The 116255-nt window shown below is 43.5% G+C and overlaps 2 protein-coding genes and 2 long non-coding RNA genes across 7 annotated transcripts; 3 read left to right on the top strand and 1 right to left on the bottom strand.

Moving 5' to 3' along the window:
* Positions 1-19767: 19767 nt before the first annotated feature.
* Positions 19768-27182, bottom strand: LOC121844895 (interferon-induced protein 44-like). Of its 4 annotated transcripts, none has more exons than XM_042315372.1 (8): positions 27025-27182; positions 25437-25512; positions 24836-24869; positions 24341-24542; positions 21509-21661; positions 21231-21423; positions 20682-20782; positions 19768-20280 (listed from the first exon to the last, which is right to left on the bottom strand). In XM_042315372.1, the coding sequence occupies exons 2-8, from the start codon at positions 25474-25476 to the stop codon at positions 20113-20115; spliced, it is 891 nt and encodes a 296-aa protein (XP_042171306.1). In that variant the 5' UTR covers positions 25477-25512; positions 27025-27182; the 3' UTR covers positions 19768-20112. The 4 variants fall into 4 exon arrangements, with proteins under 4 accessions (XP_042171306.1, XP_042171307.1, XP_042171309.1 ...); XM_042315373.1 differs by having other exon boundaries at positions 25437-25533; positions 27025-27176; XM_042315375.1 differs by lacking the exon at positions 24836-24869 and having other exon boundaries at positions 27025-27176.
* An 11793-nt stretch (positions 27183-38975) lies between these two features.
* LOC121844896 lies at positions 38976-42361 on the top strand. The gene is made up of 3 exons (XR_006082207.1): positions 38976-39054; positions 41852-42052; positions 42217-42361. It is a non-coding gene; the product is annotated as an uncharacterized LOC121844896 (long non-coding RNA).
* A 725-nt stretch (positions 42362-43086) lies between these two features.
* On the top strand, positions 43087-45827 carry LOC121844897. The gene is made up of 2 exons (XR_006082208.1): positions 43087-43720; positions 43889-45827. It is a non-coding gene; the product is annotated as an uncharacterized LOC121844897 (long non-coding RNA).
* A 457-nt stretch (positions 45828-46284) lies between these two features.
* Positions 46285-96421, top strand: LOC112242146 (C-Jun-amino-terminal kinase-interacting protein 4). Its single transcript, XM_042315371.1, is given in 34 exon segments — positions 46285-46796; positions 60180-60300; positions 65136-65218; positions 66174-66268; positions 69587-69737; positions 71690-71776; positions 73442-73580; positions 73743-73836; positions 73983-74116; positions 74935-74946; positions 76738-76752; positions 77149-77206; positions 78544-78696; positions 78953-79004; positions 82278-82408; positions 84041-84097; positions 85447-85623; positions 86183-86312; positions 86417-86509; positions 86880-87002; positions 87594-87786; positions 88021-88230; positions 88524-88713; positions 88866-88982; positions 89192-89272; positions 91080-91097; positions 91172-91221; positions 91595-91743; positions 92252-92423; positions 93129-93369; positions 93823-93867; positions 95528-95703; positions 95866-96009; positions 96082-96421. Coding segments are annotated over 34 exon segments (4110 nt in total). The 5' UTR covers positions 46285-46496; the 3' UTR covers positions 96201-96421.
* The last annotated feature ends 19834 nt before the right edge of the window (positions 96422-116255 follow it).

Raw genomic sequence — 116255 nt, 5'->3', positions numbered from 1 at the left:
TGGGCAGGGGCTGTGCCTTCTCAAAAAGTAATCTGCAATAGTTTGGATCTCAGTACAATATGTAAGACACATTGGAATATAATTAATAGAACTGAAAAAACACAAAGACACATAGAAGACGCATAGAAATTGTATTTATATAACTGGTATCCCTATTCAAGAAAGTTGCGTTCCAATTCTCTACCCTTCCCCTCAAGTGTACACAGAGACGGATAGGCAGTGGTCAGTCAAATAAATATTTTCTTACTGGTCATGAAAAACTAAAACAGAAAAGCAACAAAACAAGATGATGCAAAATAACTTGTCTGTACATCATGACAGAGAAAATAAACAGAGCCTGTCAGCTGGTCATTCTCAAGCATTCCTCTCTTTTTTGCACTCTTGCGAGCAGGGAAACACTGTCAGACATCTCACTCCTATCTATCATCATAGAACCGGGATTACACAAGTAGCCCCTAAGTTCTATTTCAAATACTCGTTTCAATGTCTCACATTGGAATATAGCCAAGTCCCATATTGCAGACATGCTATCTGAAGCCAGGGTAGTCCAAACAGTATCACCCCTCAAAGGCTCCAACACTGAGAACTATGTGCCAATGAAGGTGTGGTGACTTCCAAACTTCAAAAGTATGAGTGGTGGCCCAACATGCCGCCTCACAAATCTCTTGTAAAGAGAGACCTTTGAACAGAGTTGACGAGAGGGTCCACCCTTACAGGAGGGCACCCAAGACACAAAGAGTTGGTCACTCTTACGTCATGCGCAAAGCACGTACTGGACATAAACAGTGAAGACACTACTTCAGTAGAAGTGAAGGGAGGTGGTTGGAAAGCCATAAGCTCTAAGGCGAGACAATTGTAATTGCAGCTGACCTTAGGCATAAAGGCTGGGTTGGGTAACAACGTTACCTTGGATAACACCAGGGCAAACTGTAAGCACAAATGGTGGACTGACAGTGCGTTGACCTCACTCAATCGTTTTTTTAAGCAAAGCCAACTTGAAGGAGCGATATTTCAACTCCACGCTGGAGGCTCAAAAGGTTGCTGTGAAATCACCTCAAGCACAATAGACATATACCAAGACGGGGCTAAAGTCTTGGAGACTGGGCGTAAGCAACGCGCTCCCTTCATGAAACGACATAACAGAGGGTGTTTCCTTACTGTGTTGTTAAACCTTATCGACAGGCTGGCTAGATAGACCTTAACATCATCCAAATTGGATTTCTATTTGCCATATATTTTAACTGTTTTAAAATATATATATATATTTAACCATTATTTATCGAGACAAGTCAGTTTAGAACAAATTCTTATTTACATTGACGGCCTACCAAAAGGCAAAAGGCCTCCTGCGGTGATGGGTGCTGGGATTAAAAATAAATGTAATATAAATGTAGGACAAAACACACATCATGATATTAGAGACAACACTACATAAAGAGACACCTAAGACAACAACGTAGCAAGGCAGCAACACATGACAACACAACATGCTAGCAACACAACATAGCAACAACATGGCAGCAACACAACATGGTAGCAGCACAAAACATGGTACAAACATTATTCGGCACAGACAACAGCACAAAGGGCAAGAAGGTATAGACAACAATACATCACACAAAGCAGCCACAGTTATCTCAAAGATTGAGTCTTTGAGATAACTGTTTGAGTGTTTGTTGCGGCTCTTTCCAGTCGCTAGCTGCAGCTATCTGAAAAGAGGCTCAACCGAAGGATGTGTGTGTTTTGGGGACCTTTAATGGAATGTGACTGGCAGAACGGGTGTTGTTTGTGGAGGATAAAGGCTGCAGTAGATATCTCAGATTGGGGGAGAGTGAGGCCTAAGAGGGTTTTATGAATAAGCATCAAACAGTGGGTCTTGCGACGGGTATACAGAGATGACCAGTTTACAGAGGAGTATAGAGTGCAGTGATGTGTCCTATAAGGAGCATTGGTGGCAAATCTGATGGCAGAATGGTAAAGAACATCTAGCCAAAAACAAAGGTATGTGTGTGTGTGTGTGTGTGTGTGTGTGTGTGTGTGTGTGTGTGTGTGTGTGTGTGTGTGTGTGTGTGTGTGTGTGTGTGTGTGTGTGTGTGTGTGTGTGTGTGTGTGTGTGTGTGTGTGTGTGTGTAGGTAAGTAAAGAAATAAAACAACAGTAAAAAGACATTTGAAAAAAGAGTAGCTAGGCTATATACAGACACCTGTTAGTCAGGCTTATTGAGGTAGATTGTACATGTAGGTATCATTAAAGTTACTTTGCATATATGATGAACAGATAGTAGCAGAAGCGTAAAAAGAGGGGTTGGCGGGTGGTGGGACACAATACAGATAGCCCTGTTAGCCAATGTGCGGGAGCACTGGTTGGTCGGGCCATTTAGGTAGTATGTACATGAATGTATAGTTAAAGTGACTATGCATATAAGATAAACAGAGTAGCAACAGCGTAAAAGAGGGGTTGGGGGGGGGGGGACACAATGCAAATAGTCCGGGTAACTATATGGTTACCTGTTCACGAGTCTTATGGCTTGGGGGTAAAAACTGTTGAGAAGCCTTTTTGTCCTAGACTTGGCACTCCGGTACCGCTTGCCAAATCAAATCAAATTTTATTTGTCACATACACATGGTTAGCAGATGTTAGTGCGAGTGTAGCGAAATGCTTGTGCTTCTAGTTCCGACAATGCAGTAATAACCAACAAGTAATCTAGCTAACAATTACAAAACTACTACATTATAGACACAAGTGTAAGGGGATAAAGAATATGTACATAAAGATATATGAATGAGTGATGGTACAGAGCGGCATAGGCAAGATACAGTAGATGGTATTGAGTGCAGTATATACATATGAGATGAGTATGTAAACAAAGTGGCATAGTTAAAGTGGCTAGTGATACATGTATTACATAAGGATGCAGTAGATGATATAGAGTACAGTATATACGTATACATATGAGATGAATAATGTAGGGTATGTAAACATTATATTAGGTAGCATTGTTTAAAGTGGCTAGTGATATATTTTACATCATTTCCCATCAATTCCCATTATTAAAGTGGCTGGAGTTGAGTCAGTGTGTTTGCAGCAGCCACTCAATGTTAGTGGTGGTTGTTTAACAGTCTGATGGCCTTGAGATAGAAGCTGTTTTTCAGTCTCTCGGTCCCAGCTTTGATGCACCTGTACTGACCTCGCCTTCTGGATGATAGCGGGGTGAACAGGCAGTGGCTCGGGTGGTTGTTGTCCTTGATGATCTTTATGGCCTTTCTGTGACATCGGGTGGTGTAGGTGTCCTGGAGGGCAGGTAGTTTGCCCCCGGTGATGCATTGTGCAGACCTCACTACCCTCTGGAGAGCCTTATGGTTGTGGGCGGAGCAGTTGACGTACCAGGCGGTGATACAGCCCGACAGGATGCTCTCGATTGTGCATCTGTAGAAGTTTGTGAGTGCTTTGGTGACAAGCCGAATTTCTTCAGCCTCCTGAGGTTGAAGAGGCGCTGCTGCGCCTTCCTCACGATGCTGTCTGTGTGAGTGGACCAATTCAGTTTGTCTGTGATGTGTACGCCGAGGAACTTAAAACTTACTACCCTCTCCACTACTGTTCCATCGATGTGGATAGGGGGGTGTTCCCTCTGCTGTTTCCTGAAGTCCACAATCATCTCCTTAGGTTTGTTGACGTTGAATGTGAGGTTATTTTCCTGACACCACACTCCGAGGGCCCTCACCTCCTCCCTGTAGGCCGTCTCGTCGTTGTTGGTAATCAAGCCTACCTACCACTGTTGTGTCGTCCGCAAACTTGATGATTGAGTTGGAGGCGTGCGTGGCCACACAGTCGTGGGTGAACAGGGAGTACAGGAGAGGGCTCAGAACGCACCCTTGTGGGGCCCCAGTGTTGAGGATCAGCGGGGTGGAGATGTTGTTGCCTACCCTCACCACCTGGGGGCTGCCCGTCAGGAAGTCCAGTACCCAGTTGCACCGGGCGGGGTCGAGACCCAGGGTCTCGAGCTTGATGACGAGCTTGGAGGGCACTATGGTGTTAAATGCCGAGCTGTAGTCGATGAACAGCATTCTCACATAGGTATTCCTCTTGTCCAGATGGGTTAGGGCAGTGTGCAGTGTGGTTGAGATTGCATCGTCTGTGGACCTATTTGGGCGGTAAGCAAATTGGAGTGGGTCTAGGGTGTCAGGTAGGGTGGAGGTGATATGGTCCTTGACTAGTCTCTCAAAGCAAATCATGATGACGGAAGTGAGTGCTACAGGCGGTAGTCGTTTAGCTCAGTTACCTTAGCTTTCTTGGGAACAGGAACAATGGTGGCCCTCTTGAAGCATGTGGGAACAACAGACTGGGATAGGTATTGATTGAATATGTCCGTGCGGTAGTAGAAAGAACCGTCTGTGACTGGAGTGGCTGGGGTCTTTGACAATTTTTAGGGCCTTCCTCTGACACCGCCCGGTGTAGAGGTCCTGGATGGCAGGCAGCTTTGCCCCAGTGATGTACTGGGCCATACGCATTACCCTCTGTAGTGCCAGAACTTCTTGTGGTTAGACCCACAGAGAGAGAACTGCTCCTTAAAGTAACTAACTTTGGCCTTCAGGATAGCCTGAGTGCACTTATTTCTCATTTGCCTGAATGAGAGCCAGTCAGTGTGTGCCGAGCCTTTCACCAAATCCAAATCACTGAAAATATATAAAAAGAATGTCCAAGCGTCTTCAACAGAGGGAATCAAGCTGATTCTATACCATTTTACAGAGGCCAGTTCATAGAGGAAGACTTGCTCAATAAAGTTTTTTAGCCAGTGTCTATGACAAATCAGGACAGGTCGTTTTACTGAGCAGCCATTACGAACACAGGCTGTAAAACAGTGATCACTTAGGTCATTACAGAAAACACCAGACTGATATCCATCAGGATTATTTGTGAGGATAACATCGCGGACAGTAGCCTTTTCTGGGTGTTTGGAGTCATACATTGTGGGGATGGTAATAATCTGAGAGATTTAGGGAGTCCCATTGCTTTAGGACTTGGTCAGGTGGTTTAAGCATGTCCCAGTTTAGGTCACCTAGCAGGACAAATTCAGACTTAGTGTAAGGGGCCAGGAGAGAGTTTAGGGCAGGTAGGGTCCCGGCCGGTGCTAATAGAGGACAATAGCACCCAGCAACAGTCAACAACGAGCTATTTGAATGTTTAATGCTTTAAACCAGCAAACCAAAATGTTTGGGGACAGTCTTGGTGGAGACAACGGAGCACTGAAGGTGATCCTTGGTAAAGATTGCCACTCTCCCACCTTTGGAAGATCTGTCTTGCCAAAAAAGGTTATAACCAGAAGGGTTAACATCAGTATTATAGTACATAGTACACTTCATAATCTGATTTCAATCCAGAGATGTTAGAAAAAGTATCTAGATCCTCTATGAGGCTGTAGAGGGATACACATTATGGATTTAAAAACATGAATCATCAGCGTACAATGACACCTTTTGTTTTTAAATCCTTGATTTCGAACCCCTTGAGCACAGCTAACATTTCAATGGCAATAATAAATAGATATGCCGATAGTGGACAACATTGTTTTACTCCTCTTGACAGTTTAAAACTCTCTGAGAAGTAACCATTATTTACTATTTTACACCTAGGGTTACTATACATAACTTTTACCCATTTTATTTAAGAGATTCTCCAAGATTAAAATATTCCAGGCATTTATTTATGAACTCCAGTCATACTTTATCACAAGCCTTTTTAAAGTCAGCTAAGAATACCAGGCCTGGTTTCCCAGATTGTTCATGGTGTTCTATTGTTTCCAGTTCTTGTCTTATTAAATACCTCCAATGAATCGTCTATGTGAAAAAAACCTGTCTGATTAGGATGAATAATATCCAGCAATACCTTTTTAATTCTATGCACTATGCATTTTGCTAGAATTTTTGCATCACTACACTGAAATGTAAGATGCATTCAATTTTTTTAAATGGACTGGATCTTTATATTTAACACCTGGATACTGTTTCAGTAATTATGAAATCAGACCTTCTTGTTGAGTGTCTGATCAAATGAAATCAAATCAAGTTTATTTGTCACATGCGCCGAATACAACAGGTGTAGATATTACAGTGAAATGCTTACTTACAGGCCCTAAACAACAGTGCAATTTTTAAGTAAAAAATAGGTATTTAGGTGAACAATAAAAAACAACAGTTAAAAGACAGTGAAAAATAACAGTAGTGAGGCTATATACAATAGCGAGACTAAAACAGTAGCGAGGCTATATACAGGCACCGGTTAGTCGGGCTAATTGAGGTAGTATGTACATGTAGGTATGGTTAAAGTGACTATGCATATATGATAAACAGAGAGTAGCAGTAGCGTAAAAGAGAGGTTGGCGGGTGGTGGGTGGCGGGTGGCGGGACACAATGCAGATAGTCCGGGTAGCCAATGTGCGGGGGCACCGGTTAGTCCGGCTAATTGAGGTAGTATGTACATGAATGCATAGTTAAAGTGACTATGCATATATGATAAACAGAGAGTAGCAGCAGCGTAAAAGAGGGGTTGGGGGGACGGACACAATGCAAATAGTCTGGGTAGCCATTTGATTACCTGTTCAGGAGTCTTATGGCTTGCGGGGAAAAGCTGTTGAGAAGCCTTTTGATCCTAGACTGGGCTGGCTGGTGTCAAAATTTAGGGCCTTCCTCTGACACCACCTGGTGTAGAGGTCCTGGATGGAAGGCAGCTTAGCCCCAGTGATGTACTGTGCCGTACCCACTACCCTCTGTAGTGCCTTGCGGTCGGAAGCCGAGCAGTTGCCATGCCAGGCAGTGATGCAACCAGTCAGGATGCTCTCGATGTTGCAGCTGTAGAACCTTTTGAGGATCTGACGACCCATGCCAAATGTTTTCAATTTCCTGAGAGGGAATAAGCTTTGTCGTGCCTTCTTCACGACTGTCTTGGTGTGTTTGGACCATTCTAGTTTGTTGGTGATGTGGACACCAAGGAACTTGAAGCTCTCAACCTGCTCCACCACAGCTCCGTCAATGAGAATGGGTGCATGCTCGTTTCTCCTTTTCCTGTAGTCAACAATCATCTCCTTAGTCTTGCTTACGTTGAGGGATACGTTGTTATTCTGGCACCACCCGGCAAGGTCTCTGACCTCCTCCCTATAGGCTGTCTCGTTGTTGTCTGTGAACAGTGATCACTGTTGTGTCGTCAGCAAACTTAATGATGGTGTTGGAGTCGTGCCTGAACACAAAGTCGTGGGTGAACAGGGAGTACAGGAGGGGACTGGGCACGCACACCTGAGGGGCTCCAGTGTTGAGGATCAGTGTGGCAGATGTGTTGCTACCTACCCTCACCACCTGGGAGCGGCCCGTCAGGAAGTCCAGGATCCATTTGCAGAGGGAGGTGTTTAGTCCCAGGATCCTTATCTTAGTGGTGAGCTTTGAGGGTACTATGGTGTTGAACGCTGAGCTGTAGTCAATGAATAGCATTCTCACGTAGGTGTTCCTTTTGTCCAGGTGGGAAAGGGCAGTGTGGAGTGCAGTAGAGATGCATCATCTGTGGATCTGTTATGGTGGTATGCAAATTGGAGTGGGTCTAGGGTTTCTGAGATAATGGTGTTGATGTGAGCCATGAGCAGCCTTTCAACGCAGTTCATGGCTATGGACGTGAGTGCTACGGGTCTGTTTTCATTTAGGCAGGTTGCCTTACTCATCTCATATGTATATACTGTACTCTATACCGTCTACTGCATCTTGCCTATGCCGTTAGGCCATCGCTCATCCATATATTTATATGTACATATTCTTATTCATTCATTTACACTTGTGTGTATAAGGTAGTTGTTGTGAAATTGTTAGATTACTTGTTAGATATTACTGCACAGTCTGAACTAGAAGCACAAGCATTTCGCTACACTCGCATTAACATCTGCTAACCATGTGTCTGTGACCAATAAAATGTTATTTGATTTAGTGTCCTTGGGCATAGGGACTATGGTGGTCTGCTTGAAACATGTTGGTATTACAGACTCAATCAGGGACATGTTGAAAATGTCAGTGAAGACACCTGCCAGTTGGTCAGCACATGCCCGGAGCACATGTCCTGGTAATACGTCTGGCTCTGCGGCCTTGTGAATGTTGACCAGTTTAAAGGTCTTGCTCACGTTGTCTACAGAGCGTGTGATCACACAGTCGTCCGGAACAGCTGATGCTCTCATGCATGCTTCAGTGTTGCTTGCCTCGAAGCGAGCATAGAAGTGATTTAGCTCATCTGGTAGGCTCGTGTCATTGGGCATCTCACGGCTGTGCTTCCTTTTGTAGTCTGTAATAGTTTGCAAACCCTGCCACTTAAGACGAGCGTCGGAGCCGGTGTAGAACAATTCAGTCTTAGCCCTGTATTGGCGCTTTGCCTGTGATGGTTTTTCAGAGGGCACAGCTGGATATCTTATAAGCTTCCTGCTGTATAGCACACTGTATTACTTATACAACTAATATAAGGAAAGGACATGAGACGGAAGTAGAAATTAATGTGGGCATTGTTTAATGCTATTTCACAGGAAAGAACATTCCAAGCATTTCAACGTAGGTCAGCAAGGGGGTTACAGGTGCCCTAAAGGGACAAAACTAGAATATCAATACACAACATATTCCTCCCCCTTTACCTTTGATGACTCATAAGGAAAAAGTAAATATTCACTGTTTCATTTTAATATAAGTTCTCTTAATGTAAATAAATTAACTTTTCAGAAGTTATTTTTCTAAACTTGGGATACAGGGTAGACTGCCTCAGTCCCCAGACTTAACCCTGGGGTGTATTCTGCAGACTGGGGTGCAACAGTACCCTGAGTAGTCACTCTGATTGGTTCAGGTGAGTCTGGAGTACTTTCCACATATGTAGGTTGCTGCAGTGGATGTTCAGGTGATGGCTCGTAGTTATGGTAGGTCTCAAGTAGCTGATCTTGGTTTGTCACTTGACAGGAGTCATATCTGAGGTTAGTTCCTGGCAACAGTTGATCCACGTGTCTCCTCCAGATTATGTTTTCCGGTGTGTGAACTGTGTAAGACACAGGCCCTGTTTGTGCAACCACTGTGGCTGGTATCCACTTTGGACCTTTGCAGTAGTTCCGAGCAAGAACTCTCTCTCCAGTTATGAGGCTTATGTCTTTTGCTTTGCTTCGTCTTTCCACCTGTGCTCTCTGTTGTGTCTGTATAACCTGTCTCGTCTTTGGAGGTCTCAGGAGGTCGAGTCGCGTGCGAAGCTGACTTTTCATCATGGCTGACACGGGTGCCACTTTGATTGTAGCGTGGGGAGTGTTTCTGTAGGTTAACAGGAAGGTGTTTAGACGCCTATTGAGAAATCCGTTCCCTTGTGATGATTTTAAAGCTTGCTTCATCGTTTGGACAAACCTTTCAGCGAGGCCGTTCGTTGCAGGGTGATGCGGTGCTGACTTGATGCGCTGAATTCCATTTGCTTCCATGAATGACCGAAACTCTTCAGACACCAGTTGGGGGTCATTATCACTAACGAGTTGGCAAGCCGAAGCGACTTTAGATTGACCGTAGATCTTCGATGGTTCTCTCCGCTGAGGTGCTCTTCATCACTGTGACCTCAGGCCATTTTCTGTGTCCGTCAACTACGACTAAGAACATACGATCCTCCAGTGGGCCTGCATAGTCTATGTGGACTCACTGCCAAGGCTCCTCTGGGAAGTCCCATGGGTGTAGTGGCGCTAGCTGAGGCATGTTCCTCATCTTTTGACATGCAGAACATGACTTGACCTTGTCTTCAATAGCTGCATCCAGACCAGGCCACCAAAAGTAGCTGCGTGCAATCTCCTTCATTCACACCATGCCACAGTGCCCTGAATGGAATTCTTCAAGCACCTGCCTTCTCAGTGGCGGCGGTATGATGACTCGAAAACCCCATAGCAGGCATCCAAACTGAACTGTGAGCTTGTTTCTCCTCACTAGGTCAGGTTGTAGGCTGTCCGGCATCTCTCTTTCTTTTCCACGAGTGACAATGTCCACGAACTCAGACATCACTATCATGTCCTGACCTTAGTTCCTTTTTTATGTCTCTATTTTAGTTTGGTCATTCTTTAAAAGTAACTTCCTCACCATCTTAGATAAGCATGCTCCGTTCAAAAAATGCAGAACTAAGAACAGATATAGCCCTTGGTTCACTCCAGACCTGACTGCCCTCGACCAGCACAAAAACATCCTGTGGCAGACTGCAATAGCATCGAATAGTCCCCGCGATATGCAACTGTTCAGGGAAGTCAGGAACCAATACACGCAGTCAGTCAGGAAAGCAAAGGCCAGCTTTTTCAAGCAGAAATTTGCATCATGTAGCTCTAACTCCAAAAAGTTCTGGGACACTGTAAAGTCCATGGAGAACAAGAGCACCTCCTCCCAGCTGCCCACTGCACTGAGGCTAGGTAACACTGTCACCACTGATAAATCCATGATAATAGAAAACTTCAACAAGCATTTCTCAACAACTGGCCATGCCTTCCTCCTGGCTACTCCAACCTCGGCCAACAGCTCCGCCCCCCCCCCACAGCTACTCGCCCAAGCCTCCCCAGCTTCTCCTTTACCCAAATCCAGATAGCAGACGTTCTGAAAGAGCTGCAAAACCTGGACCCGTACAAATCAGCTGGTCTTGACAATCTGGACCCTCTATTTCTGAAACTATCCACCATCGATAAATGACAGTACTGTGCAGCCGTCTTCATCGATCTGGCCAAGGCTTTCGACTCTGTCAATCACCATATTCTTATCGGCAGACTCAGTAGCCTCGGTTTTTCTAATGACTGCCTTGCCTGGTTCACCAACTACTTTGCAGACAGAGTTCAGTGTGTCAAATCGGAGGGCATGTTGTCAGGTCCTCTGGCAGTCTCTATGGGGGTGCCACAGGGTTCAATTCTCGGGCCGACTCTTTTCTCTGTATATATCAATGATGTTGCTCTTGCTGCGGGCGATTCCCTGATCCACGTCTACGCAGACGACACCATTCTGTATACTTCTGGCCCTTCCTAGGACACTGTGCTATCTAACCTCCAAACGAGCTTCAATGCCATACAACACTCCTTCCGTGGCCTCCAACTGCTTTTAAACGCTAGTAAAACCAAAGGAATACTTTTCAACCGTTCACTGCCTGCACCCGCACGCCCGACTAGCATCACCACCCTGGATGGTTCTGACCTAGAATATGTGGACATCTATAAGTACCTAGGTGTCTGGCTAGACTGTAAACTCTCCTTCCAGACTCATATCAAACATCTCCAATCTAAAATCAAATCTAGAGTCAGCTTTCTATTCCGCAACAAAGCCTCCTTCACTCACGCCGCAAAACTTACCCTAGTAAAACTGACTATCCTACCGATCCTCGACTTTGGCGATGTCATCTACAAAATAGCTTCCAATACTCTACTCAGCAACTGGATGCAGTTTATCACAGTGCCATCCATTTTGTTACTAAAGCACCTTATACCACCCACAACTGCGACTTGTATGCTCTAGTTGGCTGGTCCTCGCTAGATATTCGTCGCCAGACCCACTGGCTCCAGGTCATCTACAAGTCCATGCTAGGTAAAGCTCCACCTTATCTCAGTTCACTGGTCACGATGGCAACACCCATCCGTAGCACGCGCTCCAGCAGGTGTATCTCACTGATCATCCCTAAAGCCAACACCTCATTTGGCCGCCTTTCCTTCCAGTTCTCTGCTGCCTGTGACTGGAACGAATTGCAAAAATCCCTGAGGTTGGAGACTTTTATCTCCCTCACCAACTTCAAACATCTGCTATCTGAGCAGCTAACCGATCGCTGCAGCTGTACATAGTCCATCGGTAAATAGCCCACCCAATTTACCTACCTCATCCCCATGCTGTTTTTATTTATTTACTTTTCTGCTCTTTTGCACACCAGTATCTCTACCTGCACATGACCATCTGATCATTTATCACTCCTGTGTTAATCTGCTAAATTGTAATTATTCGCCTACCTCCTCATGCCTTTTGCACACAATGTATATAAACTTTTTTTCTACTGTGTTATTGACTTGTTTATTGTTTATTCCATGTGTAACTCTGTGTTGTTGTCTGTTCACACTGCTATGCTTTATCTTGGCCAGGTCGCAGTTGTAAATGAGAACTTGTTCTCAACTTGCCTACCTGGTTAAATAAAGGTGGAAAAAAATTATTGTAATAATAAACTCTCGACTAGTCTGATTAGCTTAATTTCAACTTTTGGTTTTATGGCGTATGGGACAGGTCTAGCTTTGAAGCATTTTGGCTTGCCGTCTGGTTTCACGGTCAGTTTAACTGTTATGTCCTTCATACTGCCAAGGTCTCCTTCAAACACATCCGCGTGTTTCCTCAATATCCCTTGTAGGGTTGTGTCCTCTTTTGCAGCCATGTGAATTTCCTGCCAGTTTAGTTTGATCTTTTCCAGCCATGTGCGTCATAGCAATGCTGGATGGTTGCCTTTGACGATGTAGAGTGGTATCTTTACCTTCTGTTTGTTGAGCTCCACTGTAACAATCACGCTTCCTCTCACTGGAACAATCTCACCGGTGTGTTTTCAGCGTCATCTTTGTGGGCTGTAGTGTGAGGTGATGTAGTTTCTCCTTGTATACAGCCTCAGACAGCAAAGATATGGCTACTCCAGTGTCCACTTGCATCCGTACTGCATTTCCATCTAGTAGTGGTGTCACCCAGTACCCGTATCCATTGTCTGAAATTGACATAACATGCAAAGATTCTTCCCCTTCAGACAGGGTATCACTTTGTTCATCCTCTGTGTGCCCCATTTTATTTTTGTACTTCCTGAAGTCGCTTTTCCTTTGTTCGGTACTTTTGTTTGTGTCTTTTTGTTTTTACATGCATGTTCGATGTGACGCTTTTTCCCACAACTTCCGCAGTGTAAGTCTTTGCACCAACACTCCTCTTTTTGGTGACCTGGTTTCCTACAGTGATAGCATGTCTTCCCACCTCCTGCCTTGTTTAAAAAAAAACTCTAGACACCTTCTGCACTTTGGTCGATGCACTTAGCTGTTGTGCTTCTTTATTTGCCATTTCCATTGACGTACTCCCTTCTATTGCTCTCTGCAATGTTAAGTTACTCTCAGTCAAAAGGCGTTTCTGAAATGCCTCGCTGTGCATGCCACACACTAACCTATCACGTATAGTGTCACTCATTGATCACCCAAATTCACACTGTTCAGATAACTGTTTCAATACAGCCACAAACTGTGTGATTCCCCCTCTTGATTTCTCTTATGAAACCGGAATCTCTCTGCGATTATCACTGGTTTGGGAGAACAATGTCCTTTTAAGGTAGCCACAATTTCATCAAATTATTTATCACCAGGTTTTTCAGGCGTTACTAGGCTGCGCAGTAGATTGAATGCTTTTCCTCCCATAACAGTCAAAAATGTTGGCACAACGACTTCTGCTTTAATTCCATTTGCCAACACAAAGTACTCAAAACGCTCTGTGTAAGAACTCCATTTTTCCACAGATTCATCAAATGTTCCTATATTTCCAATCAATGCAGACATTTTCAGTTTATTTTTCTCTCACGCTTTTCAGACGGTCCCTTACTCCCAGACCCTTTTTTTCTTTCTTTTAACTCACGCTGACTTCACTTTCTCCCGCAGCGAAACTCTCCTATCCCTCGAGGCTCTCGTTGCCGTGACATCAGAGGCTAGCTAGCATCACTCGACTGGCTAGCTCCACGTTTTGTTTGCATCTTTCTACAGCGAATAAAATTTCTTAATGCGTTTCACAGGAAAGAACATTCCAAGCATTTCAACATAGGTAAGCAAGGGGGGGTTACAGGTGCCCTAAAGGGACAAAACTATAATATCAATACACAACATTTCCGGGTTAGAGTCCCGCTCCTTGAAAGCGGCAGCTCTACCCTTTAGCTCAGTGCGAATGTTGCCTGTAATCCATGGCTTCTGGTTGGGGTATGTACGTACAGTCACTGTGGGGACAACGTCCTCAATGCACTTATTGATAAAGCCAGTGACTGATGTGGTGTACTCTTCAATGCAATCAGAAGAATCCCGGAACATGTTCCAATCTGTGATAGCAAAAGAGTTCTGTAGTTTAGCATCTGCTTCACCTGACCACTTTTTTTGTAAACCGAGTCACTGGTACTTCCTGCTTTAATTTTTGCTTGTAAGCAGGAATCATGAGGATAGAATTGTGGTCAGATTTACCAAATGGAGGGCAAGGGAGAGCTTTGTAAGCGTCTCTATGTGTGGAGTACAGGTGATCTACAATTTTATTTTACCTCTGGTTGCGCATTTAACATGTTGATAGAGATTAGGTAAAACTGATTTAAGTTTTCCTGCATTAAAGTCTCTGGCCACTAGGAGCGCCGCCTCTGGGTGAGTGATTTCCTGTTTGCTTATTTCCTTATACAGCTGACTGAGTGCGGTCTTAGTGCCCGCATAATCTGTGGTGGTAAATAAACAGCCACGAAAAGTATAGATGAAAACTCTATTGGCATATAGTGTGGTCTACAGTTTATCATAAGATACTCTACTTCAGGCGAGCAAAATCTAGAGACTTACTTAGATTTTGTGTACCAGCTGTTGTTTACATATATGATAATCTACCGTTTATATAGGAGTGGTTAAAACATGCTAATAACGGTCCTCTGAGTATATCAAAAAATGTTTGATATGCCATCCAGCCCTGGAGTTTTCCTTGACTTAAAGGCTTTAATTGCACCAAGAAGTTCCTCCTCTGTAATTCGGCCTTCACATGAGTCTTTCTGTACAGCTGTTAATTTTACATTATTAATATAAAAAAATCCATACAATTAGCTTCGGTTAGTGGAGATGGAGGAGACTGAAGCAAAAACATATGCATAAAGTACTTTACTTCCTCTTTCAAAATATTGTTTGGTGAATGTTTAACTCCGTCATTTGTAACAAGTTTCAGTTATCCCTATATTCCATCCAATTTGCTTTATTTTCTTAATATATTACCCTTGATCTTTCTTGAACAAGTTCCTCCATTTCTTTTTCCTATAACTTATTCGGAGCCTCTATGGTACAGTTTTTATTACTATCTAGATGTACTGTTAGTCCTTCCATTTCCTTTGTTAATTTGGACTCTTTTGACCTAAATTGCTTTTGATTTAGAGATGAGAACTGAATTGCATGGCCTCTAAAGGCACAAAAGTGTCCCATACAATAAGAGGACCTGCTGTACCTATGTTATGTTGGAAAAATTCAGTTATAAAATCTTCTGTCCTAGTTAAAAACAAGCTATCATCCAATAGGCTTTGAGTAAATTTCCAATATCCTTGCCCACGTGGACATTTTGTAAGAGTAATATATATGCCAATTATGTGATGGTCCGACCACATTCTGTTCCCTATCAACACCTTTTAAACTTTTGGGGCCAGAGAAAATGACATAAGAAAATAGTCAAGATGACTAGCTTGATTGAGCCTCCACCATGTACTGTATAGGTCAAGATATTTAAGCCTTTATATATCCACTAGTTCCAATATATCCATGCCATTCGGGATTTCTTAAGTGTATGAGGGTGATAGGAGGCAAAAATAACATTTCCTTTACACTATCTTTTGCTGTCATAAACAATCCTTGGCTCCTGCCTGTGTCTGGTCAAGAGATGAGGGGGGCCTCCGGAGGAACATCTGGCAGAATGCCCAGAATATGTTCTTTAATTTAATATGGGAGATGGAGCCTGTCACATGTAAGAATTAATCATCTTTATGGAGGTTTAGATAGCAGTATATAAGGCTCTATGTAAGGAACGCCCTTTTGGAGCTCACTTCAGACCGGTACTTATGCGTCTAAGTTTGACTGTGACATCTTCAGCTTGCTGACAATAAGAGTGATTCGTTTAATTTTGACTTCAAAAATTCCTGTGTAAGAATTTCCACAACAATTTGCAGTCATTAACAGGATTAGTTCAACTTTACAGGGAATACAATTCTCTCAAATGAAATGTTAACTTCACATCATTTCACAAATAGTTTCATCTTTACTCTTTTATACAAGAATTAGATGCAAACCACATAATTGATAAATATACACATTCAGAGATATAGTTGTGTGTTTCCTGTCCTCCATGAGGTCACCAAATGAAACACACTTGTCATACCCGTCCCTTAAGTGTCCAAGAACCCTTCCCACATTCTCAAAAGTGGACATATTGTTTCATTCTCCCATTTTGGGGATTTAGGAGCTCGGGCCAAGTGAAAGACCACAGAGTGAATGTAGGATATCTCTTTGCATGACCAGAGGGAGAGTCTCCACCAGGAATTTTTGGCCTGAGGTAACAGAACCTGGGTGTAGGAGAGAGTGAGCGAGAGGGGGAAGCCACGATCTACACCCAGAAAGGGCCATGTCATGACAAGAGTGTAGTGCGTATGGCCCAGTACATCACTGGGGCCAAGCTTCCTGCCATCCAGGACTTCTATACCAGGCAGTGTCAGAGGAAGGCCCTAAAAATTGTCAAAGACTTCAGCCACCCTAGTCATAGACTGTTTTCTCTGCTACCGCACGGTAAGTGGTACCGGAGCGCCAAGTCTAGGTCCAAAAGGCTTCTTAACAGCTTCTACCCCAAGCCATAAGACTCCTGAACAACTAATCAAATGGCTACTGAGACTATTTGCATTATCCACCGCGGGATTTTACGCAGCTGCTACTCTCTGTTATTATCTATGCATAGTCACTTTAACTCTACCTACATGTACATATTACCTTGACGCACCTGTGCCCCCACACATTGACTCTGTACCGGTACCCCTGTATATATCCTCGCTACTGTTACTTTACTGCTGCTCTCTAATTATTTGTTATTTTTCTGTTTTAGGGTTACTTTTTTTTACTTCTTCAGGATTCGTGGTTCCCCTGTGGGACGGTTGAGCTAATGTAGGCTAAACCTGTTGGTTTTTCCTTTGTATTATCATTTACTAGATCTAATCTGTTATATTTTCCAACATTCCTTTAACAGTTCCACAAACTTCAAAGTGTTTCCTTTCAAAGGGTACCAAGAATATGCATATCCTTGCTTTAGGGCCTGAGCTACAGGCAGTTAGATTTGGGTATGTCATTTTAGGCCAAACCTTAACACTTATTTTTCTTAAACTGCATTGTTGGTTAAGGGCTTGTAAGTAAGCATTTCACTGTAATTTCTACACCTGTTGTATTCGGCGCATGTGACAAATCAATTGATTTGACTGGCCATCCCAGTCAAATACACCTTTTCTCCAGAACAGGTTGTCCCTGCAAGGAATGGAGGAAGACATGGTTGAGTATTGTGTCACCCTTACAGTGTTCTTAAGATTTTTTACCCCCAGGTGAAGGCTTCTTTACCAAATCTAGCAGGTGGAGTTGAACACTGTTTGTACCCAGGTGATTTTGTTGCGGTGAAAGAGTTGGAAGGACCCCCGTTGGAGAGACCCATACCAAGTTCTTCTGACCACCCTCACTGCGGTCCACGTGTTGAACTGCAGACGAGTTCCTGATCCAGAAGATGATGGTCCCTCGCCAGTTCCAGTGGTGCCGTGTGGCCCTCCTCTGCATTAGCAGAGGAGTGCTAATGAGAACAGTAGGTTGTCCCCTTGTGGGAAACCTGACAGAGGGTAGAAGGAGCCCTGAGCGAAAGGGGCCATCGTAGGCCTGGATTAGAGACCCTGAGAAGTAGATGGTCAACTTCAAAAGAGAGCCCTGCTGGGCCCTCATGACAATGAGGACAATTTGTTCTTATCTACAGCAGAAATGGTTGCTTATCTTACATCTGGACAAAACAAGTGTTGGGTGTGTGGTTTGGGGCCAGTTAAGGTAGGAGCAGGTTTACCACTTGTTGGAGTTCCCATAGGGGCAAATCTGACTATGCAAATGGTCCTACCATTCTTAGTGGAGATGCCACGTAACCCTGACCCCTTGACATTCTCTGCATTACACAAACACACAGGCCCACTGTCACTTGCTAGACCAGATAATTCTTTACTCCCACCCATTTCAGTAGCAGGAGTGATGACAGCCCCTTGGTGTATTAGATGAGAACGAGGTAATCATTTGGGTGAACTAGAATGTAATTGTACAATGTATTTACAATGGATCAAATACCTGTAAGTTAACTGTTAACAATGCACCCTTTTGGAGCTCACTTCAGACAGGTACTTACACATCTAAGTTTGACTGTGACCTCTCCAACTGGCTGACAAAGAGTGATTCATTTAATATTGACTTTGAGTGTCCTGTGTAAGAATTTCCACAACAATAGCTTGTAGTGTGATTTCCTTTACGGTTGGTAAAAGTTTGGCCACACCTATTCATTCAAGGGGCGGCAGGGTAGCCTAGTGGTTAGAGCGTTGGATTAGTAACTGGAAGGTTGCAAGTTCAAACCCCTGAGCTGACAAGGTACACTCCTTAGAAAGACATCTCTAACCTCAAACAGAAATGTCTAACCTGTTCTTCCTGGTCCCATGCACATGTGATCAAGCTAGTAACATCATATATTTTTTAAAAGATACATCCAGATTAAGGTCAATAGACTGAAACGTGGAATAAACAGATTAATAAAACCATAAATTATGCTATCAGAGCATACCTGATACAGTGTATTCTCTGAAATATATGTCTACAATGGCACTAGATTAACCAGTAAATGCTTGCCTAACAACAGTGACGTTGCTACTGCTAGACTTCACTTATGTAAGAGGGGCCACTAACTTTTACTTTCACTTATGTCATGCCTGAAGCTGGTAGAGAAAACTGATTAGTAAGAACAGGTTATGTCCTTTTTGAAAGTAGACTTGAACAAACAATACCAAACAATCAATCCAATTTTGGTGTTCCACATGAGCATGTTGTCTTAGTGTATTCACTTAGTTTAAATCGTTATTTGACAACACAATTTCTAGAGACACTATTTCAAACTGGTCTGTTTCTGTGTCCTCAGAGGTGTGTTGACGTTGCACAGTACCATATTTCCGATAGAGTTACTTGAAACTTAATTTATGAAATACATATATAGGACACATACCACTTGAATGCTAATTTTCAATGATGTCAGGTTAGTGGCGAGCCAGCAACCAGAAGGTTGCCAGTTCGAATCCCGGGTCCGATGGGGAAATTCTGTGGGGAAGTGAGCTGGCAACCGGAGGGTTGCTGGTATAAAATCCCAGATGCCATTGCCTGCTGTTGTGCCCTTGAGCAAGTCACTTAACCCCAACACAACAACAGGTCATAGGGCACCCAGTGTGGCAGCCCCCGCACCTCTCCAAAACCTGTATGTGTATGTATGTAGGTATGTGTGTCTTTCGGAGGGGTTGGGTTAAAAGCTGAAGTAACATTTCGGGTGCAATTGACCAATAAACGGATCTTAATCTATAGTCTGTAAATGTATAGTAAATTATACAGGACTGCAACAGCAACTTCAACAATTATGACACTCACTTTATAAAATATGAGCATAGACATAGCTACTCAGCCATTTCATACAGTAACAAGTTCACTTTGAACCTTATGATAGGTAAAGTAGGACTGAAACTATTTGTCACGGTCTTCCTCCTCTTCATCTGAAGAGGAGGCGAGAAGGATCAGAGGACCAATATGCGGCGTGGTATGTGTTCATAGTGAGTTTTAATAAAGAGAACACTGAACACTATACAAAAGAGTAACAAAAAACAATATACGACCGTGAAATCAAACATAGACTGCCCACCCAACTCACGCCCTGACCATACTAACTAAATACAAAACAAAGGAAATAAAGGTCAGAACGTGACACTATTGTTTAATGAATGTCCTACCAACAATGACAGACTTTGACAGACCATTCCCAGAGTAGAGGGACATAGATAAGCAGATTGGGAAGCAGTTGATTATACAGTACAGACAATTATAATTCAAACTCAAGATTTGAATGAAATTCAAAATGTATTTTCAGTTAGAAATCAGAAATGATGCCAACCCTTTTGTGGACGCACTGGACCATAGTTGGAGAGTAATCTGATCATGGTGATTGGATCACAGAAGTCAGGTGTAAATACCAGGTGTGAACAGGGCTTCTTTAGATGGAGGTATTATACAGTGACACGCTGTAGATCGAGTACTGTACATCCATCAGTCAGCTTGTGATAGCTTGAAGCCCTCTGCAAAGTCTACCATCTGCCTCAGTGCTCTCAATAGCAGCACATCCATGTCATCATCCAAGTCGATTTCCTCGTGGTAGTTCTTCACAGGCAGGATGCAGTTCACTGGTACCCCCAGTTCATTACTACACTGCTCCATCTGCAAGAAAGAATATGGTTGCAATTCAATCAGATGAGTAGAATAAGACATTTGGACATGTATTTCCCAGGATGACGAAAAATAATAAATTAAAGTGCTCCCTCAAACCATTTATTTCATACTGTAGGCCAGGGCCTATGGTCCAGGAGTGCTTATCTTGGCAACCCGGAACCAGTCCGAGATATGAAACTCATGAAAACTGTGAAATCGTATGTTTAATCCAAATAGCCAGTAACACAAAACCAGTGCACCAAAATAATTGTTCCTCATTATCAGTCATATGACACAGTCTCCCGACAGACATAACATGTAAATGTTTTCCTCATCAAGAGAGATTATGGAGCGCCAAATCTGCAAATACTTGCATTTCTAGCAAAACTTTCAAAATATCATTCACTTACCTTCTCCTTTATATACTTGCTCCAATAGACCTTTTTCAGGTCTTCCCTCACCAATGGACAGGCTAAATCCACTTTGGTGAGAATAACCATTTGGGGAATCCCTGCCAAATACATGGAAACCAATTGAATCTTGTGTCTCTTCCATCTTATTACTACTAAACGTCTAAAGTATCACATCAGTTTGTGAATGTATTAAATAATTTGTTTATTTTACATGAAAATATACTGTATTATTAGTGAAAAAATGCATATTTAAAACTGGGTTCAAGACCAGGGCAACATTCATTTTCCAAATGTTGTTGAATGTTGCAGATAGAAATGCCATGACCAAAGAGGACATGATTCCTTGGTCTATAGGTCAGAGAGGCATGTTTGTTCTACACTAAATATTTCTATCTGAACGATCCAAAATGTTGCGTCCTGCTGAACGCGCCCCAGGGTTCAAACTCTGCTCTGATATGGGCTGATAAGCACCGACTAGTCAAATGTATGATGAGGCCCCGCCACAACATTATATATTATAAACAATGTTCCATAAAACCTTGTTACCTATACAACTTGCAGCGAGTCTGATGGTTCTCATCTTCTTGAAGATATCATCCGCCTCGTCATTCTTGTTGGTCTTCATCATAGGTAGTTTATCAGCTGGTATTGCACTAACTAGGCAGTGAACTGTGTCAGATGGAGTGGGGGCCTTGGCATAGTACTCATTCTCCTCTTCTAAAGGTGATGCAGGATTAAACTGGTGAAAAAAGAGGGGGAAACAATGTTTATTACATACAGCAAACATATTTACAGACTGAGAAGTTGCTGTGTTCAGTTCTTACCATGTAACCCTCTTTTACATGCCCCTTCAGGGCCTTGACAATGTCCGCATCATAAACTCCTTTGTCAATACCATTCTCCAGCCCCATGACATCATAGAAGAGGAAGGGGTAGTAGGTTCCAGGTTTTTCTTTCACAATTTTGTGGGTTTCATACTGTAGAAATACATTGCAGAATAACTACTACGTACTGTATAAAAACAATACGGCATTAATTCAATACTCATGTCAGTTGTCTACCTTCTAGACCAGGGGTCGACAACAGGCGGCCCGGGGGTCAAAACCGGCCTGCAAGTGATTTTTCTTTTAACAAATATTTTAAAATATTTGTTCCCAAGTACTCCCACAAATAAAATAAAAGACGTGATTGTGTCTCAATGTAATCAAGGTATGAAATGATAATATTTGAAAATACTATCTCTTTTGGGGCTTAGTTGCAGTCAATTTGCAGTGTACACATTATTATAATTATGTTCTGGCCCCCCGATCATACACTCTGACAAAAATCATCCTGTGACTGAATCTAGATGCCTACCCCTGTTCTAGGCCATACAGTTACAGTATGTTAGATATAGGCAGAAGTTTGCATCATGTAGCTCCAACTCCAAAAAGTTCTGGGACACTGTGAAGTCCATGGAGAACAAGAGCACCTCCTCCCAGCTGCCCACTGCACTGAGGCTAGGTAACACGGTCACCACCGATAAATCCATGATTATCGAAAACTTCAATAAGCATTTCTCAACGGCTGGCCATGCCTTCCGCCTGGCTACTCCAACCTCGGCCAACAGCTCTGCCCCCGGCAGCTCCTCGCCCAAGCCTCTCCAGGTTCTCCTTTACCCAAATCCAGATAGCAGATGTTCTGAAAGAGCTGCAAAACCTGGACCCGTACAAATCAGCTGGGCTTGACAATCTGGACCCCCTATTTCTGAAACTTTCCGCCGCCATTGTCGCAACCCCTATTACCAGCCTGTTCAACCTCTCTTTCATATCGTCTGAGATCCCCAAGGATTGGAAAGCTGCCGCAGTCATCCCCCTCTTCAAAGGGGGAGACACCCTGGACCCAAACTGTTACAGACCTATATCCATCCTGCCCTGCCTATCTAAGGTCTTCGAAAGCCAAGTCAACAAACAGGTCACTGACCATCTCGAATCCCACCGTACCTTCTCCGCTGTGCAATCTGGTTTCCGAGCCGGTCACGGGTGCACCTCAGCAACACTCAAGGTACTAAACGATATCATAACCGCCATCGATAAAAGACAGTACTGTGCAGCCGTCTTCATTGACCTTGCCAAGGCTTTCGACTCTGTCAATCACCATATTCTTATCGGCAGACTCAGTAGCCTCGGTTTTTCGGATGACTGCCTTGCCTGGTTCACCAATTACTTTGCAGACAGAGTTCAGTGTGTCAAATCGGAGGGCATGCTGTCCGGTCCTCTGGCAGTCTCTATGGGGGTGCCACAGGGTTCAATTCTCGGGCCGACTCTTTTCTCTGTATATATCAATGACGTTGCTCTTGCTGCGGGCGATTCCCTGATCCACCTCTACGCAGACGACACCATTCTATATACTTTCGGCCCGTCATTGGACACTGTGCTATCCAACCTCCAAACAAGCTTCAATGCCATACAACACTCCTTCCGTGGCCTCCAACTGCTCTTAAACGCTAGTAAAACCAAATGCATGCTTTTCAACCGATCGCTGCCTGCACCCGCATGCCCGACTAGCATCACCACCCTGGATGGTTCCGACCTTGAATATGTGGACATCTATAAGTACCTAGGTGTCTGGCTAGACTGCAAACTCTCCTTCCAGACTCATATCAAACATCTCCAATCGAAAATCAAATCAAGAGTCGGCTTTCTATTCCGTAACAAAGCCTCCTTCACTCACGCCGCCAAGCTTACCCTAGTAAAACTGACTATCCTTCCGATCCTCGACTTCGGCGATGTCATCTACAAAATGGCTTCCAACACTCTACTCAGCAAACTGGATGCAGTCTATCACAGTGCCATCCGTTTTGTCACTAAAGCACCTTATACCACCCACCACTGCGACCTGTATGCTCTAGTCGGCTGGCCCTCATTACATATTCGTCGCCAGACCCACTGGCTCCAGGTCATCTACAAGTCCATGCTAGGTAAAGCTCCGCCTTATCTCAGTTCACTGGTCACGATGGCAACACCCATCCGTAGCACGCGCTCCAGCAGGTGTATCTCACTGATCATCCCTAAAGCCAACACCTCATTTGGCCGCCTTTCGTTCCAGTACTCTGCTGCCTGTGACTGGAACGAATTGCAAAATCGCTGAAGTTGGAGACTTTTATCTCCCTCACCAACTTCAAACATCAGCTATCTGAGCAGCTAACCGATCGCTGCTGCTGTACATAGTCTATTGGTAAATAGCCCACCCATTTTCACCTACCTCATCCCCATACTGTTTTTATTTATTTACTTGCTCTTTTGCACACCAATATCTCTACCTGTACATGACCATCTGATCATTTATCACTCCAGTGTTAATCTGCAAAATTGTAATTATTCGCCTACCTCCTCATGCCTTTTGCACACATTGTATATAGACTCCCCCTTTGTTTTCTACTGTGTTATTGACTTGTTAATTGTTTATTCCATGTGTAACTCTGTGTTGTCTGCTCACACTGCTATGCTTTATCTTGGCCAGGTCGCAGTTGCAAATGAGAACTTGTTCTCAACTGGCCTACCTGGTTAAATAAAGGTGAAATAAAAAAAATTCTGTTTTCCTGCATAAATAGGTTAATATATATATATATATTGTTGTGCTACTTTGAATGTGTCACATAATACCTAAGAATGTACCTTTTTTGTGAAGCTTGCACCTGCAAATGAATTATCAGCTAAGGCAATGTTCATACATTTGTCCTGAAAGATATTGTTGATGGAGTTGATGAAGCTGGACTTGCCCGCTCCAGCTGGTCCATGGAGGAGGATTCTGATAGTCTTCACCTGAGGGTTTCCAGGCACATAGTCTTTCAGTTTCTGCAGCATTTCCTCTTTCTGACTGTCAGATGGCAGTAGAAACCAGAGAAAGGGTTAAAGAAAGGGTTAGGCTAAATCCTGATTAAGTTCTGAAGCACTTAATTTAACAACCCTCCACCCCTACTTAAAAATATGTCTGTCTCTGGTTCATCATAAAATATAAGTAGGTGTAGTAGGGTAGATGACAACATAAACATCCACATTGGAGTTATAGTGACCTGAGACCAAACAAATTAGACTTGTGATCAATCTTACACTTCTCAGATTTGCATGTATTTTTGTGCATCTGAAAAGGTTAGTGTATGCTGAACTTACTCCCAAGGTGTGCGTCTCCATTCATTGCTAAATGCTGTTAAACAAAAGAGTCAGTATATATTCTGATAAAGAACTTCTCACTAAATATTTTTCATTAAATATTGAAATGTCATCCATTTCAAATTACATGACCCTCCCTGGACTAAATATTTAAAAGCAAAACTCTCCTCAGAACTGAAATTCAAAAGGCATGATACTCCCCAAAATTACTCCATGTACCCGTTCTATAGATTCTGAAAGTTCCCTTAGCTATGTTACAAAACCATTTAGCCTTCTTCCTTGAGGCTCTGTGAAGCATTACAATGTCCTCAAACTCAAAGGAAAACCTTTTTTACCTTTAGAAGTTTTATGCCTGTGTACAGTATGAAACAGTATCGTAGCTGATGTTTTTGGGGGCTCTTTCTGGGTCAGTTGAAAGCAGCCCAGGTAAGGTAAGAAGTGTCAACCCTTTAATCACTGATTTGATTTTTAAAATGTATTTCAATGGAAGTTTAATACATTTCTGGAACAATTTTTATGAAAAAGTTAACATTTTGGGAACATCACCATCAAGTACAAAATGGTGATTAAACCCCTGCATACATATAAACATTCTAATTACCTGGAGTTGGAGGGCTAGGTTTGGATTTAAACAACCCCATGCCTTTCTCCTCAAATGATTCTTCAGTTTGTTGCAACTGAAATACAAAAGAAATACTCTAAACAAACAAACAAACAAACACACACACACACACACACACACACACACACACACACACACACACACACAATATAAAAATAAATTTGATTTTCTTATTCACTAGTCTCGTTTATACCCGGTGCTTACATGCATCCTTTGTCTTCATCTTGTCCACATTATAATTGTTCCCACATTTTTACAGGGTAGACAATTAAAGACGCATTGTGATATGATTGTGATCTGATCTTCCAGACCACTTCCGGAGGTAATCATGGGACCAAATGCATCTGGATATCAACCAAGTGTAAACAGATCTGGATGGTCAAACAATTCAAATCATAATTATACCGGCTTCTAAAATAATTGACAGGTAGCACCATTGACTTATGGCATCAATAAATAGTTGGTGTAAAATAAAAAAATATTATTTTGAAATAAATAATATCTTTCAACAAATTTGCATACAGGCTGGCACCAGAAAATCTAGTCCCAATGCAACACAGGGGATCGATAAGAGACATATTTTAAAACCATGTCACTTAAAATATATATATATGTATATATATAAAAATATATATGACATAGCTATTTAGTCCTTTCTTTTTTTTACCCCTTTTTCTCCCCAGTTTCGTGGTATCCAATTGTTTTAGTTGCTACTATCTTGTCTAATCGCTACAGCTCCCGTACGGGCTCGGGAGAGACGAAGGTTGAAAGTCATGCGTCCTCCGATGCACAACCCAACCAAGCCACATAGCGCGCATCCAACCCGGAAGCCAGCCGCACCAATGTGTTGGAAGAAACACCGTGCACCTGGCAACCTTGGTTAGCGCGCACTGTGCCCGGCCCGCCACAGGAGTCCCTGGTGCGCGATGAGACAAGGACATCCCTACCGGCCAAGCCCTCCCTAACCCAGACTACGCTAGGCCAATTGTGCGTCGCCCCACGGACCTCCCGGTCGCGGCCGGTTACGACAGAGCCTGGGCGCGAACCCAGAGTCTTTGATGGCACTGCGCCACCCGGGAGGCCTATTTAGTCCTATTTAGTCCTTATGATAGGTAAAATAGGACTGAATGTCCTAACAACACTAAATAGTAGACAGACTTTGACCGACCATTCACAGAGTAAAGGCACATAGGTTAGTAGATTGGGTAACTGTTAAAATTGACAGTACAGACAATTTATAATTCAAACTCAAGATGTGAATTGGAATTCAAAATGTATCCTCAGTTCAATTCAGAACTGACGCAAACCCTGGTGTGGACTCCCTGGACCATAGTTGAACAGTAATCTGATCATGGTGATTGTATCACAAAAATCAGGTGTAAACAACAGGTGTGAACAGGTTTTTTTTTAGATGGAGGTATTATAGTGACAGGCAGTTCATCCTTCCTTCAGCTTGTGGTAGCTCGAAGCCATCTGCAAAGTCCACCATCTTATTTATGCCTAATTTCTGAACATAACATCAACCGTAAAACAATAAACAAATGGACCAAAATTGTCTATAGCCTACCTCAAGTCTTCCAGTGATAAGATGTGTCAAAAATTCGATGAAGGCCCAAATAAGTGTCAAGGTTAAGTCTGACACTTCTTTTTATACCTCTCGAAGGATAGTTATTTTTCTTTGGTTTTTAGTTTCTGTTTTGGTTTCATCTGCATAAAGAATGTCCCACTCAGTTCTATTCTGCCAGCAGCACAATTGATGACATCGTCTTCATATGGTAACGAGGAAACCTTCAAAATACAATCCCACATTGTAATATCAAAACACATTGTAATATCATTAGCTGATAAGACATAATACATTTTAATCAAGGGCCACTTTTATTGTGCCAACAAGAAAAGGAAAAAAGTCATTTATGAAAACAAATACAAAATATGGTTTTAAAAACATATTTTAAGACCAACAATGACAAAATAGATTGTCTTAGAGAAATAACTATTCTGGGTGTAAGGAAGGAATACTCAGTAGGGTTTGTAGAATAGATATATAGTGTCATTTCATGGTGCTCGGAATAATATATATTGTTGCTGGCAGATATAGCAGCTCTGCTTCTAGCTCCGAAGAAACTTGGCAGTATTTTTTGGGATGTGTTATTTCTTACATTATTATCCCAGAATTGTTTTTGTGCTATTACTTACAGCTGGAAATAACTTTTGCATATCAGAGCGGAGGTGAATCCCCAGCATTACGACCAGCAATACGAATTGTTCGTACCCCCTACGGCAATGGAACTTTTCCCAGAGGCTGCTCCAAGACGCCGCCGGCGGAGAAGAGGTATACAGAGTGGACTTCTAGTCCGACTAAGGAGACGTGCACACCATCCGCAGCTTCTGAGTATATTACTCACTAATGGTCAGTCTCTGGGCAATAAAGTAGACAAGCTCAGGTGAGGATCTCCTTCCAGAGAGACATCAGGGACTGTAACATATTCTGTTTTATGGAATCATGGCTCTCTCGAGATATACTGTCCCCGTCCATACAGCCAGCTGGGTTCTCAGTACATCGCACAGACATGAATAAAGAACTCTCTGGGAAGAAGAAAGGCGGTGATGTATGTATCATGATTTACTACTCATGGTGTGATTGCGATAACATACAGAAATTCAAGTCCTTTTGTTCACCCGACCTAGAATACCTCACAATTAAATGCCGACCGTATTACCTCCCAAGGGAATTCTCTTCGGTTATAGTCACAGCTGTGTATATTCCCCCTCAAGCTGATACCACAACGGCCCTCAACGAACTACATTGGACTTTATGCAAACTGGAAACCACATATCCCGAGGCAACATTTATTGTAGCTGGGGATTTTAACAAAGCAAATTTTATGAAAATGCTACTGAAGTTCTATCAACCCACTGACTGTAGTACTCGCTCTTGTAAAACACTCGATCACTGCTACTCCCCCTTCCGGGATGTTTTAAAGGCCCTCCCCGCCCTGCCTTTGGCAAATTAGATCACAACTTCATTTTGCACCTCCCTTCCTATAGGCAGAAACTCAAATAGGAAGTAACCGTGCTAAGGTCTATTCAACGCTGGTCTGACTAATCGGAATCCATGCTTCATGATTGTTTTGAACACACGGACTGGGATATGTTCTGGGTAGCCTCTGAGAATAACATTGACGTATACACGGACATGGTGACTGAGTTCATCAGAAAGTGTATAGGGGATGTTGTTCCCACTGTGACTATTAAAACCTACCCAAACCAGTAACCATGGATAGATGACAGAATTCACGCAAGGTGACTGGGAATATGGTCGAATACAAGCAGTGTAGTTATTCCCTCCGTAAGGCAATCAAACAGGCAAAACGTCAGTACAGAGACAAAGTGGAGTCGCAATTCAACTGCTCAGACACATGATGTACTGTATGTGGCAGGGTTTAAATACAATCACGGATTACCGCCCCAATAGATCCACAGACAATGCAATCGCCATCGCACTGCACACTGCACTATCCCATCTGGACAAGAGGAATTCCTACAGTATGTAAGAATGCTGTTCATTGACTATAGCTCAGCATTCAACACCAAAGTACCCTCCAAGCTCATCATTAAGCTCAGGCCCTGGGTCTGAACCCCGCCCTGTACAACTGGGTTCTGGACTTTCTGACTTGACGCCCCCAGGTGGTGAAGGTAGGAAACAACACCTCCAATTCGCTGATCCTCAACACAGGGGCCCCACAAGCTTGCAGACAACACAACAGTAGTAGGCCTGATTACCAACAATGATGAGACAGCCTACAGGGAGGAGGTGAGGGATCTGGCGAAGCGGTGCCAGGAAAATAACCTCCCTCAATGTCAACAAAACAAAGGAGATGACGACTTCAGGAAACTTCAGAGGGAGCACTCCCTAACCACATCAACGGGACCGCAGTTGAGAAGGTGAAAAGCTTCAAGTTCCTCTCCATACACATCACTGACAATCTGAAATGGTGACAAGAGCGCCTCTTCAACCTCAGGAGGCTGAAGAAATTTGGTTTGGCCCCTAAGACCTTCACAAACTTTTACATATGCACAATTGAGAGCATCCTGTTGGGCTGTATCACCGCCTTGTACAGAAACTGCAGGGCTCTCCAGAGGGTAGTGTGATCTGCCCAACGCATCACCGGGGCACAAAGTGAACCCTCCAGGACAACTAAAGCACCCGATGTCACAGGAAGGCCAAAAAGATCCAGGAGAACAACCACCCGAGCCACTGCCTGTTTACCCCTTTATCATCCAGAAGGCGAGGTCAGTACAGGTGCATCAAAGCTGGGACCGAGAGACTGAAAAGCAGCTTCTATCTCAAGGCCATCAGACTGTTAAACAGTCAGTCATCACTAGCACATTAGAGGCTTATGTTTACATACTTTAGAGGCTCCAACATTGCTCGTCCTAATATTTATATATTTCTCAATTCCATCCTTTTACTTTTAGATTAGTGTGTGTTGTTGTGAATTGTTAGATGCTACTGCACTGTTCGAGCTAGGAATACAAACATTTCGCTACACCCGCAAAAACATCTGCTAAATATGTGTATGTGACCAAAAACATCTGTTAATATGTGTATGTGACCAATAAAATGTGATTTGATTTGTCCTTTTACTCCACTCCTCCCATTCCATAGGAGGCTGAATCACATCAAGTGAGCTTACATCACTACAAAAAACCTGCTAACCAAACCACAGTGCAGGGCATGCGCACTGAATTACACTCAAAAATCGTTTCTTTGATTTTTTTCCCCAGATCTCAAAAGTCCTACCAATGTGTTTTGCTGTGCATGACTGCACTTTAGCGCGTGTGTCATCCTGCAGCACAGCATTTTGTGGGAAGTTGAGGTCAGGTCCAACACTGACTACGCACCCAAGAGGGAAAGAGGTTGATATATTGTTTTAGTGATTATATATTATATATCAAATTTAGCAGCCGCTTTTATCGAAAGTGACTTACAGCCATGCGTGAATCAATTTAATATGATTTATAAGACCTTTTATTAAGGTATCATATTTGACCTAGTGGGTGATGTCACATTTGACATAGGTGATTATGTCACACAGTTATAGTTATTCCACATTTATGAACCCTTTATAAAGTTATAGATGATTTGTAAAACATTTCTGTAGTGTTTATGAAGGTTTTATCAAGCATTTATAAGATGAACGTAATATAAAGTGGAACCAATCAGGGTCAATCCTGCTTTGTAACACAATAAAATTAGAAAAAAATCCAAATCCCACTTTGTAACACAATACAACGTGAAGAAATCCAAGGGGTATGATTACTTTTGCAAGGCACGGTATATAAATCACTGTCTCAGATGATTGTTTTTTGGTTGGTTGTACTATGCTCTTCTAGTAAATTACATGACGAAATCATCCTTCTCAGTTAGAGACCTCTAACCTCAGACACCTCTAATATGTGCTTCCTGTTCCCATAAACATGGAATCAAGTAACAGAAAGAAATGTTAGAATATATACATCCTGATGAATGTCATTAGACTGGAAGGTGGATTAAATAGATAGGACTAATTGATTTAATTGTAAATTTTTTTGTCATCAATCTACTCAAAATACTCTAATGTCAAAGTGGAAGAAACCTTTTTAAAATAAATTAACATTTGCCTAAACAAATCACATACAGTGCCCGTGGAAAGTTTTCAGACCCCTTGACTTTTTCCACATTTTGTTATGTTACAGCCTTATTCTAAAATTGATTAAATGTTTTTTTTCCCCCCTCATCAATCTACACACCCCATAATGACAAAGCAAAAACAGGTTTATTGACATTTTTGCTAATATATATATTTAAAAAACTGGAATATTACATTTACATAAGTATTCAGACCTTTTACTCAGTAATTTGTTGAAGCACATTTGGCAGTGATTACAGCCTCCCTTCTGTATTTGGGGAGTTTCTTCCATTTTTCTCTGCAGATCCTCTCAAGCTCTGTCAGGTTGGATGGGGAGCGTTGCTGCACAGCTATTTTCAGGTCTGTCCAGCGATGTTGGATCAGGTTTAAGTCCTGCCTCTGGCTAGGCCACACAAGAACATTCAGAGACTTGTCCCTAAGCCACTCCTGTGTTGTCTTGGCTGTGTGCTTAGGGTCGTTGTCCTGTTGGATGGTGAACCTTTGCCCCAGTCTGAGGTCCTGGGAGCTCTGGAGCAGGTTTTTATCAAGGATCTCTCTGTACTTTGGTCTGTTCATCTTTGCCTTGATCCTGACTAGTCTCCCAGTCCCTGCCACTAAAAAACATCCCCTCAGCATGATTCTGCCACCACCATTCTTCACTGTAGGGATAGTGCCAGGTTTCCTCCAGACGTGACGCTTGGCATTCAGGCCAAAGAGTTCAACCTTGGTTTCATCAGACCAGATAATCTTGTTTCCGATGGTGCTTTTCGGAAAAATCCAAACGGGCTGTCATGTCCTTTTTACTGAGGAGTGGCTTCCATCTGCCACTCTACCATAAAGGCCTGATTGGTGGAGTGCTGCATAGATGGTTTATCTTCTGGAAGGTTCTCCCATCTCCACAGAGGAACTCTAGTGCTCTGCCAGAGTGACCATCGCGTTCTTGGTCACCTCCCTGACCAAGGCCTTTCTCCCTTTCTTAGTTTGGCTGGGCGGCCAGCTTTAGGAAGAGTCTTGGTGGTTCCAAACCTCTTCCATTTAATAATGATGGAGACCACTGTGTTCTTGGTGACCTTCAATGCTGCAGAAATGTTTTGGTACTGTGGTGGAAATTCACACCAGGTACACCTGAAGCCAATATTAAAATGAATCACTCTTTATTATCAGCAAGCTGGAGAGGTTATAACAAACACTGCACACTGTACAGGTCTATTAGAAGTTTTGTTGGGGCAGTCCCAGCAGTTGTCTCATATACGGCATAATTAATTCATCACTACTGGTGGCTCGCACATGTGACTGACCAATACCTCATGAGGCTCTCTCTCCAAGTTGAGACCTTGAAACTGACATACCTCGGTTGTTCCCATAGCAATATTCAGGATGAGCGATAGTGAGGATTCCTCCATACACGAGCAGTCACCTGCATGAACCCATCTAATTAGTTATTAGAAACTAGCATTGATTTGATACATAAACATAACATTTCCCTCACCGTCCCCTCAACTCAATCCTGTCTCAGAACTCTACAGACAATTCAATTGAATTTACCACAGGTATGGGTCTGAATACTTATGTAAATAGGGAATTTCTGTTTTTTTTTTAATTATACATTTGCAAACATTCTAAAAACCTGTTTTCGCTTCGTCATTATGGGGTATTCTGTGTAGATTGCTGAGGATGTTTATTTATTTAATCCATTTTAGAAAAAGACTAAGGCAACAAAATGTGGAAAAGTCAAGGGGTCTGAATACTGTCCCCTATACACACAAAATCTATAAGGTTCCTTAGTCAAGTATTGAATTTCAAGCACAGATTCAACTAAATAAACCAGGGAGCTTTTTGAAAGCCTCATAAAGAAGGGCAGTGATTGGTAGATGGGTAACAATAACAAATCAGACATTGAATATCTCTTTAAGCATGGCAAAGTTAATACTTATGCTGTGGATTATGTATTAAACCACCCAGACACCTCACCCAGACCTTTTGAACTGAGCTACAGGACAGGAATGAAACTGCTCAGGGATGTTCCCATGAGGCCATTGGTGATTTTAAAACGGTTAAAGAGTTCAATGGCTGTAATGTGGAAAAATGGATGGAGGATGGATCAACAACATTGTAGTGACTCCACATTGTAGTGACTCCACAATAATGACTTAAATGACAAAGTGAAGAGAAAAAAAATCTAAATATACAGAATAAATATATTCAAAACATGAATCTTGTATGCAAAAAGATTTTAAGAATGCACTTTTTAGCCTAATGCAAATTCTTATGTTTGGGGCAAATCCAACACCACACCTCACTGAGTAATTGCCTCCTTATTTTCAAGCATATTGGTGGCTGCATCATGCTATGGCTATGCTTGACATCAGCAAATACTGGGGAGTTTTTAAGGATAAAAAGAAACGGGATGGGGCAACATCCTCGAGGAAAAAATCTGGTTCAGTCTGCTTTACACCAGACACTGGGAGAGGAATCTACCTTTCAGCAGGACAATATATATATATTTATTTTAATTTAACTAAGCAAGTCAATTAAGAGCAAATTCGTATTTACAATGACAGCCTACCAAGAGGCAAAAGGCAGGGACAGGGGCTGGGATTAAAAATAAAAATGGAGGATAAAACACACACCACGACAAGAGAAACATCACAACACTACATAAAGAGAGACATAAGACAAAACAGCATGGCAGCAACAGAGGCTCCAGAGGCTGGACTGAGGGTTTGTAGGCCTGTTGTAAGGCAGGTCCTCACCAGACATCACCAGCAACAACGTTGCCTAAGGGCACAAACTCACGATCGCTGGACCAGACAGGACTGGCAAAAGGGCTCTTCACTGACCACCAGAGGTGATGGTCGGATTGGCGTTTATCGTCGAAGGAATGAGCGTTACACCGAGGCCTGTGCTCTGGAGCGGGATCGATTTTGAGGTGGAGGGTCCGTCATGGTCTGGGGCTGTGTGTCACAGCATCATCGGACTGAGCTTATTATTACTGCAGGCAATCTCAACGCTGTGCGTTACAGGGAAGACATCCTCCTCCCTCATGTGGTACCCTTCCTGCAGACTCATCCTGACATGACCCTCCAGCATGACAATGCCACCAGCCATACTGCTCGTTCTGTGCGTGATTTCCTGCAAGACAGGAATGTCAGTGTTCTGTCATGGCCAGTGAAGAGCCCAGATCTCAATCCCATTGAGCACGTCTGGGACCTGTTGGATCGGAGGGTGAGTGCTAGGGCACGTCTGGGACCTGTTGGATCGGAGGGTGAGTGCTAGGGCACGTCTGGGACCTGTTGGATCGGAGGGTGAGTGCTAGGGCCATTCCCCATACATGTCCAGGAACTTGCAGGTGCCTTGGTGGAAGAGTGGGGTAACATCTCACAGCAAGAACTGGCAAATCTGGTGCAGTCCATGAGGAGGAGATGCACTGCAGTACTTAATGCAGCTGGTGGCCACACCAGATACTGACTGTTACTTTTGATTTTGACCCCCCCCCCTTTGTTCAGGAATACTTCATTCCATTTCTGTTAGTCACATGTCTGTGGAACTTGTTCAGTTTATGTCTCAGTTGTTGTTATGTTCATACAAATATTTACACATGTTAAGTTTGCTGAAAATAAAAGCAGTTGACAGTGAGAGGACGTTTCTCTTTTTGCTGAGTTTATGTGTGTGAGGTGTATAATTTTGTTTCAAAATAGATTTGTTTAAGACTACCAACAAACACTGTGTGACCCTGATTTAGCCCACTGCAGTAAAAGGTTAAGATAATGTGACTGGCAGAACAGGTGTTGTATGTGGAGGATAGGGGTTGCAGTAGGTATCTCAGATAGGGGAGTGAGGCCTAAGAGGGTTTTATAAACAAGCATAAACCAGTGGGTCTTGCACCGGGTATACAGTGATGGCCAGTTTCCAGAGTGCAGTCATAAATCGGTGGCAAATCTGATGGCTAAATGGTAAAGAACATCTAGCCGCTCGAGAGCACCCTTAACTGCCGATCTATAAACGGGTAGATGGGTAGATGGTCATCTGAATCAGAGTTAGTTTGGCAGACGGGGTGAAAGAGGAAACCAAGTCTAGGTGTAACCTTACCCTGCAGCTTGGATATGTGCTGAGAGAAGGACAGGGTACCGTCTAACCAAATCGAATCAAATTTTATTTGTCACATACACATGGTTAGCAGATGTTAATGCGAGTGTAGCGAAATGCTTGTGAGTACAGTACTTGTACGCTCTGACATTTTGTGCACAAATTTGTTTACATCCTTGTTAGTCAGCATTTTTCCTTTTCCAAGATAATCCATCCGCCTGACAGGTGTGGCATATCAAGAAGCTTGCACTGGGTACAATAAAAGACCACTCTAAAATGTGCAGTTTTGTCACACAACACAGTGCAACAGATGTTTCAAGTTTTCAGGGAGCGTGCTATTGGCATGCTGACTGCATGAATTTCCAACAGAGCTGTTGCCACATCATTTTATGTTAATTTCTCAACCAGTGGGCAAAGTCGCTTCCAACCGTTTTAGAGAATTTGGCATAACCGCAGACCATGTGTAACCACGCCAGCACAGGACCTCCACATCCGTCTTGGACTGAGGAGAACGGGAGCTACGGGTAGTACCAGGGTGTTAGTAGGTGACACAAGCACCCTCTCCACCCAGATTAAATAAAATACATTTAATGAAACAAAACCCCTACTGTAGCTGCCTACCTAACATCAACAGGCAGCACCAGTAGCGAAACAATTAAAAATAGACACTAAAAGTAAAGTTCCTGGTGATCATAGCGATCTGACTCCCCGATTCCGTCTGAACTTGGAATATTCCTGTTCACGGGCATTGGCCACTGACCCTCATCCTGGTTGTTCTGTTCTGCATTGTGTATTATTGTAATCATTTGAAGTTTGATGGAATAACCATTTTAACTACACTCGCTGTCTGCCATCTGCCCGGTACAGTTTAAACCGGGATTCATCAGTGAAGAGCACACTTCTCCAGCATGCCTGGGGCCATCGAAGGTGTGCATTTTCACACTGAAGTTGGTTACAATGCCGAACTTCAGTCAGGTCAAGACCAAATCAAATGAAATCGGTTTCTGTCAGTTTGTGCATAAATTCCTTGGTTGTTCCGCAAACCCACAGTTTCATCAAAAACTGGTCATACGGGTGGCTGGTCTCAGACGATCCTGCTGGTGAATAAGCCAGATAGAAAACACTGAGAGAGAAAGGTATGTGTTGCAGATGACTCCTTTGTAGAAGTCCATAACGTGAAATAAATAAAACATCCCAAGGTTAATGCTGTAGATATTGTTATAAGGGAGTGTGAGACTATTGAAACATGTAAAGTCAGTGTTTTGTTATTAATATAGTTTACAGAGTGCTAAAAGTGCTGCTGTTGCTAGCTAGCATGCCTTTCTGTGATGCAGACGGGCCTTAGCTGAGCTGCCAACTGGCGTTGCATTATGGGAGATGTAGTTTGATCCTCTACGGTGGCGAATGAAATAGAGGCGATTTCACGTTGTAACTTGTTTATGTTGCCGTGTTTTTTACATGAGTTGTTGTATTTTGCAACTGTCAACACTGAAAGCACCTAGTAATGTATTGGGCATGGCGGTGAGACAGTGTAATGCTCTGTAGAAGTTGTGTCGTGGGTGTGGAGTCAAACGCAGGAGACAGAGAGTGCAATGCTGTGCTTCTTTAATAGCACCAACGCACCACAGGGTGCTCACAATAATGTTCCCCATAATCAGGGAATGAAAATGTACAATGGAAAAATGCACTCCAGGCACTAACACGTACCTCTACAACAGGTTACACTGAATAATCCCCACAACAACCAGGCGGGCGGCTGTCTCAATAAAGACAAACTAATCATTCATAAACAGATGCTACCAATAAACATACAAGGAGGGAGGAAAGACAATCAGTGGCAGCTAATAGGCCGGTGACGATGACCACCGAGCGCCACCCGCCCGGGAAGGGGCGGGCCGAACCACCCTCGGTCGGACTCGTGACAGAACAGGATATGTGTTTTACCTTTCTTCATGCTCCTGTGGTAGAACAACTTGTCAGATGGTGCACTGGAGACTGATGTGTTCCTGTCCTGTCTTTTCATAATACTATTGCAGGTATGGTTATATTGTCTAGGAATTAAGATTATACATTCTCTGTATTAAGGACTGGTTATTATTTTATAGTATACATTATGGCTTTATGTATGAGTGTGATTGTGTGAGTCCGAGAAAACACTGAGAGAGAAAGAACAACTTGTCAGATGGTGCGCTGGAGACTGATGTGTTCCTGTCCTGTCTTTTCACAATACTATTGCAGATCAACATAAAAGCCTAAAACATAGCCGTGGTGTCGCTCTTCATTTCTTGGTTCTCCTGTGGTACATAGGAAACCCGCTAATCCACGAGCATGGCTTAATCGTTTGGGAGAAGCGGTTTGCTGATGTCAACGTTGTGAACAGAGTGCCCCATGGTGGCAATGGGGTTATGGTATGGGCAGGCATAAGCTACGGACAACGAACACAATTGCATTTTATCGATGGCAATTTGAATGCACAGAGATACCGTGATGAGATCCTGAGGCCCATTGTCATGACGTTCATCCACCGTCATCGCCTCATGTTTCAGGCCCCATGTCGCAAGGATCTGTCCACAATCCGGAAAATGTCCCAGTTCTTCCATGGCCTGTATAATCACCAGACATGTCACCCATTGAGCATGTTTGGGATGCTCTGGATCAACGTGCATGACAGCATGTTTCAGTTCCCGCCAATATCCAGCAAGTTTGCACAGCCATTGAAGAAGAGTGGAACAACATTCCACAGGCCACAATAAACAGCCTGGTCAACTCTATGCGAAGGAGATGTGTCGCGCTGCGTAAGGCAAATAGTGGTCACACCAGATACTGACTGGTTTTCTGATCCAAACTCCTACCTTTTTTTAAGGTATGTGTGACCAACTTGAATATCTGTATTCCCAGTCATGTGAAATCCATAGATTAGGGCCTAATTAATTTGTATATGTTGATTAATTTCATTATATGAACTGTAACTCAGTAAAATATTTGAACTTGTTGCATGTTGCTTTTATATTTTTGTCAGTGTACATCATTGGTCAGAGAGGTATAAAAAGGAATGTCAGTCTTAACGTGACACACACTTATTTAGGACCTCATCCAGAGTGGTGCAGTGGTCTAAGACACTGCATCTCTTTGAATGCAAGAGGTATCACTGCAGCACCTAGTTCATATTCAGGCTGCATCACATCCAGCTGTGATTGGGAGTCCCATGAGGGCGGTGCCCAATTGGCCCAGTGTTGTCCGGGGTAGGCTGTGATTGGGAGTCCCATAGGGCGGTGCCCAATTTGTCCGGGATAGGCTGTCATTGGGAGTCCCATAGGCGGTGCCCATATTGTCCCAGTCTTGTCCGGGGTAGGCTGTGATTGGGAGTCCCATAGGGGCGGTGCCCAATTGGCCCAGTGTTGTCCGGGGTAGGCTGTCATTGGGAGTCCCATAGGGCGGTGCCCAATTGGCCCAGTGTTGTCCGGGGTAGGCTGTCATTGGGAGTCCCATAGGGCGGTGCCCAATTGGCCGTGTTTTCCGGGGTAGGCTGTCATTGGGAGTCCCATAGGGCGGTGCTCAATTGGCCCAGTGTTGTCCGGGGTAGGCTGTCATTGGGAGTCCCATAGGGCGGTGCCCAATTGGCCCAGTGTTGTCCGGGGTAGGCTGTCATTGGGAGTCCCATAGGCGGTGCCCAATTGGCCCAGGCTGTCATTGGGAGTCCCATAGGGCGGTGCCCAATTGGCCCAGTGTTGTCCGGGGTAGGCTGTCATTGTAAAAATCATTTGTTCTTATCCTTGCCTAGTTAAATGAAGGTTAAAAACATTTAATTCTTGGGGCATTTTATCAGTGGGAGACTTGAGGTAGGCTACAGACAATTTCTTTCCTTTAATTTTTTAAAATATGTTACATTCAGACATTAGGCATACATAATATAATTTAGTTACTTATTTTTATACAGTTGGGTGTTTAACCACATATTTTAAGGGTCATTTTAGTGTTGTTTTTATTAGTCTACTGATGATATGCAGCCAACAAATTGTGCATCAGCAGTAGTTTTAAAGATAGAGCACTTATAGTAAAAATCTAAAAGTGTGATTTATAATATGTTTTGCATCATTTGAAGCATTTTGTACACTACACTCACATAGTCTGAGTAGACCTGGGTAAAAAATCTCAGCTAAATAAAATGCACCAATATCATAAGTGAAAGTACAAGTAAGAGACTTGTCAGTGTGTGGGTGGGTAGTCTGTGTTATGTACAGTAATTACATTGGACTTTGTCTTTGAAGAGATGTTGCTGTTTATATCACCTGCACCACCTTTGCCTTATATAGGTTAGTTGTGTAAGGTTCTGTACTTCTTTTCTTAGTCAACCTTGTATTCTGTTTTGTTGTGTTCTTGAACGTATCCCTGTTTCTTTGTGTTCCCGAACGTAGCCCTGTCTTTCATTTTTGTTCATTGATTTCACCTGTGTTAGTTACTCACCTGGTCTCATCAGCTCCTTATTTAGTTCAGTTCATTCTGTTTGTGCCTTTGTGAGGCATTGTGCATTTGACTCTACTAAGCCTTTTCCTGGCTCGTTTGTGAGAACCAGTTCTAGCGGTCAGTCCTAGTTTTGATTCACCTGCCTACTTGTGTATGACCATTGCCTACCTGTGACCACAATTCCCGGAATAAACACCTGCCACGCTCTGTGTATGAATCTATACCTTTTTCTCCCTGACTATTCATTACAAGTTGTAGTGTGTTTGTACCTACAGTATGTGATGGACTTGTTTTTGATAGATACCTAATCACTCTGGTGTCTCTACTGTTTCCGTTAAACTCAGTCTTATGTGTCGTGTGCATCATAGCAGCTCGGCACAGGATTTTATGCCCCCTTTTATTAGCACACACACAATACTTATTTGGAGCAGTATAAAAATAAGAAACTAACAAATAAACAGAAATTGTTTAATGACACATAAGGAAGAGCTAAATGATCTAAGATCATAGTACTTAATCATAGTATGTTGATTGCATTTATTTCAACATACTCGACCGGTCAAAGGTTTTAGAACACCTACTCATTCAAGGGTTTCTCTTTATTTTTACTATGAAACAACACTTGGAATCATGAAGTAACCCAAAGTGTTAAACAAATCAAAATATATTTTATATTTGATATTCTTCAAATAGCCACCCTTTGCCTTGATGACAGCTTTGCACACTCTTGGCATTCTCTCAACCAGCCTCATGAAGTAGTCACCTGGAATGCACCTCAATTAACAGGTGTGTATTCTTAAGTTCATTTGTGGAATTTCTTCCCTGAATGCTTTTGAGCCAATCAGTTGTGTTGAGATGAGGGGGGGTACCTCTGCTGCAGATGGAAAGTCCATTAGAGTTTCCAGCCTCAGAAATTGCAGCCCAAATAAATGCTTCACAGAGTTTCAAGTAACAGACACATCTCAATCTCAAACTGTTCAGAAGAGACTGTGTGAATCAGGCCTTCATGGTCGAATTGCTGCAAAGAAACCACTACTCAAGGACACCAATAAGAAGAAGAGACTTGCTTGGGCCAAGAAACACGAGCAATGGACATTAGACCGGTGTATCTTTGTCCTTTGGAGTCCAAATTTGAGATTTTTGGTTCCAACCCCTGTGTCTTTGTGGGTGAATGGATGATCTCCGCATGTGTATTTCCCACCGTAAAGCATGGAGGAGGAGGTGTTATTGTGAAGGGGTGCTTTTCTGGTGATACTGTCTTGTGATTTATTTAGAATTCAAGGCACACTTAACCAGCATGGCTACCACAGCATTCTGCAGCGATACGCCATCCCATCTGGTTTGGGCTTAGTGGGACTATAATTAGTTTTTTCAACACACCTCTAGGCTGTGTAAGTGCAATTTTACCAAGAAGGAGAGGGGTGGAGTGCTGCATCAGATGACCTGGCCTCCACAATCCCTGACCTCAACCAAATTAAGATGGTTTGGGATGAGTCGGAAGGAAAAGCAGCCAACAAGTGCTCAGCATATGTGGGAACTTCTTCAAGATTGTTGGAAAGGAATTCCAGGTTAAGCTGGTTGAGAGAATGCCAAGAGTGTGCAAAGATATCATCAAGGCAAAGGGTGGCTATTTGAAGAATCTCAAATATAAAATATATTTTGATTTGTTTAACACTTTTGGTTACTACATGATTCCATATGTGTTATTTCATAGTTTTGATGTCTTAAAAATAAAGAAAAACCCTTGAATGAGTAGGTGTTCTAAAACTTATGACCAGTAGTGCATGTTTGTTTAATAGTTTTTGACAAGGAATGGAGGATCACACCCTGGGGTTCGTTTGAAAATGAATGGGAGAAAAATATATTTTAAAATAATTTTCAGTTGAAAATGCTGTGTACAAGGACCACCTCCTGTGAAAATTATGCAATAAAGTAAATGGCATCATTCCAAGTCCATTGCTTTTTTATTAACTTAAAGGTACACTCCATGATGTGACAGCATAATGCAAAGTGGCGACAAACAAGTCAAAACAACAGATTACAAATCACCCAAATTATGTGGCAGTCTTGGAAGATTAGAATTTTGTTTTTGTTTTCTGTAAGCCTGCTGTGACATGATATTGTATCGCTGAGTCTACCTCTCTAAATCTGTCCTCTACTGCCCTCTGACAGTCAGGAAGTGGAAATGCTTAAGGAACTGAAAGACTATGTGCCTGGAAATCTTAAGTGAAGACTATCAGAATCCTCCTCCACGAACCAGCTGGAGTGGGAAAATCCAGCTTCATCAACTCCATCAATTGTGTGTTTCAGGGTCACATTACGAGTATCACCTTGGCCAACTTCACTGCTGCAGGTGAAAGCATTGCCAGAAAAGTAAGTTAGTTAAGTAAGTTATAAGCAAGTGTTATATGAAACCCATTGAGTGAAACCATAACATATTAAAGCAAATGGATGTGAATGTCAACCATTTTATTTTAATTATCAGTGCATACTCATCAAATTGTATATTCATTAGAAATGCACATCCTATTTTACAGTACGAAACCCACAAAATCTAAAAAAGAAAAACATGGAATCTATTTCCCATTGGTGTTCAATGATGTCATGGGTCTGGAGAAAAGTGTCAAAGGTGTGCGTAAGGCTGACATCATCAAGGCCCTAAAGAGTCATATAAAAGATGGCCACAAGGTAAAGTAAACCATGCGAAACACTATATCACCAACAAGGAATCTCTGATACAGTCAGTTAGTCAGTATTGATTAAAACAAATTTTTTACATTTCACTCTTGGCTAGTTTAATCCAATATCACCATTATCAGAAGAGGATCCTGGCTACATAAATACCCACAGTTCGGAGGACAGAGTTCACTGACTGGTCAGTGTCATACCAGCTGATAAAATGGCTGTCTTGATTGGTGTCATCCAGAAGATGAGGAACATCGGAGTAGGAGCCGCTGATATGGGTGAGAGTGCAAATTTTAGTGTCAGACCTGTGTTCAAATACTATTTATACTATTTACTATATCTCAAAAGTCATTTGGAAGTCAGTATTTTGATATATTTTATTGCGTGCTTCTACACCTGCATTGCTTGCTGTTTGGGGTTTTAGGCTGGGTTTCTGTACAGCACTTTGAGATATCAGCTGATGTACGAAGGGCTATATAAATGATTTGAATAATTTGATTTGAAAGTACAAGTAGTTGAATATTGGAATATATTTGGAAATACACTTGGAAAGTATTGGCATGTATTTGAAAAAAAATACAAATATACTTCTATACTCCCATGCATTGGAACCAGGTCCGGTTGGTATTTGAAATAATCTCTTTGGAAATAAGTATTTGAAAATACTTTCAAATTATAAGGTATGGGTAAGTGTATGGGTAAAGGTCAGGGTTAGGTAAGGATGTCCCAAGGAATCCTGGATAGCACTGACTAAAATGGTGCGTTGGGATGCTATCGAAAACTTTTACATTTTGAAACAAACATGGGAACAAGCATCAGTTGTTACACCTCTGTAATTACAGACTTCAATTACCACCAGTTACATGTTGTTATTACAGTGTAACTATGAATTATCACAATTCATTACAATACTTGTAATGAATTAAACTGTAATAAGTCCTTATTACAGCAATCACACTGTAATAATGAACCTGAAAATGAAGTGTTACGCAATCATTTGAAAAAAACGTTCAAATACTTCCAATAGAAGTAGTTGATTTGGGCCACACTATTTAAAAATACTCAAAGACACAGAAAATATGTATTGAAATAGAAAATGATCAAATACACATATATTTCAACCCAGGTCTGAAACTTACTGTACATTGCTATTATTTTGATGGCTACACAAACTAATAGTATTATAGGTGTACTATGTCTTTGAGTAGGAGCGTCATCACATTGCCTGGAGAGAAAAAGGACTGCTGGATTAAATCAGTTTGCTCTGGCAGGGATTCCCCAAATGGTTATTCTCATTAGAGTGAATGACGCCTGTCCATTGGTGAAGAAAGACCTGAAAAACATCTATCTGAGCAAGTACATAAAGGAGAAGTACAAAAACCATCCGATTGTATTATGAAAGACTGTTCGATTTGTTAACCATCAATGGGTGGCTAGCCAGTGTTCCTAATACATATTCCATGGTAGTTACATACACAGCTACAGCTCATTCAATTGAATTCCAACGTTATTCTTTCATTGCAGATGGAGCAGCGCAGTACTAAACTGGGAGTACCAGTAAACTGCATCCAGCCTGTGAAGAACTACCATGAGGAAATAAACTTGGATGAAGACATGAATGTGCTGCTATTGAGGGTTCGGCTCAATTTGGCAGATTACTTCATCAGAAAGCCCCCACAAGATATCAAGTGTTGTGTTCAAGACCACCTAAAGGGAGACTGATTCAAGATCGAGACCGGAGCAAATCCAGTCAGAGTCGAGACCAAGACTGGAGGGTGGAAGAGACAGAGACAAGGCCGAATCTAGGAAAATGCGAGTCCAATTCAAAAGACCATGGTTGCCACTAGGGCTGTACCAAGTACTCGGACAAAACGAGTATTGTAATGGATATGGAGAATTTTCAGAATATGACTATGACACAAGTCTTTTTTTAAATTATCTGTAATCTGATTATCTGTCATTTTTGCTGCCAGCACACATCTCTCTTTCACTCAAAGTGTGAAGCTCTGTGTTCTCAAAACAACTATGGGCTAGTTCTTCTGTCTTAATTGGAACAGTATATGGGGCAAGTGAATTAGCCTACCTTCATCTAAATCTGTCTGGGTTAAATGCAGGCAGTAGTAACCAGCCATGCATTAGGCTATTTATTAACCTTTTCCGTTGATAATTGAATAGGATTAAGTAAGTAAATCATGTGCATTTTGATCTGTCGGGGTCATTTACCTTTGAACAATGTGTGTGAATGAGTGAATGAACATAATGATGCTCTCTGAGGAGCGCTTTGAGTGATAGCGCAGTAATTCACACTTGAGGTATAGGCTTTACCGGCATTTAAAGCGCACTCCAGGGTTTCTGATCAAGAGCAATCAAGAGTAAATCCGATTATGTCGGCACACCCCACGTTGTCACCATAATAAGAGTTCAAAATGGCCACTGTGTTCATACAGTATTTCACAAGAACATATGAATTCTTTAGACATTCAGAATGGTGACAAATGCATGCTGAGGGCAAATAGAGAGCCACTCTACAAATGATCACTAACTCAAACAGGTCTATAACAGATAAAAGTATAAAATACATTCTCCCCTGACTAATAGTGAGCGAGCAACTTTCAAACAATGATCCCCACTTTTCCCTATCAGCAAATCAAGGAAATGATGAGGAGCACTACAAAGTTTTAGGATATTTTTCAATGAAAGTAAAGGACAGTAATGTTAAGAGTAAAGTAGGAAGACCAGAAAATAGTCCATAAGATATTAATGTGTCATGAAAGGAGTGTGGCTATTTGCGCTGGCAAAGCGGTTTTATGGGATCTGATAATTATGAGTTTTTCACTCCCCTGGTATTGGTTGGTTGTCGGCAAGAAATGACTAGTAAAAATGTATCTGACACCAAGACAAGACCGAGACACTCCTAGGCCAGACTTGAGTAGGCTACTACAACACTGAAGATAACTGAGGGATGCATACATTATCCAGAGTCACTAGCCTACACTGAATCATAATACAAGTGGGTCTGTCATACAGCCACATAAAACCCCACAGAATAGTGAAGGCTACTTCTTCCTGTCATTTCTTTCACATTGTTTGCTTATAACTGATGATCCCTCTTGAGTAGGACAATTTTGCCACTTGTTTTTTCTGTTGGTTTGTTTTTGTCTGTTGTTTAGGTCTTTGGGTTTGTGAGATAGTGGGTTACAAATACAATGTATAATTTATTGAAGAAATATGTAATTTATTGCATATATTATTTGTATATTTTATTTATTTATTATTTCGCTACTTTATTGAGGAAAACTTTACTTACCATGATTGATAGCTATCTTAAGATCAATGCACTAACTGTAAATCGCTCTGGATAAGAGCTTCTGCTAAATAACTAAAATGTAATCGTTATTAGAGCAGGATCTTAAAGTGTTTTGAGGACAATGGAATTTAAATAAAGATGCCTTTATTAACAGTATACTTTAGTATTACTATTATGTGTTTGACTATATCATATGACTAGCCCTTGGCTTAACATTGTAGACCTACAAATATTCGGTAAAACTACATTGTCCACCTTAAAATATGACGTCACCACGTGATACTCAGCTGGGCTGCATTCAGTAAGTTTTTACGTTCTGGAACGTTCAATTGAACGGAAATGGTACTGAACGACCAGTTGAATAACGTGGAGGTTGTGGGTTGGGGAAAACTGATGTATAATAATAACGATAACGGTTGCGGGAATGCTGTCAGCATGGCCACTGCCCTTTAAAAACGTCACTCGTTGCTTCATGTCACACCTCACCACACCTACCAAACGGGAGCAAACGTACCTTAGTCTGTCCAAGAACGTACGAAAACGTTTTTTAACATGTCGTTCAGTACAAACAGTTCTGCAACGTAGCAAACGTTCAAGTGAACTGAACGCACCTCTGTTGTGAGAGGACGGAACCGGAGGGAAAAAAATTATCCACGTCTATCGAAAGCTTCCAGTGAGGGACAATTACACGGATATTGCCATTTCAATTGAAGCTTTTAAAGGGAATACACATTCGATTTTCTTAAAGAAAATAACGGAATTCATAGTGGCGGGGTAAGTGTAAATCCTATTTACAGGACCTATTTGTTCAAGCAAGGGAAGAAAATGGAGTTGGAGGACGGAGTAGTGTACCAGGACGACCCGGGGACATCGGCTATGATGTCGGAGCGGGTATCGGGCCTGGCCAACTCCATTTACCGCGAGTTCGAGAAACTGATAGGAAAATACGATGAAGATGTGGTGAAAGAACTGATGCCGCTCGTCGTGGCTGTGCTGGAGAACCTGGATTCGGTGTTCGCGGAAAACCAGGAGCATGAAGTGGAGCTAGAACTGTTAAAGGAGGACAACGAACAGCTCATCACGCAGTATGAACGGGAGAAAGCGCTGAGGAAACACGCAGAGGAGGTGAGTCCGGGCAGCGAACGGCGGAGAGAGGGAGTGAGATGGAGGACATTGACAGCGGATTTTAAACGCAGCCTCTAGCTGCAAGGCCACCCAAGCCAGTGTTTTTCATCACCAAAGCATCCCTACCGAAGTATATGTGTAGTGTAGAACATGCACGTGGTGCAACGTTGTCAACAAGGGATACCCACGAGGCTAACAATCTTATATTGTGGAAGGAGAGCCACGTTCGTAATATCTGCTTCCCAGTTAGAGGAGTAACTATGTGATTAGTTTAGCATCATGCTAACAGTAGCCTACCCATCCATGGTGGATTGATTCACAGTAGCCTCAATTTCATCACGCACTAACACACAGAATGCCTGCGACAGATATGTTTTTCTCCTCTAAGTATATAGGTGCGCGTTTGATGTTGCCATGAGAGGACGTAGCCCCCAGTTAGTCAACCATCCATCCTTTTTTGTCAGACTGTTTGCCTGCTTGGCTACAGTAGCCTGCAAAAACAGCTTTCAGCCTCTTATCACTTTGCATGCAAATATCTTTAGTATATTGTTTTTTCTCCAAAGATAAACAGAGCCACTGGGAGAACTGTCTTCCTGTCAAGGTAAATCCAATCATGTCATCAGAAACATCCCACCTGTGTTCTGCTCTCACACACCATTAGCTCCTGTCTAGACCAGTGATGTGTATAAACCCTGGATGACTGGCAGGGGGTGGTGTATTTAAACCACCTAGCAGTCATCTTGGTACTTGTCACTTGTAAAAGAGATGACACATGTTACTGACCCCTACTTAATTCCATGTAATTTTGTTCTCAAAACATTTAATGTAAATACTGTAGAATTCCATTAATTCCTATGGAGGACTGCTCCTACTGGGGAGTGCCAGTGTGGCTTCAAAGCCTCTCAATTAAGTGATAATGCTCGAGAAGCCAGTGTTTGGAGGATATATTGGAACGGGTGTTGTTACTGTGCCAATATATCCTCAAAACACTGTCTTCGAAGGCTTTGAATCACTTTTATACAATGGGTTACCAACATAATAATAATGATTGACATATTATTATTCTGTTATTATTAGAGGCTTGTGTCTTTTTTAATATGAAGGGATATTTCACTTTCTCTGGTCATAGGAGTAACAACATGAATTGGTGCAGAAATAATGCAGTGCAACTTAAGTTTCGCCATCAGCTGGAAGACTGTCCTCTTTTTTCAGTGAAGGGAGGGAGAGAGGAGGGACGGTAAGTTAGGTGAGAGGCAGCTTCACGGCTGCTCCCTCCCTCCTCTCAGTGACCATCAGATGCAGACCATCAGTCCCAGTAAATAAAGGCTGTATATTATGCTCACTCAGCAGTGCCCCGCAAGTAATACAACAAATGTTCTATTACCCGTGTGATCATGTACCTAAAATGTTCTATTACCCGTGTGATCATGGACCTAAAATGTTCTATTACCCGTGTGATCATGGACCTAAAATGTTCTATTACCCGTGTGATCATGGACCTAAAATGTTCTATTACCCGTGTGATCATGGACCTAAAATGTTCTATTACCCGTGTGATCATGGACCTAAAATGTTCTATTACCCGTGTGATCATGTACCTAAAATGTTCTATTACCCATGTGATCATGTACCTAAAATTTTCTATTACCCATGTGATCATGGACCTAAAATGTTCTATTACCCGTGTGATCATGTACCTAAAATGTTCTATTACCCATGTGATCATGTACCTAAAATTTTCTATTACCCATGTGATCATGGACCTAAAATGTTATATTACCCGTGTGATCATGGACCTAAAATGTTCTATTACCCATGTGATCATGTACCTAAAATGTTTTAACATAATTTGAAAATGGTCTGAGAAAAACAAGGGTAATCAAGAGTAAATCCGATTATGTCGGCACACCCCTAGTTGTCACCATAATAAGAGTTCAAAATGCCCACTGTGTTCATACAGTATTTCAGGAGAACATATGAATTCTTTAGACACTCAGAATGGTGACAAATGCATGCTGAGGGCAAATAGAGAGCCACTCTACAAATGATCACTAACTCAAACAGGTCTAAAACAGATAAAAGTATAAAATATGTTCCAACTTCCCCCAGTCACACCTGACTAATAGTGAGCGAGCAACTTTCAAACAATGATCCCCACTTTTCCCTACCAGCATATCAAGGAAATGATGAGGAGCAATACAAAGTTTTAGGATATTTTTCAATGAAAGTAAATGACAGTAATGTAAAGTAGGAAGACCAGAAAATAGTCCATAAGATATTATTATAATTTTTTTCCTTTTGGAAAAGTTTTATTATTACATTTCCTTTAAAAACAGATCATTTATAGTTGTACAACATTTATACACATAAAAACAGCATTTGAATATTACATTTACATTTTGTTAAAAACTACATGTTGTTAAAAACAATAGAAACAACCATGAATAAAAGTACCTTTTCTTGTAAAACATCCAATCTGTAAAAGCTATTTAAAATGTATACTAATGATTTAACAAAAGTAATGCTAAGATATTAATGTGTCATGAAAGGAGTGTGACTATTTGCACTGGCAAAGCGGTTTTATGGGATCTGATAATTATGAGTTTTTCACTCCCCTGGTATTGGTTGGTGTCGGCAAGAAATGACGAGTAAAAATGTATCCTAACACCAAGACAAGACCGAGACACTCCTAGGCTGGACTTGAGTAGGCTACTACAACACTGAAGATAACTGAGGGATGCATACATTATCCAGAGTCACTATCCTACACTGAATCATAATACAAGTGGGTCTGTCATACAGCCACATAAAACCCCACTGAATAGTGAAGGCTACTTCTTCCTGTCATTTCTTTCACATTGTTTGCTTATAACTGATGATCCCTCTTGCGTAGGACAATTTTGCATAGTCAACATGCAGTGATGATGTATTGGGTCTATAGGCCACCTCACAAACCTCATTGTTACAGAACTGTTTTTAATTGCTTAACATTGCATAGGTTTAGGTAAAAAAAATCTGAGCGGTAGATCTCGGATTGCATTTTGACTCAACGTGATTTTGAATCCGTTGGTGACCACTGCTCTAAACTAAAGCATCAGTAATCAGACAAGAGTATATACAAATACAGTCAGGCTATTATACAGCGTCCATAAGTGGGCCGCAATTACCTATTGTAGTCTAGGAAAAGCCCTTGAAACTGTTTATGAATGAGTAGTTACACATTTACATTTATGAGAAGTGAATTAGGCCTCATGTTATAGAGACAAACATTCGTAATCGGGCAAGGTACATTGGACACACACACACACGCACACACACACACATAGAGAAGATGCTGTATTCTGCCTCAGAAGCAGCAGGTTTAGTGACTCAGCAATTTATCAAGACTGCTCATCAGATGGAGAGAGGAGGAGAGGGTAAGGTGAGAAAGGACAGAACAGAATTAAGAGGACAGGACAAGCGAGTGGAGAAGAGGGGAGATAAAACAGAACTGGGTTTTACTGGCACTTGCAGTATGAAGGGCTTTCATGCTATTTCTGTAGTTACACCTTTTCTCACTGTATCATCCTGAATGAGTTGTTACTTGAGTAATCATGACATTAATACTCAAAAATGTAAAAAAAAAATAATAATAATAATTTGTAGTGTATAATACTGTGAGAATAAAGTTCCATCCAAAGCAGTTGAAGTTCCATCCAAAGCAGACTGACCTGCATCGTTTCGACTGCTTTGGATATGCATCTTAAGCTCCTCTAGTAAAGGTAACATATTAAGCTCATCCCTCTAGTAAAGGTAAAGAAATAGGCATCAGGAATAGAAGAGGAACTTAGCATCTGTCCAGGCCCTTACACAGAGTCATGACCCTACCTCAGTGGGGAGAACGATCACCATAGAACTAAAGGTTGCCTTGCCCCTACAGCAGACCTAGGATCAGCTCAGCCTACCACAATTTTTACCACAGCCATTTGGGGTCAAAATGACTATACTGAGCTTTGATCAGTGGTTACAGACAACTTCAAGACTGCGGAGCTTCACTTGCAGCACTGCCCAGTCTGGTTTGACCTATTTCTGTGTGTGTTTTGGTTTGTGTCCATGTGTGTGTTTGTTGGACCTCTTGCTGCCTGGCCCTGAGTCTTAGTGAGGGAGAGTTGGATGTGACTCGGACCGTTTGTCTCTCTGTAGTCCCATTGGAGCAAACTCAGCGTGTAGTGCTGTTTTAGGCTTCTCCGCTCTGTCCAGGCTGTGACACAGAAACAGTGAGACACACTCCTCCAGCCCGCCTTGGGTTTCTTCATCCCAGGAAGCCTTGTGTTCCCCAGAAAAGATGCAGATGAGGGGGTGGGGACCGAGGTTTTCGTATTGTTGGCTGTGTGGGTTATGATTTCCAGGTCATGTGATCCTTTGTGATGGCCAGGGCTCACTGAGAGGGAGAAACTTCCCTGTGCCTTGGCTTCTATTACGTACTCTTGGGCCTGGTGTTGCACCATAAACCTTCCCCATTTTACTCAATATTGACCTACTCTGTTTCCAAGGGAATGGTTTGTCAAACCCTCTTGGATTTTAATAAAGAGCAACATCTGTTCCCCTAATGTCTTATAGGCCACTCTGAAATATAAAAAGGAAAACGCCACATTGCTGCTCATGTTCCTAAGTGATGTTATTATAACAAGGTTTCCACCCTTAGGTCTTCATCAGGCAACAGTACCTGGATGTGTGTTCTTCAGCTTTTATAGGCCCCTCTGCCACGCATTGATTCTGTTGTTGTTATTTAACAGATCGCTCAAATCGAAAACACGAACCTGGAAAAATAAAGAAGGGTGTTCAGCTGTGTGCATCTTCTCACCACTATGAGGAGTAAAGTCTCCATGATATAGTAGTTCATCACATAGTTCCCTTTGTACAAATCATACACTGTTTGACTGTTTATAGAAATGTGAGTGAGTTTAAGTAGATTTCACTCCAGTTCGACATTCATCCCTAAGGTGTGGTTATAAACTGACACTTTACAGACATGTGGCAAGTAATACTTCATCCTTAACCAATGTTTTAAATCACGATGAATCTACATGGATGCAATCAATGGCCGCCCCCTCAGAGGTGGCACCACTGGTTCAAAAGTGGTGTGGCAAAATTTGTCTGTGTCTTTTCTGGGGCATGGAGTTTTTCCTAATCATGACCTGGTCAGGTAAAACTCTGGGTCCTATTCGTAGGCTATGACAAAATATTCTTATTATACATAGCTTCCCTTTTCATCTGTGTTATGACTATAGACCTGTGCTTTTAATTGTCTGGTCATGTGAATTGAAAACCATCTTGACCTGAGGTGACTCAAACTATCACAAACCTTGTTGTAATTCATTCTGAATATAATATCAAAACAGCCAGAGACAACAACTTCAATGGACAACATACTCTGTAGTTTAGTGGACTACTATAGCAGGGCTGAGCGTTATGTAAAGAATGGTTACAATGACTTTAAATATGAATTACACTCTACACACACACATACACACACAATGTTAAGCAGTGGACTAAAATAAATACAGAAAGGTTTCAATGTAGAAAGTACATTTTATGTCATCTGATTAATGATGCTCTTCTGCTATTAATTCTGTAAGCTTTATGTAAGGCAGGGTTACATTTAACATTATACACAGTATACTTTGTAACAGTTTTTATGTGTAAGTTATAAAACCACTAACCTTCTGTTGTTGTCTGACAATGTTGTTATTATCATGGTTGGCCAGCCTACTGAAGCAAAGACACAGCCAAGGCTGACTCATCTACAAATCAACATACACTGCTCAAAAAAATAAAGGGAAAACTAAAATAACACATCCTAGATCTGAATTAATGAAATATTCTCATTAAATACTTTTTTCTTTACATAGTTGAATGTGCTGACAACAAAATCACACAAAAATTATCAATGGAAATCAAATTTATCAACCCATGGAGGTCTGGATTTGGAGTCACACTCAAAATTAAAGTGGAAAACCACACTATAGGCTGATCCAACTTTGATGTAATGCCCTTAAAACAAGTCAAAATGAGGCTCAAGAGTGTGTGTGGCCTCCATGTGCCTGTATGACCTCCCTACAACGCCTGGGCATGCTCCTGATGAGGTGGCGGATGGTCTCCTGAAGGATCTCCTCCCAGACCTGGACTAAAGCATCCGCCAACTCCTGGACAGTCTGTGGTGTAACGTGGCGTTGGTGGATGGAGCGAGACATGATGTCCCAGATGTGCTCAATTGGATTCAGGTCTGGGGAACGGGCGGGCCAGTCCATAGCATCAATGCCTTCCTCTTGCAGGAACTGCTGACACACTCCAGCCACACGAGGTCTAGCATTGTCTTGCATTAGGAGGAACCCAGGGCCAACCACACCAGCATATGGTCTCACAAGGGGTCTGAGGATCTCATCTCGGTACCTAATGGCAGTCAGGCTACCTCTGGCGAGCACATGGAGGGCTGTGCGGCCCCCCAAAGAAATGCCACACCACACCATGACTGACCCACCGCCAAACCGGTCATGCTGGAGGATGTTGCAGGCAGCAGAACGTTCTCCACGGCGTCTCCAGACTCTGTCACGTCTGTCACATGTGCTCAGTGTGAACCTGCTTTCATCTGTGAAGAGCACAGGGCGCCAGTGGCGAATTTGCCAATCTTGGTGTTCTCTGGCAAATGCCAAACGTCCTGCACGTTATTGGGCTGTAAGCACAACCCCCACCTGTGGACGCCGGGCCCTCATACCACCCTCATGGAGTCTGTTTCTGACCGTTTGAGCAGACACATGCACATTTGTAGCCTGCTGGAGGTCATTTTGCAGGGCTCTGGCAGTGCTCCTCCTGCTCCTCCTTGCACAAAGGCGGACGTAGCGGTCCTGCTACTGGGTTGTTGCCCTCCTACGGCCTTCTTCACGTCTCCTGATGTACTGGCCTGTCTCCTGGTAGCTGACAGACACAGCAAACCTTCTTGCCACAGCTCGCATTGATGTGCCATCCTGGATGAGCTGCACTACCTGAGCTACTTGTGTGGGTTGTAGACTCCGTCTCATGCTACCACTAGAGTGAAAGCACCGCCAGCATTCAAAAGTGACCAAAACATCAGCCAGGAAGCATAGGAACTGAGAAGTGGTCTGTGGTCACAACCTGCAGAACCACTCCTTTATTGGGGGTGTCTTGCTAAATGCCTATAATTTCCACCTGTTGTCTATTCCATTTGCACAACAGCATGTGAAATGTATTGTCAATCAGTGTTACTTCCTAAGTGGACAGTTTGATTTCACAGAAGTGTGATTGACTTGGAGTTACATTGTGTTGTTTAAGTGTTCCCTTTTTGAGCAGTGTATGTAACTAGGCCTACTCATTATTATTTGTAAATTAGTCAGTCACCATTTACCCACAATGCATCACATATAAACCCAGCAAAAAAATAATCTTCCCTTTTTCAGGACCCTGTCTTTCAAAGATAATTCATAAAAATCTAAATAACTTCACAGATCTTAATTTTTAAGTGTTTAACACTGTTTCCCATGCTTGTTCAATAAACATGCACCTGTGGAACGGTCGTTAAGACACTAACAGCTTATGGACGGTAGGAAATTAAGGTCACAGTTAAGAAAACTTAGGACACTACAGAAGCCTTTCTACTGACTCTGAAAAACACCAAAAGAAAGATGCCCAGGGTCCCTGCTCATCTGCGTGAACGTGCCTTAGGCATGCTGCAAGGAGGCATGAGGACTGCAGATGTGGCCAGGGCAATAAATTGCAATGTCCGTACTGTGAGACGCCTGAGACAGGACGGACAGCTGACCGTCCTCGCAGTGGCAGACCACGTGTAACAACACCTGCACAGGATCGGTACATCCGAACATCACACCTGCAGGACAGGTACAGGATGGCAACAACAACTGCCCGAGTTACACCAGGAACGCACAATCCCTCCATCAGTGCTCAGACTGTCCGCAATAGGCTGAGAGAGGCTGGACAGGTCTTGTAGTCCTGTTGTAAGGCAGGTCCTCACCAGACATCACCGGCAACAGTGTCGACTATGGGCACAAACCCACCGTCGCTGGACCAGACAGGACTGGCAAAAAGGGCTCTTCACTGACGAGTCGCGGTTTTGTCTCACCAGGGGTGATGGTTGGATTCGCATTTATCATTGAAGGAATGAGCGTTACACCAAGGCCTGTACTCTGGAGCGGGATCGATTTGGAGGTGGAGGGTCCGTCATGGTCTGGGGCGGTGTGTCACAACATCATCGGACTGAGCTTGTTGTCATTGCAGGCAATCTCAACGCTGTGCGTTACAGGAAAGACATCCTCCTCCCTCATGTGGTACCCTTCCTGCAGGCTCAGCCTGACATGACCCTCCAGCATGACAATGCCACCAGCCATACTGCTCGTCCACTGTGCGTGATTTCCTGCAAGACAGGAATGTCAGTGTTCTGCCATGGCCAGTGAAGAGCCCAGATCTCAATCCCATTGAGCACATCTGGGACCTGTTGGATCGGAGGGTGAGGGCTAGGGCCATTCCCCCCAGAAATGTCCTGGAACTTGCAGGTGCCTTGGTGGAAGAGTGGGGTAACATCTCACAGCAAGAACTGGCAAATCTGGTGCAGTCCATGAGGAGGAGATGCACTGCAGTACTTAATGCATCTGGTGGCCACACCAGATACTGACTGTTACTTTTGATTTTGACCCCCTTTGTTCAGGGACATGTTATTCAATTTCTGTTAGTCACATGTCTGTGGAACTTGTTCAGTTCATGTCTCAGTTGTTGAGTCTTGTTATGTTCATACAAATATTTACACATGTTAAGTTTGCTGAAAATAAACACAGTTGACAGTGAGAGGATGTTTCTTTTTTTCCTGAGTTGAGATGTTCTTGACCATGGACAGTGAAAGCATATTTCACCCTTCAAGACTCTGCTTGCTTAGACTCACTGCACTGCTTCCAACAACACATTGTTGGGACATGAGACGGTCGATGAAACACCAACGTTTCAGATGACACAAACTGACACTGGTAGTACTCCAAAACATATTTTGCAATTTTAACCATCGGTTCAAGAAGTATCTCTGGGTAGGCAAAGGGGCCTCGTTCAGAAGAACAACATTAGATAACTAAAGTGCTGCAGTGGAGAGTGGAGATGATGACAGGGCAATCCGTGTCCCAAATGGCACCCTATTCCCTATATAGTACACAAGTTTTGACCAGAGCCCTAAGGGCCCATTTGGTGCACTACATAGGGAATAGGTTGCCATTTGGGATGCAACCTAACTGTTGAACCGCATTAACCAGAGTCCCGATGAGGGGTGTTATGAATCATGGGGGTATGGAATGTGCAATGCTGTGATTCCTCATATGTATCCTCTCCTCTCTCCTTTCCTCTTAGTGTCCATCCTTCGCAGCATATTTTGGTTCCCTAGTACTCACGGTAGGAACTGATTGCCAGTCAAATCCATATATTCAATTATTAAATCAACTACTTTCAACATTTTAATTGAAAATAATGTATATTTCATGAAAATAATCATTTTCATGAAGTAGATTTTATTGAATGTTACTCATTCTGTTGCACTCTATTCTAACCAAACCTGCCTTACCAGTTCATATCACTAGGTGTCACTATGCACTAGCTCGTCGAAAAGATGGCTGCCTGTCTCTGTATTTGTGAAAGTTATGGTGGTGCTAGAATCCATAAATTCACTCTTTATGGTTGTGTTCATATTGTCTGTAGACTGCTCTGTGGTGGAATTTGTAGTTTTTTACTTTTAAGACAGTGAAATTTGCAACACAAACCTTTGTGAATAATCACCAGCAGTGCAAATAAAATAATATGCCAATGAACATTACTGGACTAACAAACTTTCCAGTAACTTCCGTATCCATTGTCCTTGGGTAGCAGCAGCAGATTGTTTCATCTTCTTTATCCTGTGCCAAACACATTTATTCAGTGAGTCTAAATCATAATGTTAGCTGCTGGCTACATGATTGCATCAACCTAGCTAGCTAATGTTAGCTAGCTAGCTATCTAGCAAGTCTACTCTAAAGCTAACATTAGTAGTTTTGTTAGCTAGCTAGCTATAGATTGGATCATTCTAGATAGTTTTAGATGACTAAACTGCTTTTATTAACTGCTTTTATTCACACATGCCTTGTTTTCCATGAAAATGTGTGTTCATTTGCAGGTTTAAAAATATATACTTGTGTATTGATTTTAAGAAAGGTGTTGATGTTTATGGTTAGGTACACATTGGTGCAACGACAGAGCTTTTTTTCGCAAATGCGCTTGTTAAATCACCCGTTTGGCGAAGTAGGCTGTGATTCAATGATAAATTAACAGGCACCGCATCGATTATATGCAACGCAGGACAAGCTAGATAAACTAGTAATATTATCAACCATGTGTAGTTAACTAGTGATTATGTTAAGATTGATTGTTTTTTATAAGATACGTTTAATGCTAGCTAGCACCTTACCTTGGCTCCTTGCTGCACTCGCATAACAGGTAGTCAGCCTGCCACGCAGTCTCCTCGTGCAATGTAATCGGCCATGATCGGTGTCCAAAAATGCGGATTACCGATTGTTATGAAAACTTGAAATCGGCCCCAATTAATCGGCCATTCCGATTAATCGGTCGAGCTCTAGTTTCCACTAGATAACACGACCACAAAGTCAGATTGCTCCAGGATTCCACACTGGAGAGGAGTGTGAGCGAAGAAATAAACCAAGTGCAGAGTCAAAAATCGATGTGCTGGTGCAACCAAACATAGTTGTTGAGAGGTGTGGTTAATTAGGCTCTGTAGGCTGTAGCTAGAAGACCACTGTGACTGACAAGTGAATCCACCTGTCACAGCGAGCGTGGGGGTTACCACATGAAATCCCAGGGACAGGGTTTTATTCACTAAACATGCAAACAGGCTGAAATTGGGGGAGGTACTATGTCAACTTGCCCAATAAGAAATGCCTGCTTTCTTTTCTGTTGCAAAATGTTTTTCTATGACGTGAACTATTGAATTTGTCTGGTAAACGTGTTCAGTGCCGCTGCATTCACAGCAGATTGAAGTACTGGGGCAAATGACGTCTTGCCACACGTTTTCCAGTGGCTCTGTGCTCCCTGGTTTGTTCTTCTAGGGGAGAGGAGCACAGAAGGCCTGGGAAATACAGTATGGTGGCCAGATGATTAGCTGCAGCCTTTCTAGCTGTGTTGAACGTTACAGGTAGAAATGTATTCTATAGAAGGTTATGGCTTTGTTTAATGATGAAAAAAGATCATTATCTGATGTACTGAAGGCAGCTCTAATTTCAATTCAATGCATCTATAAATGTGAAAACAGAAAAGAAGAAAGGAGAGGACTGAAGAGCAGGCTAGAGTAAAGTATTACAGCTGGCAGGATGTGAAAGCACACACACACACACACACTGGATTTCTGTCCAGGACACACTTCTCTGACACACCAGAAGGATGTGGGAGTGGAGGGGACCTTCATTTCCGGGTGAACAGAAGACTTCCAGATCCTGGTCTGTCTATGTAACATAGTAGTAGACATCCCTGCTTCTTAGAGTGTAGTCTAGACTATGTTGTGGCAGTAGCTACACATGTACCCCTCTGTATAACGTACAGGGTGGTCCTGTATTTGGTCAAATAATAATTCTGCTCTCTATATTTGCAGTGTCTCTTTTAAACTGTATTATGTCATGTGTGTGTGTGTGTGTGTGTGTGTGTGTGGTGTGAGAGAGTGGTGTGTGTGTGTGTACAGTCATGGCCATTTTTTTTTAGAATGACACAAATATTAATTTCCACGAAGTTTGCTGCTTCAGTGTCTAGATATTTTTGTCAGATGTTACTATGGAATACTGAAGTATAATTACAAGCATTTCATAAGTGTCAAAGGCTTTTATTGACAATTACATGAAGTTGATTCAAGGAGTCAATATTTGCAGTGTTAACCCTTCTTTTTCAAGACCTCTGCAATCCGTCCTGGCATGCTGTCAATTAACGTCTGGGCCACATCCTGACTGATGGCATCCCATTCTTGCGTAATCAATGCTTGGAGTTTGTGAGATTTTTTATTTTTTGTTTGTCCACCCGCCTCTTGAGGATTGACCACAAGTTCTCAATGGGATTAAGGTCTGGGGTGTTTCCTGGCCATGGATCCAAAATATTGATGTTTTGTTCCCCAAGCCACTTAGTTATCACTTTTGCCTCATGGCAAGGTGCTCCATCATGCTGGAAATGGCATTGTTCGTCACCAAACTGTTCCTGGATGGTTGGGAGAAGTTGTTCTCGGAGGATGTGTTGGTACCATTCTTTATTCATGGCCGTGTTCTTAGGCAGAATTGTGAGTGAGCCCATTCCCTTGGCTGAGAAGCAACCCCACACATGAATGGTCTCAGGATACTTTACTGTTGGCATGACACAGGACTGATGGTAGCGCGCCTTGTCTTCTCCGGACAAGCTTTTTTTCCGGATGCCCCAAACAATCGGAAAGTGGATTCATCAGAGAAAATGATTTTACCCCAGTCCTCAGCAGTCCAATCCCTGTACCTTTTGCAGAATATCAGTCTTTCCCTGATGTTTTTCCTGGAAAGAATTGGCTTCTTTGCTGCCCTTCTTGACACCAGGCCATCCTCCAAAAGTCTTCACCTCGCTGTGCGTGCAGATGCAATCACACCTGCCTGCTGCCATTCCTGAGCAAGCTCTGTACTGGTGGTGCCCCGATCCCGCAGCTGAATCAACTTTAGGAGATGGTCCTGGCGCTTGCGGGACTTTCTTGGGCGCCCTGAAGCCTTCTTCACAACAATTGAACCGCTCTCCTTGAAGTTCTTGATGATCCGATAAATGGTTGATTTAGTTGCAATCTTACTGGCAGCAATATCCTTGCCTGTGAAGCCCTTTTTGTGCAGAGCAATGATGGCGCCACGTGTTTCCTTGCAGGTAACCATGGTTGACAGAGGAAGAACAATGATTCCAAGCACCACCCTCCTTTTGAAGCTTCAAGTCTGTTGTTCGAACTCAATCAGCATGACAGAGTGATCTCCAGCCTTGTCCTCGTCAACACTCACACCTGTATTAATGAGAGAATCACTGACATGATGTCAGCTGGTAATTTTGTGGCAGGGCTGAAATGCAGTGGAAATGTTTTTTGGGATTCAGTTCCTTTGCATGGCAAAGAGGGACTTTGCAATTAATTGCAATTAATCTGATCACTCTTCATAACATTCTGGAGTATATGCAAATTGCCATCATACAAACTGAGGCAGCAGACTATGTGAAAATTAATATTTGTGTCATTCTCAAAACTTTTGGCCACGACTGTATATGTTACTGATGAGAGAGAGTTACTGAGAGTCCTCTCTGTGTGTCTCTGAGCAGAAGTTCATGGAGTTTGAGGACAGTCAGGAGCAGGAGAAGAAGGACCTTCAGAACCATGTGGGCAGAATGGAGTCCCACTCCCGCCAGCTTGAGCTCAAGATCAAGAACTATGCAGACCAAAGTAAGTTTACACATCACTCACTCACTCACTCACTCACTCACTCACTCACTCACTCACTCACTCACTCACTCACTCACTCACTCACTCACTCACTCACTCACTCACTCACTCACTCACTCACTCACTCACACACACACACACACACACACACACACACACACACACACACACACACACACACACACACACACACACACACACACACACACACACAGGCTGAATCCCAAATCGACCTCTTACCCTCCACTTCGCGTTCACATGCACCTACACCATTTGCACAAGTGTCGCAAAGCTGAGTGAGTGAAAATTATTGAGGGTGTGTAGAGGCGTATTAGCCCCTCCGGTAGGCACTTCCACTGAGCCTGCAACACTGCCTGATCCATAGCAATGCGCAATCCCATAAAGCACTGCCTTATTTTTGAGTTCTCGCAATTTCACATAAAAGAATGGAGAGACGTGCCTAATGCATTTGTTTGTCTAATGTCGAAACTTGATACATGTAAAAGAAGAAATAACACCCAAATTAAATGTTTAACTGTTGCTGAGGTTTAGATTTTGTAAAACGACAGGGTGGATTTGTTCATTTGAATTTCCTGCTTGTTTTATTATTTAAAAGGGTAATATGAACTGCATCGTTCAAGTCAGGAGTGTGTCCTGGCGTTGATGGGCTTATTGATCCCCTCGCCGCTCTCTGGAAGTCACCCTCAGAGTTTCGTGAGCAACACGTGACAACGGAGTGATTTGGTAGGGGCGAGGAGGTGGTTTTAGATTCACCATCTCACTCCTGTTTCTCCTCTCTCCCTCTCACACTGAATCCACACATTCATTACCCACCCACACAGCCACATACATGCATTTCACATCATTGGTATGCCTACCATTTTGCACACAGCAGTCCATATATAGCATCTCCATGGAGCCCAGTGCAAATGTATTTCCATGATATTCTCTGCCTCTGCCTTTCTCGTCTCCCATTAATCCGTCGGACAATTAATTAGACACATACACACACACACACACACACACACACACACACACACACACACACACACACACATTAATTCACACTCTTTTTGGGTGACAGTAATGGGATTACAGGATTACTGTTACTCCCATCCTCTTTAAGTGGCACCACATCCCATTGGTGGATTTAGGAGGGGAGTCTGATGCGGTGCCTTTAGGGAACACATGCATCCACAGTGTGATGTGATAGCTCAAATCTCTGTTAGCAATGACTTATTGAGGAGGAGAGAACCATAGCTTCATAAACTGACATACTGCTGTTGTTCTTCAGTCTTAGGAAAATGACAATCTGACTGCCAGTTCCTGCTTCAGCCATTTGCTTTATTGTTGTCATGCTAAGCAATTGCTAAAGCAGAAACAGACTGGCAACCCAGGCCTGGGAAATGCAGATCGTAACGGCACACACCCAGTGTGTATAAACAGTCACGAGTCCCATTCGTGTAGTTAACCATCTGTAGAGCACGCTGCCCTGGCTGCTGCCACTCCCAGTCTGTGGTGAATAATTCATGGGTCATTATGCTGTTCCAGACAGGCGTTCTCCAACCAGGGCAGAGTCCACAGCTACTCTATGTGTAGAGTTGCCCACAAGCTACTCTTGTGTGGATAGTCTTAGACTGCAGGCATCATCTCTTACTTGCCCTCTTACTTCAATTGGGAAGCTTGTATGGAGGAGAAGATGAGTGGACTTCCAGATCCGTGGTTACTTTGCAGGACAGTGGTACACTAGAATGCTGTTTAGACATGGTGTGTATCTGCTGCAGGGTTGTGGTCAATTCCATTTCAATTCCAGTCAATTCTGGAAGTACACTGAAATTCCAATTATCTTCAATGCTTTTCAGTTAGGAAAATTGGAATTTGGTTTACTTTCTGAATTGCCTGGAATTAAAATGGAATTGAGCCCAACCCTGATCTGCAGACACAACTCTTGGTTTCTTTGACAATGCCGTTCATTGTCTTTTGTCAAAAAGAAACATAATATTGCGTATTCCTCTCACCCAGTCCACCCAACAGAGTGAGCCAACGTTCTAAACACACTAACTCGGTCTACATCATACCCACTCTCGCCACTCCTCAGAGAAGGACCACATAGCTGTCCTGCGGATGCCTGTTGGGCAGGCAGAGAGAAAGGCCCCTCCCATAGCTGGCCACAGTCACTGTGGTTCGTATGAATGGCTGGGAAGTATTTCCACCACAATGTGCATGTTAATATAATACACTGCACTGATGCTTAAAAACCGTGATGAATCAATCCATCCATATGTGGGAACAGTTAGACACCAGGCTAGACATGTACAGTATACATGGTATATTGGTGCAGTTGTATAGCACATGCAGTATATGGCTCTGGCTAATTAGCCCTAAGACAGGGAGACCTACCTACCTAACTAACTAACTAATCTGGAGTCAGAACAATCTGTCCTCCTCTATGTGATGTGGAGTAGTGGTCCCTCATTCAGGAAATGTGTAATGGCTTGATATAATATCAATAACACCACAGTGAGATGATGTTAATTAGGGGGATGGGGCCCTTATCCTGTAATCTACAGTCAGATAGAATGAATTCATTGGTCCCTGCTATGCTGATCAAAGGGAATTCATCCACCAAAGAGGAACTGATCATACTGTAATGAAGACCCATGAATAACGACACGCTGCACCCACTACTGGACTGCACTGCCAGTCCGATGACATCATCATAAATGGCCCACCACCACAGCCTTGTGTGACATGCGTTCCTAGTGCCAGTCGGCTACATCATGGAAATGGTACCGTTGACCTTGTTGTAGTGGTGCCATGTTCCCATGTTATATCATTCTCCCAGTACGCAATTATCTGACTTTCCAGATTATTCTAGGGTTATCCCTGTACCAGAACATCACCATGAAAACCTCTAGCCTCTTCAACTCTGTTTCATCTAGACACAGAGTTGAGATGCTCTGTTTCATCTAGACAGAGTGGAGATGCTCTGTTTCATCTAGACACAGAGTGGAGATGCTCTGTTTCATCTAGACACAGAGTGGAGATGCTCTGATTCATCTAGACACAGAGTGGAGATGCTCTGTTTCATCTAGACACAGAGTTGAGATGCTCTGTTTCATCTAGACACAGAGTGGAGATGCTCTGTTTCATCTAGACACAGAGTGGAGATGCTCTGTTTCATCTAGACACAGAGTGGAGATGCTCTGTTTCATCTAGACAGAGTGGAGATGCTCTGTTTCATCTAGACACAGAGTGGAGATGCTCTGTTTCATCTAGACACAGAGTGGAGAAGCTCTGTTTCATCTATACACAGAGTGGAGAAGCTCTGTTTCATCTAGACACAGAGTGGAGAAGCTCTGTTTCATCTAGACAGAGTGGAGATGCTCTGTTTCATCTAGACACAGAGTGGAGATGCTCTGTTTCATCTAGACACAGAGTGGAGAAGCTCTGTTTCATCTAGACACAGAGTGGAGATGCTCTGTTTGATCAGTATACATCAACAGCACATATCAATTCATCACATGAAGTTACCCCGGCCTTATTTTCCTTTCACATCAGAAACAGACACAGAATCCCTCTAGAATAGTCATGGCATTTTCAATTCAAACTTTACCATAACCTCACAGCAGTATTTTCAATTCAAACATTATCCCAGTGTCTCAGCAGCGTTTGAAGAGTGTTAATGCCAGTGTAATTGATAGTATCCCTGTGCTGTTCTCCGGCTGTTGTGCTGCTCCACGCCAGGGTTAGGCTAAACCAGACAGACTAATGGGAGGATTAGGGTTTTTGTCACCTCTTAAATCGGGCCTATTTAAAATAATTTGAGAGAGATTACTTCCTCTGTGCTGTGAGTTCCCCGCCCCATTGGCGTCACACAACAGTCTAGTGTCTGATGTCTTATTACCGTTGAACCGAGGACACCTAGTGGCAGATCATTGTCATTACAAGGAGTAGAGTATAGCTTGTCCCACATCTTTCCTTGCTGGGCTGCTTTCAATTGATGTTGATAATGTGGGCTGGCTGTAGTGGCTATAACAGCGTTGATAACAGACACAGTCGTCTCTCTGGAAACACAAGAATATGAAAGTATTTTATCTCAGTTCAAAGCAGTTCTATTTGTGTGGTCATTGAAGCTTTACCTTTTGTCACAATATGGTGTTACTAATGACTCATTGGTTAGCCTCTGTGTCTGTGTGTTTCCTTATAAGAACAGCTACTCATTTAACAGCTGACTAGACTGGCGTTGGAAAAGACTAACCGACTGACTGTCTTGTCTGTCTGACAAACGGATAATCTGATTGACTGTCTGTCTGAAAACGGATCATCTGACTGACTGTCTGTCTGACAAATTGATCATCTGACTGACTGACTGTCTGACAAACTGATCATCTGACTGACTGACTGTTTTGTCTGTCTGACAAACTGATAATCTGACTGACTGACTGTCTGACAAACTGATAATCTGACTGACTGACTGTCTGACAAACTGATCATCTGACTGACTGACTGTCTTGTCTGTCTGACAAATTGATAATCTGACTGACTGTCTGTCTGACAAACTGATAATCTGACTGACTGTATCTGACAAATTAATAATCTGACTGATTGACTGTCTGACAAACTGATAATCTGACAGACTGTGTCTGACAAATTAATAATCTGACTGACTGACTGTCTGACAAACTGATCATCTGACAGACTGTCTGACAAATTAATAATCTGACTGACTGACTGTCTGACAAACTGATCATCTGACTGACTGTCTGTCTGACAAACTGATGATCTGACTGACTGACTGTCTGACTGATGTTATTTCTTCTCTTCTCCTTCAGTCGGCAGGATGGAAGGCAGGATGGAAGAGCGAGAGTCTGAGCTGAAGAAGGAGTTCAACTCACTCCATCAAAGACACACAGAGGTAAAGAGAGAGAGAGAGAGAGAGAGAGAGAGAGAGAGAGAAAAAGTAGTTCTGTCCATTACAGATGATACTAACTTCCTATCTGTATTCTGTTCTGTCCATACAGAATAAGATTTCAAGTACTGTCCAAAGAGTAAAACTAACTTCCTGTTCTGTCCATTACAGATGATTAACTACATGGAGCATGTAGAACTAACCTGTCTGTTCTGTCCATTACAGATGATCCATAACTACATGGAGCATGTAGAACTAACCTCTCTGTTCTGTCCATTACAGATGATACATAACTACATGGAGCATGTAGAACTAACCTGTCTGTTCTGTCCATTACAGATGATACATAACTACATGGAGCATGTAGAACTAACCTGTCTGTTCTGTCCATTACAGATGATGAACTAACCTGTCTGTTCTGTCCATTACAGATGATCCATAACTACATGGAGCATGTAGAACTAACCTGTCTGTTCTGTCCATTACAGATGATCCATAACTACATGGAGCATGTAGAACTAACCTGTCTGTTCTGTCCATTACAGATGATACATAACTACATGGAGCATGTAGAACTAACCTGTCTGTTCTGTCCATTACAGATGATACATAACTACATGGAGCATGTAGAACTAACCTGTCTGTTCTGTCCATTACAGATGATACATAACTACATGGAGCATGTTCTGTCCATTACAGATGATACATAACCTGTCTGTTCTGTCCATTACAGATGATACATAACTACATGGAGCATGTAGAACTAACCTGTCTGTTCTGTCCATTACAGATGATCCATAACTACATGGAGCATGTAGAACTAACCTGTCTGTTCTGTCCATTACAGATGATCCATAACTACATGGAGCATGTAGAACTAACCTCTCTGTTCTGTCCATTATAGATGATACATAACTACATGGAGCATGTAGAACTAACCTGTCTGTTCTGTCCATTACAGATGATCCATAACTACATGGAGCATGTAGAGAGGATCAAGCTCCACCATATGAGTGTAGTAGAGACTTCAGACTCTGGAACTGTGGGCAGAGTCAGGTAAGGCTTGGTGTTATACAGGTAACTGCCAAAATAATTGAAACACTTGATTAAATGAGGGTACAAAGTCTATTGAAAACAGGTACTTCCACACTGGTCTGTTTCCTGAGATAATTAAGGAATTAACATCCCATCATGCATAAATATTCTGGGCAGGCCATTATTTTGGCTACCATGGCTATGCCCCCATAGGAGGACATTGTCCCCATCCACAGGGGATTAGTGGTTTGATTATTTGACTTTAAAAAAAATGTAACCTTTATTTAACTAGGCAAGTCAGTTAAGATCAAATTGTTATTTATAATGACGGCCTACCCTGGGCAACACTGGGCCAATTGTGCACTGCCGTATGGGACACCCAATCACGGCCTGATGTGATACAGCCTGGATTCAAACCAGGGACTGTAGTGATACCTATTACACTGAGATGCAGTTCCTTAGACTGCTGCGCAACTCGAGAGACAGAGTTGATGAGCATGAAAATACAATAAAGTGCTACTTAAGTCATTTTTTGCTATCTGTGCTTTACTATTAATATTTTTGACAACTTTTCAAATAAAATAAAATTGTATTAGTCACATGCGCAGAATACAACAGGTGTAGTAGACCTGACAGTGAAATGCTTTCTTACAAGCCCTTAATCAACAATGAAGTTTTAAGAAAATACCCCCCCAAAAGTAAGAGCTAAGAGCAGCAGTAAATAACAATAGCAGGGCTATATACAGGGGGTACCAGTACAGAGTCAATGTGGAGGCTATATACAGGGGTACCGGTACAGAGTCAATATGGAGGCTATATACAGGGGGTACCAGTACAGAGTCAATATGGAGGCTATATACAGGGGGTACCAGTACAGAGTCAATATGGAGGCTATATACAGGGGGTACCGGTACAGAGTCAATATGGAGGCTATATACAGGGGGTACCGGTACAGAGTCAATATGGAGGCTATATACAGGGGGTACCAGTACAGAGTCAATATGGACGCTAATGGGGGGTGGAGTCAATATGGAGGCTATATACAGGGGGTACCGGTGCAGAGTCAATGTGGAGGCTATATACAGGGGTACCGGTACAGAGTCAATATGGAGGCTATATACAGGGGGTACCGGTACAGAGTCAATATGGAGGCTATATACAGGGGGTACCGGTACAGAGTCAATGTGGAGGCTATATACAGGAGGCACCGGTACAGAGTCAATGTGGAGGCTATATACAGGGGGTACCGGTACAGAGTCAATGTGGAGGCTATATACAGGGGGCTATCAATGTGGAGGCAGGGGGTACCGGTACAGAGTCAATGTGGAGGCTATATACAGGGGTACCGGTACAGAGTCAATGTGGAGGCTATATACAGGGGGTACCGGTACAGAGTCAATGTGGAGGCTATATACAGGGGGTACCGGTACAGAGTCAATGTGGAGGCTATATACAGGGGTACCGGTACAGAGTCAATGTGTGGGGCACCAGTGTCGAGGTAATTGAGGTAATATGTACATGTAGGTAGTGTTATTAAAGTGACTATGCATATATAATAACAGAGAGTAGCAGCAGAGTAGAAGGGGGGCAATGCAAATAGTCTGGGTGGCCATTTGATTAGCTGTTCAGGAGTCTTATGGCTTGGGGGTAGAAGCTGTTTAGAAGCCTCTTGGTCCTAGACTTGGCGCTCCGGTACCGCTTGCCGTGTGGTAGCAGAGAGAACAGTCTATGACTAGGGTGGCTGGAGTCTTTGACAATTTTTAGGGCCTTACTCTGACACTGCCTGGTATAGAGGTCCTGGATGGCAGGAAGCTTGTCCCCGGTGATGTACTTTTACTTCACTACATTCCTAAAGAATATTATGTTCTTTTTACTCCAAACATTTTCCCTGACACTCAAAGTACTCCTTACATTTTGAATACTTAGCAGGACAGAAAATGGTCCAATTCGCACACTTATCAAGAGAACATCCTTGGTCATCCCTACTGCCTCTGATCTGGCGGACTCACTAAACACACATGCTTTGTTTGTAATGATGTCAGAGTGTTCGAGTGTGACCCTGGCTATCTGTGAATAAAAAAAAAAAAGACAATTGTGCTGTTTGATTTGCTTAATATCAGGATTTTAAAAATTATTTGTACTTTTACTTTTGACACTTAAGTATATTTTAGCAACTACATTTACTTTTGATACTTAAGTATATTTAAAACCAAATACTTTTAGTCTTTTACTCAAGTAATATTTTACTGGGTGACTTTCACTTGAGTGGTTTTCTATTAAAGTATCTTTACTTTTCCTCAAGTATGAGAATTGAGTACTTTTTCCATCACTGCTTTTGGGAGATTCTGAAGCGGCGCCTGAGACCGCATTACCTCCACCATCAACAAGACAACAAATGATGGAATTTCTTGTGGTAGAATGATGTCACATCCTTCCGATAGAGTTCCAGACACTTGTAGAATCTGTGTCACGGCACAGTGAAGCTGTTCTCATGGTGGCACAACACCCTATTAAGACACTTTATGTTGGTGTTTCCTTTATTTTGTCAGTTACCTGTAGATGATTGTAACAACTGTTATTTATAGCAGGTGGAATTTAATGACTTGGAACATTCTAAAACTATATATTTTTAAATGTTTTATTTAACCAGGGGAGCTCATTGAGACCAAACATTAACATTCCAATAAAACATTTATAAAAACTACAGATTACAATTTTAAAAACTACAACATCTGAGTAAATGTTGACATTTAATCAAGACAAATGCAATTCTATTTAACAAATTCAACATTAGACTCCTAAACTGCCCTAGCGGAACGAGGGAATCAGGACACTGGGAGTTCTGCAGGTTATTCCAAAAATCGTGGGCATTGAAACTGGATTCACCTAATTTGTTTAGTAGAGCTTTGTAAACAAAAAGGGAATAGTGAAGTGATCTATGGGACTTTAATGAGGACCAGCCAACCTTTTGATACAGGATGCAGTGAGGAGTATTAAAACTGTCACCTGTGATAAAGAGAACAGCTCTGTGGTAGACGGCATCCAAAGGTTTAAGAGTAGTGGCTGCTGCATTCTGGTAAATGGTGTCACCATAGTCAACAACTGGCAGTAAAGTTGACTGTACAACCTGCTTCCTACTGTTTAGGGAGAGGCCAGATCTGTTTCTAAAAAAGAAGCCCACTTTAAGTCTTATCTTTTTAACTAGCTCATCAGAATGTTTTTTAAACGTTGTCAACACGAATGGCCAGATATATTTATAGTGTAGTTAGTGTAGCCAGTCATGCTCAACATGTCCCTCTGTATAATCTGACTGACCCTCTTCCTCTTCTGTCTCTCTAGGAAAGAGCGTCCCATGTCTCTGGGTGTCTTCCCCATGTCAGGAGGGGGGGCAGTTCTGACCCCTGACCTCCAGGCCAGGTCTGAGACGCCAGGTGCAGAGGCCTGGAGGTTCAACGACCTGGAACATCCGCGCTCCAATGCCAGCCTCAAGGTGGGAGATGGGGACGGCTCGATAACAGATACACAGAGATGTGATTGACACAGCCTAGAAAAAAAGGGGGCGAATGAAACTGTCTATTTTAATGATCAGATACATTTGAATAAACATGAGTCTGTTTATTTCTGCCTGGGTGAGGCTATAGGGCCCTGTTGAAATACATTTGAAATGCCTCTTTCTGCAAGAAGGGGGGGTTTGGACTAATCATGCACAGTGTGAGAGAGCAAGGGTGCACCTCAATAGTCTAAAGTGGCTGCCTCCTATTGTTTCCTTCCCCTCATGTGCTTAGAGCACAGGGCTTTGGACTAGGCACGCTTAGCATGCCTAATGAAGAGGCCTTTGGAAAGGGCTCTGAGAGGGGAGAGAGTCGGCACTCCTCGTGATGTCTTCTAGAAGGATCTGACAGGGGTTTCTGTGTATTCATACAACCGCCCTCCCTCCTGCATGTTTCAGAGAGGGCCAACTTCATGAATATGCATAACTTAGCAGGATAGAATGCTCCTTATTTAGTCATTTGTCCTCATGCTGTTAGATGTCTGTCAGATGGTAACATAATGACATCATCGCTCTCTGGCGTTGGATGAGATTCTCAGTAGTATACCAAATGCCATCACTCTCCCCCACAGACCCACAGTCACAAAGACTTACAGTGTGTTATTGTACCGTCCTGAACGGGGCTTTGCAGGTCCTTTACATAAGCGGTAGGAATAAGCATCACCACTTTGAATATTACTGCATGGAGTCTGTATACATATCTGTTTTTCTCTTCAGTGATGATGGTACCCTAAGGGTGCCTGTGTTATTTCGGCTGCTACTCCGCTTCGTTCAGAAGTGGGGCATGGTCTCCGTGACGAGGGGTAGATGGTCTGTGCCGTGGTACATTCTGGGATAGAGGCTGCTGGCAGGCACCCAATCACTGGGGGAGAGAGAGCGCAGGCCGGCACGTGATTGGATGTTTTGACTCTTTGTAAATGAGTAGTTGTATTGATTGTCAAAATGTTCTACTACATAACATTTTATGGTGTGGCCTACCTAGAAATAGCTTTTTCTTTATGGAATCGTCTATTGTTGATCTGTAAGTGTAGTGACAGTGGTATCTCTTAGACTGTATTGGTTTTCTTTATATAGGCTAGCAATACTCAGTCCCAGCGGTCAAAGCTGGTTGAAATGATGTCATAAGAACAAGTTGGGGTTATGTGCAAACCCCATGTTGACATGACCATAGTTTTCTGACATGTATTCTCTTCAGATGAACTGCTCTGAGTTCATTAACAAATGCCATCGGTCACTCACTACTATTGATTAAGCACTGCTCTCGTCCAGCTGTCAATTCAAACAGCAAACATATGTCTCGCAGCCATGAACCAAATGCTGTGTGCCATTTCATCCAGATTACCACTGCTTCTGATGCCTGGACTTTTAGAATGGTATCGGAATCATTCATTGCAATAACCCGTCTCTTACCCACACAGAAAAACATAGAAATGGGAGATTGCAGCCACCAATGAAGGATGTGAACATATGTATTTTCAGATTTAGTTTGTAATTCGAGTGTGTTCAGGGTTTTGGGTTCTCCCATAAATAAGGGCGACCTCATAAGCATTCAACCCAAAGAGTCAGTATGTGAGTAACTCAAACCCTAAACTTCATTGACACAATAATACTCCTATGTAAGTAGGGTTTTTCTGTATGGTTCAGTGACTGGACTTCATAGGCTTCAGTCAGCTGTGGTGAGATGGTAGTCACTGGGCTAGTGGGTCGCCTCAAAACCTCCCACATGTTGAATCTAATAACCTTGACTTTCAGCCAGCCATCACCAGCTGTGAGCAATGTAGACGACACTCACTCACACACACTCACACACACACACGCACGCTTGGCAGTGTGTGTTGCCTCAGTGCTTCTGCAGAAATGCGCCTCTTCATTGTATCTCTCTTCCCAAGCAGTTGGATGCAGACGACCCCCCAGAGAAAAGGGATGGTTACAGTACGCTGCAGATCTCTTGGGGGAATTCTCTCCCAGACGACTGCAAGGTAGTTGTCTCTGTGGTGGTGGAGAAGAAAAGCGTCACTGCAACCCGCTTGTACATGCCATGGAGACCTCATGTTGTGTGTGTGTGTGGGCTTTAGTAGTTGTCTTCAGTGTGCTGTTTCATTTTTTCAGAGCAAGCAGCATCTCTTTGCGCATTATTTAAAGTCCCTCACTTCACAGACCGCCTGAGCCCAATGCAACCATGTCAGGTTTCCCTTCAAATCCTAGATAGATCCTCCTCAGTGAGCTAAAGGAACAGTCCATGATCACCTCCATTTAGTTTCCCCCCTAAAATGAGCTGTTTTGATCAGTCAGTGGTCTGTAGAGTGGGGAAGGCGTGGTTCCATTCAGCTTCTATGTTGTCGTGTTTCATTTTGCCAAACTGCATGGTACTAGCTGTACTTCTTACACACGCTGTTGCTGTCCTAGCTCCGTTTCATTGTTTTCACGTGAACTTGGAAGCAAATTGTCTCACAGTATGTTGTTACTCACAGTTTTAGCATGCATACCACTCTCCGTATTTAAATAACAGTCTTTGTAGTTATAACACTCTTTGTAGTTTTACACAGTAGAACTCCACTCTGTAGTTTTCTACCTTATTGTACTCTATGTAGACTTAACATTGGAGATTAGTTGACTTATTATTGTGTTGTCATTCATAGTGAATCTTGTGTTTGTTTCTGTTATGAGCTGACCTTTGAGTTGTGTGTGTGTGTTCTGTGTTGTTGTCTCTCAGTGAAGGAATGGCACTCCCCACTGGGCCCATCATTGGTTTATGTTCTGTGTTGACCTCTGACCTCTTGTGAAGTCCATGTGAACCCTGTGATCTGATGTGAAGTGTGAATTAGTGTGTATTAGCTGTTGACTGTGTTCTACCCTTCCTTGTCCCAGTCAACATGTTCCTGGTCCTGAGCTCAAACTACACAAAATAGATAATCTACCATCAAATTCATATTTGATTATTGTACAGAATAATGGATACCAATTTCAGTTTTTTAGAGCTTCTCCCAATGAAAAAGCCATCACTTCAAATAAATACCTTTAAGAAATGTTATATATTAAAATGAAACATCTTTACTCCCGAGTGGCGCAGTGGTCTAAGGCGCTGCATCTCAGTGCAAGAGGCGTCACTACAGCTCCTGGTTTGAATCCAGGCTGAATTACATCCAGCTGTGATTGGGAGTCCCAATGGGCGGCACACAATTGGCGCAGCATTGTCCGGGTTTGGCTGGTGTAGGCCGTCATTGTAAATAAGAATTTGTTCTTAACTGACTCATAATAGAATACATTTTTAATGGAAGTTGATGGATCACAGGAGATTCTGTGTTTCTGTCTGTACTACTTGTATCCTCAATGTCTGTAACTAGTGCTTGTTTAGTTTTGTCCCCAGCTCCAGTGTGATTGCTTTAAGCCAGGCTGAGCTGTGGTGTTGTGGTGTCTCCCCTGTCGGACCTGTTACCATGGTGACGTCCCTGTGTTCCTTAGTTCCTGTTCTGTCTCTACTGTACCTAGCACTAGAGGCAGGAGTTTTTCCTCCGCATATGACCGTACCATGAAAAACTCTGGGCCCTAGTTCAGGAAAATGGGTCAAGGTCAAGGTTAGGGTTAACCTTTGACTCTTGACCTCTCTATGACCTCTATGATGACCCTATCGGTTGTGGTTGCAGGACGAGCTGTCGGACCTTGGCCCAAAGTCGGTCACTCTCATGTCCACCACGGCCTCGGACGTCGCCATGGAGGGGGAGGGGCCAAACAGTAAGAGCATGGAGTTGCTGGCGGCACTGGGGAACAGGTCAATATCAGTGGGTATGAAATGTTACTCACGATACTGCAACTAAGTCCTCACGACAAGTATTATAATGGTAGATGACAGAGAGATTTGTCTTTATATCCATTCTTGATGATCTAATAGCACATAATGAAGGTCTCTTAGATTTGATTCTATTCCGTATTATATGTGTCCTGTAGGTTTGCCAGAGAACGAGGATAGCTCAGAGGTGCATGACATCATTGAGTCCACCCCTGAACTGGACATGGACCTCAGTGGATACAAAGCATCCAGGTAACCCCTACAAAACCATCACCATATAGTCAACTTGGGATAAATCCTCTCTTTCATTGACAAATTGAGACTACAATTTAGACCTTGAAATACATTGGGTATTACTCCTGTACAATGTGCTAACTGCTAATCCCTCCACTATGCAGCACCCCGACCAAAGGAGGCATTGGCATTGAGAACATGGCGTTTGACCGCAACACAGACTCTCTGTTTGCGGAGCTGTCGTCTGCAGGCATAGGGGACGTCATCGGAGACGTGGACGAGGGGGCCGACCTGCTGGGTAAGCGAGGGAAGGACCTCTTTCCTATAGCAGCAAAACACCTCCAAGGATGTGTAGTGTTTAGGATTGTAGTAACATTGTTATAACACTAGTGACTCTAATGAAATATAACACCTTTAACGATCTGTGGCTATTTTAGTAATGTTGTAGTAACATTGTAGTAACGTTGTGATAATGAATTACAACACAAGGATCCGTTTCTAAATAAGCTATTCTGTAAGAACTAAATTAAGCCTGACACCTTCAAGAAACAGTATTCATTTTCCCCCAGCATTACAGCATCTTTTGGGAAGATTTATCTATTTTAAAAAATGGACGAACAAACTGTGTGACACTGTCAACTACAAAGTTCAACAATTGGATTCATTTAAAAGTGTATCTTTAGAATATGTCTCTTGACAGATGAAGTTAAACTAGTTTTGGAATGTCTTTTGACAGATGGAGTTGAACTAGTTTTGGGATGACTTGTGTTAACCCCTTGTGAGTGTCTGAGTGTGTTGTTTACCCAGGTGACCTCCCTACGTGGTTCCTGCTTCTGTGTTCAATGCATGCTAACTCATGAATTACTATAGTAGCAGGCCACTGAGTTAGACAATAAACTGACACTATTTTACTACATTCAGCTCACTAATACACACTGGCTGTTGCACTGAAGTGAAATAACCGTTGCTGTTAGGTAAAAACAAAGCTAAACTGGATTTAGAAATTCTGCTTGTATAAGTTGAAAGTCATTCTCTGCTGTTAGCTCCATCAGTGTCTAACCCGCCTCTCTCTCTCCTCGTTGTGTCCTCTCCTCTGGCTCTTGTCCCTAACCCCAGTGGAGTACTCTGGTGTGTATTATGACCTCAAAACCTCTCCTTTCTTATTTCTCCTCCGATACCTCTCTCTATGCCCTCAGAGAAAACTCTATTCCAGGGATGGGTATCTGCAGTTGTGGGTGCAGGATTTTGCTCCACCCTAACACACCTGACTTAATAAAAGCAAACATGGTCTATATTGGAAAACCATGGCTAGTTTATCAGGCTTTGTGAATCTGGTGTGTTTCAATGCTGGGCTGGAACAAAAGCCTGCCTGTATACACTGTGGCCCTTCAGGACCAGTTGCCCATCCCTGCTCTACATTTGGCCTGCTCTACATTTGGCCTCTCACCACCTCATATCTACAGCTCATTGCTCTACTACTACTGCCTTGACCTGCATTTGACCCCCGCTCCTCGCTAGCATTACAGTGGAAACAAAAGTTGATCACGAGATGAAACCAGACATATGAAAACTGTTAGAAGGCTAAATGCATTTGGAAAATGTTTGTTCATCATATAACTGCTTTGGTTATACTGATTTCTGTCTAACATGCACCATAAGCATGAAGAATAACTCATCGTACAGCTTAAATAACACATTTTTTACTATACAGCTGAAATAGTTTTAGTCTGTGTTTATTTTTATAGCTTCTCTAGCTTTCCCAACTGTCTCTCTACCCTAGAACTGTAACTCATTCCTTTCCCCACTAGCATGTTAGGAGTACCCTAGCCTTCCTTTCCCCCACTTGTTAGAACCTAGCTCATTCCTTTCCCCACTAGCCTGTTAGCCTGTTAGTACCCTAGCTCTCATTCCTTTCCCCACTAGCCTGTTAGGAGTACCCTAGCTCTCATTCCTTTCCCCACTAGCCTGTTAGGAGTACCCTAGCTCTCATTCCTTTCCCCACTAGCCTGTTAGGAGTACCCTAGCTCTCATTCCTTTCCCCACTAGCCTGTTAGGAGTACCCTAGCTCTCATTCCTTTCCCCACTAGCCTGTTAGGAGTACCCTAGCTCTCATTCCTTTCCCCACTAGCCTGTTAGGAGTACCCTAGCTCTCATTCCTTTCCCCACTAGCCTGTTAGGAGTACCCTAGCTCTCATTCCTTTCCCCACTAGCCTGTTAGGAGTACCCTAGCTCTCATTCCTTTCCCCACTAGCCTGTTAGGAGTACCCTAGCTCTCATTCCTTTCCCCACTAGCCTGTTAGGAGTAGTATTCCTTTCCCCACTAGCTCTCATTCCTTTCCCCACTAGCCTGTTAGGAGTACTCCTAGCTCTCATTCCTTTCCCCACTAGCCTGTTAGGCCTGTTAGTACCCTAGCTCTCATTCCTTTCCCCACTAGCCTGTTAGGAGTACCCTAGCTCTCATTCCTTTCCCCACTAGCCTGTTAGGAGTACCCTAGCTCTCATTCCTTTCCCCACTAGCCTGTTAGGAGCTCTCATTCCTTTCCCCACTAGCCTGTTAGGAGTACTAGCTCATTCCTTTCCCCACTAGCCTGTTAGGAGTACCCTAGCTCTCATTCCTTTCCCCACTAGCCTGTTAGGAGTACCCTAGCCTCTCATTCCTTTCCCCACTAGCCTGTTAGGAGTTAGGAGTACCCTAGCTCTCATTCCTTTCCCCACTAGCCTGTTAGGAGTACCCTAGCTCTCATTCCTTTCCCCACTAGCCTGTTAGGAGTACCCTAGCTCTCATTCCTTTCCCCACTAGCCTGTTAGGAGTACCCTAGCTCTCATTCCTCTGTTGTGTTTCTCATACATACCTCATGTCTCACTCTCTCCACCTCTCTCTCGTTCTCTTGCCTGACTTGGATTGCATGGTTTTCTCAGACCTTAGCTTGCTCGGTAAGACCTCACCCGCTCGCTCCATCCTATTCTGTTGCGACATGTAACATGTTCTGTGTGGTGGCTGTTGGGGTTGTCCCTGTTTTGTACTTCTTAGAAATATCTCACTATGAGGTATTTAACACCCTGAATGGACTGATTCTTTATTATATCTATATGAATATTAAAGTCAGTCAATGTGACGATGTGTTCATCCATTGAAGTAAATGCACCTCCATAAATATTGATTTATTTTGGATGAAGATTTTAAAAACATAGTTGATTAAGAACCATTTGATACATAATAGAATCTATCCAGGCCTTCTACACATGCTGTTCTGTAAACTCCAGTTGTATGAACACAAAGCAGAAAACGAGGTCATTTCTCCCCTGGCTGGTGTTGCTCCTTGTTTACAGGTATGGGTCGTGAGGTTGAGAACCTGATCACGGAGAACACACAACTAATGGAGACAAAGTAAGAAAACACACTGAGATCGGTGTACTTTTAGACATATTTGACGTTTATACTCAACAAAAATATAAACGCAAAATGCAACAATTTCAAGGATTTGATTTACAGTTCCATAAATTCATTAGGTCCTAATCTATGGATTTCACATGACTGGGAATACAGAAATGCATCAGTTGGTCACAGATACCTTAAAGAAAATGTAGGGGCGTAGATCAGAAAACCAGTCAGTATCTGTTGTGACCACCATTTGCATCATGCAGCGTGACACATCTCCTTCGCATAAAGCTGATCAGGCTGTTGATTGTGGCCTGTGGAATGTTGTCCCACTCTTCAATGGTTGTGCAAAGTTTCTGGATATTGGCGGGAACTGGAACACGCTGTCCTACACATCGATCTAGAGCATCCCAAACATGCTCAAGGGGTGACATGTCTGGTGAGTATGCAGGCCATAGAAGAACTGGGACGTTTTCAGCTTCCAGGAATTGTGTACAGATCCTTGAGAAATGGGGCTGTGCATTATCATGCTGGAACATGAGGTGATGGCGGCAGATGAATGGCACGACATTGGGCCTCAATATCTCATCATGTTATCTGCCCATACCATAACCCCACCACCGCCACCACCACCGTGGAGCACTCTGTTCACAACGTCGACATCAGCAAACCGCTCGCTCACGCGATGCCATACACATGGTCTGCGGCTGTGAGGCCAGTTGGCTATACTGCAAAATTCTCTAAAACAACGTTGGAGGTGGCTTATGGTAGAGAAATGAACATGAAATTCTCTGACAACAGCTCTGGTGGACATTCCTGCAGTCAGCGTGGTAATTGCACGCTCCCTCAATTTGAGACATCTGTGGCATTGTGTTGTGTGACAAAAAAATGACATTTTAGAGTGGCCTTTTATTGTCCCCACCACAAGGTGCACCTGTGTAATGATCATTCTGTGTAATCAGCTTATTGAAATGCCACACCTGTCAGGTGGATGGATAATCTTGGCAAAGGAGAAATGCTCACTAACAGGGATGTAAACAAATTTCAGCACAAACATTTTAGAGAGAAGCTTTTTGTTTCTGGGATCTTTTATTTCAGCTCATAAAACATGGGACTAACACTTTACATGTTGCATTTATATTTTTGTTCAATGTATACCCCCCAAAGTTATTAAAATGTTATTAGTCTTTTAAACTGGTCTAAAGTCTATTCCATATTTAGATGTATTTAGCTTTGTAGATCCCACTATACCGGACTATATACTGGAAGCACAACATAACACAAACATCTTGCATGCAGTGTTGTAAGGTGTCACATTCATTCCTTTCCCCCCTTTTTTCCTGTAGGAACGCTCTGAATGTGGTGAAGAATGACCTGATAGCGCGGGTGGATGAGCTGTCGTGTGAGAAGGAAGTGTTGCAGGGGGAACTAGACGCTGTGACACAGACCAGGAAAAACCTGGAGGAGAAGAACAGAGAGCTGGAGGAGGAGCTCAAGAAGTGGGTGAATAACAACAACAACACACGATAACACACTACACACAACTGATCATGTAAGTTCTACACCTGTTGTATTCAGAGCATGTGACAAATCAGATTTGATTTGATTTGACAACAGCAACACACCATATTAATATGGCCACCCCAATTATAAGACTGTTTTTAGGGAAGTCACCAAGAGTAAACTGTCAACATGAACACATGGCATAGCATATTGTTGATGAACCTGATTGAACCAATTCTTCTGTTTTTCCAGAGTGCGTGTGGAGATGGAGGAGGTGAAAGGGAAGCCAAACGAGGAAGAGGATGTGAGTGCCTCTTACCATATGTATAACATTGTCCTGTATAATGTGACTGTACCTCTTCATGTCCTATAGTGGTGCCCTTTTCTATATTGTTGTTACGGTTTTCTTCCGTCGAAGGAGAGTCGGACCAAAATGCAGCGTGGTTAATACGATACATCTTTAATGAAGACGACACACGATAATACAAAACAACAAACGGAACGTGAAAACCTATACAGCCTATCTGGTGAAATACAAAACACTGAGACAGGAACAATCACCCACGACACACTCAAAGAATATGGCTGCCTAAATATGGTTCCCAATCAGAGACAACGAGAATCACCTGCCTCTGATTGAGAACCGCCTCAGGCAACCATAGACTTTACTAGACAACCCTACTAAGCCACAATCCCAATACCTACTAAAACCCCAATACAAAAACACACCACAAAATAAACCCATGTCACACCCTGGCCTGACCAAATAAAGAAAGAAAACACAAAATACTAAGACCAGGGCATGACAGTACCCCCTCCCCCAAGGTGCGGACTCCCGGCCGCACACTTAAACCCATAGGGGAGGGTCCGGGTGGGCGTCTGTCCACGGTGGCGGCTCCGGCTCGGGACGTGGACCCCACTCCAACCAAGTCTTAGTCCCCCTGTAACGCGTCCTTTGATTGGCGACCCTCGCCGCCGACCTTGGCCTAATAACCCTCACCAAGGACCCCACTGGACTGAGGGGCAGCTCGGGACTGAGGTAGAAGCTCGGGACTGAGGGGAAGCTCGGGACTGAGGGGAAGCTCGGGACTGAGGGGAAGCTCAGTACTGAGAGGATGCCTAGTACCGAGAGGAAGCCCAGTACTGAGAGGAAGCTCAGGCAGGTAGTTGGCTCTGGCAGATCCTGGCTGACTGGCGGATCTGGAAGATCCTGGCTGACTGGCGGATCCTGGCTGATTGGCGGATCTGGAAGATCCATGCAGACTGGCAGCTCTGGCAGCTCCATGCAGACTAGCAGCTCTGGCTGCTCCATGCAGACTGGCAGCTCCGGCTGCTCCATGCAGACTGGCAGCTCCGGCTGCTCCATGCAGACTGGCAGCTCCGGCTGCTCCATGCAGACTGGCAGCTCCGGCTGCTCCATGCAGACTGGCAGCTCCGGCTGCTCCATGCAGACTGGCAGCTCCGGCTGCTCCATGCAGACTGGCAGCTCCATGCAGACTGGCAGCTCCATGCAGACTGGCAGCTCTGGCTGCTCCATGCAGACTGGCAGCTCTGGCTGCTCCATGCAGACTGGCAGCTCTGGCTGCTCCATGCAGACTGGCAGCTCTGGCTGCTCCATGCAGACTGGCAGCTCTGGCTGCTCCATGCAGACTGGCAGCTCTGGCTGCTCCATGCAGACTGGCAGCTCTGGCTGCTCCATGCAGACTGGCAGCTCTGGCTTCGCTGAACAGGCAGGAGACTCCAGCAGCTCTGGAGAGGAGGAAGGCTCTGGCAGCGCTAAACAGGCGGGAGACTCCGGCAGCGCTGGAGAGGAGGAAGGCTCTGATAGCGCTAGACAGGCGGGAGACTCCGGCAGCGCTGGAGAGGAGGAAGGCTCTGGCAGCGCTAAACAGGCGGGAGACTCCGACAGCGCTAAACAAGCGGGAGACTCCGACAGCGCTGGAGAGGAGAAAGGCTCTGGCAGCGCTGAACAGGCGAGGCGCACTGAAGGCCTGGTGCGTGGTGCTGGCACTGGTGGTACTGGGCCGAGGACACGCACAGGAAGCCTGGTGCGGGGAGCTGCCACCGGAGGACTGGTGTGTGAAGGTGGCACAGGATGGCCCGGACCGTGAAGGTATACTGGAGAGCCTGAGAGCAGGGCTGGCACAGGACGTGTAAGGCTAGGTAGGTACACAGGAGGCCTAGTGCGTGAGGCTGGCACAATCTTCACCAGCCGACTAACACGCACCTCAGGACGAGTATGGAGCGCTGACCCAGGTGCCATCAAATCCCCGACACGCTCCGTCGGGCGAATATCGTACCTAAAGCACCAACCTAGCAACTCCCTCATAACTCTCTCCTCCACTTTCCCCATTAACTCCTTCACAGTCTCTGCTTCACTCACCTCCAACACCGGCTCTGGTTCTGGTCTCCTCCTTGGCTCCTCACGATAAACAGGGGGAGTTGGCTCAGGTCTGAACCCTGACTCTGCCACACTCTCCCTGAGCCCCCCAAATACATTTTTGGGGCTGACTCTCGGGCTTCCATCCGCGTCGCCGTGCTGCCTCTTCATACCAGCGCCTTTCCGCTTTTGCCGCCTCCAGTTCTTCTTTGGGGCGGCGATATTCTCCAGGCTGTGTCCAGGGTCCTTTTCCGTCCAATATCTTCTCCCACGTCCAGAAGTCCTGTGATCGCTGCTTCTCACGATAAACAGGGGGAGTTGGCTCAGGTCTGAACCCTGACTCTGCCACACTCTCCCTGAGCCCCCCCCCACCCAATACATTTTTGGGGCTGACTCTCGGGCTTCCTTCTGCGCCGCCGTGCTTTTCTCTACAACTCCATTCTCCTATAGCCCTCCTCGCACTGCTCCAGCGAATCCCAGGCGGGCTCCGGCACTCTCTCTGGGTCGACCGCCCACCTGTCTATTTCCTCCCAAGTAGTATAGTCCATACTCTTGCTGTCCATAACGTCCTCCCATGTCCATTCCTCTTCGCTGCTGTTGCTGTCGCTGCCTGTCACCACACCGCTTGGTTCTCTTGTGGTGGGTGATTCTGTTACGGTTTTCTTCCGTCGAAGGAGAGTCGGACCAAAATGCAGCGTGGTTAATACGATACATCTTTAATGAAGATGACACACAATAATACAAAACAACAAACGGAACGTGAAAACCTATACAGCCTATCTGGTGAAATACAAAACACTTAGACAGGAACAATCACCCACGACACACTCAAAGAATATGGCTGCCTAAATATGGTTCCCAATCAGAGACAACGAGAATCACCTGCCTCTGATTGAGAACCGCCTCAGGCAACCATAGACTTTACTAGACAACCCTACTAAGCCACAATCCCGATACCTACTAAAACCCCAATACATAAACACAACACAAAATAAACCCATGTCACACCCTGGCCTGACCAAATAAAGAAAGAAAACACAAAATACTAAGACCAGGGCGTGACAATTGTAATCACTGTTAAATGTATATTTTTATGATATTGCTGCAAAATGTACCTTCCTTAAAATTCGGCTTGTTACTATGATTGGTGCGTTGTATGTCCGACCAATTAAAAACACCCTCTCTCTGGTGTTCCAGAGTGACGTTCCTACAGCCCAGAGGAAGAGGTTCACCAGGGTAGAGATGGCTAGAGTCCTCATGGAGAGGAACCAGTACAAGGAGAGACTGATGGAATTACAGGAGGCTGTTAGGTGGACAGAGATGATCAGGTGAGGAGGAAGAGAGGAGAGAGTAGGATTGAAGGGAATCGAATAGAGCCAGTATACAATGCAATCCCTCAGCTAACCATGTATTTTTAAACAATATGGCCAATTAAACAATTTGGGAAATTATATCTCCACATTTTAAGAGGACTTTCCTCTTAATCTGAATGCTAGACTTGAAACTAGGCCACTGCCATACACTTGAGTCAGTGGCGGTCGGTGCCATTTAAGATCAGGGAGGACAATTTTTAATGAGCATGGCCTTATTTCTATTACAGCATATTGGATAAATGTCATTCACATTCCCCATTTTTTCCCGCTTGCTTCCGTTTAAGATTTGTTTTTCAACAGAATCGGCAGAATGAATACACCCTGATCACCTGCAAACACAGTTCGCTTTCATAGAAGCCACATCCAAACAGCATAATCACTTTGCTTGTATGATTCCTTCTCACATCCACGTTCTCTCCTTTTCGTCTCACCTTTGTGCCCGCAAATGATCGCCTACACCAAGCTTTGTGGACTTCATTGCACAACACAACAGCTGTCTGTGCCTTTATTAAACCAAAAGCGCAAAGAGTTCCAATGATAGCCAGCTAGCTAACCTCTACACCAAGCCTACACAACAAGCCTACATTGTTGTCACCATGTTAGCTAATGTCATAGTCAACATATCTACCAGAACTAATGTGCTACAATCATGCATTACGGTGTACAGTCAGTAAGTAGTTTAGCAGTTATACTGATGAGCCCCTATAGTGCAGCAGTTGTTTCCATACATTTATTAAACCAAAAGCTTACCTTGACATGGAAGAGTTCCAATGTTGGATAGCCATAGCCAGCTAGCTAACGAGAGCTGTGAGGCCTGCAATATATGCTGCAGTATATATAGTAATATGCAGCAGTATTTATTTTATGCTAGAATCAGATACCTACATGAAGGAATAGGCAAAGGACTATGGACACAACATATGAATCCTTTCCCCAGTTGTTTCTATGGCCTCTGCTATAGTAATATGCTTGCAGTTGTTTCTGCAGTGGCCTCTGCTATAGTAATATGCTGCAGTTGTTTCCATGGCCTCTGCTATAGTTGTTTCCATGGCCTCTGCTATAGTAATATGCAGCAGTTGTTTCCATGGCCTCTGCTATAGTAATATGCTGCAGTTGTTTAATATGCCATGGCCTCTGCTATAGTAATATGCTGCAGTTGCTTTATAACTGGTTCCCAGAGTGACGTCAAAGTTCATTGTTTCAGAACACCAAACTTCCAGAATGTTCAAAAGTAAATAAACATTTTTGGAGATCAAATGTTAATAAATAGAATGAAACATAATACTCTGTTGCCTAGTGAAGGGTTTCCTTCTCCACAACCCCTTTCATATACACTCTTTAAGCTCCACTCTGAGACTCCACTCTGAAATCATCCGTCTGCTCTATCCTTGCTCTACCAATTTAAATGAATGAGTTGAAGGGATAGTTCAGAGAAATGACATATTTATCTAAATATCTCTATACTTAGAAGGCATTTTATGGACCAGGAGTGACTGCAATCAACACTTTGGTTTGGTTAAACTAACCAATGTCGTAAGTAATTGTGCTGAACAGTCCCTTTAACATGATGTTGTGTTGTCTTACCAGAGCCTCCAGAGAAAACCCTTCCCTTACTGAGAAGAAGAAATCCAGCATCTGGCAATTGTAAGCAGTTCTCCTTCAATGACTACCTGTACAAAATAACTCATAGGAATTATATACATTTCTGATATGATGTATTCAACACTATCAACATGATATCATATGCTAACATTCTGGAAATTCCATCCCTGTTTTCTTTCTTTTTGGATGTGCTATTAAATGTTCAGTCTTGGGTAAATGTTTTAAACATCATAGCCATCCCTCTCTTGTCCCTTGGTACAGTAACTACAGTCTAGCCATGGGTTTAAATACTATTTCAAATCCTTTCAAATACTTTAGCTTTGCTTGATTGAGCTTGCCTATTGCAACGGAACCAATAGAAAATTCCCAACTGCGTATATCTCACCCACCTGGCAGTCCATGCAGGCTAAAGCAAACGTTCAAAGTATTTGAAGGATTTTAAATAGTATTTGAACCCAGGTCTGCTACAGTCCCCTGAACAATAGACATATCCTGGATGTGTACTACTCTTTATGTTTTCCATCCAATCCACAAACAAATCAGTCCAATGTGATTCTCTTGCCCTCCCCCGCCTGCCCCTGTTGCCTTATGTTGTCCTGCTAGTCTGCTTAAAGACTGCTGAGAGGGAGAGGTCTATGTCAGCTGATTGTACCTCCTTCATGTCCTCTCAGAAGTTGTATTTGTTTACAGGAAAATGTATGGACAAGTGCTTCGTTCTGCAATAGGCCTATAACCTGTTGTAGTGCGGAGATTTAAATATGTCCAACTCTTTATTAATGCGCATTCTTGTGAGATCTACTGTCCATTACAGTATGATGTGTAGACATATGAAGAAAATAATGAACAATATAATTGCATGCTTCTTTTGATCAACTGACAGAGGTGTCCTCCTTCATCCCTGTGAGTTTTACTGTGATTAACTGTCTTAACATGGGGCTCTTTCCTCTTACTGTGCTGTGAGCTCATTGTAATCACATGTTATGCCGTCTATTGAAATCTATCTGCTTGATTGCCATCTGTCCCACACTATCAGATTACTATCTGTTATCGACATTCAGATAACATATGCCAAAACGTATATACAAACACAGAAATACACAGGTGTAGGTGTCCTAATATACAGTACTGTATGTAGGCTTATAATACTATATATTAATATGTATGACTCCTGTTCAGTTAAGGGGCCACGAGTGGTATTGTGATGGGTGGGCCTTGGCTTTGTTAATCAACGTTCCCAAATCCCCAGCATGCTTCACTTCACTATACTTGAGGCGATGGTGGTGGTGGTGGGTGACTGTTTACTGTTGGTTGGTGGTTGACCCCGCCTTGCTCCTCCCTATACCAACCCCCTCCCCCTTCGCATCCCTATGGTTTCTCTCTCCCCCCCGCAGTTTCAGCCGCCTATTTAGCCCCTCCTCCTCCAGCACGGCAGTGATGAAGAAGGCGGAGTCCCAGGGGAGGGAGGTGAGGTACACGCCCCCTGCAGGAGGGGGAATGAAGAAGAGGAGCAGCACCTTCTCCCAGTTCCCCACCGAGAAGTCCAAGGCCTTCGACTTCCTCAACGAGGAGTGAGTAGTGACACAGCACTCATTCTGTCATGTGTTAGTACTGTTGTAGCTCTCCTTATTCCTCTCTTGACCTCTGCCATGATGAGCTATGGTCATTCACTCCATGTATTACACAGCACTTATAATAGAATCATGGATATGTGGGTCAACTACTTATGATGGTTAGAACTCTTCATAACCTGTTCTATTTTAGAACTCTTCATAACCTGTTCTATTTTAGAACTCTTCATAACCTGTTCTATTTTAGAACTCTTCATAACCTGTTCTATTTTAGAACTCTTCATAACCTGTTCTATTTTAGAACTCTTCATAACCTGTTCTATTTTAGAACTCTTCATAACCTGTTCTATTTTAGAACTCTTCATAACCATGCTACACAAACATTCATATACCCCTAGGGCTTGTTTCTCATGACCCATATTGGGCATATTTCTGGACCTCAAAGCTTTTTCATTGGAGAATCTCATTTGACAGTGCTTTCTAGTCCAGGATTCAGCAAACCGGCCCATAATGTAATTTTTTGTAATGAAATTCCCTTTTTGTCCTGTCTCCCTGTCAGAATGGACCCGTGCGCCTCTCCGTCCCGTAGGGAGCAAAAGAGGGCCCAGTACAGACAGGTCAAAGCCCACATGCAGAAGGAGGATGGACAGGTACAGGCCCACGGATGGAGTCTACCCAGCAAATCTAAGGTAGGAGAGGAGGGGATGGGAGGGAGAGAGAGAGGGAGAGAGTTCGCAATAATAACCATATCCAAGTCTTAATTTTTTATATGACATCTTGTGTGTCCTTTCAGGTAGTGAACGGGGGCCCAACAGAGAACAAAGAGAAGAATCTACCTGTGCCAGTCTATCTGAGGCCCCTGGACCAGAAAGATGCTTCTATGAAGGTGAGCACAGCACACACTGTGATTAAGTTAACTTCATTTTGATCTGTGAAAACATACATTACTATTGTGCACAATGCAACATTTGAATACCAAGTTGTGATACCCAAGTATAATACATGTTTTGCAATGGAGGCTGCTGAGGGGAGGACAGCTCATAATAATGGCTGGAATGGAGCAAATGGAATGGCATCAAACACATGGAAACTTTGTGTTTGATGTTGTTGATACCTTTCCACTCATTCTGCTCCAGCCAGTACCACGTACCCGTCCTCCCTAATTAAGGTGCCACTAACCTCCTGTGGTGTATTGAGCTTTTTTAAATGTAATTTCTATAAATTTGACGTTGTTTGATTGATTGATATGTCTGCAGCTGTGGTGTGCTGCGGGTGTGAACATGTCAGGAGGGAAGATCAGAGAGGGAGGGTCCATGTTGGAAGGACAGAGCAGGAAGGGCTCTGTGAGCAGCCTGGACCATTTAGAGACAGAGAACAAGGTAAGGGGGAGGTGTTTTGAGCATGTTGGCCAAGGGGGGTGTACCCGTACCTTAAGCACCTTGACATAAGGAGGGTGTCTCATCAGGATCACAGGACAGTATATGGAAACTTCTGACTGTTTTAGAGAGCTTGTATATCAGTCAACAAAAGTACTATATGCTGGAACTTTATACAATATAAGTGTGTTTAAAACAGTTTAATACTGGTTATGAGAGCTTGTACTGTAAATGACTGGAGAAAGAAGACTGGATGGTAATACATACAGACACAAGTTAAAGCTCTCATATTTACGAGTACTGGCCTCAAGCCATCATGACAGGGCTCAGTCAAGTCAACATTGTTAGCCCTTATACATACTAGTCCTGGTATAATGGAGCTCATGATCAGTCTGTCCTGTCCTTGCTCATGATCAGTCTGTCCTGTCCTTGCTCATGACCAGCCTGTCCTGTCCTTGCTCATGATCAGTCTGTCCTGTCCTTGCTCATGATCAGTCTGTCCTGTCCTTGCTCATGATCAGTCTGTCCTGTCCTTACTCATGATCAGTCTGTCCTGTCCTTGCTCATGATTAGCCTGTCCTGTCCTTGCTTCAGGAGCAGGAGAAAGGTGACCAGGAGAAGGAGAAGGAGCTGCGCCTGCAGGATGAGATGTCCTGCAGGGTGTGGATCTGTACCAGTACCCACTCCTCTACTAAAGTCATGGTGCTGGAGGCCAACCAGCCCTCTGACCTGTTGGACAGCTTCTACGCCTGCAACTCACACGTCCTCTGCATCGCCAGCATACCAGGTGTGTGTGTGATGTTTGTGTGTAGTTTGTGTGTGTATGTTTGTGTACAGTTTATGAGGAATTTATAGTATTAAAATTCCTCATAATGTCTCAAGATGGGTCTGTATATGTCAGTGTTGGCTGGTGTTACGTTCAATCAGATGAAGGGGTCATTGTAATGTCTGAATGGAATGAATAAAACGGTACTGTGTGTGTGTGCTCACTTCTGTGTGTTTTCACATGTCTGTTTCTCAGGTGTGTTGGAGACAGACTACCCTGCAGGGGAGGAGCTACCTGTACCCCAGGACCTGGAGTCCGGGCCAGTTGATGGCGTGTCATTGACAGGCAGCGTGGCCAGTCTGGGCTCCGCGGGCAGCGACGGCGCCTTGGCAACGGAAGGGACCACCGCCGTCCTCCAGATGGCTGGGGCAGGGCTCAATGACCTCCCGGCCCAGCACAGCTCAGGTAACACAGACACAGGAACTGGCCGCGGTTCAGGACATTATAGCAGTGGTCACCTCCATCACTAGTCCTGGAGAGATACAGGGTTTGAAGGCATTTGTTCCTGCCCAGAACTATACCATTTCATTCAACCAGGAGTAGTTGAATGAGGGGTTTTAGTGTTGGCATTTTCACACTTTCACACACATTAAAACTGGGGTATGCCCTGGGTTCCACCCTGAATGATCATTTTGTTTCTAATGCATACTTACTGTAATATTTTCTCTCTACATATTCCCCCTACCTCCACCCAACAGTGGATCTGTCCAGAGAGCCCAGTCCTGCAGAGGATGGGGTCCCCACGGCGGAAGAGGCCACAGAGGCTACAGAGGAGGGGGAGGAGAGCCAGGGGCTGGTCGTCAGTCAGCCAGGCATCTACACAGAACATGTGTTCACAGACCCTCTGGGAGCCGGCCACCATGAGTCCTCCACTGCAGACACACAGAGGTGAGACTGTCTGACCTAGTACGAGTTAGGAGTGACCTGACAAGGGAGAACTCTGATCCCTTGTTTAAGGCACTGGGTTTTATACATGAGTGATTAATGTGTGTTTGAAACACTAAAGCTCACCAGCCCTGTTCTTTCTCTCTGTCTCCCAGGGACCAGGAGGGGGTGGGTGAGGCGTCTCTTCCCGACAACATGCTCCCTGCTGGGGAGGACGTCCAGAGGATGAGCAGCGCCCTGCCCACCATGTGGCTGGGGGCCCAGAACGGATGGTGAGGACAAGGGAGTGGTCACCAGGGGCCACTAGGGCCACACAGAAATAAATGAGTATGGAATATACAGCAGATTTTTTTTTGTAATTTCTCTGTTAATTTTTGTTTATGCACCCTGATCCATATAATAATCTTTAGAAAATCATCACCATTTATTTGGGGATTGTGTTTTTAATCTTTGTCTCCTCTCTTGTCTCCTCCCTCTCTAGTTTGTATGTGCACTCGTCTGTGGCTCGGTGGAGGAAGTGTCTCCACGCCATCAAGCTAAAGGACTCCATCCTCAACATAGTGTGAGTACTCTGAGGACTCTTTTCCAACAGTCTTGAAGGAGTTCCCACAAATGCTGAGCACTTGTTGGCTGCTTTTCCTTCACTCTGCAGTCCAACTCATCCCAAACCATCTCAATTGGGTTGAGGTCAGGTGATTGTGGAGGCCAGGTCATCTGATGCAGCACTCCATCACTCTCCTTCTTGGTCAAGTAGCCCTTACACAGTCTGGAGGTGTGTTTAGGGTCATTGTCCTGCTGAAAAACAAATGATAGTCCCACTAAGAGCAAACCAGATGGGATGGTGTATCGCTGCAGAATGCTGTGGTAGCCATGCTGGTTAAGTGTGGCTTGAATTCTAAAAAAAATCACTGACATTGTCACCAGCAAAGCACCATCACACCTCCTCCTCCATGCTTCACGGTGAGAACTATACATGCAGTGATCATCCGTTCACCTATTCTGCGTCTCACAAAAACACAGCGGTTGGAACCAAAAATCAGAAATTTGGACTCATCAGACCAAAGGACAGATTTTCACCGGTCTAATGTCCTTGGCGCTTGTTTCTTGGCTCAAACAAGTCTCTTCTTCTTATTGGTGTCTTTGAGTAGTGGTTTCTTTGCAGCAATTCGGCCAATTCACATAGTCATTTTACTATAATGAACTTATCCTCTGCAGCAGAGGTAACTCTGGGTCTTCCTTTCGTGTGGTGGTCCTCATGAGAGCCATTTCATCATAGTGCTTGGTGTTTGTTGAGACTGCGCTTGAAGAAACTTTGAAAGTTCTTGAAATTTTGCGGATTGACCGACCTTCATGTCTTAAAGTAATGATGGACTGTCATTTCTCTTTGCTTATTTGAGCTGTTCTTGCCATAATATGAAATAGCGCTATCTTCTGTATGCCACCCCTGCCTTGTCACAACACAACTGATTGGCTCAAATGCATTAAGGAAAGAAATTCCGCAAATTAACTTTTAACAAGGCACGCCTGTTGATTGAAATGTATTCCAGGTTACTACCACATGAAGCTGGTTGAGAGAATGCCAAGAGCGTGCAAAGCGCGGCAGGGTAGCCTAGTGTTTAGAGCGTTGGACTAGTAACCGAAAGGTTGTAAGTTTGAATCCCCGAGCTGACAAGGTACAAATCTGTCGTTCTGCCCCTGAACAGGCAGTTAACCCACTGTTCCAAGGCCGTCATTGAAAATAAGAATTTGATCTTAACTGACTTGCCTAGTAAAATAAAGGTTAAAAAAAAGGCAAAGAGTGGTTATTTTGAAGAATTTCAAATATTAAATCTATTTTGATTTGTTTAACACTTTTTTTGGTTACTACATGATTCCACTTGTTATTTTGTAGTTTTGATGTCTTAACTATTATTCTACGTACCAAACTTTTGACTGAGAAAATAGTTTAAAATTAAAGAATGAGTAGGTGTGTCTTGTACAAACTTTTGACTGATAATGTACATGATTGATATGATTTATTGATTATTTCACACATGTCTTGTAAAGGCCATTTCCCAAAGAGAGACAGACATGTCTTGTACATTCAGGCCATGTATATCTCACCAGACATGTCTTGTACTGAGTATTCAGGCCATGTATATCTCACCAGACATGTCTTGTACTGAGTATTCAGGCCATGTATATCTCACCAGACATGTCTTGTAGTGAGTATTCAGGCCATGTATATCTCACCAGACATGTCTTGTAGTGAGTATTCAGGCCATGTATATCTCACCAGACATGTCTTGTAGTGAGTATTCAGGCCATGTGAGTATCTCACCAGACATGTCTTGTGTGCTCTCTGTCTGCAGGCATGTATATCTCACCAGACATGTCTTGTAGAGGAAGTGAGTATTCAGGCCATGTATATCTCACCAGACATGTCTTGTAGTGAGTATTCTGTCTTGTAGTGAGTATTCAGGCCATGTGCCTTGGCTGACGGCACATTGGCTATATTCCACAGAGGCCTGGGTAAGGATGCATTGATTCAAGCCATATTGTGATGCAGGTTCAAGCGTTTTAATGAATCTTCTAGCTGGCCCAGCCACAAAGTAATACAAAATGAATTTAAACCTAACCATAACCGTAACCACACTGCTAACCCTAATGCCTAACCCTAACCTTAAATTAAGACCCAAAAGCAAATGTGTGTTTATATGAATTTTTACAATATAGACAATTGCGACTTTACAGCTGGCCTATCTAGCATAAATCACACAGTTCTGCCTCCAGGACCAGACTCTAATAAACGTTAACCTGTATTGTGATGCTCCCTGGAGTAAAACTGCTTGGCAGCCATTTTGTGTCACAAGCATATCACTTGTGTGTGTTTCTCCCTATGCAGAGGGACAGTGGGATCTGACTAACTACCACCTACTAGACCTGGGCCGGCCGCACCACTCCATCCGCTGTATGACAGTGGTGCATGACAAGGTGTGGTGTGGCTACAGGAACAAGATCTATGTCATCCAACCCAAGGCCATGAGGATAGAGGTACATCATCTGACGTGGTTTATACTGGAAACCTTCTGATGGTAGAAGGGGGACAGTGTAAAGCGATTTGTGTTTCAGAAAAGTGCGAGATAAATGGGAATCCTTATGACTTTCCCCACAGCTGTTAGAAGTCTTTTCCAAAACACCCAAAAGGAAGTTTCACAAAATGACACTAAAGTTATTATATAATCTCCCTTTGGTTTGAAGATGTCTTGTTGTTCTAATTGTCGTAGTTCTACTTTTAAGACTTTCATCCATGAAATTGATAAAGGCCCTTTGGTGACTTATTCCACATAGGTTAGAATAACTCCAGCCCACTTTGTCCTTTTAGATCTCTTTGTCTTATGTTTCTTGTGATCTAACACTTGTGTATTCTCTCAACAGTACAACCACAATCAAATAGAATATACACTGTATATCGGCCCATGATGTCTGTGCAATATCTGATAGTGATATAGTGTGGTTTAACATGGTTATAATGCTACCTTCTCTATTTCCTCCTGTGTAGAAGTTGTTTGACGCCCACCCCCGGAAGGAGAGTCAGGTGCGTCAGCTGGCCTGGGTGGGAGATGGGATCTGGGTATCCATCCGCCTGGACTCCACCCTCAGACTGTTCCACGCCCACACCTACCAGCACCTCCAGGACGTCGACATAGAGCCCTACGTCTCCAAGATGCTTGGTACTGTACATTGACTCACTGTTTAAATCAATACAACTTTATTGGCATGAAGTATTGACATTGACAAAGCAGAGGTGTTTTAGGATGATAGATGAAAAATAACTTTGTTTCAATAGAATGCATGGGGAATACGTGAATAATTGTGCTTAGGACTGTTGCGGTTACAGTATTACCACCACACCGGCATCATGAGTCATGACCTCAGTCAAATTCCACATGACCGTTGATTCACAGTAATCTACTCTCATGCACTCTGGACATGCGTTGGTACAGTAGCACCCAACTCGCTAACGACCGTCAGGTCACTAATGGTCTGGTACTCAGGTCTCTATTGTCCCTCTAACCACTCTGACATCAATGCAAATGAAATCAAAAACACATCAAACACATCATCAAAACAGTACCATGCTTATATATATTGTCTTGCCCATTCACCCTCTGAATGGCACACAAACACAATCCATGTCTCAATTGTCTCAAGGCTTAAAAATCCTTCCTTAAACTGTCTCTTCCACTTCGTCTACGCTGATTGAAGTGGATTTAACATGAATAATGGATCCTAGATTTCACCTGGATTCACCTGGTCAGTCTGTCATGGGAAGTGTTTTGTACACTCAGTGTACATTGTTACCCTGTAACACTGCCAATTTAGCATGAGTTTAAGCAGTGTTATGACCCTGTCCTCTCTTCTCTCCCCTTCTCTAGGTACGGGTAAACTGGGCTTCTCCTTCGTCAGGATCACAGCCCTCATGATATCCTGTAGCCGTCTGTGGGTCGGAACGGGAAATGGTGTCATCATCTCCATCCCGCTGTCAGAAGGTAAGTCCATACTAGCTACATCTCAGTCATCTAAGATGGCCTCCTCTCCTCACCTTCCCTCAATCATTGTTCATTGCCCCTTGAAAATGTTCACGTCCCTCATAAGACCATGTTTTATAACAACGTAACTATCAACAAATATTTTTCAAGCCACTGTATAAAGTTGTTGGATGGTGAAAAGGTTTATCTACTTTAACTTGGCCCATTCATTCACGCAGGTTGACGTTTATTGAGCGATTTCCACTTGATGGGCCAGCTGCAAAGTCAAAATTGGCTATATTATACAAAGTCATTATCAGAAATGAGCTTTTTGGTCTTAATTTAAGGTTAGGCATAAGGTTAGCAGTGTGGTTACAGTTAAGGTTTAATGTCTGTGGCTGTGCCAGCTAGTGGCTATCCTGCTGAGCTGCCTCAGGACATGAGTCATCCCAATAAATACCAACCTGCTTAATTAACACTCATACAGTGAATGAAACAGCTCCAATTAGCTGTCTGTAAAGGAGAGAGTGGGTATTCATAGACTCTCTACTCCTCCGCTGCTCCATATATCCCTCCTCCTCTCCTCCCTCTTTCACTGAAGCTATAGGTCCTCCTCAGCATGGAGTCTTACTGAGGGGCCTCAGGGGTGAGTCTCCATCACACAGCAAGCTTAACCAGACTTTCTTTACTACTCTGTTTCTCTCCCTCTATCCCTCTTTCCTGCTGTCTTGCCCTTTCTATCTCTAGTGCTTCTATTTCTATTCCTAGTCCTAGTCCTGGTTTGTGCTCTTTGGTCAGTTCGGGTCTCTCCCTCCCTGTTGTTTCTGATCCTAGTAGTGGGTCTCTGGTCTCTCCCTGCCTGTTGTTTCTGATCCTAGTAGTGGGTCTCTGGTCTCTCCCTGCCTGTTGTTTCTGATCCTAGAAGTGGGTCTCTGGTCTCTCCCTGCTTGTTGTTTCTGATCCTAGTAGTGGGTCTCTGGTCTCTCCCCCTGCCTGTTGTTTCTGATCCTAGTAGTGGGTCTCTGGTCTCTCCCTGTTGTTTCTGCCTGTTGTTTCTGATCCTAGTAGTGGGTCTCTGGTCTCTCCCTGCCTGTTGTTTCTGATCCTAGTAGTGGGTCTCTGGTCTCTCCCTGCCTGTTGTTTCTGTCCTGTTTCTGGTCTCTCCCTGCCTGTTGTTTCTGATCCTAGAAGTGGGTCTCTGGTCTCTCCCTGCCTGTTGTTTCTGATCCTAGTAGTTTCTGATCCTAGTGGGTCTCTGGTCTCTCCCTGCCTGTTGTTTCTGATCCTAGTAGTGGGTCTCTGGTCTCTCCCTGCCTGTTGTTTCTGATCCTAGAAGTGGGTCTCTGGTCTCTCCCTGCCTGTTGTTTCTGATCCTAGCTCTGGTCTCTCCCTGCCTGTTGTTTCTGATCCTAGTAGTGGGTCTCTGGTCTCTCCCCCTGCCTGTTGTTTCTGATCCTAGAAGTGGGTCTCTGGTCTCTCCCTGCCTGTCCTAGTTTCTCTGGTCTCTCCCCCTGCCTGTTGTTTCTGATCCTAGTAGTCTCTGGTCTCTCCCTGTCTCCTGGTCTCTCTCTCCCTGCTTGTTGTTTCTGATCCTAGAAGTGGGTCTCTGGTCTCTCCCTGCCTGTTGTTTCTGATCCTAGTAGTGGGTCTCTGGTCTCTCCTTAAGTTAGTTTTCTGCTTCTCTCTATGCGGCTAGACAAACAAACAGACCCAACTGACTGCTTCATTGTCTGTGCAGGGCAGTCACAGTCATTGTCGCTCTGTTGACGACCCATAACATGTCTTTTAGTTTGAACTTGTCTGTATTGTTTCTAAATGTTTCACTCCATTCATTCATTTCATAATGACTCCTTCCTTTCCATGTGTAGCATGTTTACAGCGTGACCTTGGCTTTGGGTCTACTGTATGTGTTTTCAGGATGGCCTTGCTGTTCTTAGGCACAGCCCTTAGCCGTGGTATATTGGACTTATACCACAAACACCCAAGGTGCCTTTTTGCTATTATAAACTGGTTACCAACGTAATTCGAGCAGTACAAAAACAAAAAAATGTCATACTCGTGGTATACGATCTGATATACCATGGCTGTCAGTCAATCAGCATTCAGGGATCGAACATCCAGTTTATAATGGAGGCTTTGCAGTGTGCCGCTTGCTATGGATGGATAACAAGCTAAATGGATTCACTTCGCAAAACATTACAGTTAAGACATTCCTAATTTAAGGCCAGGAGTTTTTCCTGACATCATTACTCTATAGGTTTTGTTTTTAACTCCTTAGTTGTCTTGTTGTTGTTGTGACGTTGTAGCCAACAAGACAGCGGGTGCAGTGCCAAATCGCCTGGCGGTGCCGTGCAGGTGTTCAGTGAGGAGGGCACAGAGAGCACCTTGCCAGGCAGCTACGTGCCCTACTGTTCCATGGCACAGGCACAGCTGTGTTTCCATGGACACAGAGATGCAGTCAAGTTCTTTGCAGCCGTCCCAGGTAAGCAGCAAGGGGTAGTGATCATTAGGGTGTGCAACGAGAAACATTTTGCAACAGAAAATTACAATTATTCTGCGCAGGCAGTCCCTTCCTACCTGTTTCATTCAGTTTTCTTCCTGAACTTGACCGAGGAAGTACTCAATACTTAACTTCCTGTTCCAGGTCAGGTGATCCCGTCCCCCGGACCCGGAGGGGATTCTGGGTCGGATGACCCCGCCTCTGAGTCGTCTGACATGGCGACCTCTGAACCTGCCAAAACCTTCCTGGTCATGAGTGGAGGAGAAGGCTACATCGACTTCAGAATGGGTGAGTGTGTGTGTGTGTGTGTGTGTGTGTGTGTGTGTGTATGACATTATATGACGTATCTCTCCTCAACAGGTGATGATGTAGGAGAGGTGGATGGCAGCCTATCGGAACCCACCATGAAGCAGGCCACCCCCGCCAAACCAGAACGCAGCCACATCATCGTCTGGCAAGTCACTTCCTGCCAGGAGTGAGCCAATCACAGACTGCCACATCACTACTTGGTCGCCCAACTCCCCCGCATGCCCCTCCCTTAGGTTTTAAGTTGTTATTATTGATATTATTATTACTACTGTGGATGACTACATTGTTGCTAAGGATTCTTTTAGTGTCTGTTTTAAATGTATCCATGAATTTGGAGCCTAATGTTTGCCAGGCAAGGTTAAAGTGAAGCAGTGAAGTCAACTCCTGATAAGTGCACATGGGATAGATAAGTGCACTCATTTTAAGTGCAGTGCACTTCACCGGGCCCTTTTCAAACCGTTGTTTTCACTTGCTCCAGATATCTGCAGCACATTCTAGAAGTCGACTGCGGTATAAAGGCAGCTCAGTGTTTTAAAGTAACTGTCCAGTGAAAATCTGACTGTTAGAAGTTTGTATTCTGTTAATTAACTCATACTCAAATAATATTGTTGACACTTCAAATCCCCCACCTCAAACTTGTATATCAAACAGACTGTTTCAAAAATGCTTGCTATTTCCTCATTGAGGATGATGTCATCCTCCTGAGGAGGATGAGCTGGCCAATCAGCGGTCTACTCACATAAATATTTTTAATGACCGGTATATGCCCACCCATTCTGTGTTGTAAGTCCACACCATTCTGTTGTTGGTAAGTCCACACCATTCTGTTGTTGGGGTAAGTCCACACCATTCTGTTGTTGGGGTAAGTCCACACCATTCTGTTGTTGGGGTAAGTCCACACCATTCTGTTGTTGGGGTAAGTCCACACCATTCTGTTGTTGGGGTAAGTCCACACCATTCTGTTGTTGGGGTAAGTCCACACCATTCTGTTGTTGGGGTCCAACCATTCTGTTGTTGGGGTAAGTCCACACCATTCTGTTGTTGGGGTAAGTCCACACCATTCTGTTGTTGGGGTAAGTCCACACCATTCTGTTGTTGGGGTAAGTCCACCACCATTCTGTTGTTGTAAGTCCACACCATTCTGTTGTTGGGTTGTTGGGGTAAGTCCACACCATTCTGTTGTTGGTCCACACCATTCTGTTGTTGGGGTAAGTCCACACCATTCTGTTGTTGGGGTAAGTCCACACCATTCTGTTGTTGTAAGTCCACACCATTCTGTTGTTGGGGTAAGTCCACACCATTCTGTTGTTGGGGTAAGTCCACACCATTCTGTTGTTGGGGTAAGTCCACACCATTCTGTTGTTGGGGTAAGTCCACACCATTCTGTTGTTGGGGTAAGTTCTGTTGTTGGGGTAAGTCCACACCATTCTGTTGTTGGGGTAAGTCCACACCATTCTGTTGTTGGGGTAAGTCCACACCATTCTGTTGTTGGGGTAAGTCCACACCATTCTGTTGTAAGTCCACACCATTCTGTTGTTGGGGTAAGTCCACACCATTCTGTTGTTGGGGTAAGTCCACACCATTCTGTTGTTGGGTTGTAAGTCCACACCATTCTGTTGTTGGGGTAAGTCCACACCATTCTGTTGTTGGGGTAAGTCCACACCATTCTGTTGTTGGGGTAAGTCCACACCATTCTGTTTTTTTTTACATTCTGTTGTTGGGGTACTTTAATTTTTAAAACTAGGAAAACTATTTCACTCATATTGTCATTAATTATAGGTCATATTTCATTGAAATGTGGAAACACTGGACAGTTACTCTAAAGGGACAGACTTATTATGCCAGGTTATTACATATGTACTGTACCATCATGTGTCGGTGCTACGTACTTCCTATAGTTCAATAAGAATCAAATAACGTCATTTTCCTGTGAGGCAAACTTCTTATATAATATTTACTGCACATACAACAATGGCACAGGATGAACAAATCATTAAAATAACAGTACAGTCAACAAAGATGAGGAACTGCATTATATTGATTTAAGATGACATTGAATAAGGGAACATCAGTATTGGATGTTTAGAAACAGAAGACAAAAGGGAATGGTTAAGGGGTTTTGCACTGAATTGATATCTGATGTTGTAAAGTTATGATATGGGACTGTATGTGTGTGGGTTCACTGTCGCCTTTACCGTGTCGAGCATTTTAGATCGTAACCTTTGAACAAAACAGATTTATTTTTGCTACCTTTGTGGTGTTGGTAATGTGAGCAATGTTTGGGCACCTCTGTGTGTAGAACGGACTGTGAGATGTAATGTAGGGCCCTGTTCCAATACTTTAAAAAGCCTTTCTTATTTCCTCACTTTCTTGAAGTAATCGGGGAGAAAAGATCTATTTTGAAGTATTGTAACGGTGTCGAAGTTAGTATCAGCCTGCATGGGGAAGTCTTGTACTGTATCTCCGTCCAAAGGTCTGCTTGCTCTGCCATTTTGGGCCAAACTCTCTGTTCCGCCATTTTGGGGAAATGTGCTCCTGCTGCAATTTAGGGTCTTCCCTCATGCTAGATCTCCCTGGCACTTTTAAACATAATGTAGGCCGCTTGAAGTAGAACACCCGTCCGTGGTAATGTTCACTTATACTAAAAATGTGCTAACTATTTTAGGGGAAAAGGGTGTGACGGATTTATTTCTGTCAAGGTGTAACCAGTTACCAAAGGACAAAAAAATGAAGTATGAAAAGAATATTAAATGTCATTCGTATCTAACATCCATTTGCATCTTCTCTGGGGGTTTTAAGTAAAGTCATAATAGCAATGATTTGATGATGAATATATATTTTTTAAGGTTTCATCTCTGAAAAATGGTATATTTCACAGGGAATTTATGAATGAACGTAAGTGTTTACGTTGCACCTTAAAAAGCATTGTCCACACAGAACTAAGTTTGCTTTCTGTTTCATTTGTTTTTGTGTTTTTACAAATGCATTCAAATAACTTTTTTTACTTTTGATTTTGTGCTCTTTGTACTTGTTGTCTGTGAGACACTTCTATAAATGAATCTGTATTTTGATGGTGTCTGTTACCCGAAAGCAGAAAAACCAATAGACAAGTGTTTCATTTTTATATATTTGAAGGGAAAAAAACTGGGTTGGGATTGGTTAGGCCTCGGCCTATTTATTTTCCAATTCAGAAGAAATAACGTTCACAATGTGTTGTAGCCATTCCAGTATTTATTTTTCTTATTGAGCCTCGGTGGTTCAGAATGTAACTTTCTACATGAATAAACATAATAGGAGAATATTCAAAGTGATCAGTAATAATGGTGCCATAAAATGAAACCATGGTCAATAGAAAATGTAAAATACACAAGGATCAACGCTAAACAGTCCTGTAACGTCTGTGGACTGATCAGGACAGCTACACATTCATGGTACCAAGCTATGCATGTTTTTTTTAAAGAACACTGCTATGTATTGTTTGGTTCAAATCCTTGTTAACTGCCACCGTTTTGGGTGGGTAGATGTCTGCATGTGTGTGTGGCTTGCATTTGAGTGTGTGTGTGTGTGTGCGTGCGTGCGTGCCTGTGTGTGCGCATATGTGTATCTCCAGAGGATGGTCTGTAGTATGTACCAAGCCTTTCTCTGGGCCCCTAAAGCCGTATGGCCATAACTGTGGTTTCTCCTGGTAAATGTTTGCTAAAACAGCATCATAGCCTTATTTTTAACAATCTATTAAACTCAATTTCATGGGGAATTCATGACGGTTGATTTATTGATTCAGCTGATTGATTCATTGATTGATTGTTTGATTGACATTTATAAGTCAAGTTAACATAGCAGTTGTGCGTCAATGCCTTCCACAGGTGACAGCCAGGAAGCATAACATCACACAGAAATACTACATATCTGATTCAGAGGGGTTAAATGCAGAAGACACATTTCAGTTCAAGACATTCAGTTGTACAGTTGTTCCCTTAATATATTCTGAATTATAATGTGACCTTAAACCTAGTGATAACCTATTTCAGATACAGGAGTTACATGTAAAAACAATACATTCTCACTTTTATCTCAATGAGACAAATGTGTTGTAAAACGTGGAGTAAAAATGGATAGATGAGTGGCACAAATCCATTAGCGGCATTCAATGTAGCATTAACATTTTTAGAGCTTAGAGCCATGCATGTCCCATTCTCTGCCAGTAGGGGGCAACATTATTCTGCACACAGTCAAGGGCTACAGCACCTTAAAAAACGACTTCCATGAAATTGTATTGTGATGTAATTTTACCCCACCTCCTGCTCCACCCAACTCCTCTCATAAGCCATGCAGGGGCTGTGCCCAGTCTATCCTACGAACATATGTACACGCATGCTGACGTGCTTGGGTGTCTGATGTCAAGCATAACTAGAGAGGGGATTCTGAGTCTGTTATGTAGCCAAGCGAGCTACTGCTATTGTTGCCATTCGTTCAGCCTCAGAGGGATGATGGTACTCTGTTAGAAAAACACCTATGACGTTCAATAGCCTGGTCTGCATCGTTTTAATGCTGTTTATGAAGAGAGAGACAGTTATAGTACACAGTCAGAACACCTCTGGCATGCCAGGTATAGCTAGTGTTTATGAAGATACATCTGTGTTTTTGTGTTCTACCCCCTCACCTCTTTCCCTCCCTCTCCTTCCTCTCCTTCTTCTCCTGCCTGTAGGTCCAACTGCTCTCCAGGTGATGACTCCACAGCAGCAGCAGGGTAATGGTATACTTGGTTATCAGGTGGATCTCACGGATCGTCTCCCACACACGTTACACAGAGGGAGATGGGGGGAGGCGAGAGAGAAAAAGAGACTGTTCCGGTGGGACATGCAGAGATACAGAGATAGAGAAAGATATCCTGTGTACTAGGTAATATGGTGCTCTGTGGTAGGCTGTCGTTACAGCACTCAAGGGGTAGACTAGCCCAGTCTATCCTACCATATCTCCCAGACTAGCCCAGTCTATCCTCCCTATCTCCCAGACTAGCCCAGTCTATCCTCCCCTATCTCCCAGACTAGCCCAGTCTATCCTCCCCTATCTCCCAGACTAGCCCAGTCTATCCTCCCCTCTCCCAGACTAGCCCAGTCTATCCTCCCCTATCTCCCAGACTAGCCCAGTCTATCCTCCCCTATCTCCCAGACTAGCCCAGTCTATCCTACCCTATCTCCCAGTACATGGAGTTAGACTCTGCTACAGTATTACATTACCAGACCAGCTGTTCTCTCTGTGTTTTCCATTTATCTCTGTCTCTCTCTTCCTGTCTGTCTAGTGGTCTCAAACAGAGGGTGGGATGAGGCTCTGGTGCCTGTGCCTTTCTCTAGTCCAACCATCCATCCCATCTGTCTGTCTAACCCTGCCTCGAAACCAGCATAACTCTATCTCTCACCCTGACTGAGCCCTAAGGATGAGGGAGTCAGATGAGGGTGGGAGGGGTGAAAAGTGAGAGACAAGGGAGAAGAGAGAGGGTGATGATATGTAGTGACAGAAGAGGGACTTGGCCCTGCTGCCAGAGAGGGGAGTGTCACAGGGCAAATAGCCAAGTCAGAGAGAGAGAGAGATGGTGGGAGAGGGGGAGGAGAGAGGGTAGATGAGAAAATGAGAGGGGAGATGGAATAGGAGAATAGATTGGGTGAGGGGAAGATTTTAAAGGAGATAGGAAAGGGGAGAGGCTGGGCAGATGACAGGAAGGAGAAGAGGAGAGAGAGAGAGAACTTCCTGTGTATGTACAGCAGCCTGTGTGTGCAAGCATGCCTACGTAATTCTGTGAGAGCACATGCACAAAATGTCTCCCACCTCTGTCTCCCCACAAACTGTTCTGCCACAGCTATTGTTGTTAATGTGTGTAAAGATGCTCACGTGTCCCGCCAGACATCTAACACTGTGTCTACTCCACAGAGTCTGACCAGACACAAAACACACACATACAACCATGTATTGAACTCTGGCCCCATAGAGGAATTCATGGACACCCATGTCCAGTTCAGTCCAGCAGTGACTGATTCCCTCTCTTCAATTACTGACCCTCACTCTCTGTGTTTCTGTGTACAGGATGTTCAGGTGCAGGGAGGGGCTGACCATTAACGGGGACAGGAGGACAACAGGACCATAAAAATCACCCTCTCACCTATTCTGCAGTGGGGATGTGTGCATGTGTACGTGCTCGTGTGTGCACTCACGTGTTTATGTTGTGTGTGTGTACCTCCTCCAGTGCTGTGTGATTTAAAGCCCCTGAATGAGGAGTGTGTGCCCTTGTCCGCCCGTGGAAGCGTGCAGTATTTCACAGTCACGGCTGCAGTAAGCATTTTCCTAGCCAGCGCAGCACAGTACAGCACATTACAGCACTGTCAGGAGGCACACACAACGCACACAAATAAACAGAAAACACAGGACTGGGCGGGGCTTGGACATGATTGACAAGTCCACATCGATCAATAAAAGGTCACGAGAGCAGGTAAACAATGATTGACATCTCTGTATCGACCAATGAGAAGTTGTGAGAGCATATAAACAATGCTAGGGGGTGTGGCTGTGTCTGGGGACCCTGTGTGAGTTATTTGTAGAGTGTGACAGAAGCGCTGAGGGGTTGAGAGGGGGATGGTATTCAGCGTAACACCATGTGCTCCGTGAGTGAGGGAGGTCATGTCCATATGGGTGCAGTGGAGAGAGACTGGTTCCTTCTATATTTATGCCGGGTTTAATGCACAGTCCTATCTATCTGTCTAGGTGTATGCATTGGGGGTGTTGTTCTGTGGCCCACTTTTTCATGTTTTCTGAGCAAGAGAACATGGAACTGTGTTTCCCTCTCTCTCTTCGTCTCTCCCTTTCAATTTAAAGGCTTTATTAGCAAGGGAAACGTATGTTTACATTGCCAAACCAAGTGAAATAGATAATAAATAAAAGTGAAATAAACAATAAAACATTAACAGTAAACATTACACTTACAAAAGAATAAAGACATTTCAAATGTCATATTATGTATATATACAGTGTTGTAATAATGTGCAAATAGTTCAAGTGCGAAAGGGAAAATAAATCAACATAAATATAGGTTGTATCTTTCTCTCTCTCCATCTCTCTCGGTCTCTCTTTTTCTCTCACTCCTCTCTCCGTCTCTTTCACTCTCTCTTTCTCCGTCTCTCTCTCTCTCTTTCTGTCTCTCTCGCCATCTCTCTCTCTCTCTCTTTCTCTCTCACTCCTCTCTATCTCTCTCACTCTGCCCTCTATCTCTCTCCCAATCTCCATCTCTCACTCTATCGCTCTCTCTCTCCGTCTTTCCCTCTCTCTGTTGCTCTCTATAACTCTCTCTTACTCCCTCTCTCTGTCTCTCTCTCCAACTCTCTGTCTCAGACTATTCCCTCTATCTTTTTATCCTATCTCTAAGCAGTGTTTCTCATGTGCCCTAGGGAGTGTGATAGCTAGGAGAGTATGAGGAGGTGAGTGAAGCAGAAGACAGGACTAGGGGTTATACACAAGAGAGTGGGTGAATGAACAAGTGAATAGGTGAGTTAGTGAGAGAGTGGTTTAGTGAGTATGTGAAGGAGGGAGTAAGTGTTATTGAATAGGTGATGAGCATCAGAGTGTAGGAGACCTGTGTGTGTGGGGATAAAAGGGATGTGATGGCATTGGATTGTGAATATGTGAGAGTGAGTTGCCCACATGAAAAAATACTACATTTTACTATAGAATACCACAGTACTTACTACAGAATTCTAAACTGTAGTATACTATAGAATACTATACTACACACTGTAGTATCCTCAATCATGGGTAATACTTACTATAGCATGTTGTAGTATACTGGAGAATACTACAGTAAAAACTACAGTATTACAGTGCATTCGTAAAAGTATTCAGACCACCTAAATTACAGCCTTATTATAAAATAGATTCAATTCAAAATGTTTCTCATCAATCTAAACACAATAACCCATGAAGTGAAAACAGTTTTTAAGATTTTTTTAGCAAAAAAACAACAACCTTATTACATAAGTATTCAGACCTTTGCTATGAGACTTGAAATTGAGCTCAGGTGCATCCTGTTTCCATTGATCATCCTTAAGATGTTTCTACACTTGATTGTAGTCAACCTGTGGTAAATTCAATTGATTGGACATGATTTGGAAAGGCACCTGTCTATCTACAGTGGCTTGTGAAAGTATTCACCCCGCTTGGCATTTTTCCTATTTTGTTGCGTTACAAACTGGAATTAAAATATATTTTGGGGGGGTTTGTATCATTTGATTTACACAACATGCCTATGACTTTGAAGATTCAACATCTTTTTTATTGTGAAATAAACATGAAATAAGACAAAAAAACTAAACTCCATTCTTCAAGGCAAAACTTCTCCAGCTCCTTCAAGTTGGATGGGTTCCGCTGGTGTACAGAAATCTTTAAGTCATTCCACAGATTGTCAACTGGATTGAGGTCTGGGCTATGACTAGGCCATTCCAAGACATTTAAATGTTTCCCCTTAAACCACCCGAGTGTTGCTTTAGCAGCATGCTTAGGGTCATTGTCCTGCTGGAAGGTGAACCTCTGTCCCAATCTCAAATCTCTTGATGACTGAAACAGGTTTCCCCCAAGAATTTCCCTGTATTTAGCTCCGTCCATCATTCCTTCAATTCTGACCAGTTTCCCAGTCCCTGCCGATGAAAAACATCCCCACAGCATGATGCTGCCACCACGCTTCACTGTGGGGATGTGTTCTCCGGGTGATGAGAAGGAAACCTGTTTCAGTCTTCAAGACAATTGGATATGACGAAAAGGGGGTACGTGTATTCCAATTTTTTTGTCAATGGGTATAATGTGTATGTATATAATGTATAATAGTAATATTTAAATTACTAAATTGGGTAATTTTGTATACATTTATTTAAAATTGCATCGGGGTGCTTCTGGGGTGATTCTGGTAAGATGCAAAAGAAAAGTCTGCTGAATTCCGGCAGATGGAAAAGGCCTGATGTACTTGGGCCGATTCTGGGCAGTCATTCATTTTGAGGACGTCCTCTAGGGTGTGGATGTTCTCCCCATCAAAGGCCATTCCGGGTCGATTCAATCAGTTCCAGCCCCCCGGAAGAGCTCCACTTCTGGGCCAATTCCTCATTGCTAGCTGGGGTGTGTGTGTGTACAGTATGTCAGTAAGTACATTCGTGCATGTGGGTCTGATTCTGGGTCCTTGTGTGTGTGTGCGTTCGTAACTATGTGCATGCATCCGTGTCTTAATGTGTGTGTGTCTGAGTGTTGGGACGTGAGTGAGTGACATCAGCACCTAGTGGAGCGTGACGGTAGCTGGGGGCAGCAGGAGAACATGGGTAATATAACACGCCTTCTCTTCTTTATAGATCCCCCTTCGCCCCTTAGCCCCGGCTACTGTTACACAGATGACAAACACACACTGCCTGCTGTTCTCACTCTCTCGCTTAACTCTTTCCCTTCTGTCTGTCTGTCTCTGTTTCTTTCTCTCTTCTTCTCCCCCTTGTCTCATTTGTCGTACCACACATTCCCTCTGCTCTGGTGTGCGTCACATGTCCAGTAAACACTCACCCAACGTCACCTGTCCCTCAGAGACCTGACCAACTGCTGGGCAGTGGGTGAGAGGAGAGGAGGGGGTGGACAGTTGTTGTCAACTTATCTCTCATTCCTTTTGCTCCCACCTTTCTCAATTCACCCTTTACCCTTTTCTCAGTTCTACCCTATGGTTCTTCTTCTCTACCCTGTTTTCCCCACAACCCTTCCTCTCTCTGCTCTCCTCTCCCCAACCATTCCTTTCTCCCTCTCTCCTGTCCCCAACCTGCCTACCTCTTTCCATCTCTGCCCTCCTCTGTCCCATCCCCATTCCCTCTCCCCCACCCCCCTCTCCCACTGGACCTAAAGCTCCCCTGACCTTTCCCCATCTCCATGGCCTGCCCACCATCGCCCCCTCACTCTGATCACACTGACGACCCTTGAAGCCTCAGCCAGGGGGAAATACTAACTCTGTTACATCACATTCTCCATTACTCTGCCAAGCTGTAGAGCATTATGTGCATCTTTGTGTATGTCTGGGTGTTGGTTCTTTGTGTGTTTCCTCGTGTGCATCTCACCCCCTTTGTTTTGTCTGTCATTACCCTTTGATGAGGAGGTGACATGAGAGCTTCCTGTTCCTTTCAGCACCCTCTCAGACGTGTGTGAGTATATATAAACGGCACGACCGTTTACGGAGAGTTTTTTTTTTTAAATGACACACTAAAACTGGCAAACGAGGCACAATGACCCACACTTTTAACTAATTTAGCAGAACCAGACACCAGATCTACATCACTACTGGCCCATGTTTTGCTTTACACTCAGATTGCAATTCTATAACAAACATTTGTAAAACATAACACACAATTCTCAATCTTTGGCACAACCTTCACAACTACGTTATTGAAAACCTTGCCATCTTCCATAACATCAGAGGAGCTTATCAATCACAGCCTCCATCCTTAAGAAACACCATCTCCGGATGAAGAAAATCTACAGAGTCCCATTTGAAAGGAATTCCCAGAGTGAAGGATAAACGGTGTGCAAGTAAGCAATGTAGTAGTACTACACTCTTGAAACATTAGAGATGTTGCCAGTGAACTTTACTGTACAGCAATTACAGTATTTACTGTCATTCAGAGAATCATGGAGTTGGATGGAAGTCCCATCCCCAGGAACTCGTATTCATAGATGAGGATTCAATTTAGCAAAGATGAGGAGAGGGAAGGAAGATCATTGGTCAACGCGCCATTATTGAGGTACTGCACCTGGCCAGCGCTCGGGAAATGTCACCATATGAGCCTCAATGGGGTTCTCCACTGCCATGCCACCCTTGGACCATACAACAATGCCCATCTCCTTAATTTCCTGAACACCTTTTCAGCCAGAGCAGAGCGGGCCAGGTGATCCTGAGCAGCAAATGTATGTCCTAATTTGGGACAAGGTTTCCATCTGGCTGCTCAGATCTGCAACTGGTTCCATGACCATCCCAGGTTTACAGTTCTCTATCTCCCACCATATTCCCCAGTTCTAAACCCCACTGAGCAGTTGTTTTCAGCATGGCGGTGGAAGTTGTATGATCACAAACCCCATGAACATATGGCCTTTCTCCAGGCCATGGAGGAGGCCTGTGGTGCCATTCCAGCAGAGTCCTGTCAGGGGTAGGTGTGTGTGTGTGTGTGTGTGTGTGTGAGTGGTGAGCTACTGATTAGTTCCAACCCCAAAAAGATGTTACCCTCGTGGGTTAGAAATCTGTCAGCCTTGGGGGTAAGCTAACTCAAGCCCCATAACACCTTGAGTGTGAGCTATGGTGGGAAGTGGAGAAAGAGGGGCAGAGGGGGGTGAAGGGAGAAGTGGATTGTGAAAACAGGCCTAAATTTGGAGAGGGGACCCAGTCAGTATGGGTGGTCCTGTTTAAAGGATGTACAACCTGAGACCATGAAAGTGTTGCTCACTAATATATACATAGACATTCTATAGATACAGAATACGTGCTGTATTAGTCTACACATTCTACCTATACATGGTTTATGGAGTGTCTTTCTATACAACTGATGAGACAATGCGGCTTATAATAGAGCCAAAGCACCGCATCTTTTACACAATCACCAGTTGTGAACGCCCACACGTGATTCTGATTAATGGGCCACAGGAGAAATGTAATTTAATAGATGGTGTGGGTTCTTCCAAGAGATCTGTTTGATGATGCATGATGATGAGATGATTCATTAAAATGTAGATAACATATTTTACAGCTATGAGGATCTCTTTGTCCTTGACTGCGACTTCTAAACTGAGGCCGTCTATTATTTTGCTGTGTTCACAGAATTCATGTTCACAGAAATTGTGTTCACATAAATTGTGTTCACAGGAAAACATCTTGGCACGAGATAAGGCAAATCAAATAATCTGAGACAGTTACAGACACTCAGTCCTAACTGTAACTGTTTTTGAGGGAAGCTATGAGATGTGAAAAAGGAACAAGTTGACACCTTGTAATCAAATCAAATCAAAGTTTATTTGTCACGTGTGCCGAATACAACAGGTGTAGGTAGACCTTACAGTGAAATGCTGAATACAACAGGTGTAGACCTTACAGTGAAATGCTTACTTACAGGCTCTAACCAACAGTGCACTTTTAAAAAGTATTAGGTGAACAATAGATAAGTAAAGAAATAAAAACAACAGGAAAAAAGATAACAGTAGCGAGGCTATAACAGTAGCGAGGCTATAACAGTAGCGAGGCTGTAACAGTAGCGAGGCTATAACAGTAGCGAGGCTATAACAGTAGCAGTACAGTAGCGAGGTTATATGCAGTAGCGAGGCTATAACAGTAGTGAGGCTATATACAGTAGCGAGGCTATATACAGTAGTGAGGCTATATACAGTAGTGAGGCTATATACAGTAGCGAGGCTATAACAGTAGCGAGGCTATAACAGTAGTAGCGAGGCTATAATAGTAGCGAGGCTATATACAGTAGCGAGGCTATATACAGTAGCGAGGCTATATACAGTGGCGAGGCTATAACAGTAGCGAGGCTATATACAGTAGCGAGGCTATATACAGTAGCGAGCTATAACAGTAGCGAGGCTATAACAGTAGCGAGGTTATATACAGTAGCGAGGCTATAACAGTAGCGAGCTATAACAGTAGCGAGGTTATAACAGTAGCGAGGCTATATACAGTAGCGAGGCTATATACAGTAGCGAGGCTATAACAGTAGCGAGGCTATAACAGTAGCGAGGCTATAACAGTAGCGAGGCTATATACAGTAGCGAGGCTATATACAGTAGCGAGGCTATAACAGTAGCGAGTATAACAGTAGCGAGGCTATATACAGTAGCGAGGCTATATACAGTAGCGAGGCTATAACAGTAGCGAGGCTATAACAGTAGCGAGGCTATATACAGTAGCGAGGCTATATACAGTAGCGAGCTATAACAGTAGCGAGGCTATAACAGTAGCGAGGCTATATACAGTAGCGAGGCTATAACAGTAGCGAGGCTATATACAGTAGCGAGGCTATATACAGTAGCGAGGCTATAACAGTAGCGAGGCTATAACAGTAGCGAGGCTATATACAGTAGCGAGGCTATATACAGTAGCGAGGCTATAACAGTAGCGAGGCTATAACAGTAGCGAGGCTATAACAGTAGCGAGGCTATATACAGTAGCGAGGCTATATACAGTAGCGAGGCTATATACAGTAGCGAGGCTATATACAGTAGCGAGGCTATATACAGTAGCGAGGCTATATACAGTAGCGAGGCTATATACAGTAGTGAGGCTATATACAGTAGTGAGGCTATATACAGTAGTGAGGCTATATACAGTAGCGAGGCTATAACAGTAGCGAGGCTATAACAGTAGCGAGGCTATATACAGTAGCGAGGCTATATACAGTAGTGAGGCTATATACAGTGGCGAGGCTATATACAGTAGCGAGGCTATAACAGTAGCGAGGCTATATACAGTAGCGAGGCTATATACAGTAGCGAGGCTATATACAGTAGTGAGGCTATATACAGTAGCGAGGCTATAACTGTAAACGAGGCTATAACAGTAACGAGGCTATAACAGTAGCGAGGCTATAACAGTAGCGTGGCTATATACAGTAGTGAGGCTATAACAGTAACGAGGCTATAACAGTAACGAGGCTATAACAGTAACGAGGCTATAACAGTAGCGTGGCTATATACAGGCACCGGTTAGTCGGGCTGATTGAGGTAGTATGTACATGTAGATATGGTTAAAGTGACTATGCATATATGATAAACAGAGAGTAGCAGCAGCGTAAGAGAGGGGTTGGGGGCACACAATGCAAATGGTCTGGGTAGCCATTTGATTAGCTGTTCAGGAGTCTTATGGCTTGTGGGTAAAAGCTGTTGAGAAGCCTTTTGGTCCTAGACTTGGCGCTCCGGTACCGCTTGCCATGCGGTAGTAGAGAGAACAGTCTATGACAGGGGTAGGTGATTTTAGGGCCTTCCTCTGACACCGCCTGGTGTAGAGGTCCTAGATGGCAGGCTGCTGAGCCCCAGTGATGTACTGGGCCGTACGCACTACCCTCTGTAGTGCCTTGCGGTCAGAGGCCGAGCAGTTGCTGTACCAGTATACATTTATTTAAAATTGCATCGGGGTGCTTCTGGGGTGATTCTGGTAAGATGCAAAAGAAAAGTCTGCTGAATTCCGGCAGATGGAAAAGGCCTGATGTACTTGGGCCGATTCTGGGCAGTCATTCATTTTGAGGACGTCCTCTAGGGTGTGGATGTTCTCCCCATCAAAGGCCATTCCGGGTCGATTCAATCAGTTCCAGCCCCCCGGAAGAGCTCCACTTCTGGGCCAATTCCTCATTGCTAGCTGGGGTGTGTGTGTGTACAGTATGTCAGTAAGTACATTCGTGCATGTGGGTCTGATTCTGGGTCCTTGTGTGTGTGTGCGTTCGTAACTATGTGCATGCATCCGTGTCTTAATGTGTGTGTGTCTGAGTGTTGGGACGTGAGTGAGTGACATCAGCACCTAGTGGAGCGTGACGGTAGCTGGGGGCAGCAGGAGAACATGGGTAATATAACACGCCTTCTCTTCTTTATAGATCCCCCTTCGCCCCTTAGCCCCGGCTACTGTTACACAGATGACAAACACACACTGCCTGCTGTTCTCACTCTCTCGCTTAACTCTTTCCCTTCTGTCTGTCTGTCTCTGTTTCTTTCTCTCTTCTTCTCCCCCTTGTCTCATTTGTCGTACCACACATTCCCTCTGCTCTGGTGTGCGTCACATGTCCAGTAAACACTCACCCAACGTCACCTGTCCCTCAGAGACCTGACCAACTGCTGGGCAGTGGGTGAGAGGAGAGGAGGGGGGTGGACAGTTGTTGTCAACTTATCTCTCATTCCTTTTGCTCCCACCTTTCTCAATTCACCCTTTACCCTTTTCTCAGTTCTACCCTATGGTTCTTCTTCTCTACCCTGTTTTCCCCACAACCCTTCCTCTCTCTGCTCTCCTCTCCCCAACCATTCCTTTCTCCCTCTCTCCTGTCCCCAACCTGCCTACCTCTTTCCATCTCTGCCCTCCTCTGTCCCATCCCCATTCCCTCTCCCCCACCCCTCTCTCCCACTGGACCTAAAGCTCCCCTGACCTTTCCCCATCTCCATGGCCTGCCCACCATCGCCCCCTCACTCTGATCACACTGACGACCCTTGAAGCCTCAGCCAGGGGGAAATACTAACTCTGTTACATCACATTCTCCATTACTCTGCCAAGCTGTAGAGCATTATGTGCATCTTTGTGTATGTCTGGGTGTTGGTTCTTTGTGTGTTTCCTCGTGTGCATCTCACCCCCTTTGTTTTGTCTGTCATTACCCTTTGATGAGGAGGTGACATGAGAGCTTCCTGTTCCTTTCAGCACCCTCTCAGACGTGTGTGAGTATATATAAACGGCACGACCGTTTACGGAGAGTTTTTTTTTAAATGACACACTAAAACTGGCAAACGAGGCACAATGACCCACACTTTTAACTAATTTAGCAGAACCAGACACCAGATCTACATCACTACTGGCCCATGTTTTGCTTTACACTCAGATTGCAATTCTATAACAAACATTTGTAAAACATAACACACAATTCTCAATCTTTGGCACAACCTTCACAACTACGTTATTGAAAACCTTGCCATCTTCCATAACATCAGAGGGAGCTTATCAATCACAGCCTCCATCCTTAAGAAACACCATCTCCGGATGAAGAAAGTCTACAGAGTCCCATTTGAAAGGAATTCCCAGAGTGAAGGATAAACGGTGTGCAAGTAAGCAATGTAGTAGTACTACACTCTTGAAACATTAGAGATGTTGCCAGTGAACTTTACTGTACAGCAATTACAGTATTTACTGTCATTCCAGAGAATCATGGAGTTGGATGGAAGTCCCATCCCCAGGAACTCGTATTCATAGATGAGGATTCAATTTAGCAAAAATGAGGAGGAGAGGAAGGAAGATCATTGGTCAACGCGCCATTATTGAGTTACTGCACCTGGCCAGCGCTCGGGAAATGTCACCATATGAGCCTCAATGGGGTTCTCCACTGCCATGCCACCCTTGGACCATACAACAATGCCCATCTCCTTAATTTCCTGAACACCTTTTCAGCCAGAGCAGAGCGGGCCAGGTGATCCTGAGCAGCAAATGTATGTCCTAATTTGGGACAAGGTTTCCATCTGGCTGCTCAGATCTGCAACTGGTTCCATGACCATCCCAGGTTTACAGTTCTCTATCTCCCACCATATTCCCCAGTTCTAAACCCCACTGAGCAGTTGTTTTCAGCATGGCGGTGGAAGTTGTATGATCACAAACCCCATGAACATAGGGCCTTTCTCCAGGCCATGGAGGAGGCCTGTGGTGCCATTCCAGCAGAGTCCTGTCAGGGGTAGGTGTGTGTGTGTGTGTGTGTGAGTGGTGAGCTACTGATTAGTTCCAACCCCAAAAGATGTTACCCTCGTGGGTTAAAAATCTGTCAGCCTTGGGGGTAAGCTAACTCAAGCCCCATAACACCTTGAGTGTGAGCTATGGTGGGAAGTGGAGAAAGAGGGGCAGAGGGGGTGAAGGGAGAAGTGGATTGTGAAAACAGGCCTAAATTTGGAGAGGGGACCCAGTCAGTATGGGTGGTCCTGTTTAAAGGATGTACAACCTGAGACCATGAAAGTGTTGCTCACTAATATATACATAGACATTCTATAGATACAGAATACGTGCTGTATTAGTCTACACATTCTACCTATACATGGTTTATGGAGTGTCTTTCTATACAACTGATGAGACAATGCGGCTTATAATAGAGCCAAAGCACCGCATCTTTTACACAATCACCAGTTGTGAACGCCCACACGTGATTCTGATTAATGGGCCACAGGAGAAATGTAATTTAATAGATGGTGTGGGTTCTTCCAAGAGATCTGTTTGATGATGCATGATGATGAGATGATTCATTAAATTGTAGATAACATATTTTACAGCTATGAGGATCTCTTTGTCCTTGACTGCGACTTCTAAACTGAGGCCGTCTATTATTTTGCTGTGTTCACAGAATTCATGTTCACAGAAATTGTGTTCACATAAATTGTGTTCACAGGAAAACATCTTGGCACGAGATAAGGCAAATCAAATAATCTGAGACAGTTACAGACACTCAGTCCTAACTGTAACTGTTTTTGAGGGAAGCTATGAGATGTGAAAAAAGGAACAAGTTGACACCTTGTAATCAAATCAAATCAAAGTTTATTTGTCACGTGTGCCGAATACAACAGGTGTAGGTAGACCTTACAGTGAAATGCTTACTTACAGGCTCTAACCAACAGTGCACTTTTAAAAAGTATTAGGTGAACAATAGATAAGTAAAGAAATAAAAACAACAGGAAAAAAGATAACAGTAGCGAGGCTATAACAGTAGCGAGGCTATAACAGTAGCGAGGCTATAACAGTAGCGAGGCTATATACAGTAGCAAGGCTATAACAGTAGCGAGGTTATATACAGTAGCGAGGCTATAACAGTAAATATACAGTAGCGAGACTATATACAGTAGCGAGACTATATACAGTAGCGAGGCTATAACAGTAGCGATATAACAGTAAGGCTATATACAGTAGCGAGGCTTATATACAGTAGCGAGGCTATAACAGTAGCGAGGCTATAACAGTAGCGAGGCTATATACAGTAGCGAGGTTATATACAGTAGCGAGGTTATATACAGTAGCGAGGCTATAACAGTAGCGAGGCTATAACAGTAGCGAGGCTATATACAGTAGCGAGGCTATAACAGTAGCGAGGCTATAACAGTAGCGAGGCTATAACAGTAGCGAGGCTATATACAGTAGCGAGGCTATAACAGTAGCGAGGTATATACAGTAGCGAGGCTATAACAGTAGCGAGGCTATATACAGTAGCGAGGCTATATACAGTAGCGAGGCTATATACAGTAGCGAGGCTATATACAGTAGCGAGGCTATATACAGTAGCGAGGCTATAACAGTAGCGAGGCTATAACAGTAGCGAGGTTATATACAGTAGCGAGGCTATATACAGTAGCGAGGCTATATACAGTAGCGAGGCTATAACAGTAGCGAGGCTTATATACAGTAGCGAGGCTATATACAGTAGCGAGGCTATATACAGTAGCGAGGCTATAACAGTAGCGAGGCTATATACAGTAGCGAGGCTATATACAGTAGCGAGGCTATACAGTAGCGAGGCTATATACAGTAGCGAGGCTATAACAGTAGCGAGGCTATATACAGTAGCGAAGCTATATACAGTAGCGAGGCTATATACAGTAGCGAGGCTATAACAGTAGCGAGGCTATATACAGTAGCGAAGCTATAACAGTAGCGAGGCTATAACAGTAGCGAGGCTATAACAGTAGCGAGGCTATAACAGTAGCGAGGCTATAACAGTAGCGAGGCTATATACAGTAGCGAGGCTATAACAGTAGCGAGGCTATAACAGTAGCGAGGCTATATACAGTAGCGAGGCTATATACAGTAGCGAGGCTATAACAGTAGCGAGGCTATATACAGTAGCGAGGCTATAACAGTAGCGAGGCTATATACAGTAGCGAGGCTATATACAGTAGCGAGGCTATATACAGTAGCGAGGCTATAACAGTAGCGAGGCTATATACAGTAGCGAGGCTATATACAGTAGCGAGGCTATAACAGTAGCGAGGCTATATACAGTAGTGAGGCTATATACAGTAGCGAGGCTATAACAGTAGCGAGGCTATATACAGTAGCGAGGATATATATAGTAGTGAGGCTATAACAGTAGTGAGGCTATAACAGTAGCGAGGCTATATACAGTAGCGAGGATATATATAGTAGTGAGGCTATAACAGTAGTGAGGCTATAACAGTAGCGAGGCTATAACAGTAGTGAGGCTATATACAGTAGCGAGGCTATATACAGTAGTGAGGCTATAACAGTGGCGAGGCTATATACAGTAGTGAGGCTATATACAGTAGCGAGGCTATATACAGTAGTGAGGCTATATACAGTGGCGAGGCTATATACAGTAGCGAGGCTATAACAGTGGCGAGGCTATATACAGTAGTGAGGCTATATACAGTAGCGAGGCTATATACAGTAGTGAGGCTATGTACAGTAGCGAGGCTATATACAGTAGTGAGGCTATATACAGTAGCGAGGCTATATACAGTAGCGAGGCTATATACAGTAGCGAGGCTATGTACAGTAGCGAGGCTATATACAGTAGTGAGGCTATATACAGTAGCGAGGCTATATACAGTAGCGAGGCTATATACAGTAGCGAGGCTATATACAGTAGCGAGGCTATATACAGTAGCGAGGCTATAACTGTAGCGAGGCTATAACAGTAGCGAGGCTATAACAGTAGCGAGGCTATATACAGTAGCGAGGCTATATACAGTAGTGAGGCTATAACAGTAGCGAGGCTATAACAGTAGCGAGGCTATAACAGTAGCGAGGCTATAACAGTAACGAGGCTATAACAGTAGCGTGGCTATATACAGGCACCGGTTAGTCGGGCTGATTGAGGTAGTATGTACATGTAGATATGGTTAAAGTGACTATGCATATATGATAAACAGAGAGTAGCAGCAGCGTAAGAGAGGGGTTGGGGGGCACACAATGCAAATAGTCCGGGTAGCCATTTGATTAGCTGTTCAGGAGTCTTATGGCTTGTGGGTAAAAGCTGTTGAGAAGCCTTTTGGTCCTAGACTTGGCGCTCCGGTACCGCTTGCCATGCGGTAGTAGAGAGAACAGTCTATGACAGGGGTAGGTGATTTTAGGGCCTTCCTCTGACACCGCCTGGTGTAGAGGTCCTAGATGGCAGGCTGCAGAGCCCCAGTGATGTACTGGGCCGTACGCACTACCCTCTGTAGTGCCTTGCGGTCAGAGGCCGAGCAGTTGCTGTACCAGGCAGTGACGCAAAATGCAAAAATGCAGATGCCCAAAATAGCTATTTGAGCATTAATGGCATTAATGGTATACTGTAGCTAATTTTTAGCTCATTTGTAGCTAATTTTTAGCTCATAAAAACATACAGATTATTATTAATATATATCCTAAATTATAAATCACCAACCCTAAATGTTCTGACATGAGGTGTGTACTGAAGTGACCAACAGTTTGTTTTCCTCAACAATAGGAGTCCTGAAGTGTCCAT

The sequence above is a fragment of the Oncorhynchus tshawytscha genome, unplaced genomic scaffold, assembly GCF_018296145.1.
Source record: "Oncorhynchus tshawytscha isolate Ot180627B unplaced genomic scaffold, Otsh_v2.0 Un_contig_18411_pilon_pilon, whole genome shotgun sequence".
Lineage (NCBI taxonomy): Eukaryota > Metazoa > Chordata > Actinopteri > Salmoniformes > Salmonidae > Oncorhynchus > Oncorhynchus tshawytscha.
The sequence above is the reverse complement of the archived record's forward strand: the minus strand, read 5'-3'. Positions and strand labels throughout refer to the sequence as shown.

Bases quoted from the DNA above. Each gene is read 5' to 3' on its own strand.
- LOC121844895 (XM_042315372.1), bottom strand. From the start codon at position 25,476: ATGGGGTTGTTTAAATCCAAACCTAGCCCTCCAACTCCAG. The intron at 21,662-24,340 runs GTACATTCTTAG...GTATTTCTACAG, and splicing joins GTGCAAGCTTCACAAAAAAG to TATGAAACCCACAAAATTGT. The intron at 20,783-21,230 runs GTAACAAGGTTT...TGTATTTGGCAG, and splicing joins ACTCGCTGCAAGTTGTATAG to GGATTCCCCAAATGGTTATT.